We start from the raw sequence: 132619 nt of genomic DNA on the forward strand, positions 1-132619 counted from the left end.
GACTCACATCTTGTGGCACTGAAACAAATAGTCACCTATTTGTCCCTTGGTTAAGTGAAACAGAACGGATACTAATTAAAAAAACAGAGTTACTGATGCATGTGTGCACACATGAGATCTGTGAATAAAGTTAAAACATTTTAATGTCAGTTTATTCACATTCAACACAACAAAATAAAAGAATAAAAGTTTAAGACCATTAAAATAAAATGTTCATCTCAGCTTGTCCTGAGCAGACTTTTTTTTGTCTTGCCATGGATGCAAGTGTCGTAAACCTAACATTCCAAACGAGCCTGCAGTGAATCCTTCAGTTCAGGACATGAAGGTAGTGCGTGTTAGAGGATGCAGAAGACAGGGTTTAGAAGGAGGAAGCTGAATCGCCAGAAAAAGAATGAATAAATGTTTATTCCTACCTTATTTTTTCTGTTTTATTTTATATTATTTATATATAGTATTGATGTACAACATATTTGAATAATATTGTACTGAAACTGACGTTTACAATAAAGTTTTTTTTAATCGTCATTTCCGGGGTTTCACGCGCATGCGTGCTAAACACTGCCAACTTGAAACTAAGCGAGGGAAAACCAAAGTGGACTCGGCGCTAGTAAGTTCGAATGTTTTCCGAAGGTTCCCATTAGCAAATAGAGTTTTGAGTTACTCAGTAATTAGCTCTGTAATGCGTTTCCTTGGTTAGACGGTATTTTTTGAATGTCTCATCGGTCTTCTCCTGCATAACATTCAGAACGCACTGTTTACTTTGTAACTGGCTCAGGTAGCGACCGGAAGATGATCGGGGCACAGCTAAACTATCAGATGAATCATTTTTCAGAACAAAAAGGCCTCTATAGGTGGTTCGTAGGTTTGTGCGGACTGACACGTCCTCCATGAAAAAAACCGAGACCCAGAGAGCCAGGCTAGACCGTTTACTCTTTTAATCATCTAATTATTTTTTTTATTGATATGCTAAATAAAACAAACATACAGAGCAAATAGAACATAGTAGCAGGCTATGCATTTCAAAACATACATTCCAATTAATGACACACATTAAAAGACCGGAAACTTTCACAAGTATTAATAGTTTTTGTTTTGTTTACATGGTTAGAAATGGTACATGAGTAATTCAATTTATTTAATTATTACGGAGGGGGGGGGGGGGGGTTGTGTAGGGGACAATTTTGGTTTGTGAATATGAAATGTACTAATTATAATAAATAGATTATTTGCTAGTTTTATTTTCTAGTGCGAGTTCTCTTCATGGAAGCCAATTACTTCTTTCTCTTTCGGCTTTTCCCATCAGGGGTCGCCACAGCGAATCATCCTTTTCCACCTCACTCTATCATGGACATCTTCTACCCTAACATTAGCCAACTTCATGTCCTCTGTTAAGACATCCATGTATCTCCTCTTTGGCCGTCCTCTTGCCCTCCTGCCAGGCAGCTCCATCTCCAACATCCTTCTACCAATATATCCACTATCCCTCCTCTGAACATGTCCAAACCATCTCAGTCTGGCTTCTCTGACTTTGTCGCTAACACAGGCAACATGAGCCGTCCCTCTGATGTACTCGTTCCTTATCCTGTCTAACCTGGTCACTCCTAAGGAGAACCTCAACATCTTCATCTCTGCTACCTCCATCTCAGCCTCTTGTCTCTGTCTCACTGCTACCGTCTCTAACCCATAGAGCAGAGCTGGTCTCACCACTGTCTTGTACACCTTTCCTTTGAGTCTTGCTGGCACTCTTCTGTCACACAACACTCCTGACACTTTCCTCCACCCGCTCCAACCTGCCTGCACTCGCCTCTTCACCTCTTTTCCACACTCCCCATCACACTGAACTGTTGACCCCAAGTACTTAAACTCCTGCACCTTCTTCACCTCAGCCCCCTGTAACCTAACGCTTCTACCTTGATCCCTCTCGTTCAGACACATGTATTCTGTCTTACTATGACTGACCTTCATGCCTCTTCTTTCCAGAGCAAACCTCCACCTCTCTAGCTGTTCCTCCACCTGCTCTCTACTCTCACTGCAAATTACAATGTCATCCGCAAACATCATTGTCCAGGGAGATTCCAGTCTTATATCATTTAATGAAAGTGCTTTATAAAAACAGAATAAATTTGATTGGTACCCCACCAGGCAAGATCTGGCATGGAGACCCAGGTGGAGGGTGACTGGCAGTGATCTTGTTTTTCTTCCGTTTTCTAATAGTTGTTCTAAATGTTGATCTTTTCTCACTAACATATAATATTTGATGGTTAACCCGTTAAGTCTATTTTCTTTATATGTGTCAGGCTACATCAGTATCATGCCTTTCCATGCTCTGGTGGATGGGGCAAGTCCAGGTGTTCAAGTGCCGCTACACCTGACCAGGATTCCCATCAATCTCATCAGCACCAGCTCAGATTTGGCAAATGCACTAGTTAAGGTTTGTTGTTAGAACTCTCTTTGAAAACATGGTCTAAAGTGTAAATTAAATGTTTATGGACATTAATGAAAAAATAGGTCAATACATTTGGTTTCCCATTACTTTTAAGGGAAACCTCTGTAAAATATCTACTGTTGATTTAAACTGTTATTGTAAACTAGATTTTGTGTTGGACCTATTTCAATGTGACGAATTTTCCCTTAACTCAACCATTAAAGGGGAAAGGAAGCTAAGAACCAAACGTCAACTTCAACAGACTTTTAAAATCTGGTTGATAAATGCAACTAAGTAGAATAAGATAACTGTCACAAAGACTGGTATTTTAAATTTATAATATTAATAATTATAAAATAAGAAAGAAACCTTAGAATCTATCGTATATGCAGTTTTATTAGCAGCATCCTCATAATATTTGAGTTGGTCATTGCATATTATGCAGAGTATGGGAATGACTGACGCAATAAATCCATAGTTTGAGTAGAACTCTTTTCTGTCAAGTGAACATTTCCCTTTCTTAGAAGTGGAAGCTGGAAGGCTTTTCCTCTGTCTCCTTACCCACCGAGCAAAAGATGCCTGTTAGATAACTAATATACATCTATTGTGGATGTCTTCAATGATTTGTGATCTTCACTGGTGTCCATGGATTACATGAAATCTTTCCACCTTTATCCACTTTTGTCATGGTAGGGAGAACACGTCAATGTAAGGGTGGGGTCATCTAAGATAGCACAAAAGTTACAAGAGTTTGGAAAATACCTGCCTGTGAGCAGAGGTGCAAAAAGTGCGTACTCGCCAGGCTACAGAGGGCACCAAACCCAAGTTGTAAAAATTATTTCTAGTCCGTATTTTAATTCAACAGCTAATGCTGGAGCGCGCCATTAATTGTTTTTGTTTGAATCGTGTAGTCATCCGATGACAGCGCGCTAAAGGTGGAAAGGCAAAAGAAAACCCAATCAGGGGCTCAAAACAGAAAAGGCTAGAGGGAGAAGGACAAGGATGTAGATAGAATGAAGAAAAGTTTCTCTAATGGTTGAGAGACAGCAGCTACGTTATAGCCATGTTAAAAACAGGCTAGGAAACATTCAGGCTAAAGCAACTAGTGAAATGCTCACTAGTGTCTTACAGCTGTACTGAGCAGGATTTACAGAATCACTACATTTGATTAGAAAAATAAAAGAGCTTGTTTGTGCTGATTTTGTTTCAGACAGACATGAATCATTTCTTTAACTAGATGTACCAAAACACTAAAAAAGATTTTATCCTATGACTGTAACAGCACTAAATAATGATAAAAACTGCTCCTATTTAAAGAAGAGGGGAGAAGTATGTGTGATGGTGGGTTAGATGGTGTTTTTGTTTCTTTTCATGAGGAATGAAAATTAGAATACACTTAAAAGCTCAAAAAGTTGATTTTGCATGAGACAGTAAAAGGAGAAAAATGATGATGGCATACCAAAACCACAATCCTGGAAATATGCTTGACTTGGCTTTTCCAGCTGTTTTGTTTCAAGTAAATCTGCTGCAGCAGAAAGATCTTATATGACACACTTAATGGAGTTTATTTTATTTTGAAAGGAACTTGCATATTGCTGTTAAAGTAAAATAATTTAAAATTGTTATATATAGAAGAAAAAAAATACTTCAGTTATTGCAAAAAAATTTAAGCCACATTTTGTAAATGAATGGACTAATGGCCACAGAAACAAATACAATGTCTATTTCTGTACAGGAAAGTGGGACTTTGTAGGCTCTTTCAGATAGCAACAGGAAAATTATACAACAGACTGGCGACTTGTTCAGGGTATACTTCACCTGTGCCCAACAGCAGCTGAAGTGGAACCAGCAACCCTGTGACCCCAAAAGGGATCCAACAAATTCTAAAGATGAATGGATAGATTTATTTCATATCTAGTAAATGTTTCAAAAAGTCCCTCATAGACGTCTAGAAATATCTTTCAGAGCAGAAGCTGAGGACTTTAGTGTCTTTCAGAATACCATTGGGAGACATCTGATAGAGGAAGCAAATAGAGTTGACTGAGATGTTCAATAGACATCTACAATAGATGTATACAAGTTATCTAATTATCCTACAAAATTATCCAAAAATCCGACGTGTACAGGTAGGTGTGTAGGAGACATCTATATGCAGAACACTATTGGTAGACCTCTAATATAGTAACAATATAGAGTTATCAGAGATGTCCAGGCGACATCTACAGTAAATGTATATTAGCTATCTAATAGACATCTTGTGCCCAGTAGGAAGAAACTACCCAAATGTCTTGTTTACCACGCGCAAGGCATGACTGGTCCGCTACACGATTAGCTGTAGGAAAGTCGTCTGCTAGATTAGATCAGATTAGATGACTTTATTCATCCCACGATGGGGAAATTCATTTATCTGTGGCAGCAACAATGACATTCATAAATAACATCAAAAAGGACATAAAAAATGACATTCATATTAAATAAATAAATAAATAAATATTAAATAAATGCAACTGCGAAAGTAGATTTGATGCTAGAGATTTAAATGGCGATGTGCTATAAACCTCAATGATTCGATGTCTATCAAATGCATATTGCATATCTAAAGCTGTTAACATTGAAAAAGCTATTCTAGATACAGTGAGGTCAATAAGTATTTGATCACCCTGTGATTTAGCAAGTTCTCCCACTTAGAAAACATAGAGGGGTCTAAAACTTTCCTCATACGTGCATTTCCACAGTGAGAGACAGAATCTGAAGAAACATTCAGAAATCACGTTGTACGATTTTTTTAAAACAATTTATTTGTATATTACTGTGACAAATAAGTATTTGATCACTTGGGTTAAACAACTTTAATATTTGGTACAGAAGCCTTTGTTAACAATTACAGAGGTTCCTGTAGTTCTTCACTAGGTTTCTACACACTGCAGCAGGGATTTTGGCCCACTCCTCCATACAGATCTTCTCTAGATCTGTCAGGGTTTGGGGCTGTCGCCGAGCAACACAGAGTTTAAGCTCCCTCCAAAGATTCTCTATTGGATTTAGGTCTGGAGACTGGCTTGGCCACCCCAGAACCTTGATATGCTTCTTACAGAGCCACTCCTTGGTTTTCTTGGCTCTGTGCTTCGGGTCATTGTCATGCTGAAAGACCCAGCCACGACCCATCTTCAACGCTCTGACAGAGGTAAGGAGGTTTTTGCCCAATATCTCACAATACAGAGCCCCGTTCATCCTCTCCTTAATACAGTGCAGTTGTCCTGTCCCCTGTGCAGAAAAACACCCCCAGAGCATGATGCTTCCACCCCCGTGCTTCACTGTAGGTATGGTGTTCTTGGAATGATGCTCCTCCTTCTTCCTCCTCCAAACACGCCGAATGGAGTTAAGACCAAAAAGTTCTATTTTGGTCTCATCTGACCACAAGGCTTTCTCCCATGACTCCTCTGGATCATCAAGATGGTCATTGGCAAACTTCAGACGGGCCTTGACATGGGCTGACTTCAGCAGGGGAACCTTCCGTGCGATACATGATTTTAACCATGATGTTTTAATGCATTACTTATAGTGACCTTGGAAACGATGGTCCTAGCTCTCTTCAGGTCATTGACCAGCTCCTCCCATGTAGTCCTGGGCTGATTCTTCACCTTCCTTAGCATCATCGAAACCCCACGAGGTGAGATCATGCGAGGGGCCCCAGTCCGAGGGACATTGACAGTCATCATTAGCCTCTTCCAGTTTCTGACAATTGCTCCAACAGTTGTTCTTTTGTCACCAAGCTGCTTGGCAATTGCCCCGTAGCCACTTCCAGCTTTGTGAAGGTCTACAATTTTGTCTCTTGTGTCTTTTGACAGCTCTTTGGTTTTGCCCATGTTGGTAGTTAGACTTCTGACTGATTGTGGGGGGGGGGCACAGGTGCCTTTATGCAAGCTAACCACCTCAAACAGGTGCCACTAATTTAGAATCATGAGCAGAGTGGAGTTGGACTATTTAAAAGCAGAACAGCAGGTCTTTGCTGGTCAGAAATCTATCTGATAATCAAGTGATCAATGGATTTGTCACAGTAATATACAAATAAATTGTTTTAAAAAAATCGTACAACGTGATTTCTGAATGTTTCTTCAGATTCTGTCTCTCACTGTGGAAATGCACATATGATGAAAATTTTAGACCCCTCCATGTTTTCTAAGTGGGAGAACTTGCTAAATCTCAGGGTGATCAAATACTTATTGACCTCACTGTATAATAAATGTGTCTATGCCCAGTGGGTACTGGCTCTGGTCTTTTCCCTAGCTTGTGGGTTGAATTTAGCTGTAATGTAGCACCCGCTTTAAGAAGATGTGTGTCAACATGCGTTGAGAGTTAGTCATAGATGGATGTGGTGGAGAAAAACTTCAATCAGGATCAGATACTTAAAAAAAGAAATAAAAATTATAGTTCGGTTTTTTTCCCTCTGCGACTCAGTTTGAAGTGTCCCACTGAATATCCCTGCTTTGCACAGCTTCATTCAGACCTACATCGGTTTCAGCATGTTGTACTGTTCCTTCATGTTCCAGGGAAAGGTTGTCCGTAAAGGACCTCTAGTCTCAGTTGCACCTAATGACTTCATCCTGAAAGCTGTCATTCAAGGTAACACATAAACACACGTCTTTTAAATCTAAAATTACTTTTCTATATCTTGTGTTTGTGAAAGTAAAACTTTGATATAATATCCTGAAGAAAATCCCTTTTCTTGATTTATATTATGGTCCAGCTTCACTCTATTTGGCTCATAATAGACTGGTGCCGACAGTAATTTAAGAGAATTTTTAGTTAGTGGGTGAAAGTTGACTCATCAGAGCTTTCATTTGTTTTGTTTTTTCCTTCAGACCTTAATCAGCTGAGGCCTGACTCTATTAAATACTATATATAACCAAAATAGGGAGATGTTAATGTTGAGGAGTTCTAATGTTGTTATCTCGTTTGCATTTTACATTTTTAGTTAAATACAGATTGTTAAATATCTCCAACATTATTTTGTGATAAAGTAATGTTGATATTGATCCATAAGAGTGAGATTGGCTGGTTGGTCCGTGTCAAAATGTCTGAAATAAATTGTCTTCCAGGTTGAAAAGCCAATTTTGATCTATTTTTCAGAAGAAGACTCCCAGCCACACATTTCGACCCAGATCCCTGCCATCAACATTGTTGTTTTTGGAGAACTGGCGAGGGATTTCAGTCAGTGTGTCAGCCCTGGGGTTTGTTTACTAAATTGTCAAACATTCGATTTTTTTCTTTTCTTAAGACTTTAATGTCTGTTTTTTCCACACTGAAGACATACTACCAAACTCATGTACAAACTGATGTATTTAATCTTTTACTAAGGGTGTATTTAGACTGGACACATTTGGATCGCTTAAGGTGAACTAAAGTTTCTTTTCCCTGATAATCCGGAACAAATTTTCCGTCTGAACGCACCCAAGCGCACCCTGGAAAACCAACCCAGTGTTTTGCTCTACAATAAGCAAAGAACATGCAGGTGTTGAACATTTGAATTCAGGCATATGCACAGAGTCCAACTTTTTAAAGAAAACATTTATTTAGAAATATTTTCTAAATCCAAAACTAAAAGTAACTTAACACTGGATTGCTGCAGCTCATGCCAGGAAATTATTTCTGATCTGATTTTAGAGCCAGCTCTGGGACGCTAAACTTATTTTCATGTTTGGACCTTATGTTGCTTAAAGTTAAAGGGAATAAAATATATTTAGGAAAAGACAAAAATTCTTACAGCTTGAATTTCTCAACTCAACTGTTGGGGTTCTGTCACACTTTATAGTTCCTCCAAATGATAATTTGAATTCTTGGTTAGCCATTATCAGATAAGCCTTAAACTTGTTTTAACAGAACAGAAGAGAGTTTTTCTCATTTCTTTGTTGTCATTTCACCACAGGGATAAAACGACAGAGAGTCTCTGGTCCCGTTCAACTACACATTCAATTAAATATCAAAATAACCTCATAAAATAAGTAAAGAAGAATCATCTGTGGCTTTTTGTGCATGTTTGGGAAAACAGACACCGCACCCAACCTCATTAAATCATGTAAACATGGAGGATTTCTTACAGGATGTGGTGATGGCCTCTGGCTTCACTGTCAGCAAATCTCCCACAGCTAGTAAGGACAAGCTTCACCACTTTAACCTGCTGCTGTCAGAGAAAGATGCCAATATCTACGTAAGTAGTTTGAAAATTGCATTTGGTGTATTTAAACACATATGGAAGCAAATGAACAGTTTACATCCTAAACTGCCTGACATTTACTGTCAATAGACCATTACTGACTGTTGTACATGTTGATCCCATAATTGTTGACTGTATTGGCCGTTTTACCGGGGTTTCACTGTCAGTACTGGTTGAGACTGAATGTATGTCATGGATTAATGTGTATTGTTCTTTTTTTTCTATTGTTTTGGTAGCTCATCAATTATCTTTCTCATAGATACATATTTTTATGCAATCAATACAGAAAGTACCGTAAATTCAGCGCAACCACCCATATTCACGTGTTTGACTGCTTTTATACATACACAAGCTGCGTCAGAGTACAAGCCGCGCATGTGATAGCCGATATTGTCATCCTGACAGATCACGATCAGCATCCCAGAGTGAGTGCAATTCATTAGCACATTGTGGGTGGTGCCAGTTTTGCCTCTGGGTCACGTATTTGAGTGTATCGACATCTGTCAAACAGCATGGACCTATATTCTGTTCACAAGTCCCTCAGTCATGGTGTTTTTATTTCATTTTTTTTTTTTACTTATTGACAATCTAGGTATCTAACATAAAATTACAAACAGTAACCATATAATCAACATTACATCCCTCAGTTATAATGAGGAAATTTACATCCGCGATTCCACATTTCCCATGAGTCTTAGGGGCTAAAGGCGGGGCCAATGCCCGGCTCCCCATACTGTTGTACGTGTTTAAGAATGAGCAAGTAGCAGCAGTGCATGGAGGGGTGAACGGGAAAAGCTCTCCTTCCGCTTGTGTCGCAGCAGCGTTATGGGAGTAACAGGACTGGTTAGAAAACACAACGGTAAAATAAAGCAGCGGCGACTGAAAAGCGCGCGCCTCAGCGCGATACGCGCGCCTCAGTGCGGCGCGTGCGTCAGAATTCAGAAGCCTCTGCACTCCGCGGACGCCTCTGCGCTCCGCTCTCGCCCCGCGCGCTCCTTGTCTCCCCTTCCTATCTACTCCGACACCTCTGGCCAGGGCGGCTTCAAGGAGGAGCACTTCGTCCCCATTGCGCCGGTGGAAGGAGCAAATCGTTTCTGTGCAAAGCAATCGGACTTAATACTGTACGTTTTGTGTATGAGGGTCGGATGCGTTGTTACGTGTGGGAGCCTTCAGACTGCCATCGGCCCCGCAGCTCAATCAGCAGGAGAAGATGTCTCCAGCTCACACGGAGGCTGTGAGTTTTTCAAAGCAAAATTCCGCTTTTACGGTTTCCTTAGAAACCGTAAATGGAGTGTAAATTCACTCCATGCGCTGTTCTCTCCGTCATGCAGCAAACCGGCTTTTCCAAACCCGTTGGTGACGGTGGACTTTTTTACGCTGCTTTTAACGATTGCTTTTAACTTGAAAGCTTCATCATAATGTAGCGGCGATCATGTGCACGTTGGGTCTAATGGCCCCAAAGGATTCTGGGATGCGGCCGGGCATGCGTGTTTCGTTTTGTTGAACCATGACTGAAGTGTCTAAGACCTGAAGTCAAGTCCATGTTGTTTGGCTGCTTAGAGGTGTGTTGAATAAAAATGCCTCGTGCTTGGTGTTAGATAGAGAATTCAAACTATTCACTGAGTTCGAAAATACGTACATGGCGGCCGCCAATTAAATCCATAAATTAGCCGCGTCACTGAATAAGCCGCAGGGCTGTAAGCGCAGGAAAAAAGTAGCGGCTTGTAATCCGGAAATTACGGTACTTTATATGTGAGGTTTAAAAAATACAAGCACACACATTAAAAAAAGGAAATGAGAACAATAAATCAGAGAGACACAGAGAGAAAAGAAGAGGTTTCATAGATTCTGCTTCTAGGTGATTATATTTTATATTAAATCATAACAAAAACAGCCTGAAAACAGTGTAATGTAAATAATAAAATTGATTGCTTAGTATTGACATGGTCAGTGTTTGTTATTTGGGGCTAATTTTGGCTTAATTTTGGGGTAAGACGTACAAAACTTGTTAACAGGGGGTTTTGTCTCAATCTTTATTAGTAATATAATTTCCAACTTTTACATATTTTAATAAATTTCAAACCAAATAGGAAAACGAGTCATGTTAATAACAATATCCCAAACGTATTGTGAGTGAGGCTAAATAGGTTTGTATATAGGTCAGTGTGTCTGGCTGTATAAGTTGTGCAGTATCTTTGCTATTCCAGCACTTCTTGATTTAAATGTCTGAGGTTTTTCCAGGGATCTGCTGTAGCCACTCCTCCAGTTTAGGAGTTACTTCCTTAAGTTAAGGAAAAATCATTCAGTTAGGGGGACCTTTGGGCAGTGCTTGAAATGGAATATCTTTGTTTTTCAGTGTTTTTGCCAGAATCCATCTATTTATCCCAGATCTGCAGTGGCCAGGAAAGATAGCTGCACGGTTTCTGCTCAGGTAAGATGTAACAATAATATGTCAGGATGTGGCAAATTTCATGCAGTTTTGCTGAACAAGTCCCAGAAACTGCGCCAAAGCAAATGAAGATGTTTTATCTATCTTGCATCAACCAGAGTGTCTTGACCATCTTTTTCAAGCTACAATAACTCATTTCAGAGACCAATAATATTTCAGAAAAACTATGATAGACTGCAGCCTTTCCTTGCAAAAGTTACTCTGAGGTCAGTTTACATTTAGGGTCCTACAACCTGCAACATTAACCCTTGTGCTATCCTAGGCACTTTAACATTGGGAGTTGGGTCATCTAGACCCACAGTGCTCTGAACCTTTTTTCTTCAATGATTTGTCATCTTCACTGGTGTCCATGGATTACATGAAATCTTTCCACCTTTATCCACCTTTGTCATGGTAGGGAGAACACGTCAATGGTCATCTTCACCCCATAGGATAGCACAAGGGTTAAGAGCTTTTAAGACCTGTTTTTCTCTGACCAAAACCCAGGAGGAGCCTTACTTCCCTGTAGAAAAATCACTTTTTTGCCCACACACACAGTGGGGCAAAAAATATTTGGTCGGCCACAAGTTTTGTAAGTTCTCCCACTTAAAAAGGTGAGAGAGGCCTGTAATTTTTATCATAGGTAAACCTCAACTATGAAAGACAGAATGAGAAAAAAATCCAGAAAATCAAATTTTCTGATTTTTAGATAATCTATTTGTAAATCATGGTGGAAAATAAAACTTTATGATTTTTAATGAATTTATGAGTAAATTATTGTGGAAAATAAAGTGTTTGGTCATCTACAAACAAGCAAGATTTCTGTCTCTCACAGACCTGTAACTTCTTCTGGAGAGAATCCTCTGTCCTCCACTGGTTTCCTGTATTAATGGCTCCTGTTTGAACTGGTTATCTATAGAAAGACACCTGTCCACAACCTCAAACAGTCACACTCCAAACTATGGAGACCAAAGAGCTGTCTAAGGACACCAGAAACCAAATTGTTGACCTGCAGCAGGCTGGAAGACTGAATCTGCAACAGATAAGCAGCTTGGTGTCAAGAAATGACGTTGAATGTCTGTGTTGCCCAGAATAGTATATTATATATATAGATAGATTGATCTTCAGTTTTCTCTTTTAAGGGTTGCCACAGCTACTCACCTTCCTTCATATAACCCAGTCTTCTGCATCCTCTACTCTTAACATAATCTACCTTCATGTTTTCCTTCATTGCATCTATAAACTCCCTCTCTGGTCTTCTTCTGGACCTCTTGCCTGGCAGTTCCAGACTCAGCATTCTTCTACCAATAGATTCACTGTCTCTCATCTGGACATGTCTGAACCATCTCAGTCTGACTTTATCTCTAGAACCTCTAACAAGTGCTGTCCCAATTTGCTTACGTGTGTTGTGGGATGAGTGTGTGTGTGTGTGATAAAACCGGTGTGTCTGAGCAAGAGTGGTGCAGGAAGGGAGGGGGGAATGCGTGTGAGTGTGTGCAGCGCATACACGCGCGGTCAGTCATCGTTTTGGAGTTGTCAAGAAAGTTTTTCTAAAAGGACTGGGACTGGTTCTTTGGCTTAACACGCTATGGAGGCTCTGAGGGTCCGAGCAAGGGGGGTGATCCCCGGAGGAAGATCAGCCTTCGGCCATGGAGAGAAGATCTTCCCTGCGTCTTCAAACCACGGTCAGAGAACAAAGCAGGAAAGGTTCAACACGTGTCTGCTTTCACTGTTCTTGGAGCTTTTGCAAAGCCGGCTTCATTCATGAGGAGCCGCACAGCAACGAGACGGACTCTGACGATGATGCAAGGGAACCTGGCGTGTTTAATAGAATTTTAGCCCAGCTGTTCGTTTCAGATACCAAAGACGAGGACTTTGATGGATTCTTGGATGCTGATTGATGACTGAAAAAATGAATCACAACCAACTCAGTTTTGCTCCCACTGCCTTTTTAAACATGCATGTTTTACCGGTATGTGTTAACGTGCCCGCGCCTTAAAACCCGGTGCGCCTTTTGTATGTGTTAAATACAGAAAAAGCACCCATAACCGAAACTGCACCGTATAACCCAGTGCGCCTTATGGTCTCGTGAAAATACCATACAAGAAACATCTCACCTCTGTGCAGCTAATAAGGCTTTTGCCAAAGTATTAATTCTTTCTGACAGGAATGTTCAATTATTTAATTCAGTGAAATGCAAATAAATGTATGAAAATTCTTTAAATTTTGATTTATTGTCTTTGTATCTCACTTTTCAAATGAACCTACAATGAGGATGACAGATTGTCGATTTTTTCTTTTAAGTGCGCAAGCTGTCAAAATCAGCAAGGGATCCAATACTTATCTTCTCCATTGTAGAATAAATAAAATAACAGGCCAATTTCTTCAATTCTTAAATCCAAAAACATGAAAATAAATAACCAGTTAAGGTCACTTAAAAGCCATGTTGTTTTCCACAGATAACCAGTTCAAACAGGTGTCACTAATACAGGTAACAGGTGGAGGACGGAAGAGCGTCTCAAGAATACGGAACAGGTTTGGAGGAGCAGAAGTCTTGCCTTGTCTTACATTAGAACATGTTCTTCAAAATGAAATACTCATCTCCTGGATTCTTTTTTTTTATTATTCAGTTGAAAGTTGAAGTGTATTTATTACGAACATTACAGACCAAACTCATTCTTCATGTGAAACAACAGTGACACACACCCATCCACTGTACATATACAAACCCTTTCCAAAAAAATTAAATATAATGGAAAAGTGTATTCATTTCTATATTTCCATTTAAAATCATTGGGCACCAGGCCACAGGCAAAAGAAATGCACACTCAAACGATTTTTCTGTTTTGTTTATTTTCTGAGACTGAAGGAAGTTTTATTTTGAAAAACTACAGCATTCTGTTCACCACATCTAGCTGTCCTGAGGCATCATGTGACTTGAAGCAGCTGCTCAGACCGCTAAGTTAGGAGCTAACAAGCTAATAAAATCCAAACTATGAAACGTATTTGGAAAATTTATGGAGAAGAGACAGAGAAGAGGAAACCAAATACGAACTTTTGGTGATGGCAAAGTCTCTGTCTTAATCCTGCTAGACCTGAGCGCTGCCTTTGATACTGTTGATCATGGGATCCTTTTGCACAGACTCCAAGACTGGGTTGGCATCTCTGGATCTGCCCTAAGTTGGCTCAAGTCTTATCTAGAAGACAGGAAATATTTTGTTGAAATTGGGAGTTGTGTCTCAGACTACATGGGCTTGAATTGTGGTGTGCCCCAGGGATCGATCCTGGGACCCCTTCTGTTCAACCTCTACATGCTGCCACTAGGGCAGTTAATACGCAGTAATAACATATCTTATCACAACTATGCAGATGATACTCAGATCTATGTGTCACTGACAACAGGTGAATATGGGCCGGTGGATTCTCTCAACCACTGCCTCCAACAGATCAGCGCGTGGATGCAGAACAACTTTCTCCAGCTAAACTCAGACAAGACCGAAGTTATTGTTTTTGGCCCACAGAAACAAAGAGAAATTGTCAGCAGCTACCTTCATTCTCTGTCTCTCAAACCCTCAAATCAAGTCAGAAATCTAGGGGTAATCATGGACTCTGACCTGAACTTTAACAGCCATATCAAGTCAGTAACATCAGCGGCATTTTACCACCTGAAAAACATTGCCAAAATCAAAAACATAATCTCAAAGCGAGACCTGGAGATACTTATCCATGCATTTGTCTCCAGTAGGTTAGACTACTGTAACGGCCTGCTCACCGGCCTCTCCAAACGAGCTGTAAAACAGCTTCAGTACATCCAGAATGCTGCTGCTCGAGTCCTGACCAAAACCAGGAAGTATGATCACATTAGTCCTGTGCTCAGGTCTTTGCACTGGCTCCCTGTACCTCAAAGAATAGACTTCAAAGCAGCTCTGCTTGTGTACAAGTCTCTCCATGGCCGAGCACCAAAGTACATCTCTGACATGTTAGTGCCATATGAACCATCTCGTACTCTGAGGACCTCAGGGACCGGCCTCCTGTTGATTCCCAGAGTCAGAACTAAACAAGGGGAATCAGCGTTTCAATATTCTGTAGCTAAAATCTGGAACAGCCTCCCTGAAGTCGTAAGACAGGCCTCTTCTGTGTTCATGTTCAAATCTAGACTTAAAACATTTCTGTTTAGCCGTGTATATGACTGAAAGGTCCTATCTGCACCTTTCTTTCCTTCCTTTCTTTTTAAATCTTTTTTTTTCTTCCTTTTCTTTTAAAGTAAATTTTACGTTGATTATTTCTATGATGTATTGTGATTTTAATGCATTTTTCTGTTTTGTGAAGCACCTTGAATTACTTTGTGTACGAATTGTGCTATACAAATAAACTTGCCTTGCCTTGCCTTGCCTTTTGACTTCAAAGAAACATGAAGCTGCTGTTTACAGACAAAACCAGGAGTTTTCCTCCAAATATGAATTTATTGAGACTGTTGTTCTGACGGACCATATGCTTCACTGACTGACCCTTGAATGTGTCACACACGCTGAAAATAAAGTTGCAGACACGGTGGATTCACGTTTATTATTATATTTAGAAAATACCAGTTTTATGACAGTTTTCATTCATTTTTTTTCCCTTTATTTATCCATCACACCTCAAAAGTTGGACGTGACTGAAGTTAGCGTTTGGTTGTAGCGTCCACTTTGACGTCTTCATCTTCGGCAAAAAGTCTAAGTTTAAACCAGCTGCAAACATTTTATAGAGAATGAAAATATAATCAAGAATGAAAATATAATCAAAGTTGTTTCTGATTAGTGGAAACTTGAAAAAGGAAGATTTATGAATTTTCCTACGGCAAAGTTGAGTTATCGATCCATCAGTCAATTGTCCTTGAATGTCTTAAGGAACCGCCTCTTACAAAGTTTTGTTCTTCTCAGATTGTAAATAGGACCAAGGCTCCAAGATACACATACACTCCCCTGGGTGACCTGAAAGCTGGATCAGTGGTCAATGTGTATGGTGTAGTAGTGTTCTTCAAACAGCCTTTCAAGTCCCACGGAACAGGTAAGTCAAACCACAGCATCTCTCTAAGACAAGTAATGCATCTGCAGGATGTTTGAATGAGACACAACCACTGGAGGTTTTTCTTTCTTTCTTACATATGGCTCGTCTCTGCCTTCCTCTGAGTCTGTGCTGGTCCATGCTGTCTGCTACCCTGTTTCTCTGTGTACCCTGTCAGTTGGTTTTCTAGTTTCCCTGCTTGACAGCACCTTTTGTTAAATTAAAAAAGCCCCTGTTCTTTTGGAACACCCTGGCTCCCGTCTCTGCATTTGGGTCCTGCCCCCTCGACATAACAATTTTTATCACCAGCAGTTACAGAGCAGGAAACAGAATTGAAGTCGTGGAATTAAACAATTGCATCTTATTTATACGCCCTTTTAAAAAATTTAGTAGTAATTAATCATGGTCTAAAATTGATGATGGAACACAAAAAGTTGTGTATTTGCTGTCCTGTTTGAACAACTTGGTGATCATCATGAAAACAAAATAGGATTAGCAAAAACATGCAATAAAAAGGTAGCAGAGCAAAAATGACTTTGGTGACAGATAGAATGACTGAGTAATAGCTGTTTATTTCTCAATAGAAGTCTACATATTACCAAAAGTATTGGCTCACCCATCCAAATGATCAGAATCAGGTGTCTGGCCACATGTGTACAAAATCAATTTTTGCAAACATTTGTGAAAGAATGGGCCGCTCTCAGGAGCTCAGTGAATTCCAGCGTGTAACTGTCATAGGACGCCCCCTGAACAACAGATCCAGTCGTGAAATATTGCACAGTGGACTGTCATCTCTATCAGAACAAAATGGAAGAGCTTGGGAACAACAGCAACTCAGCCACAAAGTGGTAAACTGACAAAAAGGGGTCAGCGGGCGGTACATTTGGGACTGCATTCTGCTGAGTGTGAAGTTTGATGGCGGAGGAATTATGGTGAGTGATTGTTTTTCAGGACTTAGTTCCAGTGAAAGGAACTTTTGGTAATATAATCATTGCCGATACGGAAGGATTGCCTGAATGTTTGCTTTGTAGCGAGAAGTTGTCGAATAACAAAAAGAGTAATGTGGAAAGACATTTCCAGGGAAGGCATGCTACATTTGCAGCCGAGTATCCAGTTGGGAAAGAGAGAAAAAGTGTGATTGCATTACTTCTGGAGAAATTAGACGAGCGCAAAAATACATTTAAGAAGTGGATTGCATCTCCAAACTCCACTACAGCTACAAGTTTTGTTGCAACTCGGGGGGATAAAAAAGCGTGGAAAACTGTTCAGAGATGGTTACTACTTGAGGGATTCTTTCATCAACATATCAGAACACTTATTTAAAGACTTCAAAAACAAAACCGAGAGACTACAGAAAATCAAAGACATGCCTGTCTCCGCTAAAACAGTGGAGGAGAAGGGCCATTTATATGGCAGGCAACATCACCGATCAGCAAATCCAGGACATTCATTCAGTGCTAGCATACTCAATTGCCTGTGCTGAGTCGTGTGATGCGGTCGATATTGAACAGACTGCACTTTCATGCAGGTATGTGAATTCCAAAGGGCCGCAAGAAGAACAATTAATACCACTGCAAGGCCAAACACGGGGGGAGGACACATGTGAGGCTGCTTGAATGACAATGGAATAAACACCAAGCACCTGATTTCAGTGGCTACAGATGGGGCACCCAGCATGAGAGGATCAGAAAGGGGGTTTGTGACTTTGCAACAGAAAGCGTTGGATTGAAATCTGCCTGCATTCCACTGCATCTTGCATCAAGAGGCACTGCGTGCACAAACATTCCCATCGGAGTGTGTGCAGGTGATGAACCTCGTCATCGAGATGATGAACAAGATAATTGCAAAACCACTGAACCACCGTCACTTCCGTGCATTGCTTGATGAAGTTGAAAGCAAATATTCTGATCTCCTGCTACACAACAAAGTCCGATGGCTGTCCAGGGGTGAGGTTTTGCGTCGCTTTGTCGTCTGTTGAGAACACATGAAAACATTCCTGAAAAGCGAAGACCTTAACTAACCGCAGCTGGAAGATACTGAGTGGCTCGAAAAGCTGCACTTTTTGGTGGATATGACTGTGACAAGCCACCTAAACAAGCTGAATGAAAGTCTGCAGGGGCGCAGAAACACTGCGCTGCAAATGCTTGAAGCTGTTCTGTCATTCAAGCGCAAGCTGACTGTCTTTGCCAGAGATATACAGCGAGGCACGCTCTCCCACTTTCCCTCCCTGACAGAATTCAAAGAAGCCCATCACGATCTCACACTCAACTGGGATTTTTTACAAGGTGCGATTGTTGAAATGCAAACTGCATTTGGAAGCAGATTTTGCAAGTTCCAAAAGAAAAAATTATACTCTCTTCTCCTGTCACGCCCCTGGAGATCGACCCGTCCTCTTTGGGAATGGCTGAGATAGCCGACAAAGATTTATGGGTATCCAAATTCAAACACCTGACAGTCATCTATAGTCATTTCGATAGTAGGCTAATATAGATACATATAGCATGTGTTGCCTTCACTATAAGGCTTAAATAAGGGTTTTAATATTTTGCGGCTCCAGACATATATATTTTTTTCTTTTTGATCCAATATGGCTCTTTCAACATTTTGGGTTGCCAACCCCTGCCCTAGGAGAGCAGTGAACTGCAGACACAGCCACGCTCAGGGACCATTCGGTGTTGTAGCCTCCTCTAATCCAACCCTCTATTGCTGTGTGTCAAACGGTGAGGCGTTGGGTCCCATTTTCACAGTCTTTGGTATGACCCTGCCATGGATTTGAACTTCCAACTTTTCTGAGCGGACTCTACCACAAGGCCACTGAGCTGGCTGCGGTTGAAAGTGTTAACCCACGTTTTTGTTGAACTTTTTAAATTTCTCTAAATAAACTCTTTTTAGTTTTGTCATAAACTGCCATCTGTATGTGAAATGTGTGTGTAAATGGGTGAATGGCATTTACACTGACCAAAAATATAAATGCAACACTTTTGTTATTGCTCCCATTTTTTATGGTATGAACTCAAAGATGTGAAACATTTTCCACATACACAAAATAACCAGTTCATTGAGTGATGCCTGTCTGTGAGGCAGCCAATGCGTGTGAAAGAATAAGGAAGAAATGCGTGGAGGGGAGGGGCCTAGAGATAATCGAGCGCGCATAAACATCTGTGGGAAGGAAACGGAGACAAATATCGTCACAATCTGATATGTGCGAGCGTCTGAGCTACGAGCAAGCGAACTATTGATTCGTTCTTCCGACCTGCGGTGTGTGGCGTCGTGTTGGTGAGCGGTTTTCTGATGTCAATGTTGTGGATCGAGTAGCCTATGGTGGTGGTGGGGTTGTGGTATGGGCAGGCATATGTTATGGGCGACGAACACAGGTGCATTTCATTGATGGCATTTTGAATTCACAGAGATACTGTGACGAGATCCTGGGGCCCATTGTTGTTCCGTACATCCAACAACATCACCTCATGTTGCAGCATGATAATGCACGGCCCCATGTTACAAGGATCTGTACCCAATTCTTGGAAGCTGAAAACATCCCAGTTCTTGCATGGCCAGCATACTCACTGGACATGTCACCCATTGAGCATGTTTGGGATGCTCTGGATGGACGTATACAACAGCGTGTTCCAGTTCCTGCCAATATCCAGCAACTTCGCACAGCCATTGAAGAAGAGTGGACCAACATTCCACAGGACACAATAGACAACCTGATGAACTCTATGCGAAGGAGATGTGTCGCACTTCATGAGGCAAATGGTGGTCACACCAGATACTGACTGGTTGTCTGAGTCCCCTGACCCCCTCAATAAAACAAAGCTGAAGATTTCAGAGTGGCCTTTTCTTGTGGCCAGTCTAAGGCACACCTGTGCAATAATCATGCTGTTTAATCAGCATCTTGATATGGCACACCTGTGAGGTGGGATGGATTGTCTTGGCAAAGGAGAAGTGCTCACTATCACAGATTTAGACAGATTTGTGAACAATATTTCAGAGAACTGGTTATTTTGTGTATGTGGAAAATGTTTCACATCTTTGAGTTCATACCATAAAAAATGGAAGCAATAACAAAAGTGTTGCGTTGATATTTTTGGTCAGTGTATGTTGTACTTTGTATTTTGTGTTGTTTTTACTACCTAAATCTCTTTGAGAATTGTTTGAGGCCTTTGGCTTTTCATATTTGGTTGTTCATTTTCTCTTAAACAATAACTTCTTGTAACAGACTTCTGCTCCAGCCTGAAGATCACCGATAAGTCCAACCACAGCATTGGCTGCACCATCTTCTGTGAAAAGCTGGAGGAACATCCCAAAATCTTTCAGAATGGAGACATTGTTCGGATGCACAGGGTCAAGGTCAAATCCTAAAAAGTTATTATAAAAAAAACACTTTGTAATTGAACCTTATACGTTTTCAATATTTTACAAGGCATACAATAATGATAATATGTTGAATGATCAATTCAGGTTCAGCTCTTTAACAACACCATCACACTGGTCAACACATTTGGTTTCTCTGTGGTAACATTTGATGGGAAACCGAGTGGAAGTGTGGAGCCTCGGACATCCAGCCGGACCGTCCACTTTGATGAGGAGGACCGGCGAAGAGTGGAGGAGTTGCAGACATGGATTTCCAGTCAGAACATCCTTCTCCCATTGACAAACTCGGTCTCTTTGTCTGCTGTTCAGCCTAAAGCATACTTTGACTTAACCTGCCAGCTGCTGGCTAAAGCCCCCGTTGACAGCACCTGCAGTCTACTGAGGGTGAGAAGCTTGAAACGAATCAGATCTAAGCACATGTAACCCCAGCTGACTGCAGCTGGAACTGTGATCTGTTTTGTTCTTTTATTTCTAAAAAAGATTAATCTAGGATACATAGATGTATCTTATTTAGACTTCACAACGAATTTTAAAGACTAAATGTTTACACCCAAAGAACTATTTTGAGAATGTTAAGAAATGACCACTCAAACATTTGGCAGATTTACTGTATTTTCAGATTAGATTAACACGAAAATTGCAAGTCAAAATTGTTTGCATTGGTTTATTCAACTTAGGTAATATTTTTGCTTGTTTTGTGTTTCTCCATCAGGTTTGGGATGGGACCAGGTGTCCTAACACTTTTCTGAAGGTAGATGTTGATCCCAACGACGTGGAGGGGCCAACCACCTTTTCTAGGGAGAAAGAGAGCTTCATTGCCAATGTTCTTGTGTATGACAACCACTCGGAGTTTGCCAAGCAGCTCAAGGTCAGGGTTTGACTAATGATCCTCATTGCTTTTTCAGGAAAACATGTTTGACACACAAATATGTTGGCTAAAACATCCTGTGGAATTGGTTCAGCAGAAACCCCCGGTGTATTACTGGCTCTGTGCTGCAGTAGGAACTGTCTATAATCAAATCAAACTTTATTTAGAAAGCGCTTTTTATACAACAGTTACACAAAGGGCTTTACAAGCCTAAACCTACGAATCCCCCAGTACAATCACGCAATCTCGTTTGCTAAGCTGGCGCCGAGAGAACGGCTAGCAGGCAGACAGAGAGCCACTGCGGCGTGGGGAGGCAGCCTGCTTGGGCCACCTGAACTTTATATTTTTCTTATTTTCAAGCAGGCTAACTTGTAGCTCAATGTTCTAACATACATAAGTGGCAACTTCTATCACAACTTGAGATTGAAGCGGTACGTTACAATTGCAACACAACAGGAGGATCAGAACAGCAGGTTCCACACCCCCACCTTGAGCTTGGGTACACAGCCCCAACAACCACAGATATGCTGAGCGAGGCACCAACTGACCTGAAAGACAAGATCATGTCTAGAATGAACAACAGGCAACCCCGACACCAGCTACAGCGGTTAACTGATAAACCACCTGAAAGTCTGCTGGAAACTGTGAAAGAAGCACTGAGGGCAATCCCTACCACAACAATCACAGAAACCAATGAACTGGTTTACACTTCAGTAGCAGTGATCCTGACATGATACATGCCTACAGGCTAAAGCAACTCACCGCACTCCATGAGCGCCTGGCAGCACTAATGAACCAGCTGCTAAGCGATGGGACTCACCCCGAATGCTTAACAGGAAGGCGAACAATCCTGATCCGGAAGGATCCCTCAAAGGGTGCAGTCCCATCCAACTACAGGCCAATTACCTGTCCCTCCACAACATGGAAGCTCATGTCAGGCTTCATTGCAACCAAGATAAATAGGCACATGGATCAATACATGAGCAACACACAGAAGGGCATTGGTAGAGATTCCAGAGGAGCCAAACACCAACTCCTGGTTGACAAAACAGACGCTTAAGACTGAATGCTTGGAGCTGTTCAACATCAACAGGACTCTAAGAGCCTTCAGGAAATTCAATGAAGCTTCAATGAAGCTGTGGAAAACCACCCTTGAATTCATACTTGGTGATGGTAGAGGCTTGGCTGCCATGTCGCGCCTACAGTCGCTTTAACCATCACCGCGCATTTATGCTGGTAGGCAATAGCGTTAGGGACTTGCCCAAGGGCCCTCGCTGGGTGATGATATTGTCATTCCCCTCCGGGAATCGAACCCTGCGTGGTAGTCTCTCACCTTACCAACCGGGCTACCCAGCTGTTATATGCACAAAGTTAAATATGAGAAGTTTACCAGGCCGGCCATTGAAGCTGACCTCAAATCAAAAGTATGCAAGCAGCATTTTTGGCCACAACCACACAGGAGTCTGCTTACATTTGGCTGATTCCTCCATGCTGTTGCACTTGAGCTTGCCTAAGCAAAGAAATCCTTGACAGATTGTCAAACTTGTGAAGATGTGCCGTTGGAATAGACAAAGCTTTTAGTGACGATAACTTGATTAAAAACTTTGAAGCGGTCTCAATGTCTCAACGCACGTTGACTTGCAGAGGTTTCGATATTCACAATAACATTGAGGGAAAGCTGAAACAAGTCAGTGGTCTTGTATGTCTTCCATTACCTTATACAGTGATATGAGAAGGTTTGGGCACCCTGATAATTTCCAAGTTTTTTCTTCATAAACCGTTGGTTGTTCGGATCATCAATTTCAGTTAAATATATCAAATAGCAGATGAACACAGTGATATTTGAGAAGTGAAATTAAGTTAATTGGATTTAAATAAACGGTGCAATAATTACTTAAACAAAAAAATAGGCAGGTTTATAAAATTGGGAACCCCTTCTGTTCTGTCTTTAGCAATAATTTTTGGAACACAAAATTTGTTTTATGAGAAGAGGTATTTAACCCTTGTGCTATCTTAGATGACCCCACCCTTCCTTTGACGTGTTCTCCCTACCATGACAAAGGTGGATAAAGGTGGAAAGATTTCATGTTATCCATGGACACCAGTGAAGATCACAAATTATTGAAGAAAAAAGGTTCAGAGCACTGTCTAGTGGGTCTAGATCAGTGTTTTTCAACCTTTTTTGAGCCACAGCACACTTTAACTTTGACAAAAATCCCGCGGCACACCAGCATCCAAAAATTAAAAAAAAAAGGAGAAACTGATGGTCTGTACGGATCTACAGCCCCTCCGCAATCTCACATGCATTTTTGTGATAATTGTGGCAGAAAAAGCTGGAAGCTGCAGTTGTTTTTTCTAAAAGATGTAATAAAAGTTAAGTTAAAGGATTCAAAAACTGTTTATGTTCGTTGTTGTTTTAAGACGTTAAGAGGAGGGACTCATTGTGCGCTAAGACTGAGTAAGCCCTGGCTGGTAGTTGCTAAGACTTGCGCTGTCACTTTAACCCAATGCATCATGGGAGATGTAGTGGAAAAATCCGCCGAACGCAGACAGACTCGCGTCTCTGAGCTTCATTGTTTTGTTCACTTGTTCCACGGTCTGACACCGGACTCTGTGGAAAGCTACACCGCTAAAGCCGAGCTTTAGCTGGTATTTTTGTTGGAACTGAGAGACTTTATGAGCTAAATCGGAACAAGGAGGTGAAGACTTTAACCACTTCTGATTGGTCAGACTGATGACATGTGATTAAGCCTTCAAGAATGATTGGTGGAGACAGTTAAGGGGCGGGACTTTTCAGAAAACAGAGTTTAAGATGCGGCTAAATCGCGGTACCCTCATTCTTATCAAAATGTCTGTAATAGAATCAAATAAACACAAAGAAAAAAAGTATTTTATGATCTTTCATATTCCTAACTTCTCAGTGTTTTATCAGGGCCTGTTTGGATGAACAAAGAGCTGATATCCTAGAGATGGAAAATGTTTTTAGATCAGTTAATGAGGGCAATTTCCCACGGCACACTTGACCATCTCCCGCGGCGCACTAGTGTGCTGCGGCACACTGGTTGAAAAACACTGGTCTAGATGACCCAACTCCCAATGTCAAAGTGCCTAGGATAGCAGAAGGGTTACGGTGGCCAAGAACAAGTTTTTCTCCTCTTTGCATCATCCCCAAAGAATGTCAACATGGAAACCTCAAAACAACTGTCAGATGACCTGAAAACAGAGATTGTTCAACATCATACTTTAGGTGAAGGATACAAAAAGCTTGCTAAGAGATTTCAGCTGTCAATTTCCACTGTGTGGAATATGGTGAGAAAATGGAAGACCACAGGCCAGGCCACAGTTCAAGCAGAGCCCTGGAGTGGCCGGCCCAAAAAAATGTCAGAGAGGCAGAGGCGAAGGGTGGTGAGAACAATCAAACTCAACCCACGGACCAGCTCCAAAGACCTACAACGTGATCTGGCTGCAGATGGTGTTACTGTGCATCGTCTAACCATTCAGCGTACTTTCCACAAGGAGATGCTGTATGGAAAAGTAATGCAGAAGAAGCCTTTTCTGTGCACATGCCACAAACAGAGTGGCTTGAGGTTTGCTGAAGCACACTTGGATAAGCCAGCTTCATTTTGGAATAAGGTGCTGTGGACGGATGAAACTAAAATGGAGTTATTTGGACATAACAAGGGGCGGTATGCTTGCCGAACAAAGAACACAGCATTCCAAGACAAACACTTACTACCCACAGTCAAATTTGGTGGTGGTTCCATCATGCTTTGGGGCTGTGTGGCCAGTGCAGGTACTGGAAATCATGTCAAAGTTGAAGGTCACATGGATCCCAGTCGGTATCGGCAGATTCTTACAAACAATGTTCAAGAATCAGTGACAAAGTTGAAGTTGCACCGGGGCTGGATACTTCAACAAGACAATGACCCTAAACACTGCTCTAATTCTACAAAGGCATTCATGCAGAGGAACAAGTACGATGTTCTGGAACGGGCATCCCAGTCCCCAGACCTGAATATTATTGAAAATCTGTCTGATTTAAAGCGGGCTGTCCATGCTCTGAAGCTATTAAATCCGACTGAACTGGAGATGTTTGGCAAAGAGGAATGGTCCAAAATACTAATAATAATAAAAATAATAGAGTTTTTATATATATATATATATATATAAAACGCCCCTCTCACGCTTCGCGGGTGGTTTCTCCTCCAAGCTCGTGTCCTCTACCAGAGGCCTGGGAGCTTGAGGTTCCTGCGCAGTATCTTAGCTGTTCCTAGCACTGCGCTTTTCTGGACTGAGAAAAAAAAAATATATATATATATAAATAAGTATAATATATGTAACATATATATTTTTTACTATAAAATAAACATCTTAATGCTCTTTTCCCCCCATTGTTTTCTTTCATTGTTCGTCTTGATAGACTAAGTGTTAAGTTTACTTGTTTTTTCCTATCAGCCCGGTGCTTTTCTGAGGATCTACAACCTCCGAGCTATTCCAGTAACCAGTAAAGAGTGTAGCGTTACCGGAAGCCAATCGGAGGAGGTTGAACACATAGTTTTTCATCTGCATGGAGGCACATCATATGGCAGAGGAATCCGAGTTCTTCCAGAAAACAGCCCTGATGTTCAGATGCTGAAGAGGTAAGGTAGAATGTAGTAGACTTTTAGTGCTTCAAAAATCTGCTTCTTTAAAGCTTATCTCACTTATGTTTCTAAAATAAATAAAAATGAAGTATTTTGAAAGCACTTGTAGCTAGACCTGGGCAATGGTTCAAACTTATAGTAAGCTACACATTGTAAATGAATACAGAGGTCCTGCCCTGTAATGTACAGTTTTCACTGTTACACAAAATTGTTTTTGTATTTGCTTGAAATGGAATGGGAAGAGGCAAATTTATGTAATTCCATCCCTAATCAGATTCTGAAGTGCTAGTCTAATTTATCTACAAATGTTTGAACTTTGTCAGTTTGAACAGGAGAGAATGTAAAAATGCTCATGTCTGTCTGAGAAACGTTCAGAAAGTATGAAGTTAGGAGTTTTACAGCCTAAAAAAAATCTCTTAAAATCGAAAGAAAATAAAGATGAGATTTCAGAGATTTCATTTATTGCTGGTTATTTTTAGAACGCAACTCCCACGATAAACGTGTGTATTAGGCTAATATGTGAACTGTTGAACTCCTTGATAAGTGGAAGCTTCATAAGGAACAGCATAGAAGAGCACTACCACACTGCTTAGTGCTTAAGAATTGAGCTGTCTGATTCAGTGCTTCGTTAAGATCTTTGTTTTAAAAGAATAAAAAACATCCCTAATCAACCCATGTGACTGCATTGTAAAGATTGATTTGAGAATTTCATTTATTTCCCTCGTTATTCACTATGCATGCTTTATTACTGATCCTAAATATTTGTAATACCCAAAATGCCTTGGTTCCTAATATCCACTTTTGTGTTTGTAGAGCTATTGCATTTCTCACAGAAGATGTTGGGAACTGTGCCAGTGAGCTGAACGATTCAGAGCTTCTTGAGGTCTGGAGCACTCCACCAGAGTCTTTGGGTATGGCAAACATCTGCAGATCATGCTTTCTGATGTCTTGACCAGTAGTTAGTTCAGGTTTCTGCCTAAAACAAATACAGATCTTTTTAGAATAAAAAATTTGAATATCATGGAATTATTTGTTCATTTTCCTAATTCTGTTTAAAAAATAACTTTCATAGAATCTAGATTCAGGGCTATGTGTTTAATTGATTTAAGTAATTCATTGTTTATTTTTGCAGGTCGATTTTGTTTATTTTACGAAGGTCCTCGCATACATGTTGTACATTTGTTTTGATTGTCATCATTTATCCTAAATAAGGCAATCACCAGCTCTATACACTTGTTTTGTTCTTTTATTATTTTCAGCAATTCGTATGAATGCGTCTTCTCTTGCCTTTCAGATGACGAAGCTGTAGAGTGTAGCACAAGTAAGAAATGTAGCAGCACAGCAGGTCAGTGGTTTGGAATAAAATGTCTAGATATTACTGTTAAATGAAAACACATTTACCCCACTTACTAAGTTGTCTACCTTTATGTCAGGAGGCATAATTCACTGTAACACTTGCTGTAAACACTTTTTCTGTAACACTTTCAATGTTGTTTCTTAGAGGGAAGCTGCAGACTCCAACTGCAACGAGTGACGCTGTCAGAGCTAAAGCAGAGCCCTCCTGGCCAGGCTTACCATGTCCGAGCACAACTCAGATCCTACGAGCCTAGCAAACTCCACCAGGCTCTAAAACTCTTCTGCAGCAAGTGTTCATCAATGTAGAGTCTGAATATCCTATTATTTCATTTTGTGTTCACTTGTATTCGTATCCTAATAATACATGTTAGTGGATTGATGAATGATTCATCATTTTATTTATAAACTGTCCCTGTCTAATTTCTGTCCTAAACACTCATTCCAGTCAAGAAATTCCAGATGATGAACGGGTGGCAAGCATCTTTTCTGAGGCATGCAAAAACTCTGAAGACTGCAGTCTGCCGCCATGGGCACTGTCTGGAAGTATCAAGCTTCCTCTACCGCCTTCAGGGGCCCCACAACGAACTCTCAGGGTCCATCTGTCCACTCAGCTCAAGGCAGAGGGCAAGGCAAATGAGCTTCTCTTTATCACGGGTAAAATATGACACTTGACTCTTTTTTTTAATGTTAAACAAATATATCTGAGAGAAAGTGATAAACCATACTAACCAAAAATCTGTCTTTTCTGCAAAGAATAAAGACAAGAAAAATAACAATCACTTTTAAAACTTAGTGTATGATGCTCCACAGGTACAACTCTAGAAGAAACATGTCGCCTAGCAACAGGCTACAAGAACATTGTTCCTGTTACATCTTCAAAAAGTGGCCTGGTGTTGATGGATCTGTCTGCACCTTTCTTGTTCAGAGGACCGAGGAGATTTTATGGGTAAAAATCCTCACTTACTTTGGTAATGCTGAGTTTTAAAGAAGAGGGTTTCTAAACAAAGAACTTGATTTCGTCTGGCCCAATCTTAGGTTCCCTATGTATAAAAAAATAAACCATAGAAACATTTAAACCACACCAACATTTTTTTCAAAACAATTCTTGGATAGAATTGGGACTTTTTGAGAACAACATTAAGTCTATTGTAAAGGTGAGAAATGAGACAGTCAAGATTTAGTAAACATTGGGTTTCGTTTGAGACTAAACAGCCTTGAACAGTCAAGCAGGATTAGTGTTTACAACACACAAGCCTGAGAATGATGACAGAGAGAGACCATTGTAGGAAGAGCTTAAACAATCATTTGAAGTATAACGGAATTTTCTCCAAAAATCACAGGATGCTAATGCTTCAACCTTTCCTGTAGCAAGACTCCTTAATGGTACATTTTCATTGTTCAGAACAAGAACTACATCCAAACAGCAGATGGCGGCACTGTGCCCATTTAACTACATCATAGTCAAATGACTCCATTCAAAAAGTCCCATTGAAGTTTACAACACTAAGCCACTTCATATTAAATTATCTCTGCGCTATTCACCACAAATTGTGTCAAGACAAATCTTTACCCCTTTGTTCTATCTTAGATGACCCCCCCCCCCCCCCCTTCCATTGACGTGTTCTCCCTACCATGACAAAGGTGGTTAAAGGTGGAAAGATTTCATGTAATCCATGGACACCAGTGAAGATCACAAATCATTGAAGAAAAAAGGTTCAGAGCACTGTCTAGTGGGTCTAGATGACCCAACTCCCAACGTTAAAGTGCCTAGGATACCAAAAGGGTTACACATAAAACTTACTAAATATTTTCCTTAGTTTCGTTTTGTTCATTTAGTATTTCCTCACTATAACAAACAACACAAAACAGTGCCTTGTATATATCAGAAATACAATGAAAAAATCAAAGTTCTCTCCTCCAACTCTCAGACTTTTACCTTGTGTGCATCTTCGTGCTTTCATTTATTCTGTTCTGTTTTGTATTGCAATTGTATTAGCATGGTCTGCAAATGTGTACAGATGCAGTGATAGCAAATATCTATGTGTTTGGTTCTTGAATGATCTACTGAATCCCTTGCGATGGCGATGGCTCCTTGCTTATCTCTCAGGGTGACTGTAGGTGTACCATCCATTCCCGGGTCATTCTGTAGTCATCTTTGCCATGTACCTTCTTCAGCTGGCTGTCTGTGAGCATCATGCTCTGCTTCAGCTGTTGAAAGTGCCACTGCTGAGCCAGCTCCTCCACTCAGTAAGAAAACATTGTCTGTAGTTGATGATGATCATCAGGATCTCTGACCCAATCTGCATCTGAGAAACCATGTGTAGTGTTTAAGGTTGGCATTAAACTTTGACACTTTAACACTTATTTACGGTGGCCGACAGAGCTCACACTACATACAAATGTAAAAACGCAACGGCATTAGCCGAAGCGCGACAAAATTACCCGAAGCACAACGGCATTAAGAGACAGCGCAACGGCATTACCCGAAGCGCGACGAAATTACCCGTAGCACGACGACATAACCGCAGCATTAGCATTAAGCTCAGCACAACGGAAATGAGGACTTTTTTTCCTACCAAAAAAAAAAATCAGTTTCAAATTATTCAGCGCTCTTGGGAGCTACGTGATATTTGGACAAGATTAGGGTGTTTTCTTACTAGATTACTTACAAATATACGTTTGTCTAAAAAAATAAATTTACTCAGCTCTCCACAGTGACATCCGTATCTAACGCTCTTTGTCTTTTTTTTTATTAAGACTTTTAAGTCGTAAATTTACTAGGAAAAAACTCGTAAATTTACAACTTTTATCTCGTGAATTTACGATTTAAAATCTCGTACATTTACAAGAAAAAAGTCATCGATTATGTGGAGACTTTTCTGAAGTTTTTTTTCCGGATAGGTTTAAAAAAAACAATGAGATTCTGAGCTTTTTGGCGACTCAAAATCAGATAATTTTCAGAGTAAACCGGTTTTCCGGGGTTCGGTGTCAGTAAAGCGGAGTTTCATATATAAAATAAGGAGCTCAGAGACACATTTGGGTGTAGAGGACCTCTGCAGCCTTTATTTTCCTTTTCATTCACATATCCTGAAGTTCATATGTCACCTTATAACATGAACCTGTCATCCGAACACCAATGCAGAAGTAAACAGTTTTACATACGCCCCCTCCTCCAGATGAAACGTCCCGTTATAACATATAACAATAAAGAGGAATGAAAATAGTCTGTTATATTAGCATTACAACGTTGAAAATGCCAGAAAGTGCTCCTCCTCAGACAGAAGTGTCACACAAACGTAGAGATCTGATCTTTAATGGAGGAAGAAAGGATTCAGGTGGACAGCTGCAGGGACACTGTTGAATCTGCGCGATGACTTCTCTTTTTTTCTTTCTGACCGTGGTCGGAAACGCAGTGGAGATTTTCTCCAGGGCCAAAGACGGATCCTCGTTTGGGGTTCACTTTCCCGTTCGGATCCTCAGCCTCCAGAGCGAGTTAATAAGACAAAATACTTCTTCTGGGGAGGGACACGATCTTTTTATTAAGGTTTTCAGTCCTCGAACACACAATATGTGGAACTGGGTAGCTCGGTCGGTAAGGTGGGAAGCTACCATGCAGGAAACCAGGGTTCAATTCCTGGAGGGGAATGAGCAATGGTACTGGGGGCAATTACCATATCAATGGCGAGCAATTAACATCACCCAGTGAGGGTCCTTAGGCAAGACCCTTAACGCTACTGCCTCCCGAGCGCGGTTTCGGCTGCAGCTCACCGCTCCCCAAGGGGATGGGTCAAATGCGGAGAAAGAATTTCCCTTCGTGGGATAAAATACAGTGTATAAAAAAAAAAAATATATATAGACGCAAACTCTCCCGCTCCGCGCTCTCACCCCCCTCTTTCGCCCGTGCTCTCACACATGCACGCGGGGTCTCCAACACACACGCACCCACGCACACACACACACACACACAGCGCGCGCACACTCCATAACTGTCGCCGTCGGCTTCATCGCCTGCAGAGATCCTGCAAACCACCCATCAAAAAATAAAACATTAATGAATCATAAATCAAGCAAATAAACTTCCAGACATTTGGAACGTTATCAATAAACATTCAGCTCACCTGTTCAACTAAGTTTAGTCGGTTTGCTCTGCTGCTTTGCAGGGTTCACTTGCTGCTGCTGCCCTGTATGCTCACTTCCACTTTAATCTCGTAACAATACAATTTATTTCTCATAAATTTACGGTTTAAAATTTCATAATTTTACTTTTTTTGGTGGCCCTAAAATTCTGTCGTACCGAATAGTTTGAATCTGCCAGGCTTTTATTTTTTCCCCGGAAAAAAAGTCCTCACTTCCGTTGTGCTGAGCTTAATGCTAATGCTGCGGTTATGTCGTCGCGCTTCGGGTAATGCCGTTGCGCTGTCTCTTAATGCCGTTGTGCTTCGGGTAATGCCGTTGCGTTTTTCCATTTGTATGTAGTGTGAGCCCTGTCGGCCACCGTACTTGTTGCTATATCTGGTCGTGTAATCACTGCAGCACTCAGCATACTGCACACTTCCTTATGGAATCGCAGATGTACTGATATCATTCTTTCTTTTTAATTGATGATGGCATCAACAGGAATTCCAACTATTGACTTTAAAAGGGTGAGTGTGAAGTCATCCATTGAAACAGACTTTCTTCTGGTTCCAAATAAATGAAGTTATTTCATTCAGCGTTTTTCCGCATTACAGCCGTTGCCACATTGAAACCAGAAATTGTCAGTAAGCAGTGATTGCAACAGGATTGGCACAGTTCATTGGTACTATCTTACCAAAAGTATTCACTCACCGGCCTTGACTCACACATGAACTGAAGTGCCATCCCATTCCTAACCCATAGAGTTCAATATGATGTTGCTCCACCTTTTTGCAGCTATTTCAGCTTCAACTCTTTTGGGAAGGCTGTCCACAAGGTTGATGAGTGTGTTTCTAGGATTTTTTTTTACCATTCTTCCAAAAGCTCATTGGTGAGGTCACACACTGATGGTGGTGGAGAAAGCCTGGCTCTCAGTCTCTGCTCTAATTCATCCCAAAGGGGTTCTATGGGGTTCATGTCAGGACTCTGTGCAGACCAGTCCAGTTCATCCACACCAGACTCTGTCATCCATGTCTTTATGGACCTTGTTTTATGCTCTGGTGCACAGTCATGTTGGAAGAGGAAGGGGCTGCTCCAAACTGTCCTACAAGGTTGGGAGCATGGAATTGTCCAAAATATTTTGGTATCCTGAAGCATTCAGAGTTCCTTTCACTGGAAGTAAGCGGCCAAGCCCAAGTCCTGAAAAACAACCCCACACCATAATTCCACCTCCACCAAATTTCACACTGCACAATGCCGTCCCAAATGTACCGTTGTCCTGCAACCTCCAAACCCAGACTCGTCCATCAGATTTCCAGATAGAAAAGCCGGATTCATCTATCCAGAGAAGCCGTCTCCACTGCTCCACATTCCAGTGGCGGCTTGCTTTACACCACTACATCCAACGCTTTGCATTGCAGTGATGTGTGGCTTAAATGCAGCTTCTCGGCCATGGAAACCCATTCCATGAAGCTGTCTGCGGTCTGTACTTGGACTAATCTGAAGGTCACATGACGTTTGGAGCTCTGTAGCAACTGACTGTGCAGAAGGTCGGCGACCTCTTTGTTCTTCAGCATCCACTGACCCCTCTCCATCATTTTACGTGGTCTACCACTTGGTGGCTGAATTGCTGTTGTTCCCAAAGTCTTCCATTATGTTATTATTAGGTTTTGTTTGTTATGATAGCTAAAACTAGTAGCTTGTTAGTGCTGTTCTAGGCCCATAGCCTCTTGTATTGTTTTCATTTTTATTTTCGGGAACGGGAACTGCATCCACTGTCAAATTACTTCAATATGACTATTAAATCGCGGCAAGTGATGTAGAATGCATTGTCTCAAAGCTAAATGCCTTGATAAAGAGCACAAATAAAACAGGTTCGTGATTATCCTAAAAGCAACACACTGTGGTCCTTACTGGGTGTCAGCAGAGCTGTGTCTCTGCAGCGTCCTCAGCTGATGTTTTTTTTATGGAATGCAGATGCAAGCAGTGCTCTGAGGCCACAGTGAGAGAGCTGCCCTCACGGGGAGACAAGCTGCTGGATGAGAAGATCATTGCAGAGGGTGAGATCAAATTCTTTTTTTTACACCTGCAACACAGCCTGAGCCTTCTCTAACAACATAAAAAGCCCAGCTGTTCATTACGGAGACAGAAGATGAGGACTTTGATGACTGAAAAAAAATCACAACCAACTCAGTTTTGCTCCTGGTGCCTTTTTAAAACACACTAGCATGCATGTTTTTACCGGTATGCTTTAACGTGCCCGCACCTTAAAACCCGGTGTGCCTTTTTTTGGTGTTAAATACAGAAAAGGCTCCCATAACTGAAACGGCGCCGCAGTTTGTCCGATTGGGCAGTGTCCTGTCTGACATGGTGAAGAGCAGTGTGGTGCCCCACAGGGCACTGTGCACTCTCCCTTCCTGTTCACAGTGTAACTCAGAGTCATGCCATCCTCAGAAATTCTCTGATGACTCTGCGGTTGTCGGCTGCATTAATGGTGGAGGAGGAGTACAGGGAACTTGTGGATACATTCGTGAGGTGGGCTGGAGTAAACCACCTGCTGCTCAATGTGGAAAAGACCAGAGAGATGTTGACGACTTCAGGAAGAAACCACCAGCTTCCCGGCCTCTTAGCATCTTGGGCAGGGATGTGGCAGAGGTAGAGGATAGGCCTGGGCGAAAAATCGATTGAATCAATTAATTCATCACCGCGGTGATCAAAAATCCCACACCGTCACAGCTGTAGTTTATATCTTGTGGGACACACAAAAATTGCGACGATACTGCGGTCTTGGAGAATGTTGCCCTGGGGCTCGTTCAATACCGGGGCTCGGTACCCATCCCTAGGCAAGGGGCACGCTGGAGAACAAGCACTGAAGCGGTTGCTTTGCATATCGCCAAAGACACGGTACCCATACATACCGTGGAGAAGACGGGGTTTATTCATTTAATTAAAGCCTTAGAGCCCAGATATGAGCTGTATTGTTAATCCTTTAGAAAATGGTGCTACTCTCAAGGTGAATGTTTGTCTCCTTTCAGTCTAGACTACAAAGTGTGACTGAAAACAAAGCTGGGACTTTGATTCCAAGAGTGTTCATTTATTTATTATTCATCCCAGAAACGGGGGTTACATTTGTCCTGCGTTTGATTAAACAAAAGCAAAAGTTGTCTGCCGTTTGTACTTATTGCTTTCCTTTAGGGGGGTCGGGAAAAAATCGGAAATCGAATTGGAAAAAATAAAATCGGAGATTTTTAGACCATATCGCCCAGCCCGAGTAAAGAAGTACAAGTACTTGGGAGTAACTATCAACAACAGACTGAGCTGGAAGACCAACAGCACTGCTGAGTTCAAGAAGGCCAGCAGCAGACTCTACTTCCTGAGGAAACTATGGTCTGAAAATACTGTACTTCATTGACTTTGAAAATACATTAAATTGAAATGTTCAACTTTAAAATGTGGGCGGCCGTGGTGCAGCGGTAGGGCGGTCGACCCATGATCATAAGATTACAGGTTCAATTCCGGCCTTGCACACACATGTGTTGAAGTGTCCTTGGGCAAGACACTGAACCCCACCTTGCTTCTGGTGGTAGGTTGGCGCCAGTGTTCGGCAGCGGAGCCGCCATCAGTGTGTGACTGTGTGTGTGACTGTGTGAATGGGTCTGTGACTGTAAAGTGCTTTGGGGCTTCTAGCTAGAAAAGCGCTATATAATTATACACCATTTACCATTTAAAATCAAATTTTTAAAATGTCATAAATGTATTTTTCAGTAATAGGGTCAGTTGGTGTTAATGAGTTTGCTTTTGTGTTCTGCAGCCCTGGGGGTTCAATTGCTGCAGTTCGTATTGTTGATGAAACTACAGCTCCAGGATGCGACCGACACACTGGACGTCTTTCTGTGGAAACACGCTGTAAGTCTAAAATACAGCACACTCTTTACGCACAAAAGCGATCGGGTCATCTTTCTGGAAATGCTGCGTCTTTAAAACTACCAGAACAGGAAAATGCATCGACCTGTACATTTGTTATGAACTAAAAACTCTCAGGGAACATTTGGAATTATCAAAACTTATGCTGTTCAGAATTAAGATGGTGAGAAACAGTCTAAAATCACACAAAATTCAAAATGTTCAATCTTCTGTCATGGATCCACTATTTTATAAATTGTTATTTTGTTATGTTATCACAGTAGACTTTACCCTTTCCCAGTGGCAGAGCTGCAACATTTTTGTTTTTTTTAAGTTGGATGCTTCTTTCAGCATTTGCAATGGTTAAAGGAGCTTGAATTCATGATTTGTTTAATCTTTGTCAATAATGATGTTAATGATGACTTCAAAATGGGCGGGGGCAGCTGCCACCCATTGTCTTCCCCATACTTTCCCCTACATCCACCCCCGCCCTTTCCAAATAATTGAATATCATGGAAAAGTGTATTCATTTCCATAATTTCATTCAAAAAGTAAACTTTCATACAAGACAAATTCAGGGTCTACTGTTGAATTGATTTCAGGCATATATTTGTTCATTTTTACATAAATTGGGGCTCCAGCCCTTAAAACAGACACAGGATTTCAGAAATTAGAATGAATTATAATTAGTAATTATTTCAGTTTTAGCAAAAAGATGAAGACAGAATTTGAATCACATAAAATCCATCAAAAATAAAGTATTTTTAAAATGTCTATCTTCAATACTTTAATAGTGTGGGCAGGGGCCAGGTCCTGCTGGAAAACTAAATCTGCATCTCCATCCCAGATCCTCACCTGAAGGAATCATGAAGTCCTTTAGAACTTTCTGCTAGACTGTTGCAGTGATTTTGGAATAAAGAAAGCAGAGTTTACAACACCAGCGCTGGACATGGCAGCCCAAATCGTGACGGACTGTGGAGATGTCACACTGGACCTCCAGCAGTTTGGGTTCTGCTCCTCACCAGAATTTCTCCAAACCCTTGGACCTTAAATGAAAGACAGACTTTCTTGTCATCAGAAAACAGGACCTTGGACCACTGGCCAAGAGTCCCGTCCTTCTTCTTTATGACCCAGTGGAAACATTTCTTCCCTTGATCCAGGTTCAGAAGTGTCAAACCTGACAGTTGTAGCCCGTCTCCTGAATGCATCTTAATGTGGAGGTTTTTAAAGCTGCTCCTCCACCTCATTCCACTCTTTCTGGAGGTCTGCATGTTCTTGAATCTTGTCCTTTTGATAATCCATTGAAGCCCACGGTTGTCTCTTTTGCTGCTGCATCTTCTGCTGCCCGGCCACTATTACAGACCGGCGTCTAAAGTAACAAGCACCTGTTAGACACGGTGTTTATTGGAGATTGGCGTCAGTTAGAGGCTGGCTACTATTGGAAGATGTAAAGTATGAATGTCCTGGTGATGGGGGGGGGTAGGCGTAGAGTCACGCCTCTGTCAGTCTGCCCCATGGCTGCATCAGTAGTTACCATCACCAAATATGAATGATTAATGGATACATTGTTAGAAATTTGAGTGTTAGAAAAAAACTAATAAAAATCAAATCTATTATTACTGTTATCATTATTATTACCAATTTAGCTGTACGTATTCGTTTAACATCTAAAAGTTGTAGAAAAGAGGTGAAAGGAAGCCTGAAAAATATTTTGGGAGCCTTTGAGTCTGCAGCGCTTCAAAACATGCATGATTATTTTAACTCCTACGCATTTGAAAGGGAAACAGTTTCATAAACTTGATATATGTGTAAGTTTGGAATCATCTTTTAATTAATAGTGACTTAAAGGTTAGATTAGATGTAAGAGGCTTGAAAAAAAAGTGTACCTGTTTGAAGTAGAAATATCAATTTAATATCCATAACATGTTTTAATTATATATTAAACTGTAAATATCTAGATATTTATAGTTTTATTGAAGACTTTTGCCATTTGTAGTGGAATTCTTATCCAATTGTCTCAAGATTTTTACTACAATAGGTAGGTGCCATAAACATTTCAAAATACAAAAGTTATTTTCCCCTTTATGCCTTTAGTTTCATTGGACGTGTTAAAACGTTGCACCTTTATTAAATGCTGTGCTTTTCTCAGCAGTTTTTATCATGTCAGGTCTTTTTGTTACAACAGCTTGTTATGTAGTTAAAGGGATTCCACTATGGAAAGCCAGACTGTTAGGTTGTACTGCTCTGCTTCTCAGTGATATTTAAGGTCTTCTGGTTTCAGTTGTTTTCCGTCAGTGGGAGGATTTGGCTTAATGCGGTTTATGTTTCTCTAGGAGGTGTTCCTGGGTGTGTCGGCCGAGGACGTGGCAATCAGTCAACGGGCACAGAACTGTGTGCATGAAACTTTGGAGTCGCTTTGTCCAACAGAGGGAACGCTAGGTAAGTTCAAGTAGATCAAGGTGTCCTCCCCTCCCCAACTTAAATAGAATTAAAAAAATGTAGTTTCTATAACTGTACATTTGATTAAAAGTAGATAATAGAATGATACATTTACTGAAGCACCTTTTCGTAGAAACTTTAGAATAGTGTAGAACATTTTTGATTCTACAAGCTCTAAAAAAAGTGGGAGATAAAAAATAACATTAGAGTGTAACTAAATAGTAAATCAACTTGTTTTGGCTGTTTACCAGTACAAATGGGGCTTTAAAAGTGCTGACTGTTGGTCTTTGCCAAATCTTAGCCAATTTAGAATAGACGTGTTTAACTCCTGAAATTATAATCTAAAACTGTCTTTGTGCTACCCCCTAGAGGTTGTAGTGTATGGAGTTATTTCAGTCTCAATAATCAGAAATGCACACAACCGGTTTTACAAATACACACGATCCGATTCACAAATGTCATTCTATGCAAACGTGAAAAATAAATTCGGAAATACAAACCCTGTGTTTCACAAACACACAGATTGTGTTTCACACATGCACACTAAATGTTTTACAAATGCACAATAAGTGTTTCTCACAAATGTGCACACTGTCTTTCACAAAAACATTTTAGAAATTCACAATAAATGTATCAGAAATGCACAGTAGGTGCTTCACAAACATGATTTTTAGGTACACATGTGATGTGAACTCACAGATCATTCGAATTGCAGAATGTGCATTCAAAATCCCGTTCTCGTTTGTGAATCTCCCCGTGTGTGTGAGAGATTTTTCTACGGTGAATATTGAGACTCATCTGACGGAGCGGGTCAACTAATGTCACCATTGGCTAGTGAATCTGTCAATCAAACTCATCGGCAAAGCAGGCGGGTTCGCTTTTAGCCAATCGAATGGCCCCTTACACTCTTCACTCTCAACTGACGAGGGAGGGAGCTGTTCAGCACAGCAGTTGGGAGGACGCGGGCGGCAAACATGGCGGAGAGTTCTTCCGAACGGGATCAGTCTCAGCCCGTAAGTAATGCATTTATTTGATTATTATTCCCTCGTTGTACGTCCTGTAATGTTATTGAATACTAAGTTGAAGCGTTCTCCTTAGCCAAGTGACATGTGTGAATGCTTTATAAACATTTCAGCCGAGTCGTTAGCAGAGTACCCCCACCGCTAATTAGCTTAGCTTTGCTTTGCCTGTGCGGTCATATTTTTTTTAATGGTTTTAAAGCGGGGGAGGACTTATGGTTTTGTCAAGTTTTACCAGCTCTTCACACAACACGAGTAACTACAACCAACCAGGGGCCTCGAAACTAGCCGGCTTTCGACTCAAGTTGTGTCTGCCGCCCTTTGTGGGTGAACTTCAAGCCGGTTTCGGTTCAAGCTAGCGTCTGTAGCCAATGATCTGTAGGTTCTACCATGATTCAGATAGAACTAAGGGGAAAAGCATGCCGGATTTACAGCAGCACAGAAAGTTTAATAAAAAGTATTGATTTAGAGACGGGGATTTGTTTAAACACTGATGCTATGCTATGCTAACTAGTCAGCTGTTCCGTGTGCTGCCTTTATGTAAACGCGATCCGGGTTAAAGTTAGACACAGTCTTTTCACAACCCAGACTTTAAGATGGGGTGGATTGTGCAACAAAGTTAATTCATATGACATTCATGAAAACGACATTTTTTAAATATAACAGACGTGAATCCACTGTTGAATGAAAGAAGCCTCATTAAGTTTCTAACGTTAGAACCCGTATTGTGCTGACCAGCCCTGTGAGATTGTGTCAGAGTGACAGCCACTAAATTCCCCGTATCTTTACTTCCAATGACGAAATGACAAGAATCCCAAACATTATGTTTTTAGGCTGTTTTGTAGTCGATAAGTACAAAGTAGTCACAGAAAGGGTGGATGGGAGAAATATGCTGTCAACAGTGATTTGAGTAGAAGTTACTGTAAATATTACACACAGGCTTCCTGTGATCAGTGTCTTGTCTCTGATTGTTTATTTTTAACTCTGTTCTTTACTACAAGCTCAAGTTATCATAGCAAGAGTGTTTTAAAAAATTCCCCTTTCAAATATTTGAAAATGATGTAATTTAAGATCAGACAGCTAAATGATCTAATCCATGTTTGTCGTGTTTTTATTTATTCTCCAGGAATTACTGAAGCGTTACAGCGTGACAATCTTTTGTTCCTCCTGACATCAGGCAATACAACTCTCTGGCAGGGCATCTTACAAGTAATTTCTTTTAATTTTACCCACTGATTTTCCAATTATTTACCTTTTTTTATCAATCTTTTTATTTTGTGATATTTCTATTTGTAATGCATGTGTGTTTATGTGTTTTTTTAAGATGGCCATTTTTAAAAAATGTCCTCAGGGATTATTAAATACCCTTCTATTTCATATTTTATCATCCTATTGTATTACTGTTTTACCTATCAATTGGGAATTTAGCATTTTTGCCCCTGTAAATATCTGTCAGTTGAAAGTATTTGTACTTGTATTCCATAGATCTTACCTGAAGATAGCAGACAACAACTGTGCAGACTTGGCCTTCTTCAGTGACGCTGTGAACGTTTATGGCTTTCCTCTGAGGTATTCATGTTATTCATAAAGAAATATTTCATTCACATATCAGGCAGTATAAGCACTTGGTTATTTGTACAAAAATAAAATAACTTTTTTAGACTCCTCTGAAAACAAAGGCAACTCTAAAACTTTCCCCTCATGAATAACATTTTACCCCCCCTTAACAGTCTCTCTCACCTCATTTTTTTCCACAGTGATACATGTAACCCACTCCTGCAATTTATCTAACCTAGAAATTCTACTTATTGGCATCATACATAAGAACATTACATTTTAAATTGATGTGTACCGTATTGGCGATGCATTTGTAATCATGTGTTTGAGACATGATTTTCATGTTATTGTCAGGGTGAGAGGAGATCACGGAGGAGAAAATGTGGGCATAGCCGAGTTAATGCTCACAGTACGTACAACTGACACAAACGGCTTCATTGTGGGAAAAGTGTACACACAATCAACGGTGAGTTGAACCTAGTTTTAGACGCTTTAATATATACATAAAAGTGAATGATGTATTAAAAATAAATCTGACAATATAATATTTCTTTTTGCTTTTTTCCAAATACAGGATTGAGCTCCTCTGGTGTGATGTCTTCATGACTGTTACTGGTTTATATTACAACATCCTGCACTCTCCTGAGGACCAAGACTTGCGCAATATCAGTAACATCACGTATTCTGCTGCCACTATATTTTCCTACCACGCATTCAGGCCAGTTTGGATGTGTTTAGTGACGCGTGGGACAGCCATCCAATCAGGACGGAGCAAAGCATGACACCAAATCAGCTGTGGCAGTTGGGCTTGACCCAGAACCCTGTTTCTGATCCCCGGGTAAGTGCTTTATTTCAGTGTTTTTCAACCTTTGTTCTCTTGTTCCACGGTCTGACACCGGAATCTGTGGAAAGTTACACCGCTAAAGACGAGCTTTAGCTGGTATTTTTGTTAGAACTGAGAGACTTTACCAGCAGAATTAAGAACAAGGAAGTGAAGACTTTAACCACTTCTGATTGTCAGACTGATGACATGTGATTAAGCCTTCAAGAATGATTGGCGGAGACAGTTAAAGGGGCGGGACTTTTCCTTACACAGTTATAGCTGCAGCTAAATCGCGGCACCGTCAACCTTATCAAAATGTATTTTATAGAATTAAATAAACACAAAGAAAAAGTCATTTTAAGATCTCTCATATTCTTAACTACTCAGTGTTTTATCAGTGCCTGTTTGGATGAACAAAGAGCTGATTTCCTGGAGATGGGAAATGGTTTTAGATCAGTGAAGTAGGGCAATTCCCCACGGCACACTTGACCATCTCCCACGGCACACTATTGTGCCGCGGCACACACACTGGTTGAAAAACACTGCTTTATTTAATCTCACTGTACTGGACAACTGATTTGTGTGCAGTTCGACTAAAGTGGAAAGTATCAAGAACAGTATGATGAAATCACAATGACTACAAGGAATTTTCATCAAAAATGAATGAAAAGTATTATTGTTGTGTGGTGCAAACAATTTCCCTAAATTGTTTGTTTGTAGGAAGAATAGCACATCTGCAAGTTCAAAATGCATCACAATGCATGGCATTATGAGCCATCAGATGTACTAATGTCACTACTTTGTTAAGGATCACTTATTTGCAAATTATAATCAGTTATGGAGATATGAGGTCTGCCTGCCAGCAACAATATAAGTTATTATTAGTGGGTCTCTGTTCCTACATAATCTAAAACACACAAAAAAAAACAGTGCTGTTCATAAACAGTATCTTTTTTTTTTTGTCAGGGTATGCTGGTTCCAGAGATTGAATGGGAGGAGAGTGGATCCATGACTGAACCTCATCCTGGGATCAATGTCCTGGTATGGGACAGTCCTCTTTTGGGTCCACAAATGTTGGAACTGCAAGACGACATCAACCCATTGTGTAATTCAGACCGTTTGGGAGTGGAATTACATCTTTACTGTCCCGTTTGTTTAGAACTTAATTTAGGCGACATAATTACATACAGAAGAAGAGAGACTGAGGGGAGGAAGACAGAGTTCAAAACAATACTGCTGTATTGTTCAAGGGACTTCATTGTATGTAAGGAAGTTATGAAAATTAGTTCCAGTTTAAATAAAATTCAAATCAGTAGAGATCCCACATTTGCTTAAATTTTGATGTTTTAATCTGTCCATGTTTTCTCTGAATTTTACTCTGCAATAAAGGGTGAATGTTTGCACTTTGTTGTTCTATGACCATCTTTTGTTGTGTAGTATTTAACCAGCTATAAAACCCAGAGAGATGAGGATCTTTTTTGCAAGGGTGACCTGGCCAAGAGGTGTATATGTATATGGTTACAATATAAAATCAATGACATTTGAGTTATTAAAAAAATAAAATTAAGGTCCAGCAAAGTGACTTCGGGCTGAGCAGGGGAGGTGTATTGGGTATCTGTGATTGACAGTGAGATGAACTTGAGGTAATGTAGTCCCACTGCGTGGTACGGAGCAAAGTGATGCCAGTTTCTCCACAAAACCTTCTGTGGAAGTTGCAGATTTTTCTCCTCCACCTTCATACGATCCAAACCGTGTCTGAGTGTTGAAATGACGCTAGCATGAAAGCTAAGAGAATAACGTACAAACAATCCCGAGTGAAACGTTCATTGTAAATCCCATGACCAGTACAGAGTTCGATGGATTCAATGTCAACTGCATTCAACCACTGTTGCCTTGCTCCCAGGTCCACTGAAAAGTTGCACAAGCCAGTAATTTTTGACAACCGAAGGCAATAAACCGACAAGCCATGCTAGGGCTAACACGCTAACGACCGACTGGTACAGAATCAAACATGGGCGGAGCTTTTGCCACCTGCAGAAAGCGTAGAGAAAGTGTAAGGGGCCATACGATTGGCTAAAAGCGAACCCGCCTGCTTTGCCGATGAGTTTGATTGACAGATTCACTAGCCAATGGTGAGATTAGTCGACCCGCTCCGTCAGATGAGTCTCAATATTCACCGTAGAAAAATCTCTCACACACACGGGGAGATTCACAAACGAGAACGGGATTTTGAATGCACAGTCTGCAATTCGAATGATCTGTGAGTTCACATCACATGTGTACCTAAAAATCACGTTTGTGAAGCACTTACTGTGCATTTCTGATATATTTATTGTGAATTTCTAAAATGTTTTTGTGAAAAACAGTGTGCACATTTGTGAGAAACACTCATTGTGCATTTGTAAAACATTTAGTGTGCATGTGTGAAACACAATGTGTGTGTTTGTGAAACACAGGGTGTGTATTTCCGAACTTATTTTTCACGTTTGCATAAAATGACATTTGTGAATCGGAGCGTGTGTATTTGTGAAACCGGTTGTGTGCATTTCTGATTATTGAGACTGAAATAACTCCATAGTAGTGAGGTAGTAAAGTTGAATTTCATGATTCATCAGCTCATGTAAGTTCCACGTAATTTCACCTCATGCTCTGCAACTTCAGCATAAAAGCCCCGCCCATCTGCAAACCCTCAGCTGCGCCGGCAGCCCTGCTGTCGGGCTTCGCTGAGGCAGCGTCTTGAGCCAGCGACTCAAGGAAATAAGGTTCTGGACCATGAGCACCTGCTTTAGGAGAAGGTGGAGGAGACAAATCTTTAACCTGTTTTGTGGTGAAACTAGCATCACTTTGCTCTGTATCACCCTCCATCATTGAATAGGAAGCATGACTGTACGTTACCTCAAAATAACCTCACTGTCATTGTCAAACACAGTTCCAGAACACACACCCCCCACCACTTGGCAAAGTTTCTTAGCCAAGTGGAAAAGGCCCAGCCAGGAGACAGAAGAGGAGCCTTCAACTTCCAAAAAAAAGAAAGCTACATTTAATAGACAGTACTTCCTTTTTGCACCATGAGTGTGGAAAGGGGAGAGGATGATGACACCTGTGCGATGTACAATGTCATGCGTATGAAACCAAAACCTCAGAGTTCGTCCTGTCACGTCTCTGGTCCTCCTTAACCGTAGCTTTGCAACAATAATCGTCCGCCGCATCTTTAAGACCGGTCCGTGAAAACGTCCCAGAATCCAACCAGAGCTCTTTGCCAGTTGCTCTTGCTCCATCCTCTTCCTGTTGCTGTCAGTGCATCCACTTCTTCTACAGGATGCCTGTGTTAGTCGTCCAGTCCAGTCTGTCATTGGGGTGAACACCCAGATACACTGACCAAAAATATAATTGCAACACTTTTCTTATTACTCCCATTTTTTATGGTATGAACTGAACGATGTGAAATATTTTCCACATACACAAAATAACCAGTTCTCTGAAATATTCTTCACAAATCTGTCTAAATCTGTGATAGTGAGCACTTCTCCTTTGCCAAGACAATCCATCCCACCTCACAGGTGTGCCATATCAAGATGCTGATTAGACAGCATGATTATTGCACAGGTGTGCCTTAGACTGGCCACAAGAAAAGGCCACTCTGAAATCTTCAGCTTTGTTTTATTGAGGGGGTCGGGGGACTCAGACAACCAGTCAGTATCTGGTGCGACCACCATTTGCCCCATCTTTGAGTTCATACCATAAACAATGGGAGCAATAACAAAAGTGTTGCGTTTATATTTTTGGTCAGTGTATTTACAAGACTCCACTGTCTCAATGTCTTTTCCCTGGATGTTGATGTGACTTCCCTCTGAAGTCAACAATCATCTTCTTCGTCTTGCTGACGTTAATACTGAGCACGTCTGAAGCTAGGGAAAGTGCTGACACTGACTGTTCAACATCAGGGGAGGAGGGCTGCTGATGGACAGCCAATGTTTCATGGGGCATTTGTGGGGGCTAACTACAGACTCAAAGTCAGATCTGTAAAAAAAAAAGTCATTAGCCCACATCCACTGCTCCTCTCTTGTCCTTCAAGTGGCCAATGATTTTCGTCATGTAGCTCCAGACTTCTCAAACATTTCCCTTCTGAAACTGTTCTTCCGTTATGATCCTAAAACAGTTTTTGCATCCCCGTATCTTAATTCTAAGATCTTTTTAACTGCTCTCAGTTACTGGATCTGAAAGCTCTTTTCTTCTTGTTTAGCATTGTCTTCAGTTCTGGGTAACACCTTACTTGTTGTTGAAGAAGCACCTTACCTTCTTGGTTGGTACAGTGTTCTTCACAAAGAAGTTGATATAATCCATGATGTAGTAGGTAACAGGGTCATTCTCCTCACCATCACTCGTTAGACCACAACCTGACCTCTTCACCAAGGGGATGTAGGTGGGGTGATAGATCTTGAAAAACTCTCGTCTCTGAGCTTCATTGTTTTGTTCACTAATTCCACGGTCTGACACCGGATTCTGTGGAAAACTACACCGCTAAAGACGAGCTTTAGCTGGTATTTTTGTTAGAACTGAGCGACTTTATGAGCACAATCAGAACAAGGAAGTGAAGACTTTAACCACTTCTGGTTGGTCAGACTGATGACGTGATATTAAGCCTCCAAGAATGATTGGTGGAGAAAGTTAAAGGGGCGGGACTTTTCCGAAAACAGCTGACGTTAAGGCTAAATCGCGGTACCATCATTCTTATCAAAATGTCTTTAATAGAATCTAATAAACACAAAGAAAAAAGTATTTTATGATCTTTCATATTCCTAACTACTCAGTGTTTTATCAGGGCCTGTTTGGATGAACAAAGAGCTGATATCCTGGAGATGGTCAATGTTTTTAGATCAAATAATTTGGGCAATTTACCATGGCACACCTGACCATCTCCCACAGCACGTGCCGTGACACACTGGTTGAAAAACACTGCTCTAACATAACCGGTGCAACGGTAGGGGCGAGCAATATCAGAGCTGTCCAGCTATCAGTTTTGAGCCAGATGCCAGCTCAAATGAGAAAAACAAAGAAGTACATGCGTCTACAAAAGGATGCATAGGAATGGAGTGGGGCAGGTATCCTGTGGCCTGCCAACTGTAGCACCTCTGTAAAAGCTTTAGGCTTTTTCAAATGGCATTTTTTGTGTGCTCCTCACACAATTAGAATAAAGAAATACTCAGAAACAAAATATTAAGCTTAATTTCCTTTATAGGTCATCCATCAAGAAAAAAATGCCACAAGAACATGTTAAAAGCACCAAAAACAACATTTTTATTGGAGTGTCTTTAATGTACCATAGATCACAATTCCCACTTCTCTTATTTCTCCCCTTCATGTTCTGGTCCCTTCTCACCACTTGAAAACCATTCTGAGTTAAGTCCTTGAGCTTAAGTGTTGACTCGGGGTCGAGTGAGGTCGGCCAAGGATCGAAGGATCGGCGGCTCGCCCCCAGTCACCTCCTGTGTCCCTGGGCACTTAACCCCCCCACTGCTGCTGCCCATCAACTCATTAGCCTGCAGCCTTTTTCAGGATCCCTCACCCTTCAGCCGAAGTCAGTCCGTCTGCTTCATGCGAGATTACCACCAGCTCCACCTCCACCATTGGTCATCAATTGCCACTCATCAGAACACCAAGTCAGGCTCCACTCTTCAGTCATCCATACTCCCACCTGACCGGTGGCTTTCCGTCCAAGCTACGAACCATTCAAGCCAGAACTCTCCACCAACACTGGGACTCAATAAAAACCTGTTAATTCATCCACCTTCTGTTCTGTCCTGCTCCTGGGTCCAGCCTCGTTTACCATAACAACGTGGCTCCACGCAGCCAGGCAGCCACGCCTAAGGGCAGCTGTGGCTACATCAGTAGTTACCATCACCTAGTATGAATGAGGAATGAATGAATAATGGAGACATTGTAAGCGCTTTGAGCCTCTGGAAAAGTTTTAAAATTGTACTGAATTAATTTGAAGTGAGAGTTGGATATTAACTACATGCAGATGTGCCGCCAATCTTTGGCTACTTTAAAATATATTACACTTAATAATTGGACATAAATCTAACTGGACTTCTCCGTTTTAGTTGAAGACCCCTGCTCTAAAGCAGGATACGTCAGAACAAAATACTAGCAATATTTTGAAGAACTTCACAACCATTAACATGAAAAAAACAAACATATTTTGATTTATTGATCTTTAGTTACGTTATGAGACAGAGCCTGAGTTACTTAAACCAAGTTAATTCTGTGATGGTGCTATTATTGCATTTCATATTGACATTTGGCAGAACAGAAAGAAAGTCTGGGTATAATCTGCTTGCTTGGTTATCATTCAACAAACTGTTCCTATAACTTCATAAATGTCGCCAAAAGCATGACTGACAAAACGAGCTGTCCATCCACACACACTCCCTCATGTCGTGCCACCTGTCATCTCACCACCAACAGTTTCAAAACACACGGTCATTATTACTACGTTTTCATTTCACCCCCGGACAGACTAGAAATATGCTTTCGACTAACTATGTGGATTTTCTTTCCAAATCTGATTCTCGTTTTCCAACCCTATAACAAAGCGCTAAAACAGCTACTAGTAAGCTTAGCAGCAGTCAGGACCAGATATCAGCTCCATTTGGAATTTTAAGTTTATTATTTTTTCACATACAGAAATACAATGGTTTTATTTAAGAAAATATTGCTCTGAAATTCAAGGACTTCATATTTCTTCGCCGGCAAGTCAGGAATTAGAGAAATTGGTCTTAATTTTTCTTATGCAAGGTCTCAAAAAGCTCTTTGAAAGTCTTACATTTATCTTTTAGGATTAGGAACTACTAAACATATTCACACAAACACATTTTGGATCAGCATAAAAATAAATAAAAGTCATATTTTTAAGTTTTTCTGCATTACCAAAGTTTAACACACTGGTATGATTGTGGTTCTTAACACAAATTCCAGAAAAACTTGGGTGACTACCCCTCATTTTGCCTCCATCCCTGTAAAGGGGGTTCTGAAATTGTTGTTCTGGATTGTCTTTCAGGTCTCCGACCGTGGCTGGACTTGACTCTGATGTCATACAGGGGAGAAGGGGAAGAGGGCCAGATGCAGACCTACTATCAGATCTGCAGCTCCCCATCACAAGACCCTGATCTGCAGTCACAAGATGCATGAATTAACTCGTCCATCCTAGTAGGCAAGTTCTGTAGTTCCTTAAGCGACTTTTTTAAACTCATCTTTCATATTTGTATTTGTTTCATTGTAATGATATTAGAGGCTTACATAAGACATTCTGATAGATCTCTAAAACAATCTTTCTGGATAGAGTTTTACAAACACTATTCACAATAAATGAAGTAAATTGTGAAAAACCCAGTGGATGCCATGTACACTGTTTGTTTCACTTCACAGATTTTCTGGATAGGGGGGTAATTGTATTGGGGTGATAGACACGCCTCATTTTGTGTTTTTAACATAATGGTCTCACTGTGTACAGTGTGGCTTACTTCTTGTAGCCAAAATCAAAAAATTCTAAAAGAAAAACTTTTCTAATGCAGAATCAATGTTAACATTCAAGCTGATTTTGCCAGTAAGTCATTCCAAGTTCATTATTCAAACTGCCATGGACACACGGCATTGCTTAATGGACAAGCAGCACCATCTGGCCAGAGCGCGCCTTTGAGTTGATACTAATAATAATAGCCATCAGGGATTAGATTTATCTGCGCTTTTCCAGATGTTCAAAGTTCTATCAATGTGTCCATTAATCGTTCATACATGTACTTGGTGATGGTAAGCTACTGTTGTAGCCACAGCTGCCCTGGGGCAGACTGACAGATCATGCCAGTACGCACGTACGGTCCTTCTGACCATTACCGGGACATTCATACACACTCACACATCAGTGAAGCAAAACACTGGAGGCAGGGAGGGGAAGTGTCTTGCCCAAGGACACAACGCCAGTTTACTGGGGAGATTGGGGAACGAACCGCCGATCCTTCCATCATCGGCCGACCTGTGTAACCACGTGAGCCACTGCCACCCAGTAGGCATTCAGATGTTGCAGGTGACCTTGGTGAGTTTTAAAGTGTCATCAGGAGACTTGCATTAAGACAAAGAACTACCGGCAGAGTTTGGGACAGAAACGGGACTGGAGTGACAGACTGCAACAATGACTAGAACCTAACGACTAGTCATCATTGTTCAAAATGTCACACAGCTTCAGGCCCCTTTGCTAAATGTGAGGGGTAGTGGGGTTTCCACGCAAACAATTCGCAACCAACTCCACTGCCCTGATTTGAATGCCAGACAACAGTTGCAGGTGACTCCACGAAACCTGAATGTTTGCAGTTTGCAGTGCCCACCATGCAGCGATAGTCTGCCGCCACAGGGCTTCTCAATGTCTTTGTAGTGTAAGGCCAAATTAAGAACTCGACATTAGACTGTGGGCCAATTTTGGTGGAAAAAAATCGAATAATGTGGCTTTTAATCCCTTTAATGAACTAGTTTCATTTGCACAGTTAACAGCGTAAGAACAAATCAAGCAAGATTTGTTTTAATTGAGAAATATGATCAATTTTGGTAAACAACATCCCTGTGTGATGCCTATTTCAGACTATATTGTAAGCAAAAGCTATTGCCAACAAATAGTCCCCCTTCGTGGGCAGTGCTTCCTGTCTTCTCATCAGCAGGGAGGGATTTTATTCAGGAGAATCTTTCAGCTACTGGGGTGCCACAGGAGGAGCTCCAGAAATACAACAGGAAGAAGGAAAAGAGAGAGTTTTAAAACAAAACCTTATCAAACAAGTCATTGTCACTGTCTTCATCAATATCTATCACTGACAAATAAAATCCTCATTAAGTCACACTGAAATGTTTTATTAGTTCAACCTCATCATCATCATCATCATCATCATCATCAGCCTGTCACGCCACTGCTGGCGGGTGGCCTCCACATCTTACTCCACTCATCACGGTTTTGGGCACTCTGGGTCCACGTGCTGCCTGCCTTCTGCTCGATGTCATCTCTCCATCTTTTCTTCGGTCTTCCCCTTCCTCTCTTCCTGTCCCACAGAGTCCATTCTGTTGTTTTCTTAGCCCATTCGTGGTTCTTCATTCGGGCTACATGTCCTGCCCACTTGCCTTTGGCTTCAATCACTTTCTGGATGACATCCTTCACCCCTGTTCTTGATCATAAGTCTTCGTTCCTGACCTTATCTCTCCTCGTAACACCCGGCATTGATCGTTCCATGCTCCTCTGGGTGATTGCCAGTTTCTCTCTTTGGCGGTTGGTAAGTGACCATGTCTCAGCTCCATACGTCATTGATGGCGGTATGACAGTGTTCATGATCTTCCTCTTGAGACACATGGGCATTTTTTGATCTCTCAGAAACGTGCTGTACTGTCCGAATCTCTTCCAAGCGGATGATACTCTCTCGTCTATTTCTTTCGCCATCTCATTTCCTGGTGTTAGCAGTCTTCCCAAATACTTGTACTCATCCACCTCCTCCAGTTGTTCTCCATCCACAATTATTCCTTTCCTTCTCCTTTTCCTTGCTATTTCATTGCAAATGATTTTGGTTTTCTTTTTGTTCATTTTCATGCCATCTTTTCTCACTTCCTTGTTCAGATCGTTGAGCAGCTTGCTGAGATCCTCTTCCTTTTTCTGCAAATAAGATGATATCATCTGCAAATCTCAGGTTGTTCATCCTCTCTCCATTGATGTTAATTCCCGCTTCAGTTCAACCTACCTTTTTTTCTTAGAGTGGGATTTGTGGTGCTGCTTCCGGTTGGTCCTCTGATGTCTGGCTCCAGCTCAGTTGTTGCAATGTGAAGAACATCATGTAGATGGCCATCTGTCAGCCTGGATCTCAGCGTAGAGTTGTTGATGGCCATGGTGGAGAAGGTCTTCTCACAAATGTGTGTGCTTCAGAATAAAGAGACCATCCTGATGGATATGAAGATGAGGAAAGTCCCTTGCAGAACTCAATGAGGTTCTTGTCATCCCTGCTCTGGCTTTGGAGCCCTCCTGCAGGTCGATGAGCTCAAGCTGCATCTTTCCAGGCTCTTCTTCAGGGACACAAGAGAAAGGATTTTGGAAGAGATCAAAGGACTTCTCATGGGTCTTAAAGTCAGAGAAGCGGTGCTCAAAATTCTCCCTGAGTTTTTGTATCAGGTCATGTTTTTTTTGTGAACACAGGTTAGGTAAAATATCTCTGTCAGTATCTTCTACCAGGACCTTGCAGGCAAGAAAATGGGTCAAATCTCCCTTTTGAAGCTGTCCCTGCAGCAGTTGGAAGTTTTCACTGGAAAGCTTTGAGGTTGTCAAACATTGTGGAAATGAGCTTCCCGTGGCTCTGCAGCTTCACATTATGATCACAGAGAAAGCTGTTCAGATCAGCATGAAGCGCCAAGCCATTGTGTGTCACCTAACTGTGTAACATCTTGGCCTTTTGACTCCATGAACTCTTTTATGTCTTTCCTCAGGTTAAAAAAGCGTGTTAGTTGGCACCCCTGCTCAGCCACCTAACGGCAGCGAAGTAAATGATGCCACCAAAATGTGCCTCCGATTGCTCCAAGAAAGTTTTAATTGGTGGTGATTTAGACCTCTGGACTTCAGGAAATGAACTGTTTTCACAATATGCCCATGACATGTTTCATTTCAAGAGTTTGAGCAGCAAGAGCTTCTTGTTGTAGTGTACATTGATAGGTGATGGGTTTCTCACCACCGCTCTTAGCCACCTTCTCAGAGAGCAGTGTCACAGCTCCTGTCTTTCTCTGATCATTGCTGGAGCTCCATCTGTTGTTACACCAACCATAGGCTGCGGCTTCACATTGTTTGCATCCGGACTGCGACACACAGCATCACAACTATCAACTCTTGTTCATTTTTTTTATACTTTCCATACTTAGCAGCTTCTCGCTTATGTCAATGTTTTCTGTGACTGTCCAAATAAAAATGAAGAGCTGTGTCGTGTCTGAGATGTCCGTGCTCTCATTCAGCGCCACAGAAAAAAACTCCCCTCCCCAGGCCCTCCAGATGTTTCCCAGTTGCTGTCAGAGGTTGCTGCCCAGAACTTTTTCTTTTGCTCTGGACAAACAATGTCAGCTCCTTTCAGCATTTATTCTCTTACAAACTCTCTGCCACTTAAGGGCTAGCTACTCCGGGCCATTTCCAAAGCTGCACCATAGCTAGCTTCTGCCACAGCTTCACTGGATGGAGCCATTTTTGTAAACATCTGCTGTGCAGCATAGCCTCGTTGTAGTTGTTGGAGCTAATTGGTGTGCTCATCGCCGGTACATTTGTCATAACTTTTTATGATTCATAATATAGTGCCGATTAATATTGAATACTTTGAGCATTGCATTTACCTGCTTGCAAATCGGACACAGTGGCGGTTCTACCTTGACTTACTCCCTGGGCGAGACCTTCCCCAGACCCCCGAGTCACTCTGTCCATGTCGACTGACATGTTTTATTGTCATTGAAATTAAGAAATTGATACAAAAGACGTTTATCAGAATTAACAGTTATCAGAACATAAAAAATAAAAGACCATAAAATTGACAAAAATACAGTTAGGTAGGAAAATATTTAATCAAACACAATATTGAATAAATAATCTAAAATAAATATTATAAAGCACAAATCTTTTATCACACAACTAACACGCTAAAATAAATATAACTGCAGCACCATTGCACTAAGAACAGAAAACACTAACTAAAATCTAGCCTTCCTTGATGCAAACTCCTCAATAACGTCATCATATGAAATCTGCTCCCCTTCTGAATGATTGACACTAACAACGGCAGGGTTAATGAGCCGCTCCTGAGACATTGTTGACTTTAGGGATGACTTGATCAACTTGAGTTTTGAAAAGCTCCTCTCTGCTTGAGTCGCAGTGACTGGGAAGGTGAGTGCAGTCCAAAAGTTGGGATATACAGTGAGGTCAATAAGTATTTGATCACCCTGTGATTTAGCAAGTTCTCCCACTTAGAAAACATGGAGAGGTCTAAAATTTTCATCATATGTGCATTTCCACAGTGATTGACAGAATCTGAAGAAACATTCAGAAATCACGTTGTACGATTTTTTTAAAACAATTTATTTGTATATTACTGTGACAAATAAGTATTTGATCACTTGGGTTAAGCAACTTTAATATTTGGTACAGAAGCCTTTGTTAACAATTACAGAGGTTCCTGTAGTTCTTCACTAGGTTTCTACACACTGCAGCAGGGATTTTGGCCCACTCCTCCATACAGATCTTCTCTAGATCTGTCAGGGTTCTGGGCTGTCGCTGAGCAACACGGAGTTTAAGCTCCCTCCAAAGATTCTCTATTGGATTTAGGTCTGGAGACTGGCTAGGCCACTCCACTCTCAGACAATCTTGGAGGTGGACATGCTGGATGTGGAGGTCTTGGGCTGGTGTGGTTACACGTGGTCTGCGGTTGTGAGGCTGGTTGGATGTGCTGCCAAATTCTCGGAAACGCCTTTGGAGACTGCTTATGGTGGAGGAATGGACATTCAATTCCCTAGCAACAGCTCTGGTGGACATTCCTGCTATCAGCATGCCAATTGCACGCGCTGTCTAATCAGCATCTTGATATGGCACACCTGCGAGGTGTGATGGATTGTCTTGGCAAAGGAGAAGTGCTCACTATCACAGATTTAGACAGATTTGTGAACAATATTTCAGAGAACTGGTTATTTTGTGTATGCGGAAAATGTTTCACATCTTTGAGTTCATACCATAAAAAATGGGAGCAATAACAAAAGTGTTGCATTTATATTTTTGGTCATATATATATATATATATATATATATATATATATATATATATATATATATATATATATATATATATATATAAAATGGGAGCAATAACAAAAGTGTTGCATTTATATTTTTGGTCATATATATATATATATATATATATATATATATATATATATATATATAAATAAGACATGGAAATGGATAGTTAGTTGGTTGGATAGTCTGGGCATCTTTGCTTAGACTGCAGCCCGCGCCAGCCAGTCCCTGATGAACTTCCGTGGTGTGTGTAAATAAATTGTGGTTATTTTATTTTAGATATTCAGCGATAAACAGCAATATTTCTCAAATCCTTAACTAATAAAAATCTCAAAATATTATTTATGAACAGGTGATAAAACAAACAAAATTTCACCTTTTTTTGTTATTTAACGAGATGTTAAATTATTATTATTTATACCATGGTCCAGGTGAATTCTCGATTCAGCTTTCCTGCTGGGTGTGCATTAAAAAGTGATAATCCACAGTGATAGTGCACACCTGAAGAAGTAGTTCTGTTCACATAGCTTAAATGTTCTGCATCACTGCGCTGGATTCTTTACAACAACCTTTATCATCATCATCTGGACAGAAACGGTAAGCGGTAAGAGGTAAACTTTCTCTCTGAACTGATGCTTTATTTAACCCATCGTGATCATCAGCATAATATATATCGCTTTCCTTTGCATCTGCACTTAAAGTCTACGCAGTCTGAGCCGGAGGAAAGCTTCCACGGCGTGCATTGATTTCTGATAATGCACACACAATATTTTTACAAGATACTAGAGAGATGTCATAATTGTTATTTAACTGATTACCAGATTGGGCAACTTTCCCAATTATTTAACCCTAGTGGATTAAAATGGGACTGCACATCAAACCTTTCCCTTCTATTTGTAATAGCTGTATTTATAAAAATCATAGAAACAAATGTAGCGCAGGCAACTTTCACAACCATTTTTTTTTTTACCCCTAGTCATCAAATGTTGGATTGTACATATAAAATTGCTTTTCTTTTTGGAATAGCTTTAAAAAAATCATAGATATATGAAACTAGCCTCATTCAACAGAAAAATATACTGAGCAACTTTCACAACCTAGTTTTTACATTCGTGGTCAAACGTGGATTTGCAAATAAAAAATGACCCTTCTTTTATAGCTTTTTAAAAAAATATCGTAGCAATTTGAAACTAGCCTCATTCAATAGAGAAATATGCTGCTTAACTTTTACAGCCAACTTTTGAGCCGTAGTGGTCAATTGTGGAATAAAATAAACCTTTTAGTGATCACAGTTATTGGAAAAATCGAAGCAACAAAAAAGTTACATAAATACCTTTAGGAAGATAACTTTTACAACCAAATGTATTTACATTCAAATAAGGAAAACAGCACATTTAAATTTGCTTGTGCATTTCTATATTTGACTACTAGAGGTAAAAAAAGACAGTGAAAGTTGCTTACTAAATATTTTCTCCATTAAATGATGCTAGTTTCATGTGGCTATGTTTTTATTTTTACCATAACCAAACAGAAGTATAATTTTAATTGACGCTGGTTTTATGTCACTAAGCATTTCCAGTTTAGACCTTTTACTAAACAATCCACACTTCCATCCAAGAAGAAAAGGGAAAGAAATTGTACTTTGCAGACGGTCCTTTACTTTCAAGCATCAGGTCTCACATTGAGAAGTGTAAAAGAAATCCAAATGATATGCACAGCATCATCCTCCTCATCTTCATCGTTCTTTGTGATGAACACCCCCCCCCCCCCCGTTCCTCCTCCTCCTCCTCCTCCAGCTTGGAGAGCTCTTCTTTCCGGGCTGCCGGCGTGTCCGTGGGCTCTGCGTGGTGACATTCCTGTCTTCCTGCGGACTCTGGCTGCTGAAGCAGCCATCTGACTCTAAGAAGACTTCATAGAAGCTGCTGTTCGTAAACGCTCAGAGGCAGAAGCCTGATTGACGGACGTTTGGTTTATTGGTTGTTTGTTTTTGTTTGGACATGGCTGGATTGTCTCGTGATTGTAGCCCGCGCCTCAGATAGACCATGACGCTGCCTCGACCCATGAGGTTCATCTGTCTGTGGATGTGCAGCCAAGTCTTCACAACTCCTCTTCATCGGCCGGCAGCGGGGGCTTGGAGCGCTCAGACGGCTCCGCAAAGCCGGAGATGGCGCAACATCAGCGGAGACGCTCCGCGCACCGTTGATCCTCGGAGCCCGACATCCCCTGACGGTCCGGGGGGTCTCGTGTTTGCGCCACCGTGGACTCAAAGTGGCGCATACCATGTCACGGAGGGAGCGGGCTGCTGCCCGGGAGAACCCCTCCCCGCTGGCCCGGCTCAGGGACACGGACGCAGACCCGAAACGGGAGCGCGCTCGCAGGCGGGGACGCCCGGCAGGGCCAAGCGGAGCGGGCTACGGGACGCGGGGGGGTCACTTCCAGCTGTGATGGTCATGGCGCAGGAACAAGGCACTGGACCCCCACTCGACTTTAACATCAGCGACTATGACGATGACTACTTGGTGCCCGGTGCGACGCCGTTTGTGCCGGTAGATGGGCGGGGCCGGCGCAGGCGGCTGAAGAACCCGTTCTACCCGGTCACGGCGGAGTCGTTCGGGGCTTACGCGGTTCTGCTCGTCGCTGCCCTCATCTTCAGCGCGGGGGTCATCGGGAACGTGTCGCTCATGTGCATCGTCTGCCACAACTACTACATGAGGAGCATCTCCAACTCGCTGCTGGCCAACCTCGCGCTCTGGGACTTCGTGGTGGTCTTCTTCTGCCTGCCGCTGGTGGTCTTCCACGCGCTCACTAAGACCTGGCTGCTGGGGGACTTCTCCTGTAGGATTGTCCCCTACCTGGAGGTGAGAGGGCTGGGAGAAGCCACTTGTGTGACACGATAGTGGGAAAGTATTGATGTCAATGTTATAAAAACAATTCCAGATAAGTCAATAACCTGACTGATCATTATTCAGGATAAATATTTTTGACACAGACCCTGTGCTTTGGTATTGGGCGACCCCCGACATGAGGTTTCATTCTGCAACAGTCAACAAAATGAAGGAAAAGCTTGAGAAAGTGGATTTCACTTGTACTAAATATTGTAAACAATGAACACTGAGGCCCATGCAACATACATCTGCCTTGATAAGTTTGATAAAGTGGACGTGTTGTCCTTTAGAAAACTAAACTACACTCAGGTGTCATTTAAAATGGACACCGACAACCTGCCTGAGGGGCAGTTGCTGTTTTAGGGCTAAAACTAGAAGATTTCTCCTGCCGTCATTCACAGGTTCATCCATCTGCTCACACCCTGATCCTCTCAATGTGTCCAGCTGCTGCGTTTATTTCTACACGCGTTCGTGTTTGAACCACCCACCATTGGAGCTGTTTTCCCTAACGGCATCTTCTCTCACTTTTATTCATTACCAGCTTATGAAGAGAGCAAAGAAACACACTTCAGAGATTTGATTGTTTATTTTTCATAGTTTTGGCTTTTAAAGATTAAAGTCCCATTATCTGTCACACACCTAGGTGTGCGAAATTTGTTCTCCGCTACGCTGGGAAACCATTTGATGGTTCAACCCCCCCAATCCAACCCCTTAATGCTGAGTGTCAGGCAGGGAGGCACTGGGTTCCATTTTTCAAGTCTTTGGTATGACCCAGCCTGGGTTTGAACCCACGACCTTCCAGTTACAGGGCGGACACTCTAACCACAAGGCTTTTCAAGAGCAAATCAAAAGTCTGTCTTCAAACTAGGGCTGGGCAATAAAACAATATTGAAACATATTGCGATTGAACTTTTTATGGATAGAAGAATGAATATATTGCAATAGATTTTTATTTTGAAGGCTCTGAAATGAACGCTCACCAGTTGGGAGCATTTTCTCCTCTAAACATTAGAGCAGGGGTCCCCAAATCCAGGGCTCAAAGGCCGGCGTCATACCTGTTTTCGACCAACTTGCCATCGAAGCTCCTTGTTGGCTAAACACACCTGATCCAGGTGATCAGCAGCAAAAAAGGTAGGGGTTCTGGAAAACCAGCCGACCCTCAAGGCCTGGATTTGGGTACGTTAGTCGCCACATGGCGAGTAAATTTTTAGCGTGTAAACGTAGTCAATTTGTTCTTTTGGTGAATTTCTTTGGTCCTCTCCCTCTGCAGGTGAGCCCCCCCCCCCCCCCCCCCCAGCAGTCACTTCACCTGTTTAAATGAAACATGCATTGATTTTAACAGCATCCAGTTGGAAGTGGAGAATAAAGCTGCTTCACTCACAGCAGCAGACAGATGAATAAAAAGTGTTGATGTGGAGACGCCGCTAATGCTATGATGCTAATGATGCTATGCTAACGAGCTGTTCCGTCTGTCGCCTAAATGGAAACATGGACCGGTTTAAAGTCAGTATTTTCACCGACCGGCCTTTAAAACGTGGCGGATAATTTAAAAAAAAAAGAATTCCTAGGACATCAAATATAATAAGTATAATAATCGAATTGAATCCACTGTGTTTTAGCAGCGTCTGTGGAGCGTTACAGAGCCGGTGTTTCACCAAAAACGGTGACCTAATCCTCCTGCCCCCTTCCCCCATGAGCAGCTTTGATGTTAATGATATATCATAACTATAATCGAAAACATTAAACAGTTTTAGGTTGTTTTTTTGTAATGATTTAATCTAAAATATAATAATCTGAAGGCAGAAGCTATTAAACCTCAGATGACAATAAAGATTTGTTCATACTATTTATAAATGAGTTTATTCATGATCATTTTCTTTAAAAAATTCAGAAGGTATTTCTGTGTAAAATAATGTTATATTTTGGCCGGTAAAAATATGTTTAGCTGGTAGATTTTTATTAATCTACAGGAGAACTTGTTCGGTGACTCAGAAATTAAATGTTGGCCCCTGTGTTAATACAGTTATTTAAAATATGACAAAAACCAGAATAATGTAGACTGCAAATTTAGCAGAACGCATGTTCCTTCTAAAACTGGAAATACCACCAACCTTTGTGTCAGAGCCACCAAGCATGATCACTCTCAGACCTAAATAAATGAAGATTCTTCATCAAAAAAAAACAAAGGTCAGACCTGAACGGCAGCAACTACCAGAAGTAATTCGAAGAATTTTTACTTTTTATCCTGTGGTATATCACTTTTTAATGCACACCCAGCAGCCAATCAGAATCGAGTATTCCCGGACCTTGGTATAAGATTTAATAAACTTTTGTTCCAACATCTGGGTCAAAACAGCGGAACATTTTTATGCTACTATTAGTCAAATGTTTAAGACTAGAAGGATTCCAACAAGGTTTAATTTCACAAAAACAGGTTGTATTGATGTGATTCTTGTCATAACCTAAATCCTGCTCAATGTTGTTACAATCTGCTCCCCATCCCCCACAAAGAGAACCGGGATTAACAAAAAAAATCTATCCAAATGGGACTAGATGATGATCCCCATCAACAATGGACTGTCTGGATCAGTAAACATGGATGAGAAAAACAAAGGATCAAAACATTTCTGTTTGTTGTTTTGGCTTTATTGATTCTATTCTGTTAGTAAAATTGTGTGACAGATGACTGAACGGCATTATTCAAAGCATGAGGTGGAATGCAGATCAGTTAAAGCGAGTCCTCTAAACGCCCGTCCCAGCAGGACTGCCCTGCTGTCACAGACGACAGCATCTTCAGGGGGTTTTATACCTTACATGCAGATTATTTCCTGATATGTAAAGAGATCATTAAAAAGACATTTTGAAGTGTGGGTGTTGAGCTGCACCTTTATTCATAGTTAAGGACATTCACAGTGGGCTTAAATGGGGGCTTTTTGATTGACATATCGGGTTGAATGCTATAAATTCTTCAACCCGATGTTTTCCTGTTTCTCTTTCTTTATTATAGTATCTTCTGCCAGTTTTTGCCGCTTAACTCCTACAATTGTTCAGCTATTCAAATGTTCAGCTTTTTCCACCTATAACTTTTGGTCCTTCAAATCCTTGACAATTCAAGATATTCCAGGACTTCCAGTGAAATACATGGGGAATCCTTGAAAACCTTTGCTTCTTTCTGTGCTGCAGAAGCTCGCTGGTTCGAGACCCGGCGCTTGCATTTTTCACAAACATATCTTTGTTTTCACTTTATTTATGGTCAACTTTGATCATTTCTTTATTTTTTGCCGATTATTATTCTTTAAGTTTCCCATCCATTCAGCAGTATAGCATTCAACCCTGTATTTTCTTCTGGAAACGCAGCTCCTTCTAGTTTACCAATAATTTGATTAAAAACCAGACAATGTGATTTTCTGTATGTTTTTTCTCTTTTGTCTCTCATAGTTGAGGTTTTACCTATGATGACAATTACAGGCTGACTGAATACTTTTTCGCTCTACTGTACATTTAGTTATTTGGTGTTTTAACACTGATATACCAGCAATGTCACTTGGCAATTTAGTTTGTCTAGAAAAAAATGTTCAATTCTCACAGGTTCATTCCTGGTTTAAATCAAACAATCAAAAGAAACAGAAATCATTATGTCCATGCCAAGAATGTTTAACTCTAAGTTTTGTTTACAGTTAATTGCTTAAAGTCTAAACCATGAAGACGGCGAGTTGAGGAAACGCATCAATCTAAGCTCCTCAGGAAGAGCAGGCACAGCAGCTACAGCTGTCAGAAAGTGACCATAGGTCTGGAGGTTTTTGGAAACACTGATAATGGGGTCCAGCTTGACACTTGCCTTCAATACACATATGAGGAGAACTGTTTATACAATATGAATGTTCTTCAAAAAACGTCACAATATTATGATATTTTGCTCCTAAATCGGTTTTTGTGTTGTTCTTTTTTCAGGTTACATCCCTTGGAGTGACCACTTTCACACTGTGTGCTCTGTGTATCGACCGCTTTCGTGCAGCTGCCAATGTACAGATGTACTATGAGATGATCGAGAATTGGGCCTCAACCACAGCAAAGCTTGTCGTCATCTGGGTGGGTGCTTTACTGCTGGCTTTGCCGGAGCTGCTGATTGGACAGCTGGTAACAGAGGATGGAGACCCACCCGATGTGTCGGCCTGTGAGCGCTGTGTTGTTCGTATTTCCACGGATCTCCCGGATACTCTGTATGTTTTGGGGTTAACCTATAATAGCGCACGCCTCTGGTGGTATTTTGGCTGCTACTTCTGTTTGCCGACGCTGTTCACCATCTTCAGCTCGCTGATCACAGCCCACAAAATTAGGCTCGCTGAACGGACCTGTGTACGAGGGAACAAGAAACAGATCCATCTAGAAAGTCAGATGAACTGTGCTGTGGTGGCTTTGGCTATTCTCTATGGTTTCTGCATAATCCCAGAGAACGTTTGCAACATCGTCAGCATATATATGGCGACCAGCATTCCCAGGAGATCCCTGGACATCCTTCATCTGGTAAGCCAGTTGCTCCTCTTCTGCAAGTCTGCTGTAACACCACTGCTGCTGTTCTGGCTGTGCCGGCCGTTCACCAAAGCTTTCCTGGAATGCTGCTGTTGCTGCTGTGAGGAGTGTGGTCCGCCTCTGTTCCCTGCCACAGCCAACAGTGACACTGACCATGCCAGCCCTTCCACTGAGCTGGAACTGTCGCCCTTCAGTACCATCTGCAGGGAGCCGTCCACTTCTGCCACGTACGCTGTTGTTGGGACACACTGCTAATCTCATAGGTCGACATCGCTAGACATTTTCCAGAAACTCAACTGATTAAAATATCCATACACGCGCATTGCATTTAAAACGGATTTGATCAACTGATCAGAGTTTGTAGAACAGCATTTAGTCAGCTATAGTTGTGGAATCTTTTCTAATTGAAACTGTATTTTGTTGAGTTATTTGTAAGGTTTTTTTTAGGGTTGTCTTTTATTGAAGCTGAGTGAGAGCAAAAACTCATAAATGACCAATTCCTTGTTTAAATGGACTGCATTGAGAATTTCCAAAGTGAAAACAACAACTGCTACATTCTATTTTCCTAAATGTATTACTGAAATTTGCACCATAAATGTTTTCGTCTGAAACAATTCATTCTGCTTCACTAATGTCCTTGTAAATATATGTTTGGGTTTTTTTCCCATGTTCTTTGTTTATTTACTTTCATCTTTTTTTCTAGCAACAAATAAAGTGTTAAGCCAACAAATAGCCACAAATCTTCAATTTCATTGGATTTATTTCTGTGGAACAGCGCACAGTAAAAGCATCACCGCAGTGAGCCAGAATCTGCCCAGTGACTACTTGTCATCTGTTGTCCCTGGAAAGATGTTAACATTTTCTACCTTCAAAGCTCAAAAAAACAATTAAACACAACAATTGAGAACATAAATTAAAAGGATATAAAATAAAAATACCATTATAAGACAATTACCATACCCACTGATAAAAATACATACATTACAAAATATTACAAAGAATATAAAAGACAGTAGCATTCAATGTGAGGACGTTTGCTGTGACAACTGCCAGTTAATTATGGGATTTGTAACCCTTGTGCTATCCTAAGCACTTTAACATTGGGAGTTGGGTCATCTAGACCCACTAGACAGTGCTCTGAAGCTTTTTTCTTCAATGATTTGTGATCTTCACTGGTGTCCATGGATTACATGAAATCTTTCCATCTTTATCCACCTTTGTCATGGTAGGGAGAACACGTCAATGGAAGGGGGGGTCATAGGATAGCACAAGGGTTAAACAGATTGAATGTAGAAGTTTTCTAATACTCTTGGTGTTCCATTCTTGTGCTGCTCTGACTGAAGGCACTGACCCTTGTCTCACTCTTTGGGAGCCAGTTCCTATTTGATCAGCTGGTTGAGTGGAGGGGATGACTAACCATTAACGACTTTATAAAACAGACACAGTTTTGCATTCTTAATAGCATAACAGTTTATGGTTTTGTATAATGGCAGCAATGTTTTTCTAATCCAGTATTTTGCGTGTTTGTTTGTAAAGTGACTCGGTGGGTTGTAGTGCTGTCGTTAACCCCAGGAATGGAGATGACACACGTGGAGCTGACACTAAAAATAACAGAATAAAATGTCTCAACCCCAATAATAATGTGAATTTAATTTCTCAGATTTGAAGCAAATGTTGCAGTTCATCAAAAGGCCACTGGAGGCTTTTGTCCAAATAAACGTTTTTGGTGCAGAATCACGGATGTCTTTATAGTAGGAATATCGGCAAGAGTCTGGCGATACGATATGTATCACAATGTTTTACCAGAACACTTTTTTTTAAGAGTATGACTTAGAAAAAAAACTACCTGAATATTAAGACTGTTAAGTGTTCAATGTTTTGTTTACTGATGCACTCTTGCTCTTTTTCCCATGAGTCATTGCTGTTCCTATGAGTCACTGCTGTATCTGTATGTGTCCACGGTTGATGACATCATCACTGAATGAATGCGTTCTGATGTACGAGGGAGACATGATCCTTCCATGCACAATGGTCAATAAATATGCCTAGAGGAGGCTAAAGTTGATCCTGTTCCAGTGTCTTCTTCATCTCTGAATGATCCATGAGACCAAAGTATTTTGAACAATTCCATGCCCTCAACCTTGTAGGACAGTTTGGAGCAGCCCCTTCCTCTTCCAACATGACTGTGCACCAGTGCACAAAGCAAGGTCCATAAAGGCATGGATGACAGAGTCTAGTGTGGATGAACTGGACTGGCCTGCACAGAGTCCTGACCTGAACCCCATAGAACCCCTTTGGGATGAATTAGAGCAGAGACTGAGAGCCAGGCCTTCTCCACCACCATCAGTGTGTGACCTCACCAATGAGCTTTTGGAAGAATGGTAAAAAAAAATCCTAGAAACACACTCATCAACCTTGTGGACAGCCTTCCCAGAAGAGTTGAAGCTGAAATAGCTGCAAAAAGGTGGAGCAACATCATATTGAACTCTATGGGTTAGGAATAGGATGGCACTTCAGTTCATGTGTGAGTCAAGGCAGGTGAGTGAATACTTTTGGTAAGATAGTGTATGTCAGGACCATCCCGGCCAACATCTGCTGCAAACTCACAATTACAATAAAAAGCCACGGATTCTGCCTGATAAGTGGCTGAATTTGTTTCCAGTCACTGAGCTGAATATTAGCCACTGGAGAGGGTTACTAGTTGTTTCACACAAATAGGATGACAGCTTAGCAATATTGACCAACTTGGCCGATTTCATACTTTTGTAATATCTTTTCCATCTCTTGGCCTTCAGAAGCAAGTGTAACCAGGTTCTGCTAGAGAGGATAAAGTTGAAATGTTTAGCATTTCAGTATAGTGCAATGACAAATCTGATGCTGTGATAAACAACATTTTTAGTTCCACCCCTTGGGGCTGTGCACGGATCAGCCAGAGAACGACTGATTGGGGCATCAAACACCCGCAGATTTGATGGGTTCAGATTTTCTGAAGTAGCAGCCATTCTGTTTTCACTTGATTTCAGACTAATAACATTTGCAATTTGTGGTCTAAGGATATCTGGACAAAATAAGGTGTCCATTCACCCATGCACACAAACATTTACACACCGATGGCAGCCCCACTGGCGCCAGCCTAAACCCATCAGGAGCTATGTGGGGCTCGGGGTCTTGCCCAAGGACACTTCGGCAGGTAGGCGAGCAATGCAGAAACCGAATCTGCAATTCTCCAATCAGAGGTCGTCCTCTCTACCTGTGCACCACTGCTGCCCCTAATATTTCTGTTGGGTTTTAATCAACCGAACAGGAACTATTCTCATCTGAAGTTATTAAGTCATAAATGACAGAAAAAGAGTAAGATAACAGATGATTTGTCTTTTCCAAATTAAGTTGACGAAAAAAATCTTTCTTTGCTTTGTGTACTTTTGGAAACATAGATTTTTGTAACATTTTCTATCATTTCCAGCAACTCCATCTGCTATGTTTTTTTTTCCAGCTGCGTACTTATATTATCATGTTTTGTCTGCATTCGGCTTTCCAGTACCTCTGTAGTTTATTTATTCTTCACCAGTGTAAAGCTGAAATGCCAGAGGAAAATGCATTTTGCCACTCCAAGTTATTTCATTTCACACATAAAAAGTTGGACAAAAAACAAATTGCTGTCTCTCTAAAGACACAGCTTCCATTGAGACAGTTCAGTCTCAAGATGTCATTATTGTCTACACTCAGATCAACTGGCTATAAACATGACTATGGGGGAAAGTCATGTGACTTTGTTGTGAAATGTTTGGTTCAGATTCCTTCCTTGTCTGACAGTACTCCTTAGCATTATCTGTCCCAGCACAAAACTTAACGGCTTCTTTCTCTCAAGAGCATTATTTTCCACTGTCAGCAAGTCAAACAGAGCATAGTGCACCATTGTCTTTTCCATGCTGCTGTCATGGCAACCCAGCCTCTCAGCTGACCTCTGCACTGAACAGTTTGAATGAAAGAAAAAAAAGGGACAAAGTGTCACTGAATGTTTCTGGTCTGAACAAGTGTACTCAGATTTCTAAAGAACACTTATTGTTGTCGGACTTCTTTTACATTTTCCTTTCAGATTCTGATCATGTTTACAAGTGAAGAAGCAGCTGCTGACTTAAGGCCCGTACACACCGGGACGAATATTCGCCAGCCGTTTTTCGCCAGCGTTTTTTGTGTTCACACCCAGGCGATTTTCGCTGACGATGAGCCGAGCTAACATGCAATTTCATTCCCTGACATTAGATAGCGCTTTATGTAAAACAGAAATACTCCTGTACACAAGGTGGCGCTGCGCAACTTTACGCTTCTTAAAGTCGCTTTTCACTCAGAAGAGAGCAAGTATTTACGCGCTTGTCAGAATCATACAAAGAAAACATGAATATTTGCAGCACCAGCAGCTCTAGGTCCAGTTCCAGCGATGAAGAAATTATTGTTCTGTTGAATGATGAAAGACGCCGGAAAAGACGCCGATTTCGGGTACATCCCATAGTTACGAGAAGAGAAGAACATGGGGAGTTTTATCGACTGGGACAAGAGCTGAAAATGTATCATGAGCGTTTTCGGGGATATTTTAGAATGTCCGTCATTATTTCTTTGCGGCAGTGTAGATGCTAGATGGCGTCTATCTTCTTCGCTGGTATGTGTGCTCAGAAAGGCAGTTTTGTGTTTTAGCGCCCCCAAGTTGTGTTTTACTGTAACTTCATAAGCTCCAGATACGTGTGCAAAAGCGGCAGTCTCATTGGTCGTATAGTTTTCGACGCGACGCGTCAAACCAAAAAAACGAACCCGAGGCGTTTTTTAAAAAGTGACGCTTTGACGCGTGGCGTTTTTCGCGTCGGTGTGCACACTCACATTGGTGCCCTTTGTTTAGTCACAAGGCGTTAAACGTCGGCGAATATCGCGCACGAAATTCATCCCGGTGTGTACGGGCCTTAAAGTCGCTAATTCAACCTCTATAAATGGTGGCCCTGAAGGGCAAATCACAACAAATCACTGGACACAAAAACATTTTAAATATAATAAAAAAAAGAAAAACAAGTATTAACAGCATTACATTTTAGAAACAAATTCCAGAAACCAAAATGTAAAAACAAAAGTAATTTCCTAAAAAAAAAAAAATATTAAAAAAATAAAAATAAAAATAAAAAAAGGAAGTGGTCAAAAAACGAAACAATGAGAAACCAGAAAAGGTAGGTACTGTGTGAGATCATTGATTGGATGATGTTTATCCATCATGTTAACTGAAATCCATTTGATTTTTTTTTTTATCAAATTGTGAACAGTCTCAATACACAATTATTTATTTTTACCATATACATCCAATAAACAAATGAACATCCCACCCACCCAAGGTGTGAAGTGTGAAGGTGGATCAGTTCCAATACTCTCTTGTCATGGCAAGCTAGGCAAGACAGACCCAGGCGCTGGAACCCGGAAGGAAAACACAGGTGAGTTGAATGGTTAGTATAGGATATTAATTAATTCAGAATGATTTGGGATCTTGACGTGGCTGGAGACTGAAGTGAAGCAGATGAAGTAGCTTGAGGTAGTTATGGCTTGAGGCAATGCTGGTGGTTGGAGTTGGCTTGTGGCGAGGCTGGAGTTTCTTGGTGTTCCGAGAGGTTCTGTAGCTCAGGTAATCTGGTGACTCAGGTGTCCACTCATGGTCAGAATGTCCTGAAGGCGAGACAATACAAAAGTTAGACGCGAACATGAACACCAAGACAAACCTGGACAAGAGACTGGGTTATGCACTGTCAGGGGCAACGAACTGGCGATGAATGCTGTTTCTGGATCTCCTTATCAAGGTCTGGTCAGTGATGAGGTGAGTGGACACAGCTGGGATGCATCAGGAGCCAAGCAGAGAGGGGAGGGGGAGGAGAGCTGACAGAGGCACCATGACACTCTCTCACCAATTCAATGAAATCATCCTAGCTAAAGAAAACAAACGTTTAAACATGACCAGATATTGAATTACTCAGAAGTTATCAAATTATGTTAGCTTTAGGTTAATAGGGATTTGCAACCGCTCACCTGTGGGGTGCTGGCTAAACAGGATTGTGAATATCTATGTTATGGATTTTGTTGATGAATGTCTTGAGCAGATACTTTGCCTAAATATTTAAGTAGTGTTTTCAGGGAGTATAAAATTTGTGAGAAGTACCCTTTAATGTGAACTTTATTTTCAAGACTCACAAGACTCAGAATGTCTTGTAACCAGACTTTGATTAATGGCAGCTGAAGCGATTTGTAGAGCAATAAGTTCCTTTTATGAGCTATTAGAGAGGCAAAGGCAATGACATTATTTTGAATGCTTGTGGTGTGGAAATTGTCTGGGGTTTGCCAAATAAAGTTCTGTATCAATGTGTGGAGTCGGACATGAGCTGATCGGATTCTTCAGCTCAGAAATGTTCTTTGAAACCTGTCACAAAACGTTAAAGTGCGTTAAGGAAATTCCTGCTTCTACTTTACGTATTCGTATATATCCCGGTTTTTAATCCCCCCCCACCCCAATTTATCAGATTTTTAGGCCCACCCAAAAAATGAAATGAAAAAGTTTTTATGAGTGGCAGAGTGCCTTGTTCAAAATAGTAGTTTAATATTTCTAGTAGTAATGGTGCTTATTGGTCCGAAGAATTTTCATAAATTCAACTGGGTAACAATCAAGGCCTGACTTGCTGCTATTCCATCCATCCTCCATCCATTCCAGGCAGTGAATTAGATAGTAAGGGGGTGTCTCTGTGTGTGAGATACCTGTGTGTGGAGGGGGTATCTGACCTCCAGGGTGCCGCTGTGTTAACTCTGGCTAAGCTGCATTTGTTGTGTGTTGAGGGTGGACACTTTCCTTGAAATAATCACATGTACAATACTTGCTGTTGTGTTGTACAGAGAGTGTGTTATGAGAAATATTATGGCTTACAGTGCGTGTTTGTGTGTGTGTGTCTTGGCAGGTCATTGTGTGCTGTGGCTCTTTGACTCTAAGTTAAAAATGTCAGCTCTTTGTGTCAAACTTGTTCTCCACCCCTGCATTAGATAGATCAGAGCCTTTTTGGAAACATGGGATTTGATGTTGTGGGAAATTTCAATGAATCCTTTAAAGGTTGAGTTTCTATCTGTGTTATCCATGTTAATTGTAACAACAGCATTCCTATATAATGAGTGTGAAAATCACCTCAAGAGGGCTTTTTGTGTTTCCTACATTCTCTAATCACCCATTAGTTTTTATATTGTTTCAGGGACCGCTCTTTGATGTTTGGGTTTTTTGTTAATGAATCTTGCAGTCACTGTTGCTACACTAGTAATTAGACAGCACCATTCATTCAGAAACAATGGAGGAAGGGCTTCACTGAGGCTCCAGTACTCAACAAAGTACTCACTGGCCATCTTTTAACAGCTCCCAGGACTGTTTGTTGGATGACATAAACAGCTTGGGAGGGTCTTGTTGTTCTTTTTTTCTTGTGCCAAAAAACTGGGCAAACAACTGAACCACTAAATAAACGTTGAAATGTTCATTGAAGTTACGATTTTTTGCTGTATTCAATTTCTTAATGACTTTTTCCAAAATACAATGACATCCAGACCAACAGATTGTTTTCTCCGGACTGGTGGAAATAATCAGTCAGTGGAAAAAATAAATAGTGGCCGGTAGGCGGACGTGTGTGTAACCGGCGCAAATAGTGGGCGGAACAATTAGTGACAGTTGCCATCATTTACCCCTTGTCCTATCTCAGATGAAGCCACCCTTACATTGACGTGTTCTCCCTACCATGACAAAGGTGGATAAAGGTGGAAAGATTTCATGTAATCCATGGACACCAGTGAGGTTCACAAATCATCAGAGCACTGTCTAACGGGTCTAGATGACCCAACTCCCAACGTTAAAGTGCCTAGGATAGCACAAGGGTTACAGTGTATATGTCTACAGTTACAATAGATGGTGATCTGGTGCACCAGGTCTCTGTATACAGACTCATCCCCTCCTCTGATGAGACCAAGGACGGTGGTGTCATCTGCATTCCTAACGATGATGTTGTTAGTGTCCGGGGAGGTGCAGTCGTAGGTGTAATTTGAGAAGAGCTTCAGACTGAGGCAGCACTCCTGTGCTGACTGTCAGCTCTGCAGAGACATTCTTTCCTATCCTCACCACTTGTGGTTTGTCCGTAAGAAAGTCTAGAATCCAGTTTCAGGTGGGTGTGGGTACTCCCAGTTTGGTGAGTTGGACAGTTAGCTTCCATAGCGTAAGGGTATTACTGGCAGAGCTGGAATCCAGCAAAGGTCACCAAGCATAGGGGTTCTTAGCGTCCAGATGTTGAAGGGTGGAGTGCTGTTTCTGCTAATCTGTTGGGGCAGTAGACAAACTGGTAGGGGTCTACTGATTCATCGACCACTGAGTTGATGATTTTCCAGACACGTCATCGCTGCAGAAGTACAGGCATCTGGTCTGAGGTCATTCATCGTTGTGATGTTTGTTTTCTTCTCCTCAGTGGCACAATCACTGAGGACCTGAATATTTGGGGACAGTAAAGGGAGATGTTGAAGATGTCTGTGTAGACCTCTGCTAGCTGTTCTGCTCGGGCAACTCTTGGCGACAAGTGGTCCGGTCACACCGATTTGAGCAGGTTCACCTGGTTCAGGGCCCTGAGGACTTGTGTGTTTATTCTGGGTTCTTGGAGTTACATTGGATGAAAATTTAAAATGGAAAGCTCACATTGATAATCAGAAAACAAATAGTAAATTTTAGTAAACATTGGAATTCTGTAAGAGTAAGACAGTAAGAGATTCATTAAACTTTCACTTTCTTGTACAGTTCCTGTATTCTTCTCTATTTAAGTTATTGCCGTGTAGTCTGGATAAAATATACTGTACCCACACAAAGCCTTTGTCTCTATTACAGAAAAACTCAATCAGAATAATGAACAAAAAATACATAATAATAATAATAAATACAGAACACACTAATGATTTCTTTGCATAGTCACAACTAAAATTTGGAGATTTAGTTGATTTGAAAATCGAAGTATACACCACCAGGAGCTACAGTACTAACATTGGGATGTCATTCGGGCTCAAGAAATGCAGCCGGATGGTGACAAAGAGAGGCAAGGTATTCCACACAGGTGGGGTCTCACTCCTAGAAGGAACAATAGCAGACATCGAGGACAGTTACAAGTACCTCGGAATTCCCTTAGGCAAATGGCAACCTGGAGCAGGCAACAAGGAAAGCTGCAACAGCTAAATATCTCCAATGAGTAAGGCAAGTCCTGAGAAGCCAGCTCAATGGAAAGAACAAGACCCGGGCAATAAACAGCTATGCACTGCCAGTTATCAGATACCCTGCAGGAATAATAAAATGGCCAAAGGAAGAGATACAGACCACGGATGTTAAAACACGAAAGCTCCTCACCATGCATGGAGGGTTCCATCCCAAATCCAGCACCCTGAGACTGTATGCTACCCGCAAGGAAGGAGACCGAGGACTAGTGTGCATGGAAGCCACCATTCTGGATGAAACATCCAAGATACTTGACTACATCAAGCTCAAGGCCCGAAATGACAGTGTGCTCAGTGAATGTCTCAGGCAATGGAGAGCAGAGGATGCAGTGCTGAGATCCTCATGGGAGGACAAACCCCTGCATGGGAAGTACCACCGGACCATAACTGAAGTGGCTGATATCAAGAAGTCCTACCAATGGGTAGAAAGGGCTGGCCACAGGACAGCACTGAAGCACTCATCCTGGCAGCTCAGGAACAAGCCCTGAGCACCAGAGCGATAGAGGCTCAGATCTACCACACCAGACAAGACCCAAGGTGTAGGCTGTGCAAAGAGGTGCCTGAAACAATCCAGTGCATCACTGCAGGGTGTAAAAAGCTGGCAGGGAAAGCATACATGGAGCGCCACAATCAAGTGGCTGGAATAATATACAGGAACATGTGTGCAGAATATGAACTGGAAACCCCAAGGTCAAAATGGGAAACACCTCAGAAGGTGGTAGAGAATGAGAGGGGAAAGAGACTTCCAGATCCAGACTGATACATTGTAGTGGTGGATAAAGAACTGAGGAAAGCCTTCGTGGTGGATGTGGCAGTGCCATGCGATGGGAACATCAGGAAGAAGGAACATGAGAAACTGGAAAGTGAAGGTAACAGTGGTGCCTGTGGTAATTGGAGCACTCTGGGAAATAACCCCCAAGCTGGAGGAGTGGCTACAACAGATACCTGGAAAGACCTCAGACCTCTCAGTCCAGAAAAGCGCAGTGCTAGGAACAGCTAAGATACTGCAGGACCCTTAAGCTCCCAGGCCTCTGGTAGAGGACCCGAGGTTGGAGGAGAAACCACCCGCGGAGGGTGAGAGGGGCGTTGATGTTGTATATAAATGTATATAAATAAAGTTTAATAAACATAGTATTATGAAGTATTAGTGCATGTTCTGACAATTCAAAAACTACACAGTCAGAGTACACAAATCTTTGTGAGTAGATGCTTTAGTAACAGATGAGCCATTTTATTACAAAAACTATCATATTTCATGCTGTGCTGTAAACCTTGCAATGGGGGGAGCATGGCATTTTTAAAGCGCTGCTGGCTCCGTGACCGGCGGTCATGAAGCGGGTGCTGCAGGAAAACACTGCTGCCTTAGTGGGCTCAGATCTCTTGGGAACTTCGTAGCCAGCAGCAGGCGCCCTGACAGGACAGCTGGGTCAGAAGGGGCGACCTCTGATCGAGGAGGCACACGGGGCGATCCGGGCCTCAATAAACACTCCAGTGGGCCGGAGCGGTCGTCTGCCGGGGTACTTGACGTGCCGAAGGGCAAGTAGCGACTTTCTGATGACAGTGTATTTAAACATGCATGTGCAGTGACGTATGTTTCAGAGGATGTTTAATTGCCCGTTCTGCATGTCAATCAAGTCACGCACTTCTTAGTGAGGATTCTAATTGGCTGACGGATTTTTTAGAAATATATATATATATATTTTTTGGTTAGATATCTTTGCTGGCCTGCGATTTACGCTCATGTCCTTGAAGATCAACAGGTCGATCGCGATCGACGTATTGAGCACCCCTGTGTTACAGAAACATCCATCCTTGAGCCTACCCAGCTAATGGGGCAAAGGTGGGGTACACCCTTAATGGTTCACCAGTAGGGAATCATCTCACAGTACATTTAGGAGTCTGGCTGTCACCCTGCATTTGTCCAGTCATCTGTTGTCATCCTTTTTGGTTCTCCTGTTTTTACTTTTTAATTTCAGTCTTATGCTCAGTTTCCTGCATTTTGCGTCCTACAGTTCTGGAAAACAAATCTGAGTGAATAAGTCTATTGTTTTCTGGTGGTTTTGTTCTTTAGATGGACCATCATTTGCATTCAGTTTTGCATCTGAACATTTCCACCTGGTTTACACAGTTTAGCATAGAGGCCAGTATAAATGAGGCTGGGGGGTCTTTTTAGTATTGTGTTATGTTCACTCAGCAGTGCCGTGAATAATGAGAAACTAAACCTTTTAGGAGAGGGATGATTTATCCCAGCAAATCACATTGGTTTAGGCTGAGTGGCATTCATTCACAGTCGCTGACCTAGAAATGTTGCTGCAACAATGGAGATGAATTGGAACAATATGGCTCTTATTCCCTGTGAACGAACAGCATCTATCTAACAGGGCACATAATACAGGCAGGGGAATGACTGAGCCTGGCTGGGCCAGAGTGGAAGACCACTGCCAACAGGAGCCTGTGCTCCAAACAGTTCATTTTCCTAAAGCCATGTCACTGAAACAAAAGACAAGTCACTTTTCCCTTCCACCTTCAAAACATTGATCCTTCAGCTTATCTGGGAAGTTTTGGTTTTGTTCTGTTACTTGTCCTGTCCAGCAGCTCAGCAAACAGATAGGAGCTTGTGGTCTCAAGGAAATTTTGATGGATACACACAAAAGCAGGAGATGGGGGTGCCAGAGTTAAAATAGTTTTATCACAGAATTCTAAAACCAATTAAAAATGATGTGTTAAAATAGAAGCACACCAAAAAAAAACATGAAACAGAAGTTCAGTATTCTGAGGAACAGAATGGCTTAGGGAGGTGGAGGCTCCCAAAGAACAAAAGGATAAATCACCCCACTCACGTGATGCAGATCACACACACACACTCATGAACCCTTCAACCCAAGGACATGTCACTCCAAACCAGGGATGGCCTCCACCTTAAGCTCAGGACTGACACCTGGGTCCTCAGCTCTGAGGGAGGGGGGCAAACAAACAAGGATTCATGCATTCTCAAAGAAAAATTTAGGAATTTTTCTTAAAAAACAAAACAAAAGAAACTCTTATAGGAGCGGGTCCCAGCAGTTCGCGTTTGTCCCAAAACAAATCCAAACCTACAACACAACAAAACAAACACTGCACACACGCACACACTCATTTAACAAAAAAATCGGCCACAGAAACGAGGGTTAGCCAGTTAGACGGGTGCTGCTCGATGTGGATAGTGCTGCCGATCTTTTCTTGGTGGATGGTGGGGGAGAATCCGGGCATGAATGTCCCGATCAGTCCTCCTTTGGCTATAGCAGCCAGCGAGCACCCCAGCAGAATCCTCTTTGCAGTCCAACAAGCATTTGGCACACACAACCAGGGACAGTCAAATGTTTCAGGAACTCAATAGATGTAAAGCAGAAGCTGTTCAGCAAACAGGAGCTTCAGGAAGTCCCTGGCAATACAAGACAAACATTAGCCAAAAATAAAAGAACGCCTTAAAGGCAACTGCAGGGCTTGACCATCGCCAACGTACTAGACAGACTCCGTTCATCACCTGGAAGGCACAAAATCATGCCTCACTCAACTGCAGGCGCTGCAATTAAGCCTAATTGGATGCCTGCCGCTATTACCTGGAGCTGAAAACAGTATAGAAACATGAGGCGGGCGAAGGTTACCACCTGTCTACCACCACCGCTACGTTACCTGTAAGGCTAACCGGAAGTGTGCAACCAGGAAGTAAGCGGTACCAGTGGCCAAATGATGCCCATGATAACCAGTGGACGCCTTGGGCTTCTTATAGCACCCCATGAGGCCACTGCCTGCAATTATCCTCCCCACTGCACCTGAGACAATTCATCCTGCCATGAGCTGAAGGCCTCTTGTGTTGGACAGATTTTACTGTTACAAAGTCCCAGCACCCAAGGGACCCGACCACCTCAACTGAGGGATTGGTTCCCCACCAGGGATGGCGTTGGGGACAGAAGATCAGAGGCCTCACCTTCATTGTGTAACGTGTGTGTGTGTTTGTTGCAGTGTATATTGTTATGGGGTAGAGAGATGTGTGTAATAGTTGTAGTTAAAATTGGCGGGTAGGGCACTGCAAGGACATCTCCTGACTGCTTACAGTGATGTCCAAACACCCTTCCACCAAGGGTCCCTACATGTCTAAGGTGCAGTTAAAATTGTCTGGGAACTTTAACTGTAAGTTAAAGGGTGCTTTGCGGGTTTTCTCAGTGTTGCTATTGGTCATTTTACTCAAGTCTAAACTAAAATATACACTGTTAACTCATCACAGCATCCACTCTATGCCTGATCCTAAAGTAGTCAAAGAACGCTGTAACTCATTTGCTGTCAAAGCTTAATTAAACCTAGAACTGATACAAATGTTCCATTTCTTGGCATTTTCAAAATCAATCAATGACATGGGACCAAAAACAACTTCAATGTTTTCTTTATAGAATGCGAATGCAGCCAGAATCATTTGTTCTAGAACTTTTATCAGTAGAAGTCATGGTTAAACGACCCAAAACCTAACATCTTATTATTCAAACCAAATACTTTTTACCCTGAACCCTTATTTGGCGTACTGCACCTTTATCTTTTTTTCCCATCTTTTTTACCTTGACTTTTACTTGATTAATTAGAATTTTAACCATTACAGTTTTCATATTACTGTTGCTTTTATGTCCCTCTTAAGATTCTCTAAGTGCCTCATATAGTATGCTACATAGTTAAAGATGTTTGAAGCTGTGTAAAGGAAAAGCAATGAAAGAACTCTGACCAGATTTACAATAAAAACTATGTTGTCCATATCTCCAAAACAAAGGAGTTTAGCTATGGAGTCAAAGAGAAGCTCATCCATGGCCAGGAGGAGAAGCAGGACAACTGTTCTAAATACTTGGGATTTTTGGAATTTCAAAACTTTGGATCTGGCTTACAGTAATCCTGTTGTAAGGACCATGCTGGATGGATCACAAACAGCTGACTAGTGGATAACAATTATTGAGAGCTTGGAGCTGGGGAGACAGACAGACTGGCAGACCGAATCAAACAAAGTTCTCTGGAGCCAAAATGTCCAAACGGCTTAGCTGGAGTCAGTAAGAGGACAATCCGGCTGGAGGAACTGGGCTTCATGCTGTTTTCCTGATGGCTCTGACTGAGAAGGGGGTGGAGCAAGACAGACACAAACAGGACCAGAGACAGGGATCCCAACAGATCCATATCTCAAAACCCTGCTGGATCAGATCAAATGTGCTTAGATCTTCCTTGATTAGGATTTCCAGATCACAGGATCAGAGATGAGGTCTAGGAAAAAGGCAGAGCCTTTTTTTTTTTTTTTTTTAAACAAAACAAGGATGAATCTGCACAGCTTTTGTGACTAAACGTGAGTGATATCTTGCCCAAGTAGTGATTAGTATTAATCATTTTTATATTTGAAAAAATACAACAACCCATAATTCATTCTGAACTGACTGTGCAGTACTTATATCATATTCTTATTAATGTTGTCTTAGTTTGATTTTTTGTGTGTCTTTATTTTGCTTTTATTGAATTAATGTGTTTTATTTCCATGTTGAAAGACATTTTTTCCATTGAACATACAATAAACTACGGAGCCCGGACCTGTCATGGGTAAAAAAATAAATTAATAAATAAAAAACTTCGCTCCCACGACATGTAATTTAATTCCCACAAAATAATTGTGACCTTTTACACACCCAGTTTTTCAACCGCAAATAAACTTCATTGCCATAGGTTGCATCTTTGTTGTAAATACGATAACAATTATAAAATTTAATGATGTTTTTCGTTGACTATAGCGAGGTGATCGCTACGCCGGCAGATGGAGAGCCAGATGGGGAAGCAGCCAGCTCGGGCCTCCTAAATCTTTTGATATTTTTCTTATTTTATTGAGACAATAATAAATAGATTGTTTGTTTTTGTTTTTTTCCCCTTGTAAACTAATGTGGGTCACAGAGACACAAATGTAGCGGCAGAAAGCGGATTTTGGGACAGGATGCAGTGAACGTCACCGTACCGGGTTATGGAGATGAGATTACTGATGCTTCTGCAGAGCTTATTTAAATAAATAAATCAGATCTCTAAACATCTTCCGATTCTCCCATGCATTGTAATGAGATATACACAGTCAGAAATATGAATATTACCATATCGTGGGAACGAATTACTACTCAGTGAGAACAACATGCATTTCTGTGGTAATGAAAATCCTAATTCGTGGGAACGATTTAATTTTGTTTTTCCATGTCAGGTCACAGGCTCCGTAATAAATCTACCTGCCTGCATGTCTGTTTAAGCTCCATAACTTGTTAGGACACATTAAACCGAATACCTTGAGCTAACTCCACTTTAAAGGATTTAAACATTTTTTTCAGTCAAGAATAGCTCACAATGACAAAACTTAAATGTTTTTTTTTAACCTAGTTGGTCAAAGCATGAATTAGGAAGAAATCTAAAACATGAAATATTCATACGGTACACAAAAGACCAGTGTTCATGAGGGCAGCTCTGTCACTGGATTCCTCTAAATTCAGATGAGTCCTCAACAAGCCACTTATAGTCTTCAAATAAGCCTTACAAACAGCGGGTTCTTCTCTCTGTTCACTTTTGCATGTAGTTTTAAAAAAAATGCACTTTAAGCCTGAGGATTGTTCATTTTGAAAGTGAAGTCCTGCTGGGTGCTGCTGATCTCTAACAGTCCTCTTCCTCCCTCTGGTGGACTGCTTGCACAGAGGTTTGAATAACTTTAAGCTGTACCTTAAAATTACATTTGTTCCACACACATCATTTAAACAGCTTATTAACCCTTGTGCTATCTTAGATGACCCCCCCCTTCCATTGATGTGTTCTCCCTACCATGACAAAGGTGGATAAAGGTGGAAAGATTTCCTGTAATCCATGGACACCAGTGAAGATCACAAATCATTGAAGAAAAAAGGTTCAGAGCACTGTCTAGTGGGTCTAGATGACCCAACTCCCAATGTTAAAGTGCCTAGGATAGCACAAGGGTTACGCATTACATGCAGTCTTATGGTCTTTAGAGACACGAAAAAAGCCAGATGAGGCTGACACGTAGAGCGCTTTATGCGGAACCCTGGACATGACATAAAAAATAAAAGTTAAATTGTTCCCTCAATTTATTTTGTCCGCACAAATTCGTATTTTAATGCGCACAAACACATACTCCTTTTGAACTGCAGTTATGTAATCTTTAGTGGAACTTGTTCTCAGTGCTGTTTTATATTGACCTTCAAGGTATAGTAGGAACTTCATGAAAGAGTTTTTAGAGTTCTTAGCTGAATATCTACCAAGATATGATCAATTTTTAAGTGCCTTAACCCTTGTGCTATCTTAGATGACCCCCCCCCCCTTACATTGACGTGTTCTCCCTACCATGACAAAGGTGGATAAAGGTGGAAAGATTTCATATAATCCATGGACACCAGTGAAGATCACAAATCATTGAAGAAAAAAGGTTCAGAGCACTGTCTAGTGGGTCTAGATGACCCAACTCCCAATGTTAAAGTGCCTAGGATAGCACAAGGGTTAAGCAGAACAATGGGCAAATGACCTTAAAAGGGTTTTGGAAACCTTTTTTTTAACGTAGTCTGTACAAAAGGATAACGGTTGACATTAAGATTTCCCACACGCCACACCTCCTGAACGCACTACCACCGGGCGTGCAGACTGCAGCTGATGCCCGTATGAGACATGAGCTGAGCATTTGGGTTGTGTGTGAAAAAAAATTTAAGTATAAAGTTATTAACCACTCTGGTATGTTTCTGCTAATTACCAGTGTATTTTCATTATTTACTACGAGTTTCAATGTCTGTTTAACCCTTCTGCTATCCTAGGCATTTTAACATTGGGAGTTGGGTCATCTAGACCAGTGTTTTTCAACCAGTGTGCCGCGGCACACTAGTGTGCCGTGGGAGATGGTCAAGTGTGCCTTGGGAAATTGCCCTCATTAACTGATCTAAAAACATTTCCCATCTCCAGGATTTCAGTTCTTTGTTCATCCCAACAGGCCCCGATAAAACACCAAGAAATTGGGAATATGAAAGATCATAAAATACTTTTTTCTTTGTGTTTATTTGATTCTATTAAATACATTTTGATAAGGATGACGATACCGCGATTTAGCCGCAGCTTTAGCTATGTTAGGAAATGTTCCGCCCCTTTAACTTTCTCCAACAATCATTCTTGGAGGCTTAATCACATGTCATCAGTCTGACCAATCAGAAGTGGTTAAAGTCTTCACTTCCTTGTTCTGAATTCTGCTGAAAAAGTCTCTCAGTTCTAAGAAAAATACCAGCTAAAGCTCGTCTTTAGCGGTGAAGCTTTCCACAGAATCCGGTGTCGGACCGTGGAAAAAGTGAACAAAACAGTGAAGCTCAGAGACGCTAGTCTGTCTGCGTTCGGCGGATTATTGAACTACATCTCCCATGATGCATTTGGTTATTAAAGTGACAGTGTGAGCGTCTGGGTGCACGACTATCTCCTCTTAACGTCGTGAAACCACAACGACCACAAATCAAACAGTTTTTAAATCTTTTAACTTAACTTTTATTACATCTTTAAAAAACAGCTGCCACAATTTTTTCTGCCACAATTATCACAAAAATGCATGTGAGATCATGAAGGGACTGTGGATCAATACAGACCGAGTTTCTCCTTTTTTCTTTTTTTTTGAATGCCGGTGTGCCGCGGGATTTTTGTCAAGGTTGAAGTGCGCCGTGGCTCAAAAAAGGTTGAAAAACACTGATCTAGACCCACTAGACAGTGCTCTGAACCTTTTTTCTTCAATGATTTGTGATCTTCACTGGTGTCCATGGGTTACATGAAATCTTTCCACCTTGTGTAGCAACATTATGTGCAACATTATGTGCCCCTGACACCCCTGACCTAGGGTCAGGGGTGTCAGGGGCAGGTTAGGGGCAGGTTTGAACGGGTGGAGAAAAGTGATAGAGTTTCAGCTCAAATGAAATTAAAGATGTAGAAAACTGTGGTGAGAGCAGCCATGTTGTTCAGTCTAGAGACACTGAGGAAAAGACAGGATCCAGAGCTGGAGGTAGCAGAGATGAAGATGCTGAGATTCTCTTTGGGAGGGACCAGGATGGATCAGAGATGAGGACATCAGAGGGTCAACACTTTGGAGGTTCTGGAGATAAAGTCAGACTGAGATGGTTCAGACATGTCCAGAGGAGAGACAGTGAATCTATTGGTAGAAGAATGCTGAGTCTGGAACTGCCAGGCAAGAGGTCCAGAGGAAGACCAGAGAGGGGGTTTGTAGATGCAATCAAGGAAAACATGAAGGTAGATTATGTTAGAGTACAGGATGCAGAAGACAGGGTTAGATGAAGGAAGCTGATTCACTGTGGAAAGTCGAAAGAAAAGAAGACAGGTTTTACTTTATTAAGAAGAAAATTAATTCATAACAATACATATTTATTTCTTTATTAAGAAAAAACTGTTGAAAACAAATAATAATAAACATACTATAGCAAGAAGAACAAATACTGAGTGACGTAGTTTGATTAGGTAAATGCAAAATACTCTGATAAAATAGATTTAACAAAGCAAACAAAACACTGATGCAACACTTACACAGATGTGAAATCTGACATATACATACAAAATGATTGATGTACATTTATTTGTATAAACTTAATATTTTTCATTTTCTACTACATCTTGAAAGCCAATGAAGCAAAACATGTTTTTCCTTTATTTAATGAAAAATTACCACAAAAAAAGAGCAACAAAAGCGATCATGCTGAAGGGCAGTTTTTCCCCCCAAAACTTAAACCCTGATGACTTTGATTGAAGTTGGATACAGAAGCTTCGGCTTGCAGCTCCACCCAGCATAGCACTGACAGGTGAAGTTTGCAGCCCAGGTATTGAGATCCTGCGCAGATGGCTGACCGACTGCCACATACCTCTCTCCCGACCGAAATATACGGAATTGATTGGAGTTTAGGTGAAGGTAAGTTGGGGAGTTGTAGTTCTTCCGGGTGCAGCGGCCCTTTCCCTGGCATAAGACTTGGCTGCAAAGCATGGTGGCTGCCGTCACGTTGGCAACGTATGGGTTGAATGTGAATTTTAGGAACTCTGACAGAGACTGGCAGGAAACCTATGTGAATATGTCAAAACAGACAGAAAAAAGAGAAAAAGAGCTCATGAGCTGGAGTGGTGTGTATGTAATTCACATGCATTTCATTTGAACTATGCGCATATTAACACAGAAAAAAAGATTATGCTAATAAACACAAAAAGTTTGCAACACGTTACTTCCAGGATAAAAACTTGTGTAAAAATATGTTTTCATTCCCTTTATGGTAATGTTTGTTCTTTGCTGATGTTGTCTTGAAGACAAATAATCATTTCTAGGACCTCTGCAGGAATTGTGGTCAGGAAATTTGAGAATACTGGCATAATAGTGTTTTTCTAGAGATAGAAAAAAATTAGAAAGGAGTATAGAAGTATTAAATACAAAATTGATGAAGAGGAAGAAATGATTTCTTTGTTTAGCCCAGAAGAATGTGATGTCAGACGTTTTTTTTTTATTGTTGTTTTTCGCTGTGAATATAATTTAAAGCATGGCATCTCTGTCAAACATCTATCTCTTGTCTCAACCCTAATTATGCTCTCCAAAAACTAAAAAAAAATCTAATTAAAAGCTCCGTCTGACGTGGGACCACCAATGCTTTTGTGCATGAAAACGTGCAGGGTGGCAAGAATTTGTTCACTCATATTCCACATTTTCTGAAAAAGAGCAGTTGTAGCTGCTGTAAACAAAACTGTAAAAAAGTTCTCTGCCGCTGTAAACAAAACTCAATGTTGTCAAAAAGTGTGATTCCCCCCCCCCTCACATACACCCCAGACAACGTGGCAGCTGCAGAAATGTTCACAGTGGTAGGCTACTGCTCTGAAAGAAGTAGACAGTCCAGTCCAGTAGTTTTAGTGTGTTTTAATGGGAAGTAGCATTGATGCTCACTTGAGAACCTTAAAACCCTTGTGCTATCTTAGATGACCCCACCCTTACTTTGACGTGTTCTCCCTACCATGACAAAGGTGGATAAAGGTGGAAAGATTTCATGTAATCCATGGACACCAGTGAAGATCACAAATCATTGAAGAAAAAAGGTTCAGAGCACTGTCTAGTGGGTCTAGATGACCCAACTCCCAATGGTAAAGTGCCTAGGATAGCACAAGGGTTACAGGGCCTATACTATGCTTTTTTTAAGCCTTTCAGAGTAAGCAATGTAAGGGATAAAGGCCAACCAAGTGTGCAGTATCATATATTCCGCAGTGTGCGCGGAAGCCTTCACGGCGGACGCTTGCTTCTGCAAAGTGCATTAATTTCTGTTATATGAATTCTCGATTCTGAGTGGCTGCTGGGTGTGCATTATCCCTTGTGCTATCTTAGATGACCAACTTTCATTTGTTAAATTTCCTAGAACTTTTCATTTGTTATTTATACATTCAAGTAATTTCGTTAATCTTTGTGAGTTTTTCTTTCAGTAACAAAAGGTTATAATGTGTATGCTTTCCTTGCTAGCATCTAACACCCTGCTTCTCTGCCCGTGGTGATCGGAGCACTCGGGGCACTAACCCCAAACTGGAAGAGCGGCTGGAGCAGATCCCTGGCCTGGATAAACCTCAGACATCTCAGTCCAGAAAAGTGTAGTGCTAGGAAAAGTTGCCTCTTGAGATAATGACTCAGATAGGGTGAGAAATATATACAGTTGAAACAAATTGCCATGTTAATCTACTGCTCACTTGTTTTACCTAATTCAATCTAAAAATGTTTTACCTTATTAGAAATGTAAGGAGACTTTAAGGAAGCAGGGTTTCATCTAAAGTTTGATCGGGACTTGTTTTGGGGTTTTTTAATACTGAAATGCAGTCTCCATCTTGTTTTATTGTGTATAGATTTATTTTTTCTCTTCCATATCGGTAACGGCCCATGTTAGTCTTGTCTTCACAGCATCAAAAAGTATCAATTTAAGATCTTTAATGTTTTTACAAAGAAAAGACCTATTGTTTTCCTTTTTTTTTTTACTTTGAATGAATGGATTTTTAGTCTGTGCTGGTGCTCACATTCCCTGACCTGCAACCTGCAATGTAGGCTAATATTTGATCTCACGTATTTGTTAAGTTTGATGCTAAATAAAGCTGTAAATTTGCCATGCAGTTTTGGTTGTAATATATTTGTATTTCTACAAAAACGGAGGGATTAAAAAAACAGAAGTCAAATAAATATGAGAAATGTTCTTTTTCACATCTGTAATTAAAGATTAGAAACCTCTCTGTGACTCAACATTTTCTTTTTGGGGTTTCAAAGAGGAAGCAAAGATATGTTTTTCTTTGTCTGATCATTTGTGTTTCTCTTTTCAAAAACTACTGAGGCATGTCTTGACGATACACAAGTAAGGAAACAAGGAAAACTATGATCACCTTTTGTGTCAAAGTACAGTAAAGACTTTAAATTCAAATTATCTTCAAGAGTTATATTGTTAGACAGGCAACCAGCGCACATGTACACAGTGTTTTATCAGCTAGTCTTTCAATGTTCAATGACATTTGAATCCGATCAGACCAGCTCAAACACCACTATTAATTGTTTTTCAATTACCTTAGTGTTGTAGTCCTTCATGCCACCCCACATTACAACCCCTGAGGCCCCCAGTGCTGCAGACTCCCCAATGGTGCTGATGAGATCCATCTAAAAGATGACAATCAAACATTCAAATTGCACCATTTGTGCATTGTTTTGAAATTTGCACTTTTCCTTGCATATTTCATGAGAAACATCCTTATTCTGATGAAGAGGCTTTAATGTTTCACCTGGCAAAACTTACTTTATGATACTGTTGTCACATGTTTTACTGACTTTAAGGACAAATATTTGTGTGACAATTAATCCTAAACATCTTCCAACAACATTCAAATGCGAACACGTCTCGTGAAGTCAGCATGTTGCTACACAACATGCAGACAATAAAAAAAACAGAAGTAAAATGAACCAGATAACAGAGTACAGATAGTGGTTTGCATCACACCAAACCAAATGAACAGTCTTGTTTCTGCAATCATTTATAGACACGTTTGAGGCTAAACATGCTGAGGATCCTGCCTAAAAATTCAGTATCACAGTCCAAAGGTTTTCTGTGCAACTTTAGCCATAGAGAGACATTTATTTCAATCCCTTTGGTTCATGTACAGTTATAGTGGTAGCCTAACTAATCTAGAATAATCTAGACAAATTTAAAAAGAAAATGATTCAAAGGGGCGTATCCACAAAAAATGTATGTTAACATCAAAAATTGCCACAATCTATTTTTTAAGCAAATAATCAAATTTGTTCTATTGCCCCTCTGAGATTATTGTAACTATAATAAAGGTTTTTCATAATATCTATAATTCGTACTCCAAGAATTGGTTATTTTTTGTTAGCCAAGGATTTAGATTAAAGAAACAATATCAGTTTTTTCCACCCAGATTCAAGTTCTGTCAGATTATCCTAGACGATAATGTTGTATGACACATAGACAAAGTATATAAATGAGACAAAATGAAAAACTCACCTGACTCTCAAACAACTGGGTCTGATCTCGATACAGTGGCCTGGAATAGACATAGATTGGCACCATGTACGGACGTTTGGGAAGAGCTGCCACCCTCATTGCCTCCTGGACACGATTTCGAACAAACAAGGCTGCCCGAGGGGAATTCCTCAGGCTTTTGTGGAGGTAAACAGATGGAAAGAGGGCAGTGCTTCGTTCCCAAAGCCAAAGCAACTGATTGTTCTGCTTCTGGATCTTCACTGAGCATTTGCCTGTATAATTTGACTTGTCCCAGCCGTAGTTGAAGCAGTCAGGAAGAAGGTAGAAACCCCAGCGGCGGCTTGGGCGTTTACCAATGCCAAGGCTAATTGTTTTTTCCATGAGGGTTCGTCCAGCCTGTTGGAATAGTCTCTTTGCAAGTTTAAAAGTCTGTGTTAATGGTAAAAATGGGGCAATATGCAGAGCATGAGCTATTGATAACTTCTGATAAATACGTTTTGAACCCCAGTTCTGGTCCCATAGTGGACGCCAGGACTCCCAGTCAATTACAGCCAACCCAGGAGAGGAGTCTTGGGAGATATAGTGATCTATTTGGCCCCGAGCCTTTATAAGGTGCTCAGTCAGGTTGCCATTTTGGGGAATGCCGCCTTTGTATATTTTACGCTTCATGGTGTCAACTTTAGGGTAAAGTCCAAGACGGTCTTCATAAAAGATGGTAAGGAACTGACCTGGCCTATTTGTGGGTGTAGTCACTGCCTGGAAGGCTGCAGTGTCTAGAGGAATGTCGAGCCGTTGACACTGTTCGGTAGGAGCATTCCAAATGGCCACAAATGGGTGGTCATGGATTAATGGGGGCTCAACTGGTGGCAGCGCAGAAGCAGAGAAGAACAGGGCAAGGATACAGATGGCACCAGTTGGCAGCAAAGGCAAAGCCATCGTGATTGCTTTTAACAAAGACAAACAGAAATGATTCAGTCAGAACAACATTCAACATTGTGGTTGTGTGCTGGTTTCTAAAAAGATAAAATCATAGTATCTGTTAAATACTTGTAATACATTTCTTGACCTAAAGACGAAATAAAGATAAACAATAAAATCCTAGTAATTTAAAGAAAACGTGTTCTGATCAAATTTTCCAAGTATTGTCTTGTTTTGTTTTTAAAACAAAACAAAACCACAAATATGTGTTTTTTTGCAATTTCAATAACTTCTGACAATAATCCAGTTGTTTATACCATTCAATGTCATTTCCAAGAGGAGGATATGTAAACCAGTTAGAGCACAAAAAGCATGTCATCTGTACTTACCTCTTGCTGTCTTTGGTGAGCAATTAAGTTCTGCTGTTATCTTAACAGTTTTTTTCCGCAGCATCATTTGTCAGAGGAAGCTGGTCAAACTGATCTCTTTCTCTCCAGAGTCTGGCCAGGGCAGTGGAAGCACTCTCATGTTTATCTGTCTGTTTTAAAAAAAGATTAAAAGTTTTTTTTTTGTACAATTGTATCCAGAATTAATAAAAGTAGACATTTACTTTGATAGGAAAACATTGTAGGTTACGTTTGACAAACTGATGTTGCTCTTGACTTTGGGCGACTGGATGGCTCAGTTGGCTGGGACGGGAAATCAGGGTTCGATTCTTATGGGGCACGATGAGCTTCATCCAGGGTGGGTCCTTGGGCAAAACCCCTCGCGCTACTCCCTAACCTTTGGAGCCACAAGGGGGCCTTTAAATTTGAACAAGCTGCATTTTCTAATGCTTTAGTAATCTCAACTGAAAACGAACGTGGTGCAAAAGGAAGCTTCTGTCGTCTCTCAGACAGTTTTAAAAAGTCACAAATACCTTAGAAACAGGAGTGTCAGACTCCAGGCCTCGAGGGTCAGCATCCTGCTAGTTTTTAAGAAATCCCCCTTTATTTGCTGCTGATTACCTGCATCAGAAAATAAGGAAATTCAATGGCAGTGTAGGAACAAAAGGCCTAGAAGCTACATAACCAAGTTCTAGCCCCTTTGATACACTGAGATGTGCGACGCCAGAGATGACTGACGCGCCAAGCGGGCTGTCGTTTCCCTATACGACAAAGAAAATGAGTCTTTCACTCCAATCAACCTTGCATTACTTTGTTTCTTTTATTATTTACACTACTGAACAGATTGGACTACTCTTTTGCTTCATTTCCCGCATAAGCGGTCAAAAACCATTTCTCCATCTGGCTCATGCACACCTGTGTGTGGTCAGGTCATCAACCAATTTATAATTGACAGCAAAATATGAAAACAGCGACACCCACAGGACATGTTTCTCAATAGTTCTCCTACTGGCAGGTGAGTTGGAAAGCATGTAAGACAGTGACCCTCAAGACCCGTAGTTTGACAGCTGTGCCTTGGAAACATAAAATATTAGTCAACATAAGTAAACAGTTATTAAAATACCACATATGGCGTCCACATATGAGGACATCACATTGTGGGTTTTATTTTCATTGTAGTTAATTCTGATTACCTGGGGCCCTGTGACTACGAAATAAAAAAAAGCCTCAGAGTCTCAAGAGGTTAAACAAGCATACATTAGTAGAAAACTGATCAACCAGGACTTTACTAAGTATGTCATGTTGCAATGGGGCCAAATAACCTTCTGAATTAGTCTTTTCATTCCCACTCCAATCATCTTGTGATCTATTTTCACAGCCTTCCCAGTGGTCTTTTAATTATGATTGTGCTGTTTTTAGGCAAATCAAAAAACCAGTGTCGTTTTGTAGGAGAGGATTTTTTAAGCTTTTACGACTGGAATTTTTTCGCCTGCTCCTGATTCACAACAATTTAAATAAAGACAGAGTTTTAAAAGATTTTTAATTATTAATCTTCTTTACATACGTCCTTCATAATTAGACAAATGCTACTAGAACATGTGCCATTTTTATCTGAGTGGTGTTTATGTTGATTATTTTTCAGCACTGTCCTGCATGATGTTCTTTAGACTTTTCTTTTCTGCACAACCAAGTCTAGGGCTAACTTCCTTTATTATTAATATTATCATTATTTTGCTGTTTCTTTAGGGTTTCTGGCATGGATGCTGCTCATACAGCCACCAACGACAAAGAAAATAGAGCTTTTGCAAAGCTCATACATGGGGATGGTGAGTCCATTTCAGAATCCTTCAGCCACATATCAAAGTGTCTTTGGGCAAACCCTGGATGGTTTGTTGTGTCCTGGTTAGCATAAGTGGTCTAACTGTTATCTAACCAATGTGTTAATGTGAGTAAGTAGATTGGAATCTCAGAAAAATTGTGTGTACCGGTAGTTAAAAAAGAGCAACAAATGTGTACAATTAAAAATCATTTTAAAAGATTGTGTTTTCAAGGTGTAATACCTTTTAATTTTTTCTACTTGTAAATTGATCATCAGGGGTGTTATTAGGATACTACAAACAACATTTCTCTACATGCATCAGACCCTCTTGGTGACACGTTTTCACACATTTTCTGTATTTTTGTCATTTCCTGTTATGTGGCAAGAATGTTTCAGAATGTGCCTTATCATGCTTGTGGTAATGATTTGTACAAGAAGCGTGACAGCTTGACATGACTTAGTTGTTTTGCCAACTCCTCAGTGAGAGAAGTAGCTATTGGTTCATTTAGGTTGCTACATCACATCATTGCCCAATTGGCCAGTTATTTGTATTGAACCCAGTGGCGGTTCTACACTAACTTACTCCCTGGGCGAGTAACCCCACCAGCGCCCCCCCCCCCCCCCCCCCCACACACACACATACAAAATTTGACAACATCCTGCTGTGTTCCCTATCTTCTATTTAGCCATTTTACACAAAAAATCCATGAATTTTCTAGACTCGTATTACAGGGGAGTAAAACTCAGTCACACAGGGGCCTAAGTTAAAAACACGCTTAAGGTTTTGGGCCGAAGAAGATAAATGTTTACTGAACACACTAAAGCTAAACTTTTAAACCTTTTAAACTGAACTTTTTGCACATAAATATGAATAAAAACAGGAACACAAGTTAAACCTTAAATAAGTTGTAATATTTTGTTCTCCATTTAAATATATTCTGTCAACATTATACAAATATGAACATGCTGCAGGACAAAAAGCAAAGAAAGCCTGGAAATATTAATAAGAAATTATATCAAATAATTCCATTTTTTTTGCTCTTTCATCATTTTTTAGAGCATTTTTTTAAGCTGGACTCCTGCTTCATTTTTAGCAATAATTTCTTAATGTGTGACGTCCTGTGTGTGTCTTTGTGAAACATATCAGAGGGATTAGATCTAAAAAATAAAACTTATTGTGATTAATATGTTTAGGTCTTATAAAACATTAAAGACTAAATCTTAGAACTCATCAGTGGGATTACTCCAAAAATATTTGGCATTTCCCTAAATTTGTGCAACACCAACAGCAGAAATCCTCCAAAAAAACTCAATCCATAAAAAATGGTCTGCGCCCACCACCCCTCCCCCTCCCCTTCCCTCTGACACACGCGCCTCTGTCTCTATGACGGGACGCGCAGCTGCGGCCCAGAGTTGATTGTCAGATAGAAAAAGACTCCCAATCACCTGTTAGTGTGATTCAGCCAGGCACCGGCGAGTTGCGCTCCCCTCTCGAGTTTTTTGACTTATGTTCCAAAGACTACCGCAAAGAGGTGTGGCCGCAAGCGTCTTGCAGCAGAGGGCGGTGGTCACGTGCGCATCGGGTCTGCTGTGTCGGAGCAAAGAATTGTGGGAAATAATCTCCATTGCCTGCTTTTTTCGAAATTGGGTTGAGCACGGGTGTTTGTTCTGCCTATTTCCTTTTCATGTGCCTGTTTTACGTTGTTTCACTCTGAGATATTCTTTTTTTTTGTTTGTTTTTTTTGCACCATAAGTGTGAAGAGCAAATAGGAGGAAGACATTGTTAAGAGTCTGATGTGTCAAACTTAAAAGCACTAAGTGTCGGCTGCTGAAGCAATTTCAAATTAAAAGCTCCAAGCTTCCTCTTTGAATATAGTATGTAGCACATTAGGTGTAACGCCTCAGGCACGGCAAATGCCGCCCCCTATGAAGTGCCGCCCTGGGCGACCGCCCACATCGCCCATATTAAAAACTGCCACTGATTGAACCTTTTGAGGTAAAAAGAATAGCCTTGTGGCAAAGGACAAAAAAAGTGATTGAAACGTCTTAACTATACTTAAAACTACTTATTAACTTAATTATTGGCTTTTTTGTTTAATTTACCGTTGGAACATTTCAGGGGCAGGATTAAAAATTACCTTGACAGCAGACATTGTGCTACAGCACAAGGCTCAAGGGTATAAAGGCTGCACCCTCTCTGCACGAGCTGTATTATTTACTCTTGCCATATAAGACGCTGCCTTTTTCATTCTTCAGATTCAAAAAGACAGCTCGCCAGCTCAATTTTCACCACAGCCATAGTGTTTGAATAAACCCAAATGGCTCAATGAGCTACATCAACTGATGCAAAGCTTAAAAAACATGTCTGGGGCGGGATTCCCAGCCAAAGGAAGGGGATGTTAACAAATTTTTGATTTTTAGACTAAACCATAGAAATATCTGTTTATGGACTTAACTTCAACATCACAAAACTTCAGTTGGCAAGAAATGAAATAAAAATAGCCCTTGTGTGATGAGTACTGGGGCCAGCACTGAGATGCAGGAGCTATTAGACAGCACCAACTACCAAAAGCCCATTTCTGAGCCAATTTCTGGATCAGTTTGGCCATGGACTCCAAAGTGTCTCTAACCTCATATGCGGAGGCAATGTAGAAACAAGCCCTTTGTTCCTTCCAGGGAACAGCTCTATCTGACTCATTTAGATACATTGATGGCATCTGGACAGAGATGACAACAAAGGAGGTCCAGATCTTCATGGAACAAAGAAATACAGTGGAGTGAAACACCACAATTACCAGAAAGGAGACCAAGAACAACCAGTTGGCTTTCCTGGACTTTGCAGTCATTAGAGCTGTTCAATGGAGTAAAAAACATGCCATTACCAAGGATAATATGTTAAGGAGGGAGAACAACACCGTAGGACCTGTTTCTGCAGTTTAGTCACATGCAAAAGACAAAGGACGTGAATTTGAAGACAACACTATACATATTCTTGACAACAGTAGACAGGCAGTTGCAAGGACAGGTCAGAGAAGGTCATGTTCATATTAATAACCCTTCCCTTGGGGTGGTAGTGGGGGGGTAAACCATTTCTTGACAAAAATTGGGTTCAACAAAGCGTCTGTCTGCAAACAGCTTAATTTCTGATGACCACAAAAGCAAGGTAATTGCACAGGGGTTAAAAGAAGCTCTGAATAAAGAGACTGAATAAAAAACCTGTTCTAACAAAACGCACAGACACACACCCACAGCTTCTGTAATGAGACACCTTGTTCCTAGACTGGCTTCGTTTTTCCACACATATAATCTGCTGTATTGGTATACCAGTAATATTGAGCAATTCTGACTTGGAAACACATTTCTTCTGCCTAAAATTTTGTAATTATAATCCATCATCTTTCTTTTATTCCGTAAGAGACATACATTTGCCCACCACTTGATATTATGTCTGATTACATAACTTTAAAAAGATCAGATGTTACTTTGTACTCAAGTAAACTTTTTACGAAGCACTTTTACACACACTGCAATAATTTTAAGGAAAAATATGATGTATCGCTACTCTTTATTACAATTTTGGGTTTTCTACCCATCCCTGATCCTAACGTATGAAACATTATGTGCATTTTTGTATATCTACATAGGGAAAAACTGCTTAAAAATTATCATTCAGGTGCAGTACTTCCAGAGTTTCTTTGTATTTTAATGTAAATGTTGGGCTGCACGGTGGCGTAGTGGTTAGCGCTCTTGCCTCACAGCAAGAAGAAGGTCCCCAGAACATCAATGGGGGACCTTTCTGTGTGGAGTTTGCATGTTCTCCCCGTTTTTCACCGTCCAAAAACAGGCTTCATAGGTCAATTGGTTAATCTAAATTGTCCCTAGGTGTAAATGTGAGAGTGCGTGGGTGTGTGATTGTGGACACTCTACCCTGCGACAGACTGGCGATCTGTCCAGGGTGCCCCTTGCCTTCGCCCACAAGTGACCGGGATAGGCTCCAGCATCCCAATGACCCCGAAAGGTAATAAACGGAAGAAGATGAATGAATTAATGTAAATGTTCAAGTCTTGTGGTCATGAACACTCCGTGCTGTTGTATGTTTTATAAGCTCCATGCCACTCTCTTTGGTCCTCCCGTTTCTCCTTGCATAAAGGAGGAGTTAGTGGTCATGATGCAGGGTTGTTGCCCTCCTACAACCTTCTCTACGTCTCCCGACATAATGGCATGTCTCCTGGTAGCGCCTCCATGCTTAGGAGACTACGCTGGAAATTTCTTGCTACAGCTCGCGTTGATGTGCCGTCCTTGATGAGTCATATTACCTGAGCCATTTGTGTGAGTTGTAGATGCTGTGTCACTGTACCGCTGGAGTGACGACAATGTCATTATTAAAAAGTCACCAAAACATAGGGCGGAGACGTTTTCTGTGGTCACCACTTGCAGAACCACTCCTTTATTGGTAGTGTCTTCCTGATTGTCAGTTATTTTTACATGTTGTAGAAAACATGTGAAATTGATAGTCAGTGTTACATCCTAACTGGACAGTTTTTCTTATACTTGTCCTGTCCAACAGCTGAGCTGGGTTTGACAGATTTTACTGTTACATTTGTGGTTTATGGATTTCAGACTAACAGAGGGTATATTTGCATAAACCCCTTTTGCATTTGAGGCTAAACTTTTTTTTAAATAATTATATTTATATGCATTCCTTGTTGGACCAGACGGAAAAGGAAAAGAGAGGGAGAGAGTGGGGTGTTAGAGATGGGGAGTAAGGGGTTAAGATGGGGGGAGATAGGGGGGTGGGGGAACAGTGGATTATACATAATCATGACATGCATGTCATAAGTAAATTGCATGACTTAGTTCTCATATACACAACCAATATTCTTGGAGAGCGGTGTAAAAACAATACCCATGCCCATATTTATGCAAACGTGAATAAGCAGGTGGGATACATGAGTGTGTGCATCTTAGAGTGTACCTTCATCACGTTGAATGCTCCAGCAAAGGCAGGAGGCCCAGCACTCCACACCACAGAGCTCGACCGATCCAGGCACCCAAGACCCTACAGTCTGGGCCTGGAGTGCTTTTTCCATGTTCCACCCAGTTCAGATGTTATGGACTCCCTCACCGTATGGAAAAGAGTTGCAAGGTAAGGGGTGCAGGAACCCCGGGGACACCACAAATGCCCCGGCTGCAGCAGCCACCGGTCTGCCCCACCCATTCTGGGGGCCAGGAGACAGGACACAGCATGACCATCCTCCTCTCACTGTGTGTGTATGTCTGTATGTACTAAAGAGGTGCAAGTAACCCTTGTTCTATCCTAGGCACTTTACCATTGGGAGTTGGGTCATCTAGACCCACTAGACAGGGCTCTGAACCTTTTTTCTTCAATGATTTGTGATCTTCACTGGTGTCCATGGATTACATGAAATCTTTCCACCTTTATCCACCTTTGTCATGGTAGGGAGAACACGTCAATGGAAGGGTGGGGTCATCTAAGATAGCACAAGGGTTCAAATTGGTGGACCGAGGCGATGCGGAGTCTTCAACAGCGGAGTCCGATCTGCCGTTTTTTAAAAATATTTTATTTGAAATGGTTTATTTAAGCAATCATAGAATAATGCACAAAACAATTCAATAAGCATTCATATATTCATTCAAAGACGTATCAAATGTAGGATAATTAGATATTAAATCATAGATTGTCTGAAAGGGAGTGGAAGGAAGCGAACTTATATAATCCCACCCTCTGTAACCATTTTATTACATGATTTATTATTATCCGGTTCATAACTTTTCATCTGATATCAATGCCTTATTAACACACTTTCAGGTCATTACGTTTGCTTAAGTATCAATAAATCACATGACAGCGATGAATTACTTCATTATTATGTAAAGTAGATACAACTATTTTGTATAATAACATATCACAGATCAGTTATCTAAAATAAATTCAGATTATTTTCATTAGAAAAATCATGTTTATGATTAAAAATAATACCATCATAAAATAAACAAAACAAATTTTTTTTTTTGGAGCAAGTGAATTAATATAATTAGAAATCAATCATTTGAACCATCTTTGATAATTGATTAAGCTGTCTGTAGTGTACATACTAAGAGGGACAGTTGATCACACTGAAGCATGATTTACTTTGAGTTACATTCATTGCTATTCTTTAAACCTGATTTTTAAAAATCAATAGAAACATTTTTCGTTTTTTACAGTGTAACAGGTTAAGGTTGTGTCATTCTTTATGACCATCAGGCCACACTGAAGAATTCCATTGCAGTTTGAAAAATGTGTTAGTCTACATTTCTGCAACACTTTATTGTGGTTTTGCCATATAGACTTTGCAAACATACATCTATGGCGATGGTAAAATTTGACTTTACAGCGCAGTTGACATAGCACCTTTATATTATGACAGTAGCTGTTCCGTTTCTTTGTCAAATGGTAACATACTTAGTGAAGTCTGTCCAGCAAGAGAAGGAAGTTACATGACTGACATTTCTCTGAGCATAAATGTGGTTTGGACACTGTGCTGTCTCATGCTTTCCGGAAAGGGTGAAAAAATATACTATACCAAGTTTTTGGTACAACATAACATTTTTAGAGAATTTTGCCTTGGGCTGCATGGTGGTATAGTGGTTAGCGCTCTGGTGGCTGCCTCACAACAAGAAGGCCCCCTTGTTCAAGTCCCGGCTGCCCAGGATGTCCCTGCCTTCACCCACGCGTGGCTCCAGCAGCCCCGTCACCCAGAAAGGGTCAAAACGGGTTTAAAAGATGAATTACTTTTGTCTAAACAGCAAACAATCTTACTATTTCAAGTATTAAATATAAAGGTAAAAAGTTTTGTCATGTTGTCAAGTTGAGTCACGGCATCTAGACTTAAAATCTTCTTTCTTGAAACATTTCACTGCTCATCCACTCTGAGCACGGATCCTAGTCAGACCTGAGAAAAACTCCTAGTGAACGGCAGCTCAGTCAGATTGGAAATGAACTGAGACCGACCTCCTCGATTGATGGGTCAGAGAGCGCCAACAGGACCAGGGTCTGCTTGAGTGCATTCAGACTGCAAATTAGTTCTGAATTTTTCAGGTGAAGTGAACTCTGGTTCAGAACCAAATGTGTCCTGTCTGTATACACCTAAAAACTGTTTATGTTGTTGACAGGAACCAATGTGTGTTCACAGCTGCTGCTCCTGCCTGCCAATTCTTACATTTACTGTTGCCCAGAAGAAGATTGCTGCTGCGGTGCATTCGATAACAATCATGTTTCCCATGCTTTGCTTTTCTTTTATTGGCAGTAAAATAAATGCATAAAAAAGCTAAAGGAAAAAAAAAATTAACAGCTATTTTACGGTCCGGGAACAGTTTTTATTGAGAACTATTGTGTTTCTCATTTAGCATCTTTTTAACTCCAGTCATTTTGAAAATAAAAAAAGAATTCATGCTCTTTTAATTTGATAAAAAGATTTTATTATACATTATTTAAAAATTGCAAAACTAGCACTGATTCCTACAATCTCCATGTGGTAGTGGAATATTTGTTATTACTGTGGCTTACTGTGGGTTTTACCGAAGTGAAGCTCATCTTCAGGTTTGCTGCGTTGCTGATTCTTCCCTCTGCACGTCACTCATTATGTCCTTACTCTGAGCCAATAGCTAAAGTGCTTGTTTTCTTCCCAGCCAATCACAGTCAACTTCCTGCCTTTACATTCATAGAAGTTTGTTTTTCTGCATTTCAGACGTGTTACTGGCCCACCCCCAGCATGTTCTCTTCCTGGCTCTCCGCTTCGGCGCGGTCTGGGCTTAACCGCTATCAGCGTCCAAGCTATTTCATGCACAAATTCCTGCTGCACTATTAAAACTTTAAATCAAACTTTCAAGATCTCCTTATTGAAATGATCTTCAAGAGGTTATGTATAGGAATAAGAATAGAACTTTATACAATGAGAAAATCCATTTGTTACCATAGCTCAATAAAGTAATGCTAATGCTGGTGACATATCCACAGTGGTTCCTGTTCCCTACACAGTAATAGCTGGAATGTCTTTAATTTAAGTTTAGACTCTGTGGACCATGAATAGAAAAATGTCCTAGTATCTGACATGCAATATTCTTCAACGCTGAACAGATGATGTTTAAGTTCTTTAATGACTCATCTGGAACATTAATTTTTCTGATTCAGCACAGTCATATCGACGGTCACAGTAATTGTGTTTGAGATAAAACACAAAGCTGCTTTTATAGTGACTTCTGTGATGATTAAACTTCCCCCACAAGCAGGATGTTGAACAGAAGCACAAATACGATTAAGCAATGGCTGCTGCTCGTTGGTAGTGCAGCATTCTCTCTTCCTTCTGCTCGTTCACCTTGTTCCTCTTCCCAATCTACTCTTCTTCTGTCTTCTTTGTCATCCTCTTCCCTCCACAGCTCATCCTCCTCCTTTACTTTGTTGATGCTGTCACAGTTGTCTCCATCGTGTCCTTCATAGCAGTGGCATCGAAACGTCTTTGTCAGGAGCTGGAGATCCTGCTGGGAGTGCCACCCCGTAACCGTGAAGGCTCCGTCCCCAGAGGAATGAATGTGATAGCTGTCAGCACTCAAGTGGAGGTAGTGGTGGGCGCGGGGCTCCCGGCGAACACATCGGCCGTTGCCCTGGCACAAAGTGTGGCTGCAGATTTCAGCGGCTCGTGTGACATTAGTGATGTAGTGACCAAGGCGATGACTGATGAAGGACTTCACCATGCTGCAGTTATTCTGTAAAACAACCCAACAACCATAATGTTGTGATTGTTCAATTAACAAGGCTTTTTTACTTCTTCTCTACAAAAGTCCTTTAATCCTTATAGTTAATAAATCTGTGAAAGAATTTAGTCAGTGTCAAAAAAGTATGAAAAAACCTTTTTCAATCAGGATGTTTTACATCGTGTTTCATAGTAAAGTGAAACTCTGTGAACACAAACGATGGAGCATACATAGAGTGTCTGTGATGTCACAGAGTTCAGTAAGTATCAATATAACAATCCCAAATACTTTCTGCCATCTAGTGGTCAAAGCATGTAAAACAAAGTTTTGTAAAAGTTCCACCCAAACTCATTTAACTGTGGCCACTGCTATCAGTGCACTGCTGCAGACACGTGAAGATCTCCATTAAGATCACAGTAAAATGGTAAATGACGTATACTTGTATACAAGTACTTTAGTACTTTTCTCAAGGGCCCAAAGTGCTTTACAATCACAGTCCCATTCACACACTGATGGCGCCTCTGCTGCCGAACACTGGCGCCAACCTTCCACCAGAGGCGAGGTGGGGTTCAGTGACCAAGGAATCGAACCTGCAATCCTCCGATCAGAGGTCGACCGCCCTTCTGCTGCATCACGGCCGCCCCAGATCAGTATGAATCAGATCAAAATGTAGTAGAATTATCAATGTAAGCATTTGTTTATTGTGTTTATGTAGTAAGTAAAAAGGAAATCTAAAGCCAAATGAGCCATTAGTCTCTCGTGGATGTCAGCCCACGAGGTTTGTGTACTTTTATTGTCTAATTTAAGTTTAATATATTGAAAGCTGTAGAGCTGATTCTGATGTTTATTGATTGTGTTCCTTTGCTGTCAGTCCTCACGGTTTGTGAAGAGCAAATAAACACTGTTTTAAAAACCTAATGCTAATGTTAATTCTTCAAGGGTGCTTCAATCAGATGGTAGGAGTTAGGCATCCCCAAACCAATAGAAGATGGGAATAAATGTGACCACGTGCTCAAACACAACCTAAGACATGTACAGAACTTTTCTTAAAAGTTAGAATATCATTAAAACTGAAGTTTTAAAAGGGAAACTTTCATTAAAACCGTGGCTGCATGGTGGTGCAGTGGTTAGCGCTCTTGCCTCACAGCAAGTAGACTCCCAGTTCAAGTCCCGGCTGGGTGACCTGAAACAGAACACCAATGGGGGGACCTTTCTGTGTGGAGTTTGTATGTGTGGGTTCTCTCTGGGGATTCCAGCTTCTTCCCACCATCCAAAAACATGCTTCAAAGGTTCATTGGTTACTCTAAACTGTCCCTAGGTGAGAATGTGAGAGTGCATGGGTGTGTGATTGTGGCCCTGTGACAGACTGGGGACCTGTCCAGGATGTCCCCAGCCTTCGCCCACAAGTTGCCGGGATAGGCTCTGGTGGCCCCAAAATTGTATAAATGGATTAGGAGATGAATGACTGAATATATAAATATTTAACAGGATTTTAGAAAACAGGGGAGAAATCGTCCCAAATTTTGCAGAGCATGAATGTTTTAAACAAAGTTTCACCAACTAATCTTCCACTAAACTCAAAGCACCTGCACATGTTTTCCCCCAGATGTCATTAAATTGGTTTGTTAAGTTGAATTGTCTCAGTTCAATATGGAGAAGACTTCAGACTTGATAACTAGCCAGAAAACCATCACTACCCCCTCAATATTCTGGGTAAGGCATAAAAGTTTAAGCTAAGGAGGCTGGCTGTTTCCAAGAAGATCTACAGAACGTCAATGGAAGGGTAAAATGTGGCACAGAAGATGCTGCAGCAAAAGAGACAACCGTGGGCTTCAATGGATTATCAAAAGGACAAGATTCAAGAACATGCAGACCTCCAGAAAGAGTGGAATGAGGTGGAGGAGCAGCTTTAAAAACCTCCACATTAAGATGCATTCAGGAGACGGGCTACAACTGTCAGGTTTGACACTTCTGAACCTGGATCAAGGGAAGAAATGTTTCCACTGGGTCATAAAGAAGAAGGACGGGACTGTTGGCCAGTGGTCCAAGGTCCTGTTTTCTGATGACAAGAAAGTCTGTCTTTCATTTAAGGTCCAAGGGTTTGGAGAAATTCTGGTGAGGAGCAGAACCCAAACTGCTGGAGGTCCAGTGTGACATCTGCAATGTCCAGCGCTGGTGTTGGTAAACTCTGCTTTCTTTTTTCAAAAATCACTGCAACAGTCTAGCAGAATAGCCCACCGCGGCATGTCGCCTGTGTGGATCAGACCCCTGGTGCTGCTCCTAGATGTTTGCACCGCACCCGTTGCTTAAATCACTCCGCAGGATCCCAGAACGCGTCTGTACCATTGACCTAACAATGAAACTGGCCACCTCTTCCCTGAATCACATTAGGTGTGAATGCAGTTTAACCATAACCTGTAATCCTAATCTTAACCCTTTCTCTGGGTCCGTGTGGCCAAGAAAAAGGTTCAGCACTGCCAGTACGTATTTGGTAAATTACCTTCAAACAGTGCCTTTCTTTCTGGCTTATTTTTTGTGTGATGTTAGTTAACAGCAAGGTCTGGTAAACATATTCGTTTTGGCATTTTGTCATTTTCAAAATGTGTTGATCTGGAACCAAAAATTTGTCACTTTTCACCATTTCTTTATCACTGAAGATAAACTTTTCAGAAAAGAGACTAAAGGGCGGGGCTACTATGGTCAGGAACAACGGCCACACCCATTTAGAGGAAAGTTTGGAAACAGAGGCTTCAGATAAACATCAAATAATTTGGTTATAAACTTCATAATCATATTTAAAACAGCACTGGGGACATTCTCTATTTTTTATTTTATTTTATTCACAAAGGCAACAGAGAAAGTCAGAAGAGAAGGACACATACCTTAGAAGATGTCAAATTTAAGTCTCCCCATATAATGAATCCTGCAGTCCCCAAAGCAGCACTCTCTCCAATGGTGTAGATCAAATCATTCTGTAAATACAGAACTTATATTATAAAATATTACTCCAATAATAAAAAAGTGAGCTGATTTTAAATTGAATGACAATTCTAACATTACCTACAGTCAGGACCATAAATATTTGGACAGAGACACATTCTTTCTCATTTTGTTCCTGTACATTACCACAGTGAATTTGAAATAAAACAACTCAGATGCCATTAAAATGCAGACTTTCAGCTTTTATTGCATGAAAAAACGAAAGCATTTTTTAAACACAATCCCTTCATTTCATGGGCTCATAAGTAATTGGACAATTGACTTCCATGCTATTGCATGGGCAAGTGTGGGCAATTCCCTTGTTATGTCATTATGAGTGAATCATAATACAGAATACAGATGGACAACGACCCAAAACATACAGCCAAAGCAACTCAGGAGTTTATTAAAGCAAAGAAGTGGAAAATTCTTGAATGGCCAAGTCAGTCACCTGATCTTAACCCAATTGAGCATGCATTTCACTTGTTGAAGACTAAACGTCAGATAGAAAGGCCCACAAACAAACAGCAACTGAAAGCTGCTGCAGTAAAGGCCTGGCAGAGCATTCAGAAGGAGAAAACCCAGCATCTGGTGATGTCCATGAGTTCAAGACTTCAGGCTGTCATTGCCAACAAAGGCTTTTCAACCAAATATTAGTAATGACAATTTTGTTTTCAGTTCTTTCATTTGTCCAATTACTCACAAGCCCATGAAATGAAGGGATTGTGTTTGAAAAATGCTTTGGTTTTTCACATTTTATGCAATCTTTTTGTTCAACCCATGGAATAAAAGCTGAAAGTCTGCACTTCAATGGCATCTGAGTTGTTTTATTTCAAATTCACTGTGGTAATGTACAGAAACTAAATTAGAAAGAATGTGTTTCTGTCCAAATATTTATGAGACTATCATTTTGATACAATTATTACTTCCTGTGTTTCTCCGAGTATAAGCTGCAGTTTTTTGCATAGTTTAGGTAGGGGTTCAACTTGTACTCAAGAGCGGCTTACAGTATGTGATTTTACAAAAAGAATATATATACTATATTGCCTCACATATGTGTTATTTTCCCACTAACAACCACTAGAGGACACTGTAGATGTGTGTGTCAGTATTTGCTGCTGACAACAACACAGAAGAAGCACAGTCCACAATAAATAGGATTGTTCTCAAAGACACGGAGGTACAGCTGAAAGCGGCTCTCATTCAGACACAGCTCCTGCAGTGGAAGATAAACTTAACCACAAAAAAAATTCATCAACTTTAACCAATTTGAGGCAAGATGTTAATTGAATTGACCCACACAATAAAATATCATGTCAAAATGAAATAAAGAAACTTTTTCTGAAGAAAAGGCTTTGACATGTGTTGGTTTCCTCTCTAGTTAACAAAATCTGTGAACGTACTGTGCAAAAAAAAAAAAAAAAACCATCAAAACAGAAAACATGTAAAAAGGCATTTCATACCAAATACCAACATGTGTTATTCTTTAACTTACTGTAGTTAGAAAGGTCAGGGCATCATCCCGATAGCCAAGTCTGAGGTACACATAGGTGGGGAGGTCATACTCCTTAGAGGTCAGGGATGCAATTCGTAGTGCCTCCCTGATCCTGTATTGAGAAAAGTGCAGATTTTGGATGCTGTCTCTGTGGGTTTTTCTGATTCCCACAGAAGGAAATAATGCTGTGCTGCTGTTCCAAAGCCACAGCAGCTCATCATTCCTCAGTTTCTCCAGCAAGGGGCAGACACCAGTATAATTTTTTTCGTGCATGTTGTAGTTATGACAGTCAGGGTAAAGGTAGAAACCCCAAAGGGCATTTGGGCGGAGATATGATCCTAGCTGAATTGTCCGTTGCATGAACACCTTGGCGCTTTTCTCAAACCGCCGCCGTGCAAGCTCCTCCACTTGGGCCAGAGTAACATTAATGTACGCTTTCATTATCAGCTCCCTGGATTTGTGCCGATAAATGTCCTTTTTGTGCCAGTTCCGACTCCACTGAGGCCGCCAGAATTCCCAGTCTATCACAGCTAGACCACGGAAGTCTTCTGCTGGTATGAAGTGAGTGATGTCTTGGTAAGCTTTTAGCAAGTGGCGGTCCAGGCTGCTGTTTTGGGGTAAGCCACCATGTACGGCGCTGCCTTGTGGGTTGTAGTAGGGGTAGAGACCAAGCCTGTTGGCATAGAATATAGTGACGTTCTGTCCTGTCCAGTTAGCACGTGGGCTTCCTTGTATGTGAAAAATATGGTCAAGTTTGGCTGTGATGTTGTACTTGAAGGTGCACATGTCTAGTGGAGCATTCCAGGCTGCAATAAATGGCTTCTGTTTAATCAGAGGGAGCTTGGCAGGTTTCTGACTGTAGGTTTCATGGAAGAGCAGGCAGTTGCTGGTGAAAACTAGAAGGACTATGCGGTGAGAGAATATCCCGCCCACTTGTACCACAGGCATTCTGGGGAGGCATTCGAGAGCTACAAACTACCTGGAAAAAAAAAAAAAAGAGTCAAATAGATATTGGGTTTCTGTTTGTAGAGTGACAGATAAATATCATCAACAGGACTATTTTTGGTTATTTTGCCTGTTTCAGGAGAAAAAAACAGGTTTCATTTTTCAAATGCATATTTTCACCTTATAATTCATGTATTTATAATTGTTACATTTATTAACTAAATATTTAGTTAGCAAGTTAAATATTCAATTTAAGTTAAATATGATTTATAAGTATACTTTTAGTTTACAAACTATATATAAACTAAATTAAACATTTAGTTTGCAAATGAAATACTTAGATCTGACCTAAACTAAACAATTAAGTGCTGTAGCTGAATACTTATTTGTTATATAAATATTTAAGTCCAAATTCAATGCAACACAAGCACCTCAAAGAGATAACCTTAATGTGCTTGTTTGAAGGGTAACTCATTACTGCCAATAAATGCCTTTATTGGCATTGATCCGTGTTAACGTGTTAATAAGCTCCTTATAAAGGTGTTAATAGGCTGCCTAATAAATATGTCTTTGTTAATAGTTTGAGTGTTTTGCAGCACCTAATCTAAAGCGTTACCCACACAGTATTCCCGAGACACCCGCAGATACGCAGAATCCTCGAATACATGAAACTGCGAATTGAAACACGTGTAAGCAGGGGGAAACTGTATATTCACGTTTACAATTGATATTTTTAAATACCTTATATGTGATTATAAATACCTTAGTACTGCTACTAAAAGGCCAGCATTTAGTTGGATTATTTTCCTTTTGTCTTCAGAGTTTGTTTTGCTGCCTTCGAATAGGTACGTTTTATTTCTTCATCATTGTTTTCTACATACTCCACAACTTTCAAACTGTTTGCTTGTGAACTGTTACCCTTTAGTTTAGTTTACATATATTATTACTTTTTTTGTAGAATAAGTATCCACACCATTGACCATATACTGTCAGCAGTCAGATGTACAATCTTCCAAAAATCTTCAAAAGGGAAGAATTTAATAATGTATTCTGGGTTGAAATGTGCCAACATTGCCAACAGTATAAAGAGTTATATAAGAAGGCTTAGACAAACATATATTCAGCACAAAAATGTCTGCAGTATGCCATAAATGCCAGCAGGTTTCACATCAACTTGCACAAAATGTAAATAAATGTTGTGACCCACAGCACAATGTTGGGATAGCTGGTACATCTGACCATGGATGACCTAGAGAGCCCCAGTGAAGGTCAGCTTGATGAAGAGACAGCAGCTGAAGCTGAACTTGATGCAGGGAGTCAAGGTGATGGTCAGCCTGATGAAGGAAGTGCAGATAAAGCTGAACTTGATGTGGGGAGGAACGCTGATCAGCACAACACTGAGAGTCCATCTTCTCACTGTCAACAATGAAAACAAAAATGAAATATAGATGGATGATTCTTTTTATTTGCAATCTGACACACTGTGGTGCAAATTTCATTATATTGTTTGTCAAGATTGTATGAATACATTTAGATTTTTTGTTGTTCGTAAAAAATGTGGACCTGTTGTTGTTCACCTTTCGGCACATCCCCTAAGGAGTTTCCACAGCAAATCAACGTTTACTGATACCCACATTTGGTTTAGGCAAAGATTTTTGCATCGGACGCCCTTTCCGATGCAAAAATCAACCCTGTATTTGTATCCGGGCTGGGGACTGGCCGTCTTGTGGCTACACAGGTAGGCATTGCATGAAGGGTCTTGTCCAAGGAGACACCTTGGATTCAAACTATCGTGCCCTCTGGGAAATGAACCCTGATATCCCATGTAGAGGTTTTGCACGCAGCCAACTGAGCCATCCAGCCATTCAAGTATGAGGAATTTACAGCATGCTATCAAAGGTATTGGCTCACCCATCAAAAGGCAAAGCTACAGCAATTCAACATTCAGTTGAGTTTTAAAATGCCTCTCCCCTTTAGTATGATCTGTGTTACTATATCTTTTATAATTATTTTAATGTTTTGTAATGTATGTAGCCTTTTTTTTATCAATAAGTATTTAAAATTATTTTAATTGATCACTCATCCACAAAACAGTCAGGAGATTGTTTCCCATAATGCATTGTTTTTTAGTCAACAGGCGGCTTGCAGTCAGTGCAGAACTAAATTTCCGGCTGCGTTGGCTTAGGTTGGTGCCTTGTTCCCGCCCCTTTCTGGTGATATTTTTGTGATGAATGACAAGTGATGTTAGAGCAAAAACATACGTCACACACCAGGTGATCTGCGCAGCGTTGTGTCCACCAGGGTGATCTCAAACACGCTTATTGTGCATCTTGGCTGCACTTATTTGGTGTCACCTACATGAATTTCCATCAGTTTTTGAGCCTTTCTCTACGGTGGCTGACAGGGCTCACACTACATACAAAAGAAAAAAACGCAACGGCATTATCCGAAGCACAACGAAATTACGCGCAACACAACAACTAAACCGCAGCAATAGCATTAACCTCAGCACAACGGAAAAGAAATTTAGTTTCAAACTATTCGGTGCAACAGAGTTTTAGAATTCTGAGAAAAAAGTCAGAATTTTCTATGCCCTTTTTTTCCTTCTCCATGGCCCTAATCCTCTTCCGTAAGCAAGTGTACGGAAAAAAAACTCGTAATTTCACTAGATTAAAGTGGAAGTAAGCATACAGTGCAGCAGCAAGTGAACGCTGCGCAGCAGCAGAGCAGACCAACTAAACTCAGTAGAACAGGTGAGCTGAATGTTTATTGATAACGTTCCAAATGTCTGAAAGCTCATTTGTTTGATTTACGATTTATTAAAGTTTTATTTATTGATGGGTGGTTTACAGGATCTCTGCAGCCCGATGAAGCCGTCGGTATCCCTGCAGATGTCCACTTCCTTACTTTGTTCCTCCATTAAAGACAAACTTTGGTGTTTTTTCCTCATTAATCTATGACTTTTTTCTCATAAGTTTACGAGATTTGAAGTCGTAAATTTATGAGATAAAAACTTGTAAATTTACGAGTTTTTTTCTCGTAAGTGTACAACTTAAAAGTCGTAATTTAAAAAATGACAAAGAGCGTTAGAGGCAGATATCAATATGTGGAGAGCTGGGTAAATTTCTATTTTTAGACAAACGTATATTTGTAAGAAATTACGTTATCTAGTAAGAAAACACCCTAATCTTGTCCAAATATCACGCAGCTCTCAGGAGCGCCGAACAGATTGAAACTGTCGGACTTTTTTTTCCGCCGGTGGGAAAAAAAAGTCCTTTTCCGTTGTGCTGAGGTTATGTCGTTGTGTTGCGGGTAATTTCTTTGTGCTTCGGAGAACACCGTTGTGTTTTTTTCTTCTGAATGTAGTGTGAGCCTTGTCAGCCACCGTATCGGTAACGATTGTTCTGATCTCTAGTAAACAGCGCATGTTCTTTTACGAACCACAGTTTGAATTCAACTATGAAAATATAAGAGTGTTTGACTGGCTGCTCTACAATAACTTGCGACCAGGGTTTAAATGTGCAAAAGTCATAAGAGACAAAAATGGTTACTGAATTTCGTTTCTCCTTTACTGATTTGTGTTTTAAAGAGTAAACTTTAAAAAAAAACTTTCAACACAGACTCAAAATTGGGAGCAAATACTCTCTGACTTCTCCACCTTAAATTTCAATAAGTCCAAGTCCAGTCCAGATCTACTGACAATCATCTTCATCCACACTGAGGGTCTCAGCTGTTTGGGAGGAAGTGCTGCCAAGTGTCCATCAGTGAGAAGGAGAAAAGAGAAGCCGTGTTCAGAAGAACCATTGATGGATTTACAGAACTGTAGAATTTAAGTCTTCTTTTGTGTTTAATAGTTAGAATTCAACAGTGTTAACTGAACTGTGTTAATAAGGACGTTTAAATCAGAAAACAGTAGATATAGGAGACTAAATAAACAGATATGTATTACTGATTTATTTACTTATTGATTTTTTTATTTACTTATTTTATTTTTTTATTTGAATGAGACTTTTATAAGTACATTTTGTGCAGAAACAGTTAATAATAGAGTATAGTTAGTAGTATAGTAGATGTTCCATACAAATTTATTAACCTTCAGACACTCACAAGTTGCGTGTGTGTGCGCGCTAAAGTTGCGGCTCTGTCTCAGCTAGACCATGCCTTAAGTGGCCCCCAGGTAGATTGAGTTTGAGACCCCTTCATTGAAGTCTATGGGTTAGGAATGGGATGACATTGAAGTTCATATATGAGTCAAGGCAGGTGAATGAATACTTTTGGTAAGATAGTTTACATTAAATGTATTGTTTAATGCCGAATGTGTACAATTTGTATTTGCATATAGATATGACAATGGACCATCTCATGCTGCAAGGAATACCTCTGCATCATCGGCTGCTATGGACGTAAAAGGAGACTCAGCACACGGTGCAATGTTTTCTAAGACAACAGAAGTATCATCCCCTTGTCATGTTTGGAATGTTCCCCACGTGTTCAAACACACGGAAGACACGATGGAACCTATCGTATCACAATGCACATTAGGAAATAGGAGGCATCATCATCAGAACAATTCAAGTCAATCTTCATACACACAAGAATTAAGAATTAACATGGAGGAGGACTAAAATAAAAGGAATATAAATTGAAATAAATGTGTCATAAAATCCTTAAAATTGGAATTAAATAAATAAATGTCTGATAAAATGTGTAATTAATTAATTTAATTAACAATTTATTTTTTACTTTTTTCACTATTTGGTGCGGCTGTGGTGCAGTGGTAGGGCGGTCGACGATTCTCGCTTTGCCCACCCATGTGTCGAAGTGTCCTTGGGCAAGACACTGAACTGAACCCCACCTTGCCTCTGGTGGAAGGTTGGCGCCAGCGTTTGGCAGCGGAGCCGCCACCACTGTGTGAATGGGACTGTGACTGTGAAGCACTTTGGGCCTTCATAGAAAGTAGAAAAGCGCTATATAAGTATACGCCCTTTGCCCTTTATTTATGTTATGTCTACCTCTTAAGTTTGTTGCAACACAACACAATGCACATTTTTTCACCAGTTCTATTTCCAGTCCATTACTGTGTCAATTTCAATGTAAAAAGCCAGAGAAACAGGAAACAAGCAATTTTTGAAAATGTCTGTTTTATTTTCAAAATAAAACTTTGTACGTTGCTTCAATAATGAAGAGTTGATTTTCATAAATTTACGACGTTTTTCTTGTAAATACGAGATTAAAGTGAGCAGTGCAGCAAGTGAATTCCTATGCAATTGAAAACAATTGAACAGATAAGCTGAATGTGGTTTTTATTTTTTATGTTTTTATTGAAAACACAAAGAGAATCGTTACATACATGGGATACAAAGAAACAAAGAAATGGATGCATATTTGTGACACGACTTGGTTTCAGCACATCTTTTTTTTAAACACCGATTTTCCACCCCCCCCCCCCCCCCCCCCCGAAAAAAACTCAAAACCCCCTCTCCATAATTTGAAAAACAAGGAGTGATAAATATTGTCCAATGTAACAAAAGCATTACTCTGTATGACCAACACTATTCCACAAAACTTCTTGTGAAACATATTATTAGTACCAATAAGGTGTACTAGAATTACTTTAAAAGAAGAAAGGAAACATAATATGTATATCTATGTACAGTACAGACCAAAAGGTTGGACACACCTTCTAATTCAAAGAGTTTTTCTTTATTTTCATGACTATGAAAATTGTAGATTCGCACTGAAGGAATCAAAACTGTGAATTAACACATGTGGAATTATATACATAACAAAATATGGAGCCCTATACTGTTCATAATTAAATAAATAAATATTTAATTAAATAAATAAATATGACCCCATGCAAATATATAGTCAACCAATTAATCTCTCATAAATATATAAAAAGATCATGAAATTGTGAAAAACCTGGACAAAGATTTTAAATTAACCATTATATTATTCAATATATTTCATTTTGCTTTAAAAACCTTTTCATTATTTTAAAACAGCCTTTTAAAATATTCATTTTTAATCATGTTGAATATTATTATAATTCTGTCTTTTTTCAGAAGCTCGTATTTCAAAATCAATATTTTCCAAAGTAGCTTTGTTTTTATTTCATGTTGGTGTTTTTCAGAATGACTCATTTATTTCATGAAGAGCTTTTTCAGGAGAATGAGTCTATCTGTCAATCAGTGATAGTGGGCGGGATCTAAACGCTCATTGGCTCATCCATGGAAATCGACTCTTATTCCTCGATAGCCGCTCAGCCGTGTACCAGTCAGAGAGATGACATATTTCAGTTATATCCGCACAGCTTTGCTGACATTACAGATCAAATAGAGACAAACTATCTGTCTGCTGCAGAAGATGCAAACATGGACGACTCTGTTTTTGTAGTTTGAGGGTTTGTGTGGACCAAACCACAGAGGAGCTCCGGTGGTCCAAATCTTGGTGTCCCCCGTTGAAACACTCCTCATTCTTACGCCATTCACTCAGAGCTCACATCGTGCCTCACACTGTGTCGGCTCGCAGTAGGTGAGCTGGCGGACCGACAGAGTCAGACCAGGCAGCTGCGCAAAGTGGAACAAGCCTGCTCAGGCCTCCTGAACATTCTGATATTTTTCTATTTTCAATGAGACAATGATTATAATCAGGTCCTCTGATTTTATTTTTCCCTCCCGGGAATTTGTTGAACCTGCGATGACGTTTCTGACCGTGGTCGGAAAACGCAGCGGAGATCCAGGATTGATTGAGCAATTCTGCAGCCAGTGTTTACTCCAAGAACCAGGCTCTGTACTTTGGAGGATACCTTTTTTTACTATTACTTTTCTGGGGGACAGGGCAACAGACCCTTAACTTGCGCTCACACATACACTCTCGCGCTGCCTGGGCGCTCTGATTTACACGTAATTTAAGACGTTTGACTGCGCTGAGCTGAAGCAGAGACTCTCTGGGATGATCTCATGAACTCAAACATGGAAACAATGTTATCATGTGGAAATATTCAAAATAAATAAACCTGATCTTTTAACACTCCATGTGCATTGAGCATCCATGCATTGTTACTGAGATAAGCACAGGCAACCACTCCATGTGGCTATCCGGCTAAAAACATTAGCTGGTAGCCCCTGCCACACGCGGCATGTTGCGTTCATGGAACTCCAGTTCATAGACGTTTTGTGGAACTTCAACAGCCACCCAGCCTAATTCAGACCACTACTAGATGTTAATGAGAAGATGAAAATTGCTGAACCGACCACAAAATCACCTGAATTATGCACACTCGCCCAAAGCCACTTTTATCCGCAAATTTAGAATAAAAACTGTCCAATTTCTGGTAACACTGTGGATGTGTTGAGGTGTCTCCGCCTTGTCTAGTTTGACTGACAGACAGAGACATTCTCCTGAAAAAGCTCTTCATGAAATAAATACGCCATTGTGAAAAACAGCAACATGAAATAAAAACAAAGCTACTTGGAAAATATTGATTTTGAAATCCAAGGTTCTGAAAAAAGACGTAGAATTATAATAATATTCCACATGAATAAAATTAATATTTTAAAATGCTGTTTTAAAATAATGAACAGGTTTTTAAAGCAAAATGAAATACATTGAATAATACAATGGCTAATTTAAAATCTTTGTCCAGATTTTTCACAATTTCAGGATCTTTTTACATATTTATAAGAGATTAATTGGTTGATTGTGTATTTGCATGTCATATTAATTTATTTAATTAAATATTTATTTGTTTAATTATGAACAGTATAGGACTCCTTAACAAAAAAGTGTGAAACAACTGAAAATATGTCACATTCTAAGTTCTTCATAGTAGCCACCTTTTGCTTTGATTACTGCTTTGCACACTCTTGGCATTCTCTTAATGAGCTTCAAGATGTAGTCACCTGAAATGTTTTTCACTTCACAGGTGTGCCCTGTCAGCTTTAATAAGTGTGATTTCTTGCCTTATAAATGGGGTTGGGACCATCAGTTGTGCAGAAGTCAGATGGATACACAGCTGATAGTCCTACTGAATAGACTGTTAGAATTTGGATTATGGCAAAAAACAAAAAACACAGTTAAGTACAGAGAAACGAGTGGCCATCATTACTTTAAGAAATGAAGGTCAGTCAGTCTGAAAATTGGGAAAACTTTGAAAGTGTCCCCAAGTGCAATCACAAAAACCATCAAGCGCTACAAAGAAACTGGCTCACATGCAGACCGCCCCAGGAAAGGAAGACCAAGAGTACAGAGCTGTGGAGGATAAGTTCATCCAAGTCACCAGCCTCAGAAATGGCAGGTTAACAGCAGCTCAGATTAGAGAGCAGGTCAATGGCACACAGAGTTCTAGCAGCAGACACATCTCTACAACAACTGTTAAAAGGAGACTGTGTGAATCAGGCCTTCATGGTAGAATATCTGCTAGGAAACCACTGCTAAAGAAAGGCAACAAGCAGAAGAGACTTGTTTGGGAACAAGAACACCAGGAATGGACATCAGACCAGTGGAAATCTGTGCCTTTGGTCTGATGAGTCCAGATTTGAGATCTTTGGTTCCAACCACTGTGTCTTTGTGCGACGCAGAAAAAGTGAACGGATGGACTCTACATGCCTGGTTCCCACCGTGAAGCATGGAGGAGGAGGTGTAATGGTGTGGGGGTGCTTTGCGGGTGACACTGTTGGGGATTTATTCCAAATTGAAGACATACTGAACCAGCATGGCTACCACAGCATCTTGCAGCATCATGCTGTTCCATCTGGTTTGCGTTTAGTTGGACCATTATTTATTTTTCAACAGGACAATGACCCCAAACACACCTTCAGGCTGTGTAAGGGCTATTTGACCTAGAGGGAGAGTGATGGGGGGCTGCACAGTCACCGGACTTGAACCCAATCCAGATGGTTTGGGGTGAGCTGGACCGCAGAGTGAAGGCAAAAGGGCCAACAAGTGCTAAACATCTCTGGGAAGACTGTTGGAAGACCATTTCAGGTGACTACCTCTTGAAGCTCATCAAGAGAATGCCAAGAGTTTTTCCAAATTTTCATAGTCAAAAAAATAAAGAAAACTTTTTGAATGAGGTGTGTCCAAACTTTTGGTCTGTACTGTACATACATATGCATACACACATATATGCATATGTATACGCATCCCCACACATACATACATGCACACCCATACAATAAAAATAAACCCAGTGGACCTGCAATTCACCATGCAAAACATTAAATACATTAGAAAAAAACGAAAAGAAAATAACTCAGAGTTTATAATAAAAAAAGAAAGAAGGAAAATAAATAACTATATAATGGAGTAGTTACAGTATAACAAGCAAAATTATTTACTCAGATGCCATTTTAACCTGTTAATGCAATGTCAGTCATGTTTTTATAATTACATCAGTAAGATGTAAATTACCAGTCATAGCTTCTTTACTCCCCAAATTTCTGACTGTAGAACTTTTGTGCTTCTTCCGGAGAGTAAAACATGCAACATGCAGCACATGCAGACGGGCAGGATAGATCCGATGGAAGTGGAGATTCTTCTCATAAAAATTTTGAAAAACAGACCAAAAAGGCACGGGGGGATTTCCTCTGGGACGATGTGCCGGTGGCGGACCGTGATATGTCTCCCGGTCTGGTACTGCAGAAAAAGACTGCAGGCCCCATCGTCTCCACCAGAACCTCCTATATGAACCGTAGCAGATCCTTACCGTTCTCACTCCCTTCCAAAATATTCAGTATGCAGAGATTTACTCCAAGTCGTCCAGTCAGTTCAGGAGAAGCTGGTTGTTTTTTGCAACGTTTTTATGGCGGACTCAGCCACCGCCAGGCTTTCAAAGTTGTCTGCAGCCATAGACTCCACAGAGGCAAGGCGCTTGTGGAAGGAGGTAACTGTGCTCTTTTAAGTCTCCAGAAAGGTTCGTAGCAGCTTAATAGACTCCTGTATTAGCGAGGATACGTCCTCCCTCAACAAGTCCTTAACCGCTCAGTGACCCCTCCTCGTGCCCCCTCCCCTCCCAGCTGCATTAAAAAGTCTTATTGCACTCGGGGCGAAGGACTTCCTGAGGCTTTCAGCATACACTGAGTAAATTACAGCTGCCTTACGAAATTTTCTAAAAACGTTTTTGGTCTCGAAGTGTTGATGAAATCTGCACCAAAGTTTCAAAAAGTCAACACATGTTTTAGATGTAAATCGTCGTTTTGCCTTAGTCACAACTCCCTTTCCACCAGGCTGTCTCCGGGCGAAAAATGGGCAAATCTTTACAGGACACGCAGGCAATATCAAGGTCATAGACCGCTCTGTTAACTCGGAAAGCAAAGATGTTCATGCTTATTTACTATACGACCATTCTGTGAGTGTCAGGTTGTAGCAAATACTTAACCCTTGTGCTATCCTATGACCCCACCTTTACATTGACGTGTTCTCCCTACCATGACAAAGGTGGATAAAGGTGGAAAGATGTCATGTAATCCATGGACACCAGTGAAGATCACAAATCATTGAAGAAAAAAGGTTCAGAGCACTGTCTAGTGGATCTAGATGACCCAACTCCCAATGGTAAAGTGCCTAAGATAGCACAAGGGTTACATGACATGCAAGGGTAAGTAATGAAGGAGTTGAGATGCAGGGATTTTCCATTTTTCAATCCCACCCAAATCCTGTGGAGTGCGCCCATTAGTGCTGTTCAAGTGATAAGTGCTGCAGTATTGAAACAATCAGAGGGCATCATGCTCCCCTCTACAACCCCCCATGGGTCCAGACAACCCAGAAACCTGCAGCATCTATATGGGTCGAACAGTACATGTGCATGGGACTAAAGTTTAAAGTAAAAAAAAAAAAGAAATTGGGCAGTTTTTTCTTTTATCAGCATCTCAAAAGTTCATCCATCCATTTTCTGAACCCTTTAAATCCCTTGTGGGGTCAACGGATTGCTGCGGGAGCCAGTCCCAACCTGTTAGACCAAGGCGGGATACAGCGCGACAGGTCGCCAGTCTATTGCTGCCCCAGAACCACACACACACACACGTTCACCCCAGGGACAATTTAGAACCCTTAAGCGTGTGTGTCCAGGGAGAAAACCTACGATTCACGAGTGTGTGACTCAGCCAGAGGATCTCTGGCTGGTCAGAATCACTTTGCCCCATTTCAAAAGTCTGCACTCTCGTTAACAGTTTGCTTCAAAAAAATGTTTAACATAGGTTTCAATTTAATTTTTTAGCACTTTTCCCAGCGCTACTTCGGGCTGCATTAAAATAAATCAATAAATAAATAGTAGCTGCATTCACAAACACTTGGTCTGAGTTGAAAGCTGTGAAGCTTGGCAGAAAAACTGGTTCCGTCCTGTAAAGTTCCTGTGCTTATGTCTGACTCTGCATCTAGGGTGTCAACATTGCAAATGTTCTCTTAGTCATGAACCTAGACATGTTTCTACCCAGACAACGTTCCACTTTTACATTTACTGTGCACATTCATCAACTCCATTAAGATTCTTGTTTATAGGTTTTTAAGTATTACATTTTGTACAATCATGATAACAGTAATTTAAAGCTGTCTCTGTGGGTTTTGTTCATAATCTCCCCCTAACTATCTGGTTTGGCACTGAAAATAATAATTGTCTAATTATATGGTTACAAGAAGGCAGCAGCAACTGACTGAGAAAATGTGCCAGAGTTCCAAGCATTACTATCAGTGTGTGGAAGGTCAACAGGCAAAAAGCATCGGCTTATCACCAGCAGGGGCTGTCTGTCATAATTTTGGTTAAATTATGCAAATGTAGGATTTATCCACTTTTTAAACAGAGCCTGTAGTATTTACTCTGGAGTATCAAGCAGTATTGAGCTCTGTTTTTCTCACAGTGATTCTCTCACAATGGAACATGGTTGGGAGTGGGGTGAAAGCACAATGATGCTCCTATTTATGGTTTGGCTCAATGTCAACATAAATCCTTTAAACCGAGTAGCTTGGAGCCAAGGGTTGTCTGGGAATGATTAAGGTAAAAAGTTTGTTGATGTCTGTGGTTTTGTGGCGTGGAGCAGCTCTGCTCGTTCAGCAAATAGATGAAAGATCATTTGCATAGTTCTTAGTGTCTCTGTTGGAAAATAGAGGCGGAGTTTAAACCACAGCTGCTAGTGTTTGAAGTTTAGATGGATCGTTTGAACGAGTATTGTTTCATCTTATAGCAGCTCTCCCAGTAAAGAACAGATCACAAATTCTTTGCTTTGACAACTTTAAAATGTCTGTGGCTCAGAGTTATGATCCACTCTTCAGCTTTCAGCAGTTTGGAGACATTTATGTTACTCTTGGAGCAAACCGAGTCTTTTGGTCCCATTATAGGACTAAATGAGGTTGGTATGACAAAGAATGGGAACACAAAGTCATGTTAACACCCTCAGACATTCCAGAGGGACATGCTGGGCGGGATTTTGGGAACCTTAAGTGGAAGCAACACAATAGGCTTACATGCTGTATACCATGTGTTATCATAAAAATAAAAAAACAACCCAACTTGATAAGATTGCACTATGAAGCAAGAGTGCGCTTTGTTTACCGCATCTTTTATAAGGAATGTTTCATACATGATACAGTGATGAGCACATCACATATATTGTCTTTTATGTTGCAGTAATAACTGTGCATGGCAGAAGGGGGTAAATCCTTTCATAAACCCCTAAAGGAATCCAACGGGTCAAGAAAATGGATGGATGGAAGCATCTCAGCAGCAGTCTTTTTCCTGCTATGTTTGCTCCACTGAAGCTTTGGCACAACAGTTTCAGGTTTATCTACCTCACTTGCAGTAACTAACTCCTCATAACACCTTCAAAAAAATTACCCTCATTTTCTGTTGAGCCAATCACAACCAGATTTTTGCCTTTAAGTCCAGACTTGGGTGTTTGTTGCTCCTGATCAGGTTTGTGCTGCAGGTATTTATGCAGCCCTCATAGATTCTCTCGTGTTTTCTGCTTGTCATTCTTCACCTGATTATTGAGGTGTTTTGTGAAAACTGACCTTCCTGTAACTGGGTCCTTGGTGGTCCCTGTCACAGGACATTTGTCTCAGCGCATTACAGATGGTTCCCCCAGACCTCCTCTACCAGTAAAATGCTCTGGCACTTAACCACCATCAGTTCTCCTTCAGGCTCAAGCTACAAGCCGTCATGCCAAAGATTTGTGGACTTATTTTTTCCACACATGTTCCTGGACCACAAAGAAATCATTACACATATTCTTCATAGTCTCATACAACACTGCCTCCTTACAAGGGACTAATCCCAGCACAATTCTTTCTGAGTGGAGTTTGCATTTTCTCCTTGTGCATGCCTCGTTTTCTCTGGGCAGTCCAGCCTTCTCCCACAGTCCATAAACAAGCTTCACAGGTTAACTGATTATTCTAAAATGTCCCTTAGATGTGTGAGTGTGGTTATTTGTCTCTGTGTGCCTCTAATGGACAGGCAAACTGTCCAGGATGTACCCTGCTTCTGCCCAACTGTAGCTGGGTAGTCCCAAGTATTCAAGGGACCCTGAAGAAAAATGAGTGTGAATAGAAAATGACTCGATGGACTTGTACAATGTAGTTACTAAGCTAGGCAAGAACATTTCTGCTAACTCACTCAATCTTTTACTGTTCACTCTCAATGGCATCTGCCAATTCCTATTGCTGTCACATGATTTTAAACATCAGTATACATTACTCTATATGACAGCATACAATTAAGGAGAGGGAAACATGCTGTTGCTAAAGAAGATTTGACATGGAAACAGAGCTTTAACAGAAAATGTTCCGTTCGAATTACCCTCAATCACTGCTTAAAATCGCCACTCAGTGCCTGGCTTTAGATGAGCTCTGGCCTTCTCCTCTGAGCTTATTTCGCACAAAGTTCAAATCCTTTAAGCTAATCAAGACACCAAGCTCCAAATTAAATTTTGTCCTTTTTGTCTCCGTGTGGTTGGCAGCCAGGATAACACGTCCCGCTAAAAAAAGTTTAACTCTAAAGACAAACCGTCTATTTTTGTCAAGCTAAATGCTCTCTTTTGCTCAAAAAGGACTCTCACGTAGTAATCTTTTCTGAGCCACAGTGAGATGCAAAGTAAGAGATTTACTGTCTGTATGTGTGTTGCAGCTCCTGCCTTCTGAAGTAACAGCTCTCAGAAGCGCCACAGTGTGCTTCTCTGTATTTGACTTCTCACAAATCAAACTGTAATGAGAAAAGAGTTTGTTTTACTTGGTGCGCTTTGTTTAGAGTGAGCCAACATTCTTGAAATGAAAGAGCACCTCCTCTTTCTGCTTTCCTTGCTCTACACTCAACAATCTTTTACTCTTAGAGTATTTCTTCTTTAACATTACAAGAAAGCCCATATTCTTATTACAGCAGCAAGAACATTCACAAAAAGTTTATTTTTTTGACATAAAAGGAATGTAGATCACCAAAGAAAACAGGTTTGTAGTTTAAAGCTTTACCTGCTGATAACGGCGTCCTATTCCAGTAGGGGTCCCGATGACACTCTGCTGCTCACATCCCAGAGGGCTGAGTTCAGTCTGAATTTCACTCTGAAACACAAGCCAACCATCCACACTTATACACAGCTCAGAGAGGGAGGAGGGGGAGGAGAAAAAGTCTGCCCAGAAAACAAGGACCAAAGAGAGGGAGGCTGGGTATCTCTGTGAGTGGATTGAGCTCATAAGAGGTCTGACCTCTTTGCTCATCTGCTAGAGTCAGGCTGAGCCACTGGCACAAAAGTACAAGACAGTCCCTTAATTCAGACCAGAGGTTTGTTTCCATCATCAAATACATTTTTGAGTTATCTTCAAGCAACAATAAATGTTTCTGTCAGACAAAGCATTCTCTTTGCATTTTCAGACAAAGATTTGTATCTGATGGAAAAATGTTTGAAGTTTGATGTTGTGATCAATAAACTGATTAAAATCTATTTATAACACTAAAAGGTCGTGTCACACCACCACTGCATACATTTTGCACATATTATATGGATGAAAATTGGTCATATGTGAATATACGTGAGAAAATTTGAGAAAACATCAGCTCAAACCCATCCAACCATCCATCCATCCATCCATCTACCTCCGATTATCCGGGTCTGGGTCGCGGTGGCAGCAGTCTAAGCAAAGATGCCCAGACTTCCCTCGCCCCGGCCACTTCCTCCAGCTCCTCTGGGGGGACTCCGGGGTGATACCAAGCCAGCCGAGAGACATAGTCTCTCCAGCATGTCCTGGGTCTTCCCTGGGGCCTCCGCCCAGTGGGACATGCCTGGAACACCTCCCCAGGGAGGCGTCCAGGAGGCATCCGGACTAGATGCCTGAGCCACCTCAACTGGCTCCTTTAGATGTGGAGGAGAAGCGGTTCTACTCCAAGCTCTCCGCGGGTGGCTGAGCTCCTCCCCCTATCTCTAAGGGAGCGCCCAGCCAACCTACGGAGGAAGCTCATTTCAGCCACTTGTATTCGGGACCTCGTTCTTTGGGTCATGACCCAGAGCTCATGACCATAGGTGAGGATTGGAACAAAGATCGACCGGTAAATTGAGAGCTTTGCTTTCCGGCTCAGCTCTCTCTTTACTGTAACGGACCGGTACAGTGATTGCATAACTACAGACGCTGCTACGATCCGTCTGTCAATCTCACGCTCTAGTCTTTCCTCACTCGTGAACAAGACCCCTAGATATTTAAACTCCTCCACCTGGGGCAGGGACACTTCACCCACCGAGAGATGGCAAACTACCTTTCTCCGGTGGAGAACCATGGGCTCAGATTTAGCTGTGCTGACCCTCATCCCAGCCGCTAAACAGACCAAAACCGCCCCAATGCACGCTGGAGGTCCCGGCTTGATGAAACCAACAGGACAACATCATCTGCAAAGAGCAGAGAGGAAATCCTGTGGTCCCCAAACCAGAACCCCTCTGGCCCCTGGCTGCACCTAAAAATTCTGTCCATAAAAACTATGAACAGAACCGGTGACTAAATACTTTTTTGTCCCACTGTAAATGCATGTGTTTTGGAGGTTTTGGGGTTAATAAATTTTCCATCAGAAATGCAAACTTATTATCTTTTGACGGAGGGAGTGCGATGATGGAGAAACAACAAGAAACTACACTACACAAAATGTAAAATGAAGAAAATGAGTGACAGTACAGGGAAAAGAAGAAAAATATGGGACCATTTGACTTTTATTTATCATAAAAGTTCATCAAAGATTGTAGAGTCAGCAGGAAAATAATTTCCATATAAAAGCAGCTCCACAACCTGTCCAGACACCTGAGAGAATCTTCTCCAGAACTGGGCAGATTAATATCAGATCAATGCTAGATCAATACCAGATCAATACCAGATCAATACCAGATCAATACTAGATCAGCTCCTCAAAGCTCAGACATTTAGTATTTCTAAATGGCAACTTTTAGAGTGAATGAAAGTCTTTTTATTTTTGGCTTGCACATATTTACTTTTATTCTGGACAATGTTGATTCGCTTCAAATTTGTTTCAAGCTCTCACTTTCATTTCTCCGATTCTCACAATTCTTCAAACGGTAGCTTGAATACATAGCAAGTCAGTTTAGAAGCTTAAGGAATCCGCTTCACACTCAGCGTTCATCATCTCTGTTTCGGTGAAATGTCCGCCTGGGCCCATAACCTGTAGAGGGATGGAGGGAACGGTATCTTCATCCGTATCCTCTTGGCATGATGAAGAAACGCAGAGCCACTTTATCTTTTATGCATAACAGACACATTTATTCATAACAGAAAGTTTCAGAACATGCTTCTCGGATGAGGGAGTCTGCCATACACGTTAGACATCGCAAATGTGCAGCTCAGATGCAGAACCACAGACATTGCTGTCATCAGCTTACCATAAAGCACCTTGTATGAACACATCCTAAAACATACACTCTCACTTTCCCATAACACATTGAGCAAGGGCGCACTTTAACAGTCCAAAGGAAACAACACAGAAAGAAAATGCACACATGGAGCAGAGAGAAGGTGAAAATGACGTGTTTCTGGGATCAGTGAAAACAGAGAAAAAAGTCGTTGCTACAATGGATTCTGGAGATTCAACCCTGAGATCTGGACAGAAAATGTCTAAATCAATAAAAAGCAGATTACATGTAAGCTGAACACAGGAATAGACTGTAAAAACTTCCTGCGCTGGAAATTGCCAGTTCAATGAAAGCGAGTAAAACAAAACTAGTTTCCTGTTCTGGTCACAAGGTGACAGCAGTAGCCAAGAAACTACTGATCTGTGAGTACACAGAACAAACACATGGGTGATCTTTGTTTGTTCGTTCTAATATTTTTAAGAACAACATAAGTAAAGAACTGCAACCTAACTAACCTCATCTACTCATGAAATCTCATTATTGTTCAAACAGCTTTGTTTGACCACTTCAGAACCTTGAAGGCTTTTAAAATAGCCTCTACTTTGTTGTCTGGGTGATGTATTTGGGATCATTGTCATTCTAGGAGATCCAGCCACATTTCATAATCATAGCTCTAACCAATGGAAGGAGGTTTTTGAAAAAAATCTCCTCATACTTATCCTCTTTGCAGAAAAGCAGCTCCAATGCAGTATGTTTCCACTCCCGTGCTTCACAGTGGGTTTGGTGTTCTTGGGATCCAATTCAGCATTCTTCTCCCTCCAAACACAGCAAGGGTTTTATACCAAATAGTTCAATTTTGGTCTCGTATGACCACATGAAATTCACCCAATCTTCCAGACTGTTTTTGAAAACCTTCAGACATGTGCCGGTTGGAGCTCTGCTGGGTTTGAGTCATTGATAATTTTGTCTATTACTTGTTGATGTGGTTCCGGCTTTCTTCAGGTCATTGTCCACTTCCTAAACAGCTTGCTTATTGTAGATTGGGTCATCCTAGTCTTATTCAGATGAACAATCTTGTCTCAGTTGTCCACATCCTTAAAGTGTCATGGTGGAGAGGTTGTAGTCTGACCAACAGTTGTTTAATACAGATGACCAGTTCAAGCAGGTGACAATAGTACATGTAACAAGTGGAGAATAGAAAAGCTTCCTGGAATAATTATGATTGTAGTCTCTAAGGGACACAGTTATTCCTGTTTTTAGGTGTTGAATAGTTCTTTTCTTTTTACATTCTGTCTCTCATACTTGAAATGTATCTATGATGAACCTAACAGACTCTCATCTGTCTCACCTTTTTAAGTGGGACCTCTTGCAGGATCTGACTAAATTCTTTGCCCCATTTTAAATAAATATTATGTTTATACCTGTCTTGCAGTCAGTCGCCTACTCCTTACTGCATACATTCTGCGGCCGTAAAACCATTTCCTGGGGTTTACTTTGAATCAGTCACAGCAGCATAAAACCAATGATGGAAAGCTTTTTGATGATGGAAAGATGAGAATTATGGAAATTCTTTGTTCCAACTCATCATTGTCAAAACAAACTCCACAGAAATCCCTAATGCCAGTACTTTTTTTAATTAACCTGTTTCGTGTTTGAGTAAAGCAAGTTGTAGACACGTCTCCTATCTCCTCACTTCAGGACCACATCTGATGTAGTCCTAAAAATATCCTAGCAAAATTCAAAAGAAAATAATGGCAAAGTTGACCACACCCACTACATGAGCATCCAGCAGGTCAGCCCCAGGCTTTGTGCCCAATGTTATTGCCGTTGGTATTGAGTAACAATGAAATAACTAAACAGTTCATGCTGGTTCATATTTAATCCTTCCCTAATGTTTTGCTCTTGTTATCAGATAAACCAGGAAGAAAAAAACAGACTGCGATGTTGTAACGAGCACATACACGAAACAGATCATGTCAATCTTTCGTGGGGAATGGTCACATTGTGGGCGTGGTCACTTGTTTTTTTGTTTTTTTATTGATGGTAACGCAATCATTACCTGTTTTCAAAAGTTCTCCGACCGACTTGCTTCAGCAGAATTTGCTGTTTTTTCCCTTTCAAATGGGTCACCAGCCCCGCCTCATGGTGCTTATGTCGAAGGACTTGGAGCAAAATCTGCATTTAGTGCATCCTGGTGCAACATGCATTTCAGGGTCTTTCAGTTGGTAAATTTATCTTCTAAACCCGTTGGGACCCTGTCAGGGTCATTGGGCTGCTGGAGCGTATGCTGGCTCATCATGGGCGAAGGCAGGGGACGTCCTGGACAGGTCGCCAGTCTGTCACAGGGCAACAATCACACACCCATACTTCTCATATTCACACCTATGGACAATTTAGAGTCACCAATGAACCTATGAAGCATGCTTTTGGACGATGGGAGGAAGCCGGAGAGAACCCACGCATGCACAGGGAGAACATGCAAACTCCACACAAAAAGGTCCCCCATTTATGTTCTGTTTCGAGTCCCCCAGCCGGGACTTGAACCTTCTTGCTGTGAGGCAAGAGAGCTAACCACCGCGCATCGGTGCAACCGCTGATCCCTCTCCTTGAAAACCAACTTGTTAAACAACACTGCCCAACATTTTAGAGCATTTCACAATCCATGGCCGATAGCAAGCTGAAAGCGCCACGCGCTGAAATGATGAAAATTATCTGATTTACGGTGATGTAAACTCATTTGTGTAAACTCCCATCATCAATAGCATCAAAAACTTTCCAGGTTTTTCATGACCATACGAACCAGGGGTCCAGTGTCTGAGAGGTAAAAATAATGCTAGCATCATTAATAAAGGCTATTGATAACCTTAACGTAAGAATCCAGAGTGAAGGAAAAAAAGGGAAAGAGGAAAAAAAAAACAATCCAGAGTGAATGTTCATTGGTAAGCCCATCACCAGGACGGAGTTTGCTGGATTCAGTGCCACGCCACCTACACTTAACCACTGTTGCCTGGCTTCCAAGTCAACTGGAAAGGTTGTGCAAGCCAGTAGATTTTTGACAACCAAAGCCAACAGACCTAAGAGGCATGCTAAAGATAACACGATCACGACCGACTGTTACACGGTCAAAGATGGTTGGGGCTTTTATGCTGGAGCTGCAGAGCATGATGTGAATCTTATGAAATTACGTGGGACTTACACCAGTTGACCAATCACAAAGCTTTCAGGAATTAAACAAGTTTATTTTAAATTGTCAAAACATTTGGCTAGGACCAACAGTTAGCACTTTTAAAGCCCCATTTCCACTGGTAAACAGCCAAAAAAAAGTTGATTTACTATTTAGTAACCCGTTAAAAAAACACATCTAGTCTCCAGTTTTTCACTGACATTGAACAACGTTAAGTATGTAAAAAATGAAATAATATGTTTTTCTAAAGTTTATGTACTTGAATACGATTGAAAAGAATTTTTACATCTGATTATAAAAATTGACATTTTCAATATAGTCTTCCAGAATTTTTGGTACTTTGTGTACTTTGTACTTTAATATTTTGTTTAACCTAAGATCATTGTCACGAGAACAGGAAGACGGCTGGATCCAAATGCAGCAGGTTTCTTAGCTCAGCTAAATGTGTCAGGTCAGGAGGGTTGACGACCCCAAAATGCAGAGACGGGAGGCAGGTGGTTCCAAGATTAAAGGGGTTTTGCTTCTATAAACAAAAGCGCTGCCGAGCAGGAAAACCAAAAAAAAAAAAACAATGGTAAGGGTAAATATGCAAACAGGGAGAAGATGGTATGGACCAGCACAGAGGAAAGCAGAGACAAGACTTAAATACAAACAGGACTGACAAGACACAGGTGAAACGACCAGGAGAGATTCGGACAAGGGAAGTAAAACTGAAACTAAGACAATTGGAAACCTTCAAAATAAAACTGGAAGCGGAACTCTAAATCATGACAGAAACAAAATGAAAGGCTAAAAATCCAAACCATGACAAAAAGTCCACAATGCTAAATCAGGGTGAGGCAGGGGTCGGGGGTCAATAATAGGCATAAGATCATCAGATGAGAGACAGGGTAGTCAGGATCCAGGCAAGAGTCGGGGCAGGTGGCAGGCAAACAGAGACAGATATGGGGTCAGGATGCAAAAGATCAGGTCCAAATACAACACTCGGTCAGGAAGGCACAAACAGTACTACACAAACAGTGCTTAAGTAGATTGTGATTGATTGAGTGAATGAGAGGGATGTGGCATCCAGGAAATGCACGCTGGGGTTGCTGGGAGATGAAGTGCAGTTAGAACTCTGGAGATCGCTCCCATGACCAGAGGGGGGAAGACAGAGCTCTTACTTCTGACAATCACTGCTTGCCCCTGCATTCTTGTTCTGTGAGAATATGTGGAGATGATTAGAATGACCGTGAAACAAAACAAGACGGTGACGTACAAGTTCACTCACTTTTGTAAGCCATGGGCAAAGAAGCAAAGCCCATATTCAGTACCTCCACATTCATGACAACTATTATGGAGCCGTAATGAGACAGTTTGATGGACATTTTGAGCCCAAATGGAATACAATACGTGAGCATGAATGTTTTAACAGACGCTCCCAGTGGCCCGGAGAGATTGTGGAAGCGTCTGTCAAACTTTTCTATGAGCTGGCTGAACACTGCGACTTTGGGCAAATGACGAGCAAATACGGAATTGCATTGTTATTGGAACACTGGGTAATGACGTTTCACAGAAACTGCAGATGGAGCCGGATTTCACGCCCAAAACTGCCATCAATAAAGCTCGCCAATCAGAACTGATTAAAATGCAGAATGCTGCGGTCAGACAAATGGAAAGTGAAGTAAATGCTGTAAGTCATACATTCAAGCAGTTCTGGCCCTTCGAAAGGCGACAAGCAAAACATAAACCCCAGCAGCGGAACGTCAAAAGCTGCACATAAGGATGTGGAAGGACACGTGAGCGTGGAGTGTGCCCCGCAAAAGGAAAACAGTGCAGTTAGTGAAATCAACCAGACATTTTGAAATAGGGTGCTAATCTGAGCTTGTTGGAGCTGTGAAAAACCACAATGCCAAAACCATATTTCAGGTTCTTCTCTTTAGAAAAGGAAAAGCTTCCTCGTCCTTTCCAGCCAAAATCAAAGCAGAAGGGCCAGTTCCAGCAACATTTTGGTTGTTTTATGTAAGAAGATGGTAAAATGACTCGTCATTGCAAGTTTAGCATGTTGGCTCACAGCTGCTTTTCTCAGCCTCAGAGTCTGTTAGAATTCAATAATTGTGTAAAAGATTGAAAAGATACAATTCTTCAAAGAGCGGCTCCACTGTAGCTACAGCTTCATTCTTACAGGGTTGAGTCTGTTTTAAACCAGGTCACTAAAATCTTGTAAAGTTCTTTTACATATTGGAATATATTTCAGATGTTGGTTGAATACATTTTTTGAACATATGTTGCATGTACTGAACTAGAAAACAAATATTGCACACTTCCAAAATTGTTCCTGAAACTATTTGGACAAATACCTTTCAATATTATTTCATTAATAAATAAATTAATTACTTAATAACTTCAAATAAATTCATTCATCTTCTCCCGTTTTGTCCGTTTCGGGGTCATTGGGCTGCTGGAGCCTATCCCGGCTACTCGTGGGGAAAGGCAGGGGGCATCCTGGACAGGTCGCCAGCCTGTCAAAGGGCCACAATCGCACACCCATGCACACTCACACGCACACCTATGGACAATTTAGAGAAACAAATGAACCTATGAAGCATGCTTTTGGATTGTGGGAGGAAGCTGGTATCCCCGGAAAAATCCCACGCGTGTACGGGGAGAACATGCAAACTCCACACAGAAAGCTCCTCTATTGGAGTTCCGTTTCCTCCAGCCGGGACTTGAACTGGGGGCCTTCTTGCTGTGAGGCAAGAGCGCTAACCACTCACTTTCACTCGTTGTCCTGGAGAGGCTGTCAGAGAACACACACGGTTGTTGGACACTCAAACTAAGAGACATTTAAAGAATATATCTTTATTAGAATAGGCCAGTAAAACTTTATAGCAACAGCTGGCCTGGCATGGTGCAATATTGACTACCTTCTAAATCATATTAAAAGAAGTTAGAAGACTTTTTTAGGCCAATGCTTCCAAATTTGAATAGAGTCAAACACCATTCTAAGACATGCAGGCTATGAAATAAAATAGGACATCTACAAAAGGAGGCACCTTACTGTCAGACACAGTCCCAGGAAAGTGATGACACAGACACAGGAGAAATTTAGAGAAAGAAAATGCAGAACATTTGACATCAAACAGTTGACCCAAGGATGAAGTCTTGCAGCAGTAGGCTTAGGTGGTGGAGAGAAAGAAGGGTGTGGAGCCTGCGGAACTTCACAGTAAGCCCCTGTCCAGCCTTGGTAGCACTGGCAGGAGAACTTGTGCTTCATGTCAAGAATATCATGATTATTTAGATGACCACTGACATGAAAGCGGGGGCCCTTTGGTGTTGGGTTGTTACGAATGTGGAAGAAACGGGGGTTAAGATGTAGATATGCATCTGATTCCATACTCTTGCGGACACATCTGCCATTCTTCTTGCAAAGTGCTTTACTACAGAGCTTAGCTGCTGATGTAACATTCATGACATAGTGTCCAAGAGGACCGTCAATGTACTTCTTGATAGCGAGGCAGTTTCTCTGGGGACAAACAAGAGAGACAGAGTCAATTATCTAGAAACAAATGTTGTATTGCTCTCAGAAATGATGAATAACCAAATAATAAAGTAACCACAACTGTCTGTTTACACATCAATAAAATTAACTATTCCACTAAAACAACAAATAGATCAAAACGCTTCTTTCTTAAATTAATAAAAAAAAACTTTTTGGACTACAATCATATTCTTTACTCTCCAAATAACAACCTATATAACTAGGCTCACAAAAATGTTTATATTGTAAAATTAAAAAAGAGCCAAATTATTCTTATGCAGACTGGGTCATAACTATCCAAAATGGGAATACTCATGTCCTTGCTATATTGTGGTCTTGCACGTTGTTGTTTTTTTGTTTTGTTTTTACAGCAAACTGTGTTCTGCGTCCTGATTGGCTGCAGACTATTCTCATTTATACCGTGTCTCCTGCCTGTACAGAATGTGTTCAGCTACTTAAATCTTCAATCTCAAGCAAATATTGTTTCCATAATATACAATCCTGGACTTGTTTTTATATGAAGGTTTGAACTTTAAGTTTAAACAAGAGAGAAAAGTGTAAACATGTTCATGTCTGACAAACATACATGCATTGTGAGGGGTTTTACAGCCCTAAAACATTTATAATTCTACTTCACAGATTTTATTAGTCGCAGAATGCAACCCCCACGATAAAAGAAGTACTGTACATTGGGCCTTTGATACTCACATATGATCGAGAGTACTCTGATGATCCCCAGAGGATCACACCTGATGCTCCCAAGGTGGCACTCTCCCCAATAGTGTGAACTAGGTCCCTCTAAAAAAAAGAAAAGTTGATTAGCAGAGGGTGCTCAAAATTAGAACTTCATGGTATGTCATATGCAATGGTCCACTTGGCAATGGTAGTTAAACATTGTCTGAGTCACAGCATGAAGTATTTTCCCTGAACCAACCAAACTACTGTAAAAATCGTTAAAAACTTTGAATCTCTAGAGACTTCTGGGGGATTTTGCAGCACACAGAGGAAAAATAATCCATCAAAACACAAGTTTAACTCATAGATCTGCAACGTGTGGCTCTTGTACCCCTTCACTATGACTCTATGGTTGAAAGAAAATAAATTGACAACAAAAGAATGGTTCCTTAGTTAGCATTATCCTATTTTAGCTAGATTTATTGATTTATTATGAGGTGGTCAATTAAAAGTAAGATGGTATGTGTCATGTACATTTCACCGCTGTCGACATTACAGTAATTTAGGAGGATTTTTGTGATCTACCTGTCTTCCAGAATGCACAAATTTCAAATATTTAGAAAAAATATTTGTTTGATTTCTGCTCTCTTTACTATTAAAATTTATGCGACACAACAATGCTGGGCAAAAGTGATGTTTCGAAATGTAAAAACGTTAAATAGTTGTTTGTTGGTGCATTTTTTATCAGATCATAAACCAATGAAGCCATACTTACATCCATTAAGGTAGACTCGATAACAACTAGTAATGCCAATTATTTTACTGAGTTTTTGAAAATCTTACATTGGAGCAGGATTATTTTATGTTTCACAAGGTGTCTTATTTTGAAAGGAATTCACATGTGCCATCATCACAAGTGAAAGCAAATCATACATTTAAAAGAAAATGCTGTTTTCCCTTTAAATTTCTATATTTGTATTCATGCAAACGTTGTTTCTTTATTTAAATAATATTTTATATGTGTTTTTCTAAATAGTAAAGGGCTATGCAACTCTTACTGGGTTAGATCAGAAAAAACTGATCTGAATGTCTCCTACTGTTGAAAGTTGCAAGCCCTTGGTCTAGTTCTCTACAGATTTTAAGTCTTTGGGAAAAGACAAAAAATGAACTCAGTAGTCAGGAAACTTGAAGAAGATCTGTTCCCTATCCAATTTCAGAATCCGCTGATTCCCTCTTGGGCTCACAGAGTTGCTGGGATCTATTGCAGCTGCTGTTGGGAAGAAGCGGGGTACACCCTGGATAGTTCACCAGTCCATAACAGGGCCACACAGAAACATACAACCTCACACACAAATTTGCACCTAGGAACAATCTAGAATTACAAATTGACTGAAAATGCATCATTTATGGCAGTAGGATGAAGCCAAAGAAAACCCGTGCATGCACGGGAAGGAAATCTAAAGGCAGCAAAACAAAGGCCTTCTTAAAAGCCTTCTCTTGTTGTGAGGTTAGATTGCTAACCACTACGCCACAGCGCAGCACTGAATAACAATAAATGTACTAGTTAGTTTGCTTTTTTTGCCCAGGATACTGCTTTTTTTACAAATAAATTTGAAATAATTACAGATTTTTACAAGGCTTTGTCAGTGGTTGAATTAGTTCTACTGGAATCTTGACACAAGACACAAAGACTTATGCAACAAAATGTTGAAATCAACTTAAAAAATGGATACTACCTCTGAGAGCACAACAAAGGTGTATGCGTAGAACGGTCTAGAATATACATAAACAGGGAGAGTGAAGTCCCTACGGGCAATAGATGCAATTCTCATTGCTTCCTTGACTCGATAATGGACAAACTTGACCGTGTTTGGAGAAGACTTTAGCTCGTAGTCTAAGTAGATAGATGGGTAGAGGGCCGTGCTTTCCTTCCAGAGCCACATCAGATGGTCATTGCGAATGTGTTCAACATTGGGACATTCACCAGTGTAATGTTGTGGGTGCTGCTTGTAGCCATAGTTGTAACAGTCTGGAAAGAGGTAAAATCCCCACAGACCATCTGGTCGGCGAGCTTCAGCCAGTGCCAAAGTCAGGTTCATGAATGCCTGTCCTGCACTCTCAAAATGTTCTTTTGCCTCCTTTTCTATTTTGGTATCTGGCCAGTTGGGGTGACGCTTTTGAATTTGCTCCTTGGACTTTTTTCGATAAATGTCTTTGGACCCCCAATTTCTGACCCACTGAGGCCTCCAGTTCTCCCAGTCAATGACGCCAAGGCCTCGGAAATCCTTGTGTGGGATCAGTTTGTCGATGTCAGCTCGGGCTTTGCTAAGATGTTTGGAGATGCTCTGATTCTGTGGTAACCCTCCATTGATAGCAACCCCTGAGTTGGAGTAGTATGGGTAGTATCCCAGATGACTATGATAGAATATGGTAACGTTGGGTCCACTTAAGGTTTCATTGAGGTTGGCTACAATGTCAAAAACGCTGAGGTCCAGATCCACCTTAAAGCGAAGGCGACATGACTCTGTTGGAGCATTCCAGACAACAACAAAAGGCCGATGGGGCATCAGAGGCACTTGGGCTGGCTTTATCCGCTCACTGCCTAGCTCGAGCATCATCCTTGTACCAACCCCCAAAACCAGTAGCAGGAAATAAAGTCTTGCAAGCACCATGGCCTGGGATTCTTCATGAAGCAATTAGTTGTCCTGCACAAGGAGAAAAGAGTTGTAGAACTCAAAGACTGAAAATAAAGCAACAAAAGCCTCATTAAGCAGAGATAATCAGGTAGAGCTTTCAGGCCACATGAGTGATGATCAATGAGGTGAATGCTCCACTTCCATAATACAAAACAAAGCTGTTCTGTTGACAGAGGGAGAGGAGCTTTGTGGAAATGACCCGTGTGGACATACCAGACAACCAACGAAAACAGAGACTAAGTGATGGTGAACTGCAGAAGTTTCTCACTTTCAGATGCCACCACATAGCCAGAAGATTGGATTTTGTACTTTTTATGTGTACTAAAAGACTAAAACCAGTCCATCAAAATGGTTCATTTGGTTAAATATTAAGACCTGCAACATTAAATTAAATTATTTTCAGCAGCTGATGTGAAGACACTAGAACGTGGAGAAGGCAGACTATTTAAAATTATTGAGTGGGTACATTTGTCCACAAGAGCAGTGCAAAAGAGCTCTCATCAAAATAGGATATGTATTTCCAGATAGTTTGTAAATATTTACATTCTGATGGTAAGTCCTTCGGCTGTAGCTTTAGGATTTAAGGGAAAACGTTTTTCATTGACAGTAGCTCTGCCAAAACAGATTTATTTTCCTGTTTTACTGCATCAACGTGTGCAGCGAAAATACTTAGCTTGATTCTAGTTTTTGTTAAAATATCAGCATCAATAATACAAAAAGAATTGGAGGTCTGGCCTCGAAAAAATACATTTCTAAATTGATTTGGTAAGAAAAAATGGTTTACAAATTTTACATCTTTATTATTTAGCATTGTCTCAAAACATAAAACTGTTCGGATCGATACCCAAATTCCCAGTATCGCCCACCGCTCCTTGTTAACTAAGATATACGTTTTGTTTTTTAACGCTTTTTCACTGACTTATTGATAGCCTTTATAAATATGAATATGAACAACTTCAACCTTCTTCTTTAAAAAAAAATATTGCATCACCAAGCACTCATAAACAAATGTATTTGATACTGTGTTTTTACAACTTTATGTAGCTTTTATTTAACTGGTATGTCATGTAAGTTAACCGTCTCACAGCTATCTTGAGGGGAAAATATTGTGTCCTGGCTCCTGAGGTTGTTTCTTAAAACCACATGGAAAGTCTCTGACTATTTACTTTGAGAGGTTCCAAACCACAGAAAAGAGAAACCACATCTGGTCTGAGGCTTGTTGCTAACATTTTAGTTTTTCATTTATCTGAGACCTTCCTGGAGTGGACATGAAACTTTCTATTGGTTAAAGAAAGGGTTGCAACTTAACTAAATGAGAATTATTGGTGGTTAATAATTAAAGCACTTAAAGAATTTTTCAAAAGATTGTGATTCTCAGTTTTTCCAAATGGATTGTTGTTCTGTTGATTCTGATTCGGGATACAGTTTGGCACAACTCTTCAAGCTTCCCCTAACCAGGAAAAACCCCTGGAAAAAAAGTGAAATTCCTGACTCCTTACCGCAAGAAGACCACCCAATATGCCCTCCTCAGCTTTCAGAGCACAATCTGTTTCCAAGCTGACACACAAAAGGGTCGACATTAGGTCACATTACAGCTGTGGTTTTTAGATGTATTTGAAGATTTACTTTTAAAAATCTAAGTTTTTTTGTTTTTTATGTAAAATTAAGAATAACAACTTTCTAACGTATAAACAATTCAGCCAGAATCCAACTTAACCTTAACTGCTTCTATTCCAAATTCCAAATGTGAATTTCTATTGTTATAATTGGTGGTGTTTACTGGGGACTAAGACAGGGGGGCCTTAATTTAGTATTGGTTTTAAACTATTCCATCTTAATAAACAAACTTGAACTGAACTTTCTCTGTTCTGGAGGAGAAAGCTTCATAATGGACCCATGTTGAAATGTTCATAGCCATAAGGTAGCCTACATTAAATTGCATTGTCATTTGTTTATTAGTCATTGTACCGCAGCATTGATTATAACATTTGTCCTTGAAACCTTTAGACTAGCAATTAAGAACAGCTTTTCAAATCAATTTTCTTTTTCTAAAAACAACTTCAATGAAAAATGTTTCAGTTTGGTAATGAGGCCAACTGCCTGTCATTAGAGTCATTTGGAAACTTAATTCCTAAAACCCATAACTCTACTTCAACCCTTGAGTATACCACTTACCTTGACCTCCTTTAATAGCTGTGTTGATGACTGGTGATTTCTGGTACATTCGTTCTCCAAGTGACTGCACAAATATGAACTTTACCAAGCCTCTGAATCATTCATCTTTCTCTTTCCTGGTCTAGTCCCCTGTGAGTGATAATTGAGATGCCCTGCTGAAGCTGAACAAGCTCCTCCTCACCCTGCAGAAGCACTCGTTTATGACCAGAGAGAGCCGCACATGACAAGCCAGCGTCAAGTATGTGAGCAGTTCATGACTTAAACTGAAGAAATGTCTGAGCTGTGCCGAAAATTACAGGCCTGATTGTCACAACAAAATATCTTTGGTTGAAAAATCGAAGTTTGTAATTCACAACTTTATTATGGAGTGTTGCAGTTCATGTTGAAGTTTTGCAAGTGTTTAACAGATGACACAATTTACTCCATTAAGAGCATGCAGTAAGGGTTACTGTTAGAGTTCACGAGGCTTGACCCAGAAGCAGGACAGAACAGAGATGGTTGGTGAGAAATAGTTTTTAATCAGTCCCAGTGGTGGTGGGGAAGTTCCGGCTTAGACGGCTGGATCCTGCACGGCAGATGAGACCAAAGGTGTGGAGGATGCTGGAGGCAATGTCTGAAGGAAACAGATTAACAGTGGATTAGGATTCTTGGCATAGGCATGAGCATAGGCATAGAAATGGTTTTGACAAGGTCTAGAGTTTAGCATAGGTCAGTACTCTACCACTGAGAGCAGATGGACTGACATCGGCTGGAAGGTGAAGAGTCCATAAATAGGCTGAAGGTTGACGAGGAGACTGGAAACAGGCAATTATTCCCCGGTAGGAGTGGGAGGAGCTCACAATCCTAACAGTTACACAATTAACTGTTTTTTAGTTTTGTACAAAATAACTAAATGTTGAGTCTCAATAGATGAGCAGATGATCCCCATCACTGGAGCCTGCCCATTCGGACAATATGTGCCATTACAGCCAAATCCAGTTTGTGCTGGTGGCTTCTGTGGCTGGAGGTGTACTGGCCTTTGAAGCCTACCAGGGCTCAGCTTTGAAAGTTGAAGCCTCAGATGGAATGGGTCTAGGAACAATGGTCGTTGTATTGGAATCACTTCTTTATGAGCATTGCTGCTGTCGTTTCAAGGCTGTTTCTTTATTTCGCAAAGCTGAAATACCAGCTGGTAATTTAAGTGTTCCAGCTGTCATTGAAATCGCAGGATCAGGTAACTTAAGTTTCTTCTAAGCATCTGTTATCAAAGTGTGGAAGATCTTTAACCCCAGCTGTGGTCTGTGCTCTGGAGACATTGACTTTAGCATTAGGTTCTGCATTTGCATTGGTTGTTTCATTATTTTCACTTAATAAATCCCTTAACACCCCAAAATCAAATCAACAGGTAGATTTTCTACCTCCCCAACAGTCAAACTATATGATTGCTCATTTACTGTTGTGATTAATTCTGCTTTTGGGTACAAATGTTTTCCACCATGTTTGCACACGTTTGTTTGCCTACCATAGTCCAGACCACCAATAGGTTTTAAACACAGTTTAACCAATGAAACAAAATACAAGTGTCCAGCATAGCAGTAACTTACTGACCATTCACAGTCATAGATGTGAAAGACAGTGATTCCTAACCACGCCGCGGCCCAATCTTGGTCCATGAGCGCCAACTGGTAGGCCGCAAAAAAAATCTGTTCTAAATCTGTGGGCTGTGAGAGCCACGGTACCTAAATGCAGCCTCCCACCACTTGGTGGCAATGATGCATCAGTCAGGTGTTGTAGCATACGCCAATATGCAGTGTAGCTGAGCTAAAAGACAGGATCTGTGTCCGACTTCCCACCCCAAACCCTAACTACTAAAAAACTGTATAGACTGGGATCAGAATCAGAATGAGAATCAGAATTTTATTATATTGAATCTAAACACAATATTTGTCATTGTAGTT

General features: G+C 40.8%; 4 protein-coding genes across 9 annotated transcripts; 1 reads left to right on the plus strand and 3 right to left on the minus strand.

Moving 5' to 3' along the window:
• The first annotated feature begins 528 nt into the window (after window positions 1-528).
• pot1 (protection of telomeres 1) lies at window positions 529-60986 on the plus strand. 4 transcript variants are annotated; one of them, XM_023955551.1, is made up of 21 exons: window positions 529-607; window positions 2298-2431; window positions 6973-7045; window positions 7553-7653; window positions 8523-8630; window positions 10993-11067; window positions 15987-16113; window positions 20333-20463; window positions 20575-20871; window positions 21200-21355; window positions 25811-25995; window positions 26812-26909; window positions 27293-27343; window positions 27500-27656; window positions 27800-28008; window positions 28165-28300; window positions 33445-33527; window positions 35279-35373; window positions 37704-37809; window positions 48269-48421; window positions 60879-60986. In XM_023955551.1, exons 2-20 carry the CDS (start codon window positions 2312-2314, stop codon window positions 48397-48399), a joined length of 2439 nt encoding a protein of 812 aa, XP_023811319.1. In that variant the 5' UTR covers window positions 529-607; window positions 2298-2311; the 3' UTR covers window positions 48400-48421; window positions 60879-60986. The 4 variants fall into 4 exon arrangements, with proteins under 4 accessions (XP_023811319.1, XP_023811322.1, XP_023811321.1 ...); XM_023955554.1 differs by having other exon boundaries at window positions 20333-20457; XM_023955553.1 differs by having other exon boundaries at window positions 7556-7653.
• A 19195-nt stretch (window positions 60987-80181) lies between these two features.
• LOC101170178 (hyaluronidase-5) lies at window positions 80182-86052 on the minus strand. Its single transcript, XM_004069427.4, has 5 exons — window positions 85862-86052; window positions 85615-85763; window positions 84329-85251; window positions 83377-83466; window positions 80182-80871 (listed from the first exon to the last, which is right to left on the minus strand). Exons 2-5 carry the CDS (start codon window positions 85679-85681, stop codon window positions 80542-80544), a joined length of 1410 nt encoding a protein of 469 aa, XP_004069475.2. The 5' UTR covers window positions 85682-85763; window positions 85862-86052; the 3' UTR covers window positions 80182-80541.
• A 7402-nt stretch (window positions 86053-93454) lies between these two features.
• LOC101170425 (hyaluronidase-4-like) lies at window positions 93455-116183 on the minus strand. 3 transcript variants are annotated; one of them, XM_011475738.3, is made up of 6 exons: window positions 116061-116183; window positions 102811-103019; window positions 102224-102274; window positions 100659-101637; window positions 99067-99156; window positions 93455-96196 (listed from the first exon to the last, which is right to left on the minus strand). In XM_011475738.3, exons 4-6 carry the CDS (start codon window positions 101604-101606, stop codon window positions 95702-95704), a joined length of 1533 nt encoding a protein of 510 aa, XP_011474040.1. In that variant the 5' UTR covers window positions 101607-101637; window positions 102224-102274; window positions 102811-103019; window positions 116061-116183; the 3' UTR covers window positions 93455-95701. The 3 variants fall into 3 exon arrangements, with proteins under 3 accessions (XP_011474040.1, XP_011474038.1, XP_011474039.1); XM_011475736.3 differs by lacking the exon at window positions 102224-102274 and having other exon boundaries at window positions 100659-101633; XM_011475737.3 differs by lacking the exon at window positions 102224-102274 and having other exon boundaries at window positions 116061-116182.
• An 8258-nt stretch (window positions 116184-124441) lies between these two features.
• Window positions 124442-130845, minus strand: LOC101155189 (hyaluronidase-like). Its single transcript, XM_004069365.4, has 4 exons — window positions 130683-130845; window positions 127548-128516; window positions 125845-125934; window positions 124442-125121 (listed from the first exon to the last, which is right to left on the minus strand). Exons 2-4 carry the CDS (start codon window positions 128481-128483, stop codon window positions 124636-124638), a joined length of 1512 nt encoding a protein of 503 aa, XP_004069413.1. The 5' UTR covers window positions 128484-128516; window positions 130683-130845; the 3' UTR covers window positions 124442-124635.
• Between the last annotated feature and the right edge of the window lie 1774 nt (window positions 130846-132619).

The sequence above is a fragment of the Oryzias latipes genome, chromosome 6 (assembly GCF_002234675.1).
Source record: "Oryzias latipes chromosome 6, ASM223467v1".
Classification (NCBI taxonomy): Eukaryota; Metazoa; Chordata; class Actinopteri; order Beloniformes; family Adrianichthyidae; genus Oryzias; species Oryzias latipes.

Coding starts and splice junctions, on each gene's coding strand:
- LOC101155189 (XM_004069365.4), bottom strand. CDS start 128,483: ATGGTGCTTGCAAGACTTTATTTCCTGCTACTGGTTTTGGGGGTTGGT. Junction 125,935..127,547: donor CCTTTGTTGTGCTCTCAGAG/GTAGTATCCATT, acceptor TCTTTTTTTTAG/AGGGACCTAGTTCACACTAT. Junction 125,122..125,844: donor CAGAGTACTCTCGATCATAT/GTGAGTATCAAA, acceptor GTTTGTCCCCAG/AGAAACTGCCTCGCTATCAA.
- LOC101170178 (XM_004069427.4), bottom strand. CDS start 85,681: ATGATGCTGCGGAAAAAAACTGTTAAGATAACAGCAGAACTTAATTGC. Junction 85,252..85,614: donor CTCACCAAAGACAGCAAGAG/GTAAGTACAGAT, acceptor CTTTGTTAAAAG/CAATCACGATGGCTTTGCCT. Junction 83,467..84,328: donor CCCAGTTGTTTGAGAGTCAG/GTGAGTTTTTCA, acceptor GTCATCTTTTAG/ATGGATCTCATCAGCACCAT.
- LOC101170425 (XM_011475736.3), bottom strand. CDS start 102,837: ATGTACCAGCTATCCCAACATTGTGCT. Junction 101,634..102,810: donor AGCTATCCCAACATTGTGCT/GTGGGTCACAAC, acceptor TTTTCCAGGTAG/TTTGTAGCTCTCGAATGCCT. Junction 96,197..99,066: donor TAAATTTGACATCTTCTAAG/GTATGTGTCCTT, acceptor GTTGTTTTACAG/AATAACTGCAGCATGGTGAA.
- pot1 (XM_023955551.1), top strand. CDS start 2,312: ATGCCTTTCCATGCTCTGGTGGATGGGGCAAGTCCAGGTGTTCAAGTG. Junction 21,356..25,810: donor AGTTTGCCAAGCAGCTCAAG/GTCAGGGTTTGA, acceptor TTTTCCTATCAG/CCCGGTGCTTTTCTGAGGAT. Junction 25,996..26,811: donor GATGTTCAGATGCTGAAGAG/GTAAGGTAGAAT, acceptor TTGTGTTTGTAG/AGCTATTGCATTTCTCACAG.